This window comes from Peromyscus leucopus, chromosome 7 (genome assembly GCF_004664715.2).
Source record: "Peromyscus leucopus breed LL Stock chromosome 7, UCI_PerLeu_2.1, whole genome shotgun sequence".
In the NCBI taxonomy this organism is placed as follows: domain Eukaryota; kingdom Metazoa; phylum Chordata; class Mammalia; order Rodentia; family Cricetidae; genus Peromyscus; species Peromyscus leucopus.
The window spans coordinates 40,615,562-40,759,740 of record NC_051069.1 but is presented as its reverse complement, the minus strand read 5'-3'; the positions used below and the strand labels follow the sequence as shown (position 1 = coordinate 40,759,740).

General features: G+C 43.0%; 1 protein-coding gene across 1 annotated transcript; it reads right to left on the bottom strand.

Moving 5' to 3' along the window:
• Positions 1-35,834: 35,834 nt before the first annotated feature.
• On the bottom strand, positions 35,835-103,534 carry Barx2 (BARX homeobox 2). Its single transcript, XM_028879076.2, is given in 5 exon segments — positions 35,835-36,797; positions 43,976-44,060; positions 48,650-48,827; positions 48,830-48,955; positions 102,973-103,534. Coding segments are annotated over 5 exon segments (843 nt in total). The 5' UTR covers positions 103,160-103,534; the 3' UTR covers positions 35,835-36,530.
• Positions 103,535-144,179: the final 40,645 nt, after the last annotated feature.

The window sequence follows — 144,179 nt, the reverse complement described above, 5'->3', positions numbered from 1 at the left end:
CACAATATTTCAGGGAACTCAATACCACCACAAACTTCAAGTCTTTGAAGAAAGAAATTGAAGAAGATATCAAAAGATGGAAAGATCTCCCATGTTTACAGATCAGTAGGTTTAACATAGTAAAGATGACCTCATCTTACCAAAAGCAGTATAAAGATTCAATGCAATCCCTATTAAAATCCCAACACAATTCTTTACAGACCTCAAAAGAACAATATTCAACTTCATATGGAAAAAAAAATCCAGGATAGCAAAAACAATCCTGTACAATAAAAGAACTTTCAGAGGTTCCCTAATTTCAAGCTCTACTATAGAGCTATAGTAATAATTAAAAAAAACATGCTATTGGCATAAAAACAGACATGTGGATCCATGGAACTGAACTGAAGACCTGCATGTAAATCCAAATACCTATGAACACCTGATTTTCGACAAGGAAGCCAAAATTACACAATGGAAAAAAGAAAGCATCTTCAACAAATGGTGCGGGTCTAACTAGAAGTCCTTGTGTTGAAGAATGCAAATTGATCCATATGTATCACCCTGCACAAAACTCAAGTCCAAGTGGATCAAAGCTCTCAACATAAATTCAGATACACTGAACCTGATAAAAGAAAAGGTGAGAAGTAATCTTGAACTCATTGGCACAGGAGGCAACTTCCTGAACAGAACACCAATAGCACAGGCACTAAGATCTACAATTAATAAATGGGACTTCATGAAATTGAAAAGTTTCTGTAAGGCAAAGACACTGTCAATAAGACAGCCTACAGAATGGGAAAAAACTTCACCAACCCCACATTCAACAGAGGACTGAGTTCCAAAATATATAAAATGTATAAAGAACTCAATAAACTAGATATCAACAAACCAAATAATCCAATTAAAAATGGGGTACAAATCTAAACAGAGAATTCTCAACAGAAGAATCTCAAATGGCTTAAGGAAATGTTCAACATTCTTAGACATCAGGGAAATGCAAGCAAAATGACTCTGAGATTCCATCTTCTACCTGTCAGAATGACTAAGATCAAAAACACAAGGGACAGCTCATGCTGGAGAGGATGTGGAGCAAGAGGAACACTCCTCCATTGCTGGTGGGAGTGCAAACTTGTACAGCTACCTTGGAAGTCAGTGTTTTGGTTTCTCAGAAAACTGGGAATCAACCTACTACAAGACCCAGCAATACCATTCTTGGACATAAACCCAAAGGATGCTCAATCATACCACAAGAACACTTGCTCAATTATGTTCATAGCAGCTTTATTTGTAATAGCCACAACCTAGAAACAACCTAGATGTTCCTCAACCAAGGAGCAGATTAAGAAAATGTGTTACACTTACACAATGGAGTATTACTCAGCTGTTAAAAGCAAGGACACCAGGAAATTTGAAGGCAAATTGGTGGAACTAGAAAAAAAATCATCCTGAGTGAAGTAACCCAGACTGAGAAAAACAAACATGGTATGTACTCACTCACAAGTGAATGTTAGCTGTAAAATAAAGGATAACTATGCTACAATCCATAGACCCAGAGAGACACCTGGCCCAATTGTCATTATAGAGGTTTTATCCAGCAACTGATGGAGGCAGATGCAGAGACCCACAGCAAAACATTAGACAGAGTTTGGGAATCCTGTGGAGGAGGAGGAGAAAGGAGTACAGGAGCCAGAGGGGTCAAGGATACCACAGAAAGGCTCACACAATCAACTAACCTGGGCTTATAGGAGTTCACAGAGACTGAACGGATGACCAGGGAGCCTGCATAGGACTGACCTGGCACTATGCATACATGTTACAGTTGTGTAGCTTGGTCTTCTTGTGGGACTCCTAAGAGCAGGAACAAGAGCAGTCTCTGATTCTTTTACTGGCTTTTGGGACCCTATACCTCATACTGGGTCACCTTGCCCAGGCTTAATACATGGGGAGGTGCTTAGTCTTATAGCTACTTGATATGCCATGTTTTGTTGATACTCATAGGAGACATGTCCTTTCCTGAATGGATATAGAATAGGAGGGGTTTGGGTGGGACAGAGTTTGGGGACTGGGAGAGGAGGATGGGGGGGAGGTTGAGGCTGGGATATAAAATAAATAGATGAAGAAAAAAGACAAGAGAAAGAAATAAAAAGTATACAAGTAGGAAAGGAAGAAGTCAAAATATGTTTATTTGCAGATAATGTGATCCTACACATAAGGGACCCTGAGGACTCCACTAAACAACCCTTAAAGCTGATGAATATTTTCTAAGAGGGAAGATGCAAAATAAATATAAAAAAAATTAGTTGCTTTCCTGTATACCAGGAAACAATCCCATGTGTAATTGCTACAGGAAAACAAAGTACCAGGAAAACACCTAACCAAGGATGAAAAACCTCTACAATGAAAATGCCAAAACACTGAAGAAAGAAATCAAAACCAAATAAATAAAAACACTAGAAGACAGAATTTGCATTCTTATGGATTAGAAAGATTAATAGCATGAAAATGGCCTTAATACCAAAAGTAATCTGGTAGTAAGATTCAATGCATTCTCTATTAAAATTTCAATGTCCTCACAGAAATAGAAAAAAAAATCTTAAAATGTATATGAGCATACAAAAGACGTGTTTTAGGTACTTTTGGTTGTTGTAATAAGCACCAGAACCAAAGCATCTTGAAATGGAAAGGGTTGATTTGGATTACACCTCTAGGTCATAGTCCATCACTGAGGGAAGTCGGGCAGACACTGGGGACTCAGGCAGCAACCTTGAAAGAATGCTGCTTACTGGCTTGCTCTCTAGTCCTCTGCTCAGCTCACCTTTAATACAGCCCAGGACCACCTGCCCAGGGATGTTACCACCCATAGTGGGCTGGGCCCTCCCACATCAATCATTAGTCAAGACAATTTCTTCACAGACATGGCCACAGGCCATCTGATATGGGCAATCCCCCAACTGAGACTTTTTCAAATGACTATGATCTTTGTCAAGTTGACAGTTGTGACTATCTAGGACAAGACCCAAGATAACCAAAGTAATCCTGGGCAAAAGAACAATGCTGGAGATGTCACCTACCTGTTTTCAAGTTATACTGCAGAGCCATGGCGTTGTCCTCTGAGCCTAACAGCCATTATCATCTCCATCAGAGCAGCTATGACTAGTCCAAGAGCCCTTCAAGCTTGGGCCTCTCAGTATTCATTCCTTCAGAGAAGAGTGTTCTGGAAATATAAGACCCTCACCTGAGAGTCAAGTCACTGTTTCCTATACCTTCCTCTGCATGAAATTCTGCATAAGCTGCCCATGGACTAGTAGTCTCCGGAAGTGACTGAGCATATTGAATGTGGAAAGTTAACTGGAGAGGGAACTCTGCTGTGCTATGGTAGAGAACTTGCCATCAAGGCTGGATGAGACTTCTGTGGTGTGGTTGTTTTGAAGTCAGTTTCCTATAAGCAGCCCTTCACACATGCTCTCTAAGTAAGTCAATAAAATAATTGGTTCATGAACTTGGACTTTGGTGGAATTATACTGTGGTGCCTCATTTGGAGTGAGTAGACGCTTAATCCTGTTTTCCCAGAAAAAGTTCACCCAACAAATAGTAACAATTTACACAATACTGGCGGAAGTATAAGGATGTAGATCAGTGAACAGAATAGTGGACCCACACAACTATAGCCACATGATTTTGACAGAGATCCTAAAAGTATCCATTACAGAAAAGTCAATCTCTTCTACAAGTGGTGGCAGCAAAACCTGGATATCTACCTGTAGGAGAAAGAAATGAGGCACTTACCTTTCACCCTCTATAAAATTGTGTCTAAATGGAACAATGGCCCTTAATGAAAGACCAGAAACTCTGAACCACTTGCAAATGAGACTTCACTAAATTAAGGGTCCTCTGCACAACAAAGTAAACAGCCCAAGTGAATAGACAGGCTGTACAATGGGAAAAATCTTTGTTAGCTATACACCTGACAGAATTAATATCTAGACTATCCAAACAACTCAAAACCAGCAAGAAATCAGACAACCCAATCAATAAATGAATTAATGAAATGAGCACACTGTTCTAAAAAGATAAAGCACCAATGACCAGCAAGCATATGAAAGTGTGTTTAAAAGCACTCGCTATTAAAGAAATGCAAACAAAAACTACATAGAGAGTCTGTCTCACCCCAGTCAGGATGGCAATTAAGAAAACACATAACAACAAAGGCTAGTGAAGAGATGGACAAAAAGGAACTCATACACTGTTGATATGAATGTAAATTAGTCCAGCCCTAGTGGACATCAGTATAGAGGCTCCTCAGAAAACTAAATACAGAGCTATCACATGACAGAGCTATGCCACGCCTTAGTATTTACCTGAATGACTCCAAGTCAACATTTCACAGACGTGCTCGCACGCTGATGTTTATTGCAGCACCACTCACAATGGTTAAGTTACATGGTGAAGAATATACACAGTGGAATTATATCAGTCACAAAGATGAGTGAAGTTGCAAGAAACAAATGGATGCAACCGAAAATAATCCCATTAAGCAAATTTAGTCAGTCCCAGAAAAATAAATGTTACGTTTTCTTTTATTTGTGGATCCTGGATTCTATATAGATACACAGAACCATATATACTAGTTAGGCTTTCTGTTGCTATGATAAAAATATCATGATCAAAAGCAACTTGGGGACAAAAGGGTTTATTTCATCTTAAAGTTTTTAGTCCACCATCCAATGAAATCAGGGCAGGAATCCGAGGCAGGAGCTGATGCAGAGGTCTGAGAAAAGTTTGGTTCACTTGCCTGTTCCCTGTGGCTTGCGCAGCTTGCTCTTTTGCACTTAGGACCACCAACCCAGGAGAGGTACCACCACAGTGAGCTGGGCCCTCCCACATCAATCATCAATCAAGAAGATGCACCACAAGGCTGCCTACAGGCCAATCTGGTGGGGTCATTTTCTCCTTGAGCTTCCATCTTCCCAAATGACTCTAGCTTGGGTCAAGGTCACCTAAAACTAGCCAGCACATCGTATAATATAGATGACATAAAAATGGACATGGAACTGTCTGGGGGACAAAGGAACAATGGGATGTAGAAGGGTCAGAAAGGAGAGAGCGGCAGAGAACTGGGGAAATATGCTGAAAGTACATCACACACGTACATGAAAATGGCCCTAGTAACCTACTTAAGATAATATGAAAATACTTTAAACATTATGACTATATGCTCCAGAAATCACTTTGGACATCTACTGAAAGCAGTTGGAAACAGATCCTCATAAAAACATGTATATATATGACATATATAGCAGATTTCTTCGTAATTAACAAAGCCTGAAAACAAGCAAGCTGTCCTTCAGTATATGAGCAAACATCCTTCAGGAAATGAACAGATCAGCTATGGTTGATCTAGACAGATTAGTATTTTGCATTACTAAAAAGTGTGACCTCTCAAGGCCTCAAAACACATGGAAGAAACTTAAGCACACGTTACTAAAAGATCCAGTCTGAAAAGAGTACTACCATATGGTTCCAACTGTGTGATGTGCTAGAAAAGGTAAAACTATGGAGACATCAACCATGGTTGCCTGGAGTTGCAGAAGAGGAAAGAAGAACAGGGAAGCGATGAGAATCTCAGGGCAAAGAGACCCCTCCACAAGGCTATGCTGGTGGATCCGTTTCATGCTTGTGTTGTGTTGATTTGGGGAAAGTCCATGGACTCAAGTGAACTGCCTTTCATCCCCCTACCAGTCATCACCAGCTTTGGAAACTGGCCACGGGGATTAGACAGACAATCCAGAATAGAACTAACTTGAAACAGAAGGGACAGAAGTGCAAAGGCCTCAGAGCTTTGCCATGGGACACACAATGGGCAGGTGGGTGTTTCTGCCCTTCCTGGTGTTAGTGGTGGGTGGGTGGGAGGGCTCAGGACAGACGGAGGCAACTGTGAACTGTGGTTGTGTCGAGGACAATAGAGACCTTCTTAACATTTGGAACTTTGTGGCAATACAAGACTTGCCCTGGTCACAGTGAAAACTAATGCTGGAGTTTGGCTATAACTGTAATTATCAGCTGGCTCTGGTTATTAAGGAAAGGCCCTGGATTCTTTTTCATTTATTGATTCAAAAGAATAACAAGGGTTTATCATTAGTCAGGGAGTTTTTGAGGCTTTGAAGCTATAACGATAAGCAAAATCCACAGTATTTCTACCACCTGAGTACTTACAACCCAGACAGTGGGAGGCAGAAATTAAGAAAATACACATAAATATATCATTGCAAACCATGCTTAGTACTTCAAAGACAAGATAAGGAGCGAATAAAAAGAACTGTTGAGTTGGTCTAGAAAGTCTGTGATGATTGATTTCCCTAAACTAATAATGTGTGAGGTGAGTAATAAAACATGGAACAGTGCTTAACAGGGAAGGGAATGGATGGTGGAGGAGGGACATGCACAACTGACCACTGAGAGAAGAGAAGACGATGCTTTTGAAGACCCCAGAGAAGGTCAATGTAGCTGGAGCTCTTAGCAGTCAGAGGGAGAGGGTGGGAATAGGAGCTGGCAAGGTGAGCCAAGCAAGGCAGTGCCAGACCATGAAGGCCCTGTAAGAGAATAAGAAAGGATGGAACTGCTTCCTGGGTCTCTGACTTAGTTACAGAGTGTATAATAATGCCACTCACACAGGCACAGCAAAATCTCCCTTTGTTGTTTTATTTTATGAGAAGAATGAACTTGGGGGAGTATTGTGAATTAAATGCTTATGATGTGTTTTTTCAGCCACTTAATACACATGGCAAGCAGACAGCTGAGTTATCTTTGAAGCTATGGGTGTACAGGCAATATCTCATGAGATAAATATGCATGATAGAGAAAACAGAGGACTTGTGGAGAATGTAGAGACATGTAAGAAATTAATTATCTTCATAGATGTTGATGAACCTATAAAGGAGCCCAAGAAAAAGATGCTAAAATGAGAGAAAAGATGAATAAATGTCATCAAAGACTGAAGAATAAGAGATGGCTCAAATATGTAGAAAACTTAAGTAAGATTGGGTCTAAAAATTATTCCCAGCTTTAGAGATAGTTCAGAGTTTACGAACTCTTTCTGTGATGTGATGAGCCAGAATCCAGATTGGAGATAATTAAGGAGAATGGGAAATAAAAAAATCTCAATTTTGAATCCAGGCAACTTTTTCCCAGAAGGCATTGCTGGAAAATGGCAAGGCCTATGGCTAGAAGCAAAAGAATGCTCAAGAGGGTATATTATTCCTGATATTTAAATACCAATGAAACAGATTTCTTCTTCCACCCAAGATGGAGTAACAGAGACCAGATCTACCCTCCTGCTTGACATGACAGCATCAACAATTAGGCAAATGAATGCTAAATATATCTTATCTAAAATGTTCAGGACCAAAAGTGCTTCAGGTTTCAGAGATTTTTGGAATATTCATATATACATAATGAGGTACCTTGGGAATGGAGCATAAGTCTAAATGCAAACACTGTTTATATTCTTATTAATATATACTCATAAACAGAAGGCACTAAGTATTATTACAGAATATCTTCAATATGCCTGTGCTTTGACTGTGACCTTGCACATGAGACCCATTGAGCCATTTCTATATCCCAATGTCTTATGACTATTACAAACGGTTTAAATTTGAGAGAATTTCAGATTTCAGATTTTTTTAATTAAGAATGCTTAATGAATATATGGGGAAAAAAAGGTTTTTTCAGACACTGGACAAAAAAAAAAGAAAAAGGACATAGAATTGAGAATCACAGATGGTCACAATTTATGACCTTTGACCATGTCTCCAGGCTGCTGTGCATGGAAGGATGGTACACATTCTGGGCTTCAATTGAACAGACAAATCCAGGAGTCCAGCAAGACAAATGGAGCTAAAGTTTGTAGCACAGAATAGCAATAAGGACAAAACTGCCTAGAAGGGAAATCCAGAAAACTGCAGAATGCCAATAGTCTCAGAAGTACAAATACTTAACAGATAAGTCAGACTGACGGTATGAAAGATCTATGTGCTAAAACTGAAAAATATTACTGATAGAAATGAAAGAAGGCCTAAGTACACTTGGATGGAGATATGTGATACTAAAATACCTATCTATGTGTGCTAGTAACTTTCAATTGCTGTGACAAATATCTGCTAGAACAATGGCTCTCAATCTGTGAGTTGTGACCCTCTTGATGGTCAAATGACCATTCCACAGGAGTCCCATATTAGATATCCTGCATATCAGATATTTATATTACGATTTATAACAGCATCAAAATTACAGTTATGAAGTAACAAATAAAGTAGTTTTATGGTTGGGGATCACTACAGCATGAGGAAATGCATTAAAGGGTTGCAGCATTAAGAAAGCTGAGACCCACTGTTCTGGAAGCAAGGCAATAGGGAAAAGGTTTGTTGGGGAAGACAGCAGCTGGAATGGCTCTGCCCAGGGCAGCAGGAGCGTGAAGAGTGGCTTGCTACACCTTGGTGAAGGAGAGAGCTTAGGAAAAACCTGGAGGCAGGCATAGCCTTTAAGAGCTGCCCCCTAAGGACCCACTTTTTCTGGCTAGGTCCCAGCCCCCAAAGTCTACAACCTATCAAATAGCACTCCACCATCTGGGGACTGTGTTCAGACAAAGGGATTTATGGGCAACATTTCACACTTAAACTTTGCCATCCCACCCTTGGCTCTCACAGGCATGTGGCCATCTCATAATGCAAAATACACTTAGTACAACTTCAAAAGAACTTCTACTCTTAAGAGTCCCAATACTGGTCCTGGGTGGTGGTGGCGCACCTTTAATCCCAACACTTGGGAGGTAGAGCCAGGCCAATCTCTGTGAGTTCAAGGCCAGCCTGGTCTACAGAGCAAGATCCAGGACAGGCACCAAAGCTACACAGAGAAACCCTGTCTCAAAAAAAAAAAAAAAAAAAAACCACCCAATACCGTTCAATAGTTCAAAGATCTTCTGAGAATCAAGGCAAATTCTTAGCTTTCTCTAATGTCAAAACAAACTACATATTTCCAATATACACTGTCACAAAGTAAACATTTCCATTCCCAAAGGGAAGGATAGAAGAAGAAGGAGGAGGAGGAGAAGGAGGAGGAGGAGAAGAGGAGGAGGAGGAGAAGGAGAAGGAGAAGGAGAAGGAGAAGAAGGAGAAGGAGAAGGAGAAGGAGAAGGAGAAGGAGAAGGAAAAAGACTGGACCAAAGCAAGCTCAAAATGCCACAGGGTAGACATCAAACCCAGAATCTCATGTCCAGTGTCTGAGGCTCATAGTGGCACCATCTGGGCTATAATGGGCTTGGGTAACTCCATTTCTGTTCCTTGCATCATGTACGGCCTCTCTCTTGGGCCAGCTTCACTTGATGCCTGCGGTTTTCATTGGCATGTTCACCATATTCCTGATACTTCCAACGCTCTGGAGTATCTATTGAAACCTGAATTTTACTCTCACAGCTTTATGCATCTGCACTGTAGGGCTTTTCTTCAGAGGATCTGACCCAATCATGCATTGCCTGTCATCAATGCCTTTTTTCTAGAACCGTGGTGCAGCCCTCAAAGCCTTGCAACTGTTGTATTCTGGTGCCTGCAAAACCAGCACTACGTGGACAGTGTCTACTTCCACCGAGAGGCAGAGCAGTAGCCTTGGTAACAACAGCCTATGAGTCTCTGTGTGAGTAAATCGGGAAAATCACTTCCATTGCTAACCCTGTTCAAGCAGGTGCCCCGGAGGCTCTCTTGGTCCAAGACACTCTCCTTTCTAATTAATTCACATTTTTACACCTTGGAGACTTCACCAGGTGAGATCTTGTCCTCAAGCTACCTTTGCTGTTAGCCTAGGAAAGTCTGAGGTTACTCTTTACCAATACTAATCTCTTCACCTACCACAGCCACTTTGTCTGCACCTGCCTTGGCTGCTCCTTTAAATGTCTTCGTGTTCATTTCCTTGCCAAATGCCACATCTTTTATGCTCCACTTTTTGCTTTGAATTCTCACCATGAATCTGATGGGAAACAGCAACTACATCTGTGCTGACTTAAAATTTCCCCTGCCAAATAAATTAGTTAATTACTTTTAAATTAACCTCAAATTTTCAGGTCCTGGACAGAACGTAATAAGATTCCTCACCAGAATGTAACACAAAAGGCCTCCATTCCATTTCCTGTTAAACTCCCTGTTCCTGCCTGAGAACTCGATAACACAATCTTTACTCTCCTCATTTCTATAGATAATATGTTCTTCCAAACTTCCAACAGAATGGCTCCGTAAGCTCTAGCCACATCTCCAAACTCTTCCACATCTCTCCTGTAAACCCGTTCTAAGGGCTTAGGAATCACATACTGCTGTGTGTTGCAGCAATAGCCCCACTTCCCACTTCCCAGCACCAATTTCCTCCCAGTCAGTTTTGTGTCACTGTAACAAGAATGACTGACATAGCAATTTAGTAAAAATAAGTTTATTTTGGAACATGGTTTTAGAACATATTAGTCCATTCATTATGGTAGGGAAGGTGTGTGGGCTCAGGTGTCTCTGTCCATTGTTATATCTGGGTATATGAGAACGCAAAGAGCTTGGGAAGAATTGAAGACTGGTAAGCCTTCAAAGTCTGTCCCCAGAAACATACTTCTTCTAGATATGCCATAATCTCAAGGGTTCTATGGCCTCCCAAAACAATGCCACCAGTTGGAGACCAAGTGTTCAAACATGAGTCTGTGGGGGAAATTTCACAATCAAACCATTAAGACTACTTAAATTTAGTGGTATATTAAATTATAGCCAAACTCTTACCAAGGTTTTCTGTATAAATTAATAAAGCAATTCCAATACACATATATTCTAATCCACATATATGTCATCCTTGGACTTTTTTTTTTCTGGAATCTAGATGCAGTCCTTGATAGCCCTGTAAGCCTTGTATGCCTGCAAACCCAGCACATGGGCAATGCCTAGTTCTGCTCACAGATTGAGAAGTTGCCTAGCATCTTTGGGCCATGGAGGCAACAGCCTCTGAGTGTCTATGTGGATGAACCAGAAGTCATTTCCATAAGTGGATATTCAAATGAGGTCCTGTACTGTACTGTAGGAAAGCTGCCAGTACCGAATGGAGCTGCCTTGAGAGACCACATATGCTGCAGGGAACACAGGTGCATGGGTGTGCGCACACATGTGTTCATGTGCATGAGAAGGCCTAAAGACAATGGTAGGTGCCTTCTTCACTCACTTTCTCCATTATTCTCTGAGGCAGGGTCCCTCAGGTGAACCCAGAGCTCACAGATATGACTAGTCTAGGTAGCCAGCTTGGTTCAGGGATTCCCTTACCTCTGCCTTCTGAGTGCTGACACTAGAGATAGCCTGCTATACCAACCTGGCATTTACATGGTCCTCAGCTCCTCACACTTGTATGGCAAGCACTTTAACCTTGAGTCACCTCCCTGCCCATATATTCAAAAAGCTTAAAATAGCACCCCCAAAACTGTAAAAAGAACAAAAGGGGTAATGCTACTTTTGTTCTATACTTATTATAAAACTATAGAAATTAAGACAATGAGGTGCTAGTACAATGACAGAAAACAGATCAGAAAAACAGAATAGAAAGTCTAGACATATAGACAGTAGACTTTTGACAAAAATCCAAAGGCATATAGTGGTCATGGGATAAATTTTATAGCAAACAGTTGTTTGATGACTAAATATCAATATTCAAAAAGAGAAATACTAGATACCAAAAAACTTTGAGATCACCTTTGTACCTTATACAAAACCTAATTCATGAGCAGATAGAAGGAAAAGTGACCTTATGATTCCTAGAAGAAAACATAGAAAAAATATCATTGTGACCTTGAGTAAGACCAAAGTGTCTTAGATTTAATACAAAAGGCACAACCCATAAAATAATGAAGCTACAGTTTATCAAAAGACACTGGTGAAGAAATGAAAAAGACAAACCACATATCTGATCTCTAGTACAGAGAGTATGAGAAAACCTCTAGAATCTTAATGATAAGAAAACAACTCAGTTGAAATGGACCAAGGGTTTGAATAAATGTTTCACAAAGTAAGATATACAGATAGCAGAAAGCCATCTGAAAAGAAGTTCAACACAACTCCTCATTAAGGAAATGCATATTAAAATCACAGTAGGAGTCCTCCAAAGACTCCAAATGTAGAGAGACACATCATCCAGTTGGAGGACTCTGACAATTCCCATCTACTTCAAGAAGAAGCTTCTCTGATGAGAGTTAAGCAATGGCTCTGATTTATAGGTATAACAGAATGTCATTAGGAATCACTTTATTACTGTGTTCCTGTAACTGAATAACAGTATTAGGTTTCACCATAGGCCAATGACCTATCAGGTCTCAATTTCTTGGTCCCTTTAGTAGTATCAAATATGGCTTCCATCTCATGAAGTGGGCCTTAAATTCATAAAAACAAAAGTGGTTACTCCCATAACATGTGTGCCACTGATATACCAGTGTAGCTTGGAGACAGGTCACTGTTATAAGTCTCAGGGTTTGTATCTGGGTGGTATTGATAATTACCTTCCACCTCCAATAACATGCAGAGTACCTTCGAGCACCATGAATGCTAATAATGAGGAAGGAAGCATCTAGGTAGGCACTAGTCCATCTTCTCCCTGTTAGACGACATAAGTGTGGTCCTCAGCAATAGGATCTTATCATCCATCATGTTGTCCCCAGTAGAGAGTAACCAATAGCCACAGTAATAATCTATATATTTGAAGTATTCTGTGGGACCCCTTTGGCTACTGACTCAATAAAATGCAATCCACTCTTGGCACTTAAGGCTTCACTTGGCTAGTTGAGGCATTGTCTCCCAATATTTAATGACTCTACTTAGATTCCTTTCATATATGTATGTATTTTAAATGTTTCTAAAGTAGTATGCTTCCAGGTAGTTTTTCAAATGTCCATTAGTATTAGTTGCTTCTCCCCAAATTCCCTCATTTCTCTTTTCTCTCATCCCTTCCTGTTTAACCCCCATATTCCAGTTTCCCCTTTATCTCTCCATAACACTATCTTCTATTTCTACTTCTTGAGAGATCCCCTACTTTTCCCTAGTCCTTTACTAGATACCTAATCTTTGTAGTTATTCAGATTGTAGCATATGTAAGAGAAAACATGCAATATTTGTCTTTTGGGGTCTGGGTTACTGCTGTTGGATATCTTTCTGTATGCTGTGAATATGTGTTGCTCTCATTGGTTGATAAATAAAGCTGTTTGGCCAATGTTGAGGCAGAATAAGGTTAGGCAGTACAGTCAAACTGAAGACAAAGAAGGGTGGAGTCAGGGCAGACACCAGCCCGCCACTTAAGGAGCAACATGCTAACAGGCCAGTAATGCCATGGCCATGTGGCAATACATAGATTAATAGAAATGGGTTAATTTAAGATGAAAGAGCTAACTAGCAAGAAGCCTGAGCCATAGGCCATACAGTTTGTAATTAATATAAGCCTCTGTGTGTTTACTTAGGACCAAGCAGCTGTGAGACCGAGTGGGACACAAGAAAACTTACCACTACATCTGGCACACAACATGGGGTAAGAATTTCCACCTAAAGCCGGGGTGGGCACGCTTAATACATGGAGCAAAGGCGATCTGTGAGACAGTAAAATGATTCAAAAAAAAAAAAAAAAAAAAAAAAAAAAAAAAAAAGAATTTCAACCTAAAACCTGAGAAAGCTTTAAAAAAGAGTTCTAAAATGGAGCCAAGAGCAGATTTCTAGTTCATGTCTCTAATGAAGGCTGAGGTACAGAGATACTGTGGCATTTGAGCTTGACCTACAGCATGGTGGATTCCTGCCACAGTACACAAAGGCATCTCCAAGCTGAGCAGCACACAAAAGCAGATTTAGCATTTGCTAATACAGACAAAAAAAAGTCTCTGGGCTACACACAGCTTGATGGAGGCATAGATCCACTGCTTCCTGGAGTTGGTGGTGAGCATGGCTCCCAGAGCTGGCAGTAAACATACCTCTGCCATGTTGGGAGGCCAAACAGTGTAGAGCCAGCACCCAGGTCTACTGCTGCTTTCCTCCTAGTCACACTGCAGTTTAAAGCAGTGGTCAGAAAAAGATTAAATACACAATAAAACAGATTCAGATGGGAAAAGCTCTAAATTGGTTACACTGTGTTTAAAAATATACATGGATTTGGAACAGAGGAAAAAAAATGTAGACAGTTATACAAATAAATAGATGTTTTAAAAAATAAAGTCTTTAAAGAGACAATAAAAGTAATATGAAAGAAATAGCACGCGTGGGCATGCTTAATCAGATTGGAGCAGAGACGATTCTGTGATTCGAGCCAGCTCTACAAGACTAGAAAGGCAAAGCTACACAGAAAATGAAAAAAAAAAAAAAAAAAAAAGAAAAGAAATAGCCACATAAAGATGGAAAATACATGAGAGCTTAAATTATGTATATTGTGTTTTCTTTACATTTTTTTACTATTAATGAGCTAATTGCAAAAAGATATTTGATTGTAAAGGCTGATAGGTTAGACTAATATATATATTTTAAAGGTATCTTGACTTCAAAATTTGGCTCTAAGGACTTGTTGCTTTGGAAAGGAGGCTCTATTTTGTTTTCACAGGAAGCAAGAGGCTGTGGATTTTTCCAGATTAAAATGGATCAGATTTAATCAAGCGAGAACTCCTGAACCCTGACAGATAATATCTAACTACAAAGGTTATAGCCAGTCCTTTCAGGAGTTGACCATTATCTCAAATTTTCTCAAGATCCCCATAAGATTGCCAGCACCCCCAATCAGCAGGAAGTAATATAAAAAGCTATGCCCAAATTCCCAAAATATTGTTTATAAATGTTTATTTTTACTTAAAGGGGATTGATTATAAATGCAATCTCTTTCTAAAGAAGAAAAGGGGATATAGATATGATAGGATAAAAGGGTAGGTAATTGAATCTACTTTTAAAGAGCAACAACTTGTTTAAAATGCTTTACATTGCTAATGGATTTTAGTTTATTGATACAAATTTAATTTTGTTATACAGTATATATATTTTTACTCTTGTTTAGGGTATTGTGTGTGTGCAACTCATTTAAAATTATAATGTATAACTAAGAAATGCAGATTAATAATTAGTCATCTATGATAATCAAACTTATAGTCATACTAGTTAAGTTTTCTAGGTATGTATAGATATATTTCACTTAGGTAGGTAATCTTCAAACACTTCAAAGACCTATAGAATATGGCATTTAAAATGTTTGAAAAACTTAGACTTTTCTGGACAGTGAGACATGTATGTTCCTGGCAGCACCAATTTACTTCAAAGAGGAAGATGGGCATCAAAGACATTCCACACGGAGTTTATCTTCTTGGCAAATTGGCCATTTGGGCAAGAAACTGCTCTTGCCTAGACTGCTTGACAGTACGTTGTATAAACGACATACAGAACTCATAGGAAAATGACCACTAAACTTTGCCTAAATAGAGCAAGATGATCCTTCAGGTTCCTTCTTCACAGAAGATACTGCCAGACACTCTGCAGGACACAGAGGAAAGTGACTGATAAACTTTGCCAATAGGTGAGACAACCCTTCAAATTTCCTGCTTCACAGAAAAGTCTGCCAGAGACTCTAGACTTGTAGGCTGAAGGTGGATGCCCCAACATTGCAAAGGAACTTTGGGTGACTGTCCAGGCAGCCAGATGTCTCTGTCATTTCTGGAATTTTGGAAGTGCTTACAATGCACTTCCTGTTGACTTAGGTAATATTATATCCTCTGGGGTCTTTAATGGCGTTGAAGACTAGATACTTATATTTTTCCCTAATTACAATAAAAGGAAAATTAGATATGAAACTTTGGACTCACAAAAATAGGATAGATGATAGAGTATTTTCCTTAATTGTTACCAAATACAAATAGGCTAGATATTATAATTGTAATTCTTGCTTGATAAATGTTTTGTTATATATAATTTTACTATGTTAAAGTTAAAACCTTCCATTTTGATTAGATGGAAAAGAGGAAGTGCTGTGGGATGTCTTTCTGTGCACTGTGAATATGTGTTGCTCTCATTGGTTGATAAATAAAGCTGTTGGCCAATGGCGAGGCAGAATAAGGTTAGGTGGCACAGTCAAACTGAAGACAGAGACAAAGAAGGGTGGAGTCAGGGCAGACGCCAGCCTGCCATCCAAGGAACAACATGCCAGCAGACTGGTCACGCTGAGGCCATGTGGCAATACATAGATAAATAGAAATGGGTCAATTTAAGATGAAAAAGCAAGCTAGCAAGAAGCCTGAACCATAGCTTTGTAATTAATATAAGCCTCTGTGTGTTTATGAGCAGCTGTGGGACTAGGTAGGACACAGGAAAACTTCCCACTACAGTTTGCCTCACTGAGAATGATTTGTTATAGCTTCGTTCATTTACCTGCACATTTCATAATTTCATTATTCTTAACAGCTGGGTAATATTCCATTGTGTAAATGTACCACATTTTCATTATTCATTCATCGTTTGATGGACATCTAGATTGTTTCCAATCCCTCAGATTGGAAGAAGAGAAGGCAGTAAGATTGAAAGGAACAGTGTCTTCTATATACAACACGACATATGAACTCACATTAACCATGTACAGCTTCAATCCAAATGGGATCCCAGCACTGAAAGCAAGATGTGAATATTTTGTGCCCCTATAACTAAAAAGCTGTTTGTAACTGATACCTGCTGGCAAAGGGAAAAATTAGTTTTCTCTGCTGGAGTGTCACTGGACATATCAGCCACACTCCAGGGCAGACCCTGTGCCTGGGAATAGTTAGTTGGTCAACACATTCATGCATTTGGGAGGACTTTTTGTTTTGTTTTGCCTGGGTATTTCTTGGCTTGTTTTTTGCTTGTTTGTTTTGATTTTCATTTTTGTGTTTTTGTGGGATTCCATTTAATTTTTATTTCTTTGAAAGAAAGAGAGAAAGACATAAAGTTCGGTGAGTAGTGAGGTAGAGAGGATCTGAAGGAGTTGGGGGAAGGAAAAATGATTAAAATGCATTGTATGAAAAAAATTAATTAAAGAACAATAAAATAAAAATATTTATAAAAGCAAGCTCACACTAAGTGGGCCAGGTATGGTGTCAGATGCCTTTAATCCTAGCACTCTAAAGGCAGGCAGGTTGCTGCTACTTCAAAGCCTGCTTGGTGTACACAGAAAGTTCCAGGCTGGTCATGCTACACAGTGAGACCCTGTCTCAAAAATAAAAGAAAATTAAAACCATGCTGAAGAAACAGTACAGACCTAAACATTCCAGGTAGAAAGAGTGAGCAGCCTGTGGCAGTGAGGATACAGAGAGCAGGAACTCTCTGATACTGTTGCTGGGAATCAAAGCTAATGTGACCACTTTGGAAAACAGCTTGGCAGTTTTGTAAGAAGTTAAACATAAAGTTACACAATTCCCAGTCATTATTTTAGGAACTTACCTATGAGAAAAGAATGCAGGTAGTACACTAATATCCACATAAGCTTCGTTTATAATGGCACGAAAATGGGAACACCCCCACTGTCCATCAACTGATAAATGGATAAATTAATTTGGTTTTTATATACTTTAGAATGTTACTTAGCAATAAAAATGATTTATATACACAACATGAATCTCAAAATAATTACACTGACTGAAAGAAGCCAGACAAAAAGTACATAGAGCATGATTCATTTCTATAAATCTTTAGAAAACAAACTAATCTATAATGACAGAAGGCAGATCCATGGTTATTTGGGAATGACAGGCAGGGAGGAGTTAGAAGAAAGGATTAAAAAGGGGCATGAAGAAACCTTTTGGGGTGTTGGATATATTCACCATCTTGATTGTGGTGATGGCTTTTACATGTATATACATATGTCAAAGCCTGTCAAATTATACACCTGCAATATTTAAAGTCTATTATATGTCAATTATCTGTCAGTAAAGCTATTTAGAAATAATACTTCTGAAGTAGGCACAGAAATTAAAGAGGAGGGAATATATGGTAAATTTCCTGAAGTTTAGCTGAGAAAGGGGCATCCACTGCATAGGTAGAAGAAGTAGTTTTACAAAGAGAAAGAGTATCTTTTAGTAACAGGAGGGAAGAGAAAAAGGAGGCAGACAGAGATAATGGCTTGTAGGTTTTATAACAGGAAACTGAAGGAGTCCCGTCTATATAGGTCTCTGTTCTTTTTTTTTTTTTTTTTTTTTTTTTTTTTTTTTTTTTTTTTTTTTAATTGAAGAGTTAGAAGCAAAGTAATCTGCTGAACATGAGGTGGAGGATAAGACTAGTCACTGCAGACAGAATGCCAAGTTTTCTCAAGCAGAAAAACAGTTTCCAGGAAGTGTCAGGGCGTGGCAGAGGAGGCTCATCACCAAGAGGTAACAGTGTCTGCTGCTCTTCATGGTATTTCCTCCAGAGCAACCAGACTCCCTCTGCAGACAGTGACGGCAAAACATATGAAAAGGGAAGACAGATCGGATTCCAGCTGGGTGTAGAATCAAAGGTGAATTCATAGCAAAAAGGATGAGGCTAATATTGTCTGATGATATTTGGGATGATTATAGAGTAAGTTAAATTTAAAATGTAGAGAATTAAAAGTTGTTATGAAACTGTCCGTTACTGCTCTATCCATAATAACCAGAAAATGAAAGCAACCTATATGTCTCTCAACAGAAGAATTGATAAAAAAGAAATGTGGTACCTTTATACAATGGAGTATTACCCAGCCATTAAAAAAAAATGGTAACATAAAATTTTCAGGTAAATGGACAGAACTGAAAAAAGTCACTTTGAGTGAGATACCTCAGACTCAGAAAGACAAATAGGATATGTATTCACTTGTATGTGACAGTAGCTGTTAAGCCCAGGATACCGATGCTACAATCTGTAGAACCACAAAGGGTAGGTATAGAGAAGAGACTAGAGGAAGCAGATAGTGCTGCTAGGCAAGAGAAATAGAATAGATAGTTTGGGGTGGAAGGGGGACTAAAATGGGAGGATCCAATGGGGAGAGGGAAGAAAGAGGGAATATGGGGAGAGATAGACAGCTAACATTAAGGGCTATTTGTAGGAAACCTAATACAGTAGAGACTTCCTAACACACACACACACACACACACACACACACACACACACACACACACACACACAAAGGTGATCTTAATGAAATCGCCAAATAATGGGGAGAGACAGAGTACCACATAGCCATCTCTTGTCACCAAATGAAACTTCCTGTACCAGGTTTGGATTACATCTAAATGATTTTCCCTAAAGGGGCCCATGAGAATCCCCAAATAACCCAGTTGTTGCCAAGATAATAGGATGCTCTCCACAAAACGACAGCAAGGCTCCATGTTGCTGAAACAACACCTGTATAACTCCTTTACCACGGCGAAGTCGAGCTTGTGCCTACAAAGAGCCCTCACCTCTACATTCTAGCATCTTTGGTGCAGGAAGGTACTCAGCACACCACAAAGGAGAAAGGTAAACACCAACTCAGCCACAAACCCTTTGATCTACAACGGTAAGCCAGTCTCCCCAGCAGCACACTGGAAGTCCTGGCCAACAGAGAAACCTTAAATCTACTGGAACCGTTGTTTTCATGACTTCTTTTGCATGGCAGGCTAACATTTGACAAGAATGTCATTGCAGTCAGGCAGTGATGGCACAAGCTAATCCAGCGCGGGGAGAGGCAGGTGGATCTCTGTGAGTTCGAGGCCAGTCTGGCTACAGAGTGAGTTCTGAAAGCCTAAAGCTACACAGAAAAGTAAAAAAAAAAAAAAAAAAAAAAAAAAAAAGCATTGCTCTGTTTCAAATGTCATCTGAAAACTATGGAATGAGACCATGGACAAAAAAGAAAACAGAACAGAACAACTGAAGATATTGAAAATGAAAACACATATGATGAGAAAGTTAACAGGATCTCTGAGAAGTAGTACAGAAACTAAGTGCTCACTCTCAGTTCAGATCTATGTTAATTCCTGAGAGTGAATAACTTAATGCTTCTGTTTTTGCAACTTAGAGCTTAAGTGGTCAAGATCACTAAGATTCTCAGTCATGATGAGAATGTACAGAATGAAAAAGAAAATTCAGCAAAGATTCTAGAGGAAAAGCAAAATGAAATCCTGGAAATACAAAGCTCAGTGATGGAGCTGGAGAGATGGCTCAGTGGTCGAGAGCATTGGATGCGCTCTCTGAGGTCCTGGGTTCAATTCCCAGAACCCACATGGCAGCACACAACTGTCTGTAACTCCAATTCCAGAGGATCTGACATTCTCAGACATGCAGGCAAAACACCAACGCAGATATAATAATAATGATGATGATGATGATTAAAATTAAAAATACCTTTTTAAAAAAGCTCAATGAATCAATTTTCAAAAATGGCTAAATCAGGCCAGATAGAAGAAAGAATACCAGAGACACAGAAGAAGGCTGAGGAGGAGTTATTGTTTTCAGATGGCAAGAAAGCAAGCAGGGAGAAAGGCCATCATTCTCACAACATTCAAGATGCTAGGACTAGGACATGATCAACAGATCAAAGGTGTAAATCTGTGATATAGGGGAGGGAGCCAAAACACAGGACAAAGGCACAGAAAAGTCTATCCAATGGAGCTGCAGCAGAAATTTTTTGCAGACCTTGGTGAAGATTTGGACCTTTAAGTACAGGAAGCATTTAGGACTCCCACATAGAAATGATCATATTATACTGTAGTTAAAATGACCACCCAAACATGAGCTGAACACAGATGACACTGAGGAACATGCCAAACTGAACAGGGAAAAGCCCATGGGGCTGCAACACTACACAAAAACTACAGGCAGCTGAGGAAAGTGGGCCATGGGAGAGGTGGTCCTCCACACACAAGAACACACCCATTGACTGTCCAGTGCTAAAGGGTCAACCTCGAAAACATATACATATGTAAAATTATATGGACTCAACCAATTATATTTGGGAATACGTATATGTGTTGCATATTTTTATGTCAACTTGACACAAACTAAAGGCATTTGAGAGGAGGGAACCTCAATTAAGAAAATGCTGTCATAAGATCAGGCTGTAGGCAAGCTTTTAGGGAATTTTCTTAATTAGTGATAATGTGGTGATATTTTGTTTTACTCATTAATAAATAAAAATTGCCTGAAGATCAGAGGACAGAGCCAGCCACTAGATTAAACATAGAGGCTAGGCAGTGATGGCATACACCTTTAATCCTAGCACTCAGGAGGCAGAGATCCATCTGGATCTCTGTGAGTTCAAAGCCACCCTGAACTACATGAGATTGCTTCAGTCTAGAAGAGAAACAGAGCCAGGCGTTGGTGGCACACACCTTTAACCCCAGTACTTGAGAGTCACACACCTTTAATCCCAGCACTTGAGATCTCATGCCTTTGCTACCAGTATTTGGAAAGCACACACTCCATAAATCCCAGCACTAGGAAGGAAGTGAAATGGCTGGGCAGAGAAAGGCATATAAGGCGTGAGGAGACAGGAAGGAACTCAAGCTTTTTCAACTGAGGACTCAGGGCATTCAGTCAGAGGATTTGATTCATGGAGTTGGTGAAGGGAGAAGTAACTATGGCTTGTTCCTTTGTTTCTCTGACCTTTCAGCATTTTACTCCAATATCTGGCTCCAGGTTTTTATTATAAGACCATTTAGGAGGGCTGGAGAGATGGCTCAGTGGTTAATACCACTACTGGTTGCTCTTCTAGAGATCATGAGTTCAATTCCCAGCAACCACATGGTGGCTTACAACCATCTATAGTGGGATCTGATGCCCTCTTCTGGCATAAAGATGTACATGCAGATAGAGCACTCATACACATAAAATAAATAAATTAATCTTAAAAAAAAAAAAAGACCATTTGGGATTTGTGCAACAGTGATTGATGGAGGAAAGTCCAGGCCATTGTGGGTGGTGCTCTCCCTGTGCTGGTGGTCCTTTCTATAAGAAAATTGACTGAGCAAGCCAGTAAACATCACCCTTCCATGGCCTCTGCATCAGCTCTTGCCTCCAGGTTCCTGCTCTGCTTGAGTTCCTGTCCTGACTGCCTTTCATGATGAACAGCAATGTGGAAGTGAAAGTCAAATAAACCCTTTCCTCCACAACTTGCTTTTGGTCATGGTGTTTCATCATAGCAATAGTAACCCTAACTAAGACAATATACAAATACATATATGTATGTAATAACAATTAATTTAAAAAGAGGTCATGAATCTGAAGGAGAGTGGGAGGGCGGGGTATATGGGAAGGTTTAGACTCTAAACTTTAGAGGGAAGAAAGAGAAAGGAGAAATGTTGTAATTCAATTTTAATCTCAAAAATAAAGAAAAATTAGTAAATAAATGCAATCTAAAAAATAAATGCTGTGGAGACACAACAGATAAAAACTGTGAGAGAGATGATCCAAGTCAAGGAAAACATATGAATAACAGAAGACCTCTTGGCAGAAACCCTAAAGGCAAAGAGACCATGAAATGATGTATTTTAAGCTCTAAAACTGATATATTTCAAGCCCTTGGCAACCCAGATTATTATATCTAGAAAAGTTATCTTTCAGTGCCAAAGGAGAAATAATTTCCATAATAAGAATAAACAAGAATAAATAAATAAATAAATAAATAAATAAATAAATAAATAAATAAGAATAAAGCAATTTAGGAACAGTGACTGTTACAGTTGAAACTTAAAGACATATACATATAGAAGAGGAAGAAAGATATATACAAATAAGAGCACTCAGAAAATAAGAACACTTACTAATAGTGTAGATAAGCAAATGAGAATCAGCAAATAGTCAGAATCTTTTCGTTGAGGAATCTAGAAACATCCAAGATTAATACATGCTTTTTAAAAAAATAACTAAATGTGAATGGCATTAACTATCCAATTAAAATATGCAGACTAGCTGGATGGATGGAAAAACAAGATCCAAATGTTTGTTGTCTTCAAGAAACTCATCCTCCTGACAAAGAAGAAAAGACAGACATTGAAAAGATAGATGATATTCTAAATGAAATTCATAGGTGAGCAAAGAAGCCATAGTAATATCTAAACAAACAGAAAACAAACCAAAAGTAATTGAGGGGGCAAAGGTCATCACATATTAATAAGGAAGGTATAAGTATTATACATACATTGAATGTAGAGCCAGGCATGGTAGTCCATGATTTTAATCCCAGCAGGAGGCAGAGACATGCAGATCTCTGAGTTCCAGAATAGCCAGGGCTACACAGAGAAACCCAGTCTTAATGAACCAGATAGATAAATAAATAAATAAATAAATAAATAAATAAATAAATAAATTCAATGAATATTGAGTAATGAAAGAAATATACCAATGAACATTGGTATAGTAACTTCAGAAGACAAACACTGTTGAACATAATGGACAGAGAAGTCCAGAGATAAAAAAAAAAAATAAAATAAAGCTTTATCAATAATAGGTAGATCATTCAGATAAAAAAAAAGTTCAACAAGAAACTTCGAAGTTAAACTTATTCCACAGATTGGATAGACTTAACAAATATCTACAGATTATTTCACCTACAGCGATGGTACATGCTCTTTTCAGTAGCTCATGATACTTTGTCCAAAATTAATTGCATTTTATGTGATAATAAAATTCGTTTAAAAAATGAAATAATCTCTTAAGAAATCATACAGACCAGAAATGGCAAAAGAAACAACATCAACACGTGAAAACGGAACAGTATACTTTTTGATGAGTTGTACTGAAGAAGGCAAGAGAGGAATTGGAAAGTTTTTAGAATCAGGCTGGAGAAATGACTCAGTAAGTGAAAACACTTGTCATATAAGCCTGACAACTGAGTTCACATCCCCAGAACCCTTGTGAAAGCCATATGTGGTAGACGTGTACATATAATCTCAGCATTCCCTACTAGGAGTGGGGAGGTAGAGACCCGAGAACCTCAGGGAAAGCATTATTACCACAGTCCATGGCTTTCATAGGACTCAAAAAGTTCTGAAATAACAGAAGTGACTAATGATGACATCTGATTAAAAAGTTTCTGCCTGGCAAAAGAAACAATAATCAGAAGGAAAAGACAGCCTATAGAAAGGGAGAAACACCGTCAGCAGCTGCCATACAGCAGAGTAATATCTAGAATATATAAACACAGAAAGCTAAGCCCTAAAAACAATCTAATCAATGGATGGATAAAGGGACTTAAGGGCTTTTTTACTGTATTTATTTATCTTACATCCCAACCAGTTTCCCTTCCCCTTTCTCCTCCCAGTCTGTCCCCCACAGCTCCCCTCTGCCCCCACCTTCCACTCCTCCTCCATGACTATTCAGAGAAGGGCAGGCCTCCCGTGGATATCAACAAAACACAGTATATCAAGTGAGTTGTTATCGGGGAACAAGAGACTCCCAAAACACTGTAGCCCATTGTTATTGCCCTTGATTGCTTCCCAGAACTTGAAGGCAAGACCTTATCGTTGAAGACATCAAACACTTCAAACACAGGACTTGGAGTACTTGAACTAGACATGATCTGAAAGCCTCCTCCCTGAAGAATAGCTCTCACAGTATCAGAAGAACCTGTGCAAGCTGCCAAAAAAGAAAGCAATCAACAGACCTGACCAGCAGTAAAGCCCACAAACTACGACAATGACTGGCCCAACAATATAGCCCCAATGGTGTAATAGTGCTACTTTTATCCCAGGGGTTATCTATATTGTCTAATTAGATTGAAAGCCTGCTCAATAGAAGGGGACTCCTGCCTGCTACTGTAAACCAATGACCCATGGCCGGAGAGGTCACAAACCCTATAGGAAACCTACTATTGCCATTTTCCTAAGCCAAGATCATTTCTAACTATATTCTGAATACCTATCCTTATACCCACAGGTAAATGTGGCTCTCACCCCTCATCAAAGCAGCTTCTTTTGCAGCAGATACAGGCTACTACAGAGATCTACAACCATTCAAATACAGAGAATACATGGTGGCCATGGGGAATCTATACCCAATCGGCACTTCTACAACCCACCCCCGCACCCACCCCCGCACATTTAAAGCTCAGAGTACAACACAAAATAAGGGCAGAGAGAATGTAAGGGCCAGAGGACCAGGATGACTGCTGCTAAACTGTGTCTTCTAGACATGGTAACACTATCATCGCCTAGACATGGCCTGCATAATGGAACACTAGGTGACATGTCAGTGCAGACATGTGCCTAGATGAAAGCCTACAGGCAATGGCTGCTGAGAAAGGAGGGAACAGTCTTCCATAGGTATGAGTATCCTGATATATTATCCAGTCCCAAATGGTCAGTCCTAACCATATGTACATGACAGCAATGATAAATGGGGTCAGTAGAGTGTGTGTGTGCGCGTGCGCGCGCATTTTTATGTAAATACAATACTCATGTATGAAATTCTAAAAGAATAAAAAAATCTATTTTTTAAGAAAAGTAAATGAAAAAGAGGCTAAGGATGCAGCTCAGTTGGTAGAGTTCTCGTCTAGGATGCACAGAGAGCTTAGTTCAATTCTCAGCATCATATAAACTGGGATGCTGGTCCATGTCTGTAATCCCAGAACTTGGGGTGTGGAAACAAAAGCATCAGAAGTTCAAGTTATTTTCAGCCACATGGTAAATTCTAGACCAGCTAGGAAAGCATGAGACTCCTACTGAAAAACAGTAACAAGAAAAAATGAAGACGGTAAAGCAATAGTTCATCAGTTAAGAACATTTGTTCTTGCAAAGGACAGTGCTTTGATTCCCAGCATCCACATAGTGGCTCACAGCCACCCATAACTCCAAATCCAGGGGATCTGATGCTCTCTTCTGACCTCTTCAGAGTGCACAGACATACCTGCAATCAAAACACTCATACACATGAAATAAATATCTATAAAAACTTTTAAAGAAGAAAAAACAGCCGGGCGGTGGTGGCACAAGCCTTTAATCCCAGTACTCGGGAGGCAGAGGCAGGCGGACCTCTGTGAGTTCGAGGCCAGCCTGGGCTACAGAGTGAGCTCCAGGAAAGGCGCAAAGCTACACAGAGAAACCTTGTCTTGAAAAACCAAAAGAAAAGAAAAGAAAAAGAAAGAGGGAAGGAAGGAAGGAAGAAAGGAAGGAAGGAAGGAAGAAAGGGAGGAAGGAAGGAAGGAGAAGGAGGAGAAACAGCAAATCAAAGATGCTGTGGAAGGAGGACCCGGACCCGTTATATACTGCTGGTAAATGTAAACTGGTACAGCCACTGTGGAAATCAGTGTGGCGTTTCCTCAAAAGCTAAGCACAGGAGCTGGAGAGATGGCTCTGTGGTTAAGAGCGGTTACTACCAGTGTCCTAGTTTGCTGTCTGTTGCTATGGTAAACACCCAAACCAAAGTGACTTAGAGAGGAAAGGGCTTGTGTGGCTGATACATCCTGACCACAATCCATCATTGAGGGAGTCAAGGTGTGGATTCAAGCAGGAGCGGAGGCAGGAGCCATGAAGGAAGGCTGCATACTGGCTTGCTCTTTATGGCTTGCTCAGTTTGCCTTCTCATACAGTGCAGTACCCAGGATTAGCACTGTCCACAGTGGTGAGGCTAGAGCCTCCCACATCAGTCATTAATCTGGAAAATGCCCCCACAGGCCAGTCTGATGGAGACAGTTCCCCAACTGAGATTCCCTCTTCCCAACTGACTCAGATTTGTGTCAAATTGACCAATACCTAACCAACACATTGGACTAAGTTTGGTTCCTCGCTCACAATCACCTGTAACTCCAGTTCCAAGGGATCTGATGCCCTCTGGCTTCAAAGGGCACCTGCACAAACAAGGTACACACAAACTGAGGCAGATATACATTCACATATATGTACTTACACATACATTTTAGAAATAAATCTTTAAAGCTACTACTATACGTTCTCCAGCTGTAATACTCCTTGGTATACCCACAAAGGAATCAGTCAACATACAAGACCAATAACACCCCCCACACACACACACTGCCACCGCTGCCATACCATACCTGCCACTGTAGTGATATTAACAATACCAGAGCTGTGGAAGCAGCCTAGGTGTCCATTAATGGGTAAATGGGTAGATAAAATGTAATACATACATAATTAATTAAATATTATCCAGTGATAAAGAATAAAGTTCTGCCCTTTATGGGAAAATGGAAAGAACCAGAAGTCTCCAGAGTAAACCAAATAAACCAACTCAGAAAGACAATATTTTATGTTTTCTCTCATATTCAGAGTCTAGATTTTAAGGTAAAAACCTGAAAATAAAACAGTGAAGTGTTTGGGAAGAGAAGGGGGGCAGTGGAATGGGGAAAGGGACAAGAGAGGATGGTGGGGAATGAACACTCTCTAAGGGCATCACATTCATAGATGAAGCCATCATAATAAAATCCCCACATTGTGCCATTAATGTTCACTAATAAAAAGGACTAAAACCAATTTTTTTCTAGCTCACCTGAATTTAGCTCACAGAACCCTCATTACACTGTGAACATTATTTAGTACTCCTGATACCAAAATCAGGCTGCCTTTGGAGCACCATGCATTAGCTGTTGTTTTCCTTGGTGCTTGATGCTAACTCTAAAACTGACCTGATTCTGGAAAGTCCCTTTGGCCACAGCTGCCTTGGTGTGCAGAAGCCTTTCTAAAGAAACTCACACTCACCGAAGTCTTTGGCTCCTGTGACCACACAGCCGTGTTCCGGAGTCCAGACACACACAACTACCTTGATAACCAAAGCCAGCATTTGCCATCCCAGAAAGTGGTCAGAACAGCCACCTCAAGCCTGAGGGGTCCTTGAGCGTTCTCTGCATTTGCATTAGGAGCAGCTATTTTCATTGGATCTTACCGAGTGAGGAGTGAGGAGTCTGTACTGTATTTGCCTTGAAAACGAAGTGCACAGTGCCCGTGAAAAGAAAGCAGTGGCTGAAACAGAAACCAAAACCATGAGAAGTGGACAGTCAGGGCAAGGAAAAGGTGCCCTGATGTGATTGGCGGTCAGAAACCAGGTGACCCTGGGAATGGGACAGGACACAAAGGCTGCTGGGACCTCAGAGATCACTTCAAGGACATCCGGGGAAGAGTGGCCTCTGTCTCTGTAGCTGTAACAAGGAACTCTACATTTTAGTGGTCCACAGGGACTACATCTTCCTCATATGTCCCTCCCTCCCTGGGGTAAATGGCCACATCCTTGAACATTGGAAGCAAGAAGTCCTGTTCTTTTGCTTCAGATATGACTCCCCCTTCCGAGTTCATCCAGATGTTAGCACCTGCTTCCAAGGTTACTGCAAAGGACAGCCCACTTCAGTCCTCTTTTATTCTCTTGAGCCTCTGGACATGTAACAGAAGAGGTGAGAAAGGACCCCGACTTGCCATGTTTATGGGGGGGCAGACTGCACCCCAACCTATGAGAAATGGTGCCTTTATTTCAGCTGTGTGGGAACAGAGGCAAAGGATGCTTGCAGGGAAAGTGAGGATTCACAAGGCCTGCTAGCTCCATGCTCCTTTGTCCTGGAATCAGCCATCTTACAAGCAATCTACCAAAGCCTCATGCAGGGAAACAACAGAGCTCCAGCCATGTGAAGTAGCTGTACAAACTACCTAACCATATTAGGTCTCAGTTTTCTCATCTCTGAAATGGACATGGCAATAACGCCTACATCCTTGGTCTGCTAAGGGAATTATGCTGACAAGGGAAACAAAGTCCCCATTGCAGAATCTAGTGTGTTGTCCGGATGTGTTAAAATAGACAGCCGATCTGGACATTGCCACTTTCCATCAAGCAAGTTATATGAGAGAGGATCCAAGTGCTTGGGAAGAAAGGCCACCTGAAGGAGAGAAACCCTGAAGAAACCCAGGGAATTTGAATGAAAGGAGCTGGTTTCTAATCCCACAGGGATGAGGATTCGGCCTGGCATGTCTTGAGGTTCTTGGCAGGCACTTTTGAGCAGGTGCACAACCCGCCACTCATGCTGCCTCCAACTGTGTGTTCTCTAGCAGGCAAAACAAAGGAGTGAACTCTAGACCCCAGCATCCTGAGGGAGCGATGACATGTCTTGATGAACAGGGTAAATCCAGGCACCTCTGAGGGCCCTTGTTGCATTCTTGAGCTGTAGGAGAGGCCTCTGCTTGGGTTTCGGGTGTTCTTGGCCTCCTCACTGACCTGGGGCACTATTTCCTCCTCCTCTCTCCCCACCCAACCTCCCCCACCTTCTTAAAAAAATGTTTAAAGGGTTTTGTCCGTGAATGAACTTATTCATGAAGCAGGCATGATGACAGTTCGCAGAGTTAAATGGGCACTTTAACTGTGTGTCTAATAAATCCGCAACAAAAATAAACAGAAGGGAGGAGGGTTGGGGAAAGAAAGAAGTCAGGCAGGCTGGCAGGCATGAAAGGAGCCTGTCACACTGATTTACACAGACCCTTAGAGAGCAAGGTGACCAGCTGCTCCTAGACCCAGTGGACCTGCAGGCCGTCCCAAGCAGCCAGGCAGAAGCCGACTCCAGAGCACACCTGAGTAGGGTGTGAATGGTGGGCAAGAAATAATGAGTTTGTTGCCCATCCGAGAGACAAGATCAAAATGCAAGGAGGCAAAACCAGACTAGTGCTGAACCACCTCGGATCCACACCCAGATTACAAATGGCATTACCAGGCTCTTTCTGCCTACCCCAAATCATCCTCCACCCAGGATTTGGGAGACAAACCGGGATTAGAGACATTCGGGTGAATTTAACAAACACCTGTTGCTCCAGTGTTAATCAGCACTCCAGGTGTACAAGGGGCCTGCATAAGAACTTTACCCTTTCTTAGCCAGCCCTGCATGGTAAGGACATGCTTTGCGGTGTATCTGCCGTGAATCATCTTCCTTGCCCAGGAAGAACGCCATCACACAAGGAAAGAGAAAAATGTCTGTATAGTGAAAACATAGCTGGGATTATAGATTTCTCTAGGGTTTGAATTCATTTGAGGGCAAATCCACCCTTCCTTTTCTTCTTTGCCCATCTCTTGCCCCCACTTAGTACTATTTTAGGACTAGGCACAAAAACTGGATGTTAAAATGTTTGCTGGGTTGTGCCTATGGCTGCTAATGGCTCTCTGGAGCCCCAGGTGCCCTGGCTTCAGGTTCTGCAAGCTCTGGGACCCCTTTCAGATCACTGCTGTCTCCATCAGCTTCCACTCTGCGAAATGGAAAGTATGCCTCTGACTGTTGCTCATCCTGTGCTTTGGAGCTCGGCTCCATCCTAAAGTCAAGGCTGTAGGCACGGCTCGGACCGTCTTCACCTTCTACCCAATTCTAGGGCTCATCTTCCCACTCCTCCTCTTGTCTTCATAGGCCAAACAGCCTCCTGACTCTCCACCAGCTCCCCAGTATCATTTTGTTCTAGACAGATTTTAATTTCTGTTTTAGATAAATACTCAGCAGGCATTGTCTTTCCCCCAGGTCACATACCACCCACACTGCACGGGTCTCTTGATTGAAAGCACTTTGAGGATATCTTCAAAGCCCTGGCCAGACTCTTTCCAGAAGGAGATGGCACCATCAGTGGCCTTTGCCCTTTCCCACGAGGGCCTTCAGCATGGATTCACTGTCACCCATCTTTCTGCACGACTCACCCAGGAGAAGGTGGCCCAGCATTATTTTCTTGGGTTCTGGGAGAATTTTAGCAGGCAGTGAAGCTCTTTCTTTGACCTTCTTGACTCAGAAAACTACAGACAACTCCAAACTTCCATGGACAGATCTGCTATTCTGAGGATGGCCAGGGACCAGGAGAAGTACTTTATGATGAGGGGCCTCGGGTTCATGACAGTAAGCAGTGCAAATTTCTGTAGAGATAATAATAGTAAATAATAACAATAACAACAACAACAACAATGATAACAATAACTTAGCAGGAAGCCAGGAGAACACAGACCCTCTAATTGTACAGCTGAGGGCCTTTGGAGACCTCAGCAGAGAAAGAGGAAGTGCCAGCACATAAACTGAGAAACAGCCTCAGGGGATTTATGCTCTAAAGAGGGGAACAAAAAAGAATCCCTGTCCTCCTTGGGAAAATGGCAGGATGCAGCAGTACTTACAAAAGGCACATTAAGAAGAAGAGGCGAGGGAGGAGTGAACAGGTCGGACGGGCGAGAAGGTGGGGTTAGTTACAGAGCACTCGTCGGACACAGTCACTTCACACTGTCCTGCTGAGGTGTGAGAAAAGGGAGTGGAGAAAGGACACTGTCCCTGGGCCACAGGGCACGCTGGGGTCCAGTAGCTCAGAGACCGAGAGTCATATGACTCCAGGAAGCAGGGTGCCTCTGTGCCTGGGAAGAGTGCGGCAGGCCCCGAACACAACCACGGAGGGAGCAGTGAGGATCTCGGGCCGGGTCAAGAAGCACCAGCCAGTCCAGGCTTTAGTCAGTGCGGGCAAGGAAACGCATAGAAACCCCGAGAGAGGAGTTCCTGTGCACAGTGCATTCAGCTCTGCCCCTAACATCCACCTCTGGTTCCTTTCAAACACAGTAAGGAAGGACCTACAGACAGTTTGAGAGGATTAGGTCTTGACCTAGCCACAGATTTAGGCAGGAGCTAGATGAATTTGGGGGCTTATGGCTCATACTGTGAGACCCAATGCATTACTGAACTCTGCATGGTTTGGGTACCTCTTAGCAAATCTTTAAAGATAGCATGGGAGCCACCCGGCACACACAGTGACCCAGAGCACAGTCATGTGGTTAGATCAGCTCACTGACAGCCTACAGTGGGCTTTACAGCAGGAGCCTCTTTCCACCAGAATGAATGCACCTGGTGGGAGCAGAGCCAGAGAAATCTCCTCAGAAACCTTCAGTGGGACAACAGCATGCCCATCACAGGCCCTTGTCTGGAAGGAAAGAAGCCATGCCTATGACGAAGACTCTTCAGGGCCTGGGACCCTGGCTTGGTCCTCAGCATGGCTCACAAGCCACTGCAGGACCCAGAAAATGGCACTGGTCTGTCTCTGACTAATGTGCTTGTATGAAACTGAAAGAATCAGCCCATTTCACGGCCTAATTGGGCAGCTATTGTGGGATAGTGTACACTGTGTGAAGGTCTGTTGCTGTGATTAGTGTAATAAAAAGCTGAATGGCCAGGAGCTAGGCAGGAGAGGATAGGCAGAATTTCTGGGGAGAGAGAGGAAGAGGAGGAAGAATCTAGGTGTACAGATTTCGACAGCAGGCTGGGAGTAAGTTGGGTATGATGTACTGAGGAGAGGTAACCGAGCCACATGGCAGAATGTAGATTAAAAATATGGGTTAACTAAGTTATAAGAGTGTGTTGGAAACAAGCCTAAGCTAAAAATCTAACTTTCATAATTAATATTAAGTCTCCGTGTTATTACTTGGGGACTGGCGATCCAAAGATAGTCCAATAAGAAAGCTTGCTACAGGCAGCAGTACATCAAAAACGTGTGTGAAAAGGCTCTGTCCAAGCCTCCCAGAGCAGGGTCACTCCCAAAGAGAAAAGTCAAAGTCTCCCTCTCTCTCTCTCTCTCTCTCTTGTTTGTTTTGTTTTGTTTTTGTTTGTTTGTTTGTTTCAAGACAGGGTTTCTCTGTGTATCCCTGGTTGTCCTGGAACTCGTTCTGTAGATCAGGCTGGCCTCAAACTCACAGAGATCCACCTGCCTCTGCCTTCCGAGTGCTGGGATTAAAGATGTGCGCCACCACTGTCCAGTTCAAAATCAAAATCTCTTGGGTCAGTTGCTCCAAGCAGATTCTGAAAGTGTCTAAGCTCTTTCTCTTCCTCTGGAAAACTTCAAAAATTGGCCAGAAACTACCCCTTACATTAAAATCTGAACCCTTGGTGACCACCATCCTGTATTTCAGAGAAGAGGGAGAATGCATTCACTTAGCAAGGCCTGTAAAAGGAGAAAGGAAGTTAAGAGGCACTAAGAAATGCTGGGGGAGTCTCTCAGTAGTTTGTTCCAGAATTGCTTAGAACAAGCTACCCACTGTGACATTACAGAGGAGACTGACCCAGCTGGAACCTGGATGCCTATCACAGGCCCTGAGAAGTATGTCAAAAGGGAAAGACAGAGCTGGAAGAAGAGAAGGACTTGGCTTACAAACGAGGCCTAAGCTCTTTCCTTTCCACTGCTAGGGAAAGAGACATCTTCATGCCTGTGTTCATGTCAATACTACTCACGATAGCGGAGGGAGATGGCCGTCAGTCCCAGGGTCCAACTGACAGATGGATAAAGAAACTGGTACATAACTACCATGGAATACTTACTATTTAGCATGAAAATGAGGGACACAATAACTGGGTCTGAAGGTCATCATCATATTAAGTGGAAAAGGGGAACACCTATTGAAGACAACCCATCTTGACATGTCCCTACTTGGTATATAGATGCTCAAGCAGTCCAGGGTATGATAGAAGTAGAGCGTAACCATGGCAATGACCAGATATTAGGGATGGGGAACTAGGTCTGGAGAGATGCAGAGTAAAGGATACAAGATTTCATGGGGCTGGGGAGATGGCTCGGTGGTTAAGAGCACTGGCTGCTCTTCCAGGGGACCTGGGTTCAATTCCCAACACCCACACGGCAGCTCACAACTGTCTTTAACTCCAGTTCTAGAAAATCCAACCAACTCACATAGACATACATGCAGGTCAAACACCAATGCACACAAAATAAAAATAATCATTTTTTAAAAGATTTCAGTTAGGATGAAAATGTTCAAGAGTTTATTGTACAACATGGTGATTACGGGGTTTTAGAGTATTAAGTAATTAAAAATTGCTGCCAATAGATTTTCATATTCTAGCCACAAAATAATGGTATATGAGATGATGCAAATGCCAATTTGCCTAATGTAGCCATTTTACATTGTGTGCAGATTTTAAAGTATCAGGTATGCCTTAAGTATGTATAATCTGTATCTGTCAATTAAAAAAAATAATAAAGGCCCCGCCTGGCACATCTTTGATTCATCAGAAAAAGAGAAAAAGCAGCATTGCTCATCTGAGCTGGAGGATAACCTAAGAGCTTGTAAGTGGAGGTACCCTTGGGCTGGGCCTTACCAAACACAAGGAACGATAATCCCAGGTCTTAAATTCACCAGTGAAATGTCTTCAACCCCTCCAGGCAAGAAACAAACCAAAGAGGATGGGCCAAGGCATAAGCTGGAATCAGAAGCACCTGGAACCCAGCATGTGGGAAAAGCAGCATGTATGTGCACCAACAGGTCATAGTCAGAGCACAGTAAGGGACATAGTAAGCCCCTGAGGGCAAGAGACCAAAAGCCCTCATCCACATGCTTACTCTGGCCACTGTGTGTATTCTTTGGCTTGTTGTGACACCACCTGGTCGGCAGATTGTAAAATTGTACTGTGGGGTGGGCAGAGGTGAGGGAGACAGCTTTCTGCACACTTGCTACAAGCCACCTCACACAGGCAGCCGGGTGTGGTCTGCACAAACTGGTTCTCAGAGGCCAAGTCCTTGACTCCTTTGTCTATTCACAGGAGTAAAAAAAGAGATGGCCTGCTCTGCTCTGCTCAGTAGCAGCGGGGTAAGGTCCACCGTGGCCGCATCAAAGTTGCTGCCGTCTGACTGCTTGTCAATGGAGAGAGGCAGGCAGCCCGATGAGTGCGCACAGGCAGGGTTTTTCCTGTTTGCCTCTGCAGTGTGTTATATATAGGACCATTTCTGAAATAGTAATCAGTTCTGCCTCCTAGTTGAGGCCTCGTTAACAGCTGGCTGGTATTCATTCTCCAAGCCTCCTTGGCAGAATTGACAGTAATCGATGACCACTAGCCACTAGCTAGGTGTTGAGTCCTGAAGGGCATCGCAGGGAAACAACCCTAAAGGGGACCCTGAGAAAGCAAGTTTCCCAGCCAGAGTGCATGAGAGTCACATAAACCCTCCTTGTGACATTTGGTGCCTGGCACTTCCCTGGTCTTATTGAAAGTGGGGCATCATTACTGCCTCTCATTTGTTTTCCTCCGATGCTGGGAGTGGAGCCCCAGCCCCTGAGCATGGAAGAAAGTACTTAACCGTTGGGCACCAGCCCCAGTCTGGGACATTGCTTTTAAATTCCACGTGACTTCACACGGCTGGGCAGTCTGTTCTTAGGTTTTCTTTTCTTAAAAGTTGGATACTCCGTACAGAAAAGCTGGGAGGACCAGCGAGAAACCAATACAAATGATTGTGTTTAATGGTTGGGGATAGAAGCAAAGCTCATTTTTATAGTTCTGACCTTTTAAAGCATATCACTTAGTTAGTTATTCAAAAGATAAAACAGGGCCAGCCTGCAAGACAGCCGAGCAGGTAAAGCCACTCACTCGCCTCCAAGTCTGATAACCTGTGTTCATTCACCGGAATCCCCATGGTAAGACAGAACTGATTCCCACAATTTGTCCTTGGGCTCCCACACATACTGTGGCATGAACACACACCCCCTGCCCCCAACACACACACACACACACACACACACACACACACACACACAGAGAGAGAGAGGGGGGGGAGAGGGGGGAGAGAGATGCATCTATTCAGGCATTCACACACACACAAATAAAATAAATATATTTTTAAGAGGCCACAACAACTTTTTTTTTCTCACAACAACTTTTAAAGTTGAAGCCCCAGATGGACAGCTGCTGGCCATGGGGTTTCTTCGCGGGGGCAGCCCTGCTTCCCAGCTCCCTCACCTCGTGACCACAGCATCACTTCTGTGGCTCCTGTCCTTAAGCATTGGTGGTCTGGCCCAACCTTTTGCTTTGTAGATGGGGAAAGGAGGTCCAAGGACCTGGCTACCTTTCTTTCCATAGGACACTTCCCAAAATCAAGGAAGAAAGAAAACAGAACAAGACAATCCTCTTGAAAGATTTATTTTTAATTAAAAAATAAAAGTTATCTTAACGTATCTGCACTTGCAGCTCCAGGGATGGCAACTTAATGAAGCAGAAAAGCCAAGGCTCCTAAATTCTTTGTTATCTGACCATCTTATAAAGGTACAAAGGCACACATCTCCAAACCGACAAGCAGAGGGGTCCCTAGGAACTCGCAGCTCCCTCCAACTCCTTTTTTTGCCTGTCTCTGGCAGTCTTCCCCACCCCGCCCTCCAAAAAGAACCCCCCCCCAAACATTCAATTCTCTTAAAACTACAGAAATAAGCGCTGAGTCAGCAAGGAGCCTGGGCAGGCTTCTCAAGCCGGCCCACCTACCTCTCCCCGCTTTGCTGACTGGCTGCCCTCCCTGCAGGCCAGCCCAGCTAGCTTGTCACACTGACAGGCTGCTGTATCCAACCCCACAGCCATCACCCAGCCTGGGCAAGCAGCCCCAAGGCGCTATCTCCCTTACTCAAGGGTATCTGTGGCTAACACAGCCTTGTAAGAAGGGCAAGTCCCAAGGCAAACAAGTCTTCATCAAATGCTCAAGACGAAAATGCCGCTGGGAGGAGGGAGACGGGTGGCGCTCCACCCAGGTAACTAGGCTTCTCTCCTGAGTCTCCTTGCCTTCTCTCTCTTCCCTTATTCCCAGTCTCCCCCTCCCCCCAACGAACTTTAGTTTAGCTTAATGGTGGGGGTTCAGAAGAAGCTTCTGGCAACTCCTGGGGCTGGTGAGGTGGTTCTGCCACCTCCAGGGGGACATGGCATGCTTTGGGTTCCTGGGTATCACAGGGCTCCTCGTGTCCCTGCAAGGACTCCAGGTGCTCTTGGCTCTGGGCCTGGCTGTTCATCTTCTCTTCCGCTTCAATCTCCTCTGATGTGGGAATAGAGTTCTTCTTGGGACGTCCCTTAGGTTTTGTGGGTGCTTCCTGTCCACCTTTAAGAACCTATGTGGAAAAGAGAGAGAGAGAGAGAGAGAGAGAGAGAGAGAGAGAGAGAGAGAGAGAGAGAGAGAGATTATTGAATCCAAGAAATCCCTCCATCCTGCAGCCTCCTGGTCCTGGTCCACCCTTACACAGCATTGTGTAGTTTCCCTCCCAAGAGCAAAGCCAAAGGTTTAGCCACATGTATTTTAAGGCCATCCGCTGAAGTCAGCTTCTTCCGTGTCCAGTGGACTTTGAGTTGGCATCGTATACTTTGGCATTTAATACCCTGATCATAAACACAGAAAAAAAGTCACCTCCTTTGGAAAGGAAAGAAATTAAACCTCAAATGTCAATGTGATAACTATCGAACTGATAGATTAAAAGGACGAAATCTGTAGCTAGCAAACAAGAGAAAAAACACACTGTGTGAAAATGGAGCCTGATTATCTTTTCAAGACAATTTGACATTTCAACTTAAAAGCTCTAAAACATGAACCCCTTTTAAAAAAAGAAAAAAGAAAGAAATTCCTCAGGATAAATTCTCAACACTCACCCATGTCTAAAAAATGGTTGATCTGCAAAACATAGTCAACCCAACATTGGTTATAAGAGCAAAAGTTAGGATGGGTACCCTAAAAGTCAGATAATTACAGTAAATTCCAAAGAGAGATTCTTGATAACCAAAACAATTGTTATAGAGGAGAGTGTTTGCTTGGGAAAGATTATGAATATATTTTTATAAAGAAACAAGTTACAATACAGCATAGTCTAACTTTGAGGTTAGAGAGCTATATGCTACCTTGTTTGCAGGATCAAGATCATAGATAATGTTTCATCTTTTATATTATGTTATTTTCTAAGTTTTTACCAAGGACCATTTATAAGAATTTCTGTTATCAGAAAAAAAGGTGTTAAAAAAAATAAATACATTCTCCTGTCTTGTTAAAGAGGTAGTTGGCCATCACATGAAGAGTTGTAACCACAAAGGCTAAATTCCAACTCTGCCACTTCCCAGCTTTGTCTGTGGGAAGCTCTTTAAGGAACCCAAGCCTCTGTTTCCTAGTCTGTAAAATGGGGCTCAAGAGTACCTTCTACCACAGGGTGACGGGGAACAACCCATTGTGTACATGAGAAGCCAGGATAGCTGCTGAATGGCAACTCTCTTCTGCTCATAGCAGCCTCTCCCTGGCTGACATCTTTTGGAAGCCTACCTTCCCTGCTCTCCTGAGTCAGTCAAATTCTCTCCCTGTGTGCCCTATGAGAACTTCCATAAAAACACCAGCTCTACATGCATATTTGCCAGCCCATCCCACTAGCTCCCTGTGCACAGCAGGCATGTGACAACTATTATGGACAGAACCTTTCTCAATAAACACTTCAGAAAGTTGAAGAAAGATCAAAAAGCTCATCATGGTGACATATGCCTGTAATCCCAGAAGTTGGAAGGTGGAGGCAAGTTGGGAGGATTAGAGTTCAAGGTCATCTGTGATTACATAACAAGTTCAAGGCCAACTGAGCTACATAAGACCCTATCTCAAAAAAAAAAAAATGGAATTTAGGGGAATGGAAGGTAGATATGACCAAGATATACTGTATACATGTTGGTATAAAAGATTTATATATTACCCCATTTTGCGATCCACTTTGTGATCTATACAAGAACCTCCATAAGACAGATAGAAATCACTTTTTCAATGTTCCTAGTTTACTTTAGAAGGTAATATGCAGCCCTTCCTTCACTATCTCCAATCCCCGATTCTTTGTAATTAATGTTCTGAGCAGCTGTGTGAAGAGCTTTGCATGGGCTGGAATTAAACAGAGAAAGAGGAGGAGATATTTTTTGCTACTTTCTATATTAATTAGATTCATATTTCTGGGGCATACAACCTGAGATGAGCAAACCTATCTGAAGGGAAGGTTTCTTTTCACTCATAGTTTTAGTGGTTTTACTTCATGGTTGGCCGACTACTTTTGAACGTGTGTTGAAGGCAGACTATCATGTGAGGGAATGTGGTTGAGGATGAGTACAGTAACTCACCAAACTTGAACTTCTTATTAAAATAGCTTTGAGATTTAATCTGCATGCATGCTTCATGTATTTAAACTGCCCAGTTCAACAATGTTTAGTTGTAATTGTCAACTTGGGCAACTATCATTGCAATGCAGTTTTAGAGCATTTTTCCTCATCCCCAATAGAAACCTTATATCCATCCATTAGCACCAAAACCCCATTCCCCACAACCTCTTTGCCCCGTGCCTCAGCAATCAGTAGTCTTCCCTTTCTCCTTATAGACGAATCCATTCTGGACAGTTTGTATAAACAGAATCCTAACATGTGGGCTTTGCTTACTTCATTTGGCATAGTGTTTTTAAGATCCACCTATGTTGTAGCATGTACTAGAAAATAATATTCACCGTATGTCTGTATTGAAGCTTGATGACTCACTCATCAGCTGATGGACACTTAAGTTACTTCCACCTTTGGCTCTGTGAATAATGCTGTTATGAACATGGGTGAACAAATACCTGTGCGAGTTTCTGCTTTGACCTCTCTCTGTTCCATACCCAGAAATGTAATTGCTGCATCATATGGCAACTCTATGATTAATGTTTTGAGGACTTTTTCTAAAGTAGCTGCACCACTGTGCATCCCGACCAACAATGTGTGTGGATTTCAGTTTTCCACTTCCTCCCCAACGTTTGATATTATGCCTTCCTGATCATAGCCGTCCTTGCTAGTGAGAAGTGGGGTTTCATTGTGCTTTTGATTTGCACTTCCCTAGTGGCTAACAAGGTTGAGCAGCTTTTTGTGTGCTTATTGGCTATTTGTACATCTTTTCATAAAATCCAACTTAGTTTTTCTGTTGTTGATACTTCTTTTGTGTTATATATTGGAAGGCCTTGTTTAGTCCTAAATAAAGATACTTATTTATGTTTTCTTCTAAGGCTTTTATGGTTTACCTCTTATGTAGATTTGTGATCTGTTTTGAGTTAATTTTTGTATATGAAGGCCAGGAAAACTATGTGTTCTCAACAAACACCCTTTTCTAGTGCAATCCTTCTTGACTTACTTGAACCCAACTAGATAGCTCACACGAGACAGGAAGGAACCTTTAACAAGGGATAGACATGAACAGATAATCACCTCTGGAGAGACGACACCCCATCTTCCTTTTTGGGTAAGTCAGTATCTGATTTTGATGTCAGTGTTTTTGAAAGTGCCAGGCTGTGCCAAGACAGAATCTACATGTTGAAAGCAGCTCCATCGGGTATGAAAGAGGTTATACAAAAAGCAGTTACCCCATGCAGTAATCAAGTTAGAAAGGGCAGGTCTAAGGAAGCCACCTAATTGGCAAAGGAAAGCCCAGCAATTAGAGAACACCACCCACAGGCTTGGATTTACCCCACCTGGCTGTTTTCCTACAGCATGAAAAAAAAGTCAAAACAATCAAACCATTTTCTAAATGGAATAAAACATTCCAGTGCAAGCAATAATTAGAAGACAGCTACCCTCCTGGCTGCTTTCCGAATCGACCTCTGGCCCCTACCTCCCAGCACACCTGAGACATGCAATTATCCCACACCCAACCAGCACCAGGACTGCACCTTCGCGCGAACTCTGCAGCCTTCTCTGGGGGCTTGCTTCCTCATTAATTCCTAGAGACAGTTTGTTCCTTAGTTCAGAGAGGCCAGGCAACCCACTGGACATGAGGTCAGATGCTTCTCTGTCTCTCACAAATACATCTAGAACAGTGTGCTTTATTAGCTGTGTCTGTTGGTAGTCCCCCTCTGAACTCTAAATTGAGAAAAGAGAATGTTCTGTAGCTGAGGACATCAAGATGGATCTTTTTGCTTTCTTGCTGAGGTACTAAGAAGGGGTTCAGGCAGTCACCTCAGAGAGAACAGGATGGCAGTGTAGAAAGGTAAATCTGCCTTCCTTCCTCTTCCAGACAAGAAATGGTTGACAGAAAGAGCTTTCAGGGGTCCTGAAAGTGAGCCAAGGGCAGAGCTATGTTTAAACAGAAGACCCCTAACCACTCAAACCTAATATTCTTACCAGCAATTTATTCTGCTTAATGTGCAGTGGACATGTAGGACACGCCACTGTTTTTTTCTGTTTCCTAGTCATCTGCACTTACCCTATAGATGCCAGGCTTATAGGGTTTTGTTTCTCTCTCCCCTCTCTCTTCCCTCCAGCACAGTGGGGACCACAGAATTGATGATGGTTTCAGTGATGCCAGAGGAAAAATGTTTCGGTTCTCCTGCATGAATCTCTCTCAGAGCATTACTGCTCACATTAGTTATTTGTCCCAGGCTGAAGACCCAGGGTCATACAAGGTCTCAAACTGTATCCCAGTGCCAAAGATCTGACCAGGAGACCAACAACCCAGGACTCCATTCAACCAAAAGAGCAGCTTGAGGGGTCTTGGAAGTCTGTAGAATTCACATTGACTTTACCTGTTGTGGCCTCCAAAGGTTCAGATTATCTGGAAACATGGATTTTGTAGATAACAAACAATAATAATAATGGCAGCTAATATCCCTTATCTGTATCTTGTGTGGCAAGCGCTGCCCTAGATATTTTATAGACGTTACCTCAGTTAATAGCACAACTCTGTGAAGTAGAGACACACAGTAACCTGTCCAGGGCCATACAAATGACTGTTGACTCTCTAGAGACAAAGCAAAAACTTGGAAAAATAAAAGCATGACAGTATAGAACACCCACATTCTGGCCTGGGATTAGATCCTCTTTCAGAAGAAAATTGAGTTTTAACACTGCAGACACTGATTAATGAGATGTTTTCAGCCTGATACAAATGCTGTGGATCCACAGAAAAGCGATGTAGGATAAGCACCCCATCTAATGTGCAAGATTAAATTTACTCAACCCGCTATAGGTTACAGATGCTGACCAGTCAAAACTCGTCAGAGATCCTATCTTGCTCTTGGCAGCCTCAGGAGTGAGTCTGAGAATCAAACACTAATCTTTTTCCAGTTCCAATTAGGTTACTAGCCTTGAGACATCTTTATTACCCAATTATCTTTTTCTTTCCTTCTCAGTACCTGAAGAGATAGCCTTGAAAGAGTTTTTAGCAGGAAAATAAGTGAAGCAATCTGGAGCTCAACAATGCCTGGCTGTTCTGAAGGAGTCGGGACTCAGCACTCACAGCTGAACGCCAAGCCCTTGTGGCTCCCGCCATTTTGAAGTTCCTAAGCATCCCAAAGCGTTCTGCCTGCTGTCTGTTCCCCGACATCACGGACACATTTCCATTCATCCACTGAAATCAGCTTCACGGGGCCTCTTCCGCAAAGGCTCCCCTTCTCTTCTGCTTCTGAAGCCTGTCAAACCTTCCCCTGTCACCCTGGTTACTTTGTGTAGCTTAGTTTTCAGGTCTGTGTCCCCGACGTGACTGAAAATATTTTTATAGTTTGTGTGTTTTGATTACTATTTCTAATTAGCACGCCAAGCATTAGATTTCACTAAGTGTTTTCAAATATCATTTGCTTGTGGTGACCTCCCCTCTTTCCTCCCATTCTCAGCCTCCCCTCGTACTCCTCGCCTCGTCTTTCCTGTCCCTTCGACACATTTTTCTCCTCTCACAATCCTTTTGAGTTTCCTGACTTACACTCACAGCCACCACATGGAAACACAAAGAATCGCAAAAAAAAAAAAAAAAAAAAAAAAAAAAAAAAAAAAAAAAAATGGTTTTAAGAGGACAGATTCCGATTGTCACTTTGTCTCTATTACCTGTTATAAATTACCTGGTCCATATGTTATTACTGCTAACAAGAACTAACAGCTTTGTTCTCTTCTCTCCAGAAGGGACCTGAGTTTGGTTTGCCTAGAATGTTCTCAGAGGCTCAATCTGCAGTTACTTCCATTTTGATGTGTACGGTTGATAATCACCACCAACTACTCCACAACTGTGCCAGCAGCCGAGTGGCTCATGGAAAACAAGTGACGTCAGGGCCCAGGGCGCACGCGTTGTCCCACGGGGACTGGGCGGTGCTGGCCCAGAGGACTGGTTGTCAGTTCGTTATTCAAATGACTCATGAGAAGATTGCTGATAACCAATTTAAACAATACTCTGCTACTCGGGAGACATTGATTTCCATGATGATGATTGATGAGGAAAGAGGTAGGTGGTGGAACTTAAAAGGAAAAGAACCAAAGGGACGGGCCCAAAACAGGCAGGGAGAGGCACACAATGGGAATGCAGTCCAGCACCTCTCACTCCCAAACTCGGTTCCTTCAAAGAACGACACCCCCCCACCCCAGTTCCCACCCTAAATTTCATGTGTGTAGAGCCTTATAGAACTTTTAAAATGACTCTACTTATCTGAATTTCATTGTCCTTCAGTTTCAACATCTGTCTGCAGCTGTCTTCACTACCTCATCTGAACTCTTTGGGGGCTCATCAACTAAAATGAAATAATCCCCACTGAGTCTTTCTGCGCCCCCTTGCTGCTTCCTGGGCCTTCTTCCTCCAGCTCCACAACAAATTCCACTGGAAGCAGAGGTTATATTTTCTTTTCTTTCCCATGGTGCCTAGGACAGGGATAGCTAGGTGAGGAACAGCAATGTTTGGATATGAAGTGTGTCACAGCATGGTCCCAGAGGTGGGACTTCAAGGAAGTGACCACATTATGAGGGCTCTGACTTTATGACAGGTTCATAAACTGATAGGCCACTGGGAGGTGGGAACTGGTTGAAGGGAGCAAGCTTTGAAATAACCTGGCCTGTCCCTAGCTCTGACATGGGTCTCTGAAATCAGAATCCCCAGAAGGGCTTATCCTGCTACCCAGGTGACTATAACACCCACCAACTTTAAAGATTCCTGCATTCAGGGACAGAGGCACAGAAACATGTCTTTTTTATGATTTTTGCTACTGCTGGGAGGGGAACAGAGTTCTTTGGAAGCACTAGCAGGTGGGATTCAGAATAGCAGCTGGGAAGCTTCTAGGCTTTCTTCTTTGATGTCTAAGGAAACTGAAGAAGGAAAAAAAAAAAGACTATCTCTCTAGTTAAGAGATGAGGTCAAGTTCAAACAGCCTCCCTCCCAACCAGCACTTTTGACGACCTTCCTGTCTTGATGCCCAAACTACCAATGGTCCTTCCTGCCTCCCCACAGTCCCACAGTGGGAATTCCTCCCATAAGGATGGGTGCAGGGTTACACTCTTTGCCCTTTCTTACCATCTTCTTCCATTTCATCCTGCGGTTCTGATACCAAGTCTTGACTTGCAGCTGAGTAAGTCCCAGAGACTGGGCCAAGTCCAACCTAGAAGGCATGAGACACAAAGTGTGAGGAAGAGAGGAGAGAGCAAGAGAGGTAAGGTCATGCCGGCACCGGGCACTTGCTTCTAAATCTCAGACTGTCACCATTAGACCAGTCCGTCCCCAAGAGGAAGAATGTCTCCCTTCTGAGAACACTGTGCAGGAAACTGGAAGGCTTAGAAATAGTGACCACACTCAAGAACACAGGCAAACGTCTTTCTCCTACATACATTCTCTGAAATGAACCTAGACATCTGAGCTTTCAATCTTCACCCTGATCCCCAAACACTGGAAATTAAAAAGTAAAGGTATACTTCTACGGGAATTCCACTCCTCAGTCCAGATCCACCGCCCTCAAGTCCCCCAGCTCCCATGACCTCTCTTACTCAGCAGTCCCCCAATGGATCATGTTGTCAACTATCTTCAGAGCACATGTTACTTCAGCCTCCCCAGCCCAAGACCAAGTCTTTCACATCATTTATGTTTACAAAAGTACCTACTATTGCATGTTAAATCCAGAAGCAGGGTTCATGCATAGCCATGTATATGTGGTTAGGTGCATGCATGTTGGTGTGCGATGTGTGGATACCCAAAGTTGATGTCTGGTATCCTCTCCATCACACTCCACTTTATTTATTGAGACAGGATACCTTGCTGAACCCAGAGTTCTCTCATTGCCCCGGGTATCCCCTGTTTCTGCCTAAATGCTGGGATTACAGGGAGCAGCCACACCTGTCCAACTTTCATGTGGGTTCTGGAGGTCTGAACTTCAGTCCTTATACTTGTGAAGCAAGTGACTCATCCACTAAGCCATCTCTTGAGTCCCAGGAATTGACTGTAGCTGCCCTAAATTATTATAATGATTGGAATGTAAAACCATAACGAGTCCAATGAAGCATTAAATCCATAGTCCCTCCTGCTTTCTGTGCTCATCATGTTTCTACTTTTCTCTATGGTCTTCTGAAAAGCCCTTAAGTCAAAGCCATTGTCACAGAGTGTACAATGGGAGGTAATTCCGACAACACAGCAACCATTTCCAGAGTGTGACAGCATCCCAGACACAGGTTAAGCCCCTGTCCAGGGCTATCTTTTCATCATGATGGTATAATTATTCCCATTTTACAGATAGAAGATTTAAAGCTTAGAGAAAGATTAGAATTTCTCAACCATATAGCCAAATTCTTCCTGACACTTGATTTTCTTTTAAATAACGTTTATTGGAACACAGACAAGTTTGTTTGCTTTCATATTGCTCATGGCCACCTCTGTGACACATCAGCAGACTCCAGTAGCTGTGACAGACCATATGTCCCCAAAAGCCTGAAATCAACAGTCTTCTGTCTCTATTTTTGCTGACTCCTGGGTCCTGGACTGAGAGTGAAATCCACCCATGGCTGACTTGTATGCCACCTTCTATGTGAGGACCACCTTTTGGGTGATGGCCCACCTCACAACACTTCTCTACAAAGCAGAACTGTCAAAGAGACACAGATGCCACAGCCTGAGGGCACAGCCATCACTCCAAATGGAGCTCAATGGGGGAGGGGCAATTAGTCAGGTTTCTACCCTTAGTCCTTAAGGCTGCAGCCAGGGACCTGTGTGGCTACCTGGACCCCAGGTGGAGGGACATGAGACCTGAGAAAACATGAGCTGCCTGCCTGCAACCTCCCTGAAGCACCAAGCCTGCTGAGTGAGGCAGTTATGGCTCATCCATCAGCTTGAGCGACGACCACCACTACCCGAAGGTTCCCGGGTTTCTGAGAACTGCCACTTGCGGATCTAGGGCCGCTATTTCTTGCAAGCCTACACAGGCTCAAACCTAAGCCATGGGCAGTTCAGGTGCGATGCCTCAGCTGCAGCTTTCTTTACCTGAGGAGACCTGGCATTGGCAGGAACATTGAGCTCTGACCCTGGTTATCAGCCAACTCTTAATGCTCACAGGCACAGCTGCCCAGGATTCCTGATCAGGGTATATTAATTAAGCCTCTAATAATAATTTTAAAAATAGAATCTGCCTTCAAAGGAATGTTGAGCCTGTCTCAAAGCTCCATTCACACGTACCTGGTCATCCCTGCAGAGGGGCTACTGGCAGCTGAGCATTTTATAACCGACCAAAGCATTAAACTTCCAGGGCCCATAGCACTTAGCTTCTTCCCATTAATGAAGCACTGTGCCCTAAGCAGTCATTCATATGAACCAGAAACTCAGGGGGATCCCATGGTTCTGGTCCCAGGGTCATTCTAGGCTCTGGTGGTCCTAAGGGTCCTCTCAGGCCCCTGCAGGGTTTCCCTGAGTCTGGTTCACCTGAGGCCATCAGGTGCATTAGTCAGTGGAAGGCTCATGGTTCTGCCATGGCATTAGCAAATGCTGTTAGCTCACTTGGGAAAAATGCATCCTTGACTCACACTGGCTGCAGAAACGTCTCACTGTCATCAGCTTTCTCTCATTACCTGCCACCGTTACAAATTCTCACTTCCCTGCACATCCACTCAAATGGAGTCACCTAGGAAACCGGGGAAACAAACACGAAGGAGGCGGGCGGGCACTGTGGGAGGAGGGAGTGCTCATGGCTCTGGTCACGTAGGGAGGTAGGGAACATGGGGAGGGCGGGTTGAGGCGTCAGCCTCAAAGCCAGCCAGATGGTGTCCTCCTCCCTAGGCAAGTGAATCAGTTCTGTGTGGGTCACCTGAGAGATGCCTGGGCAAGTATCAGGAGGCCCCAGCAGATTTTTTTTAAAGAACATTTCTGATTTTTTTAAAGTTCTCTAGCATCTGAGAAATAAGCCTAACTTTTATCCGTACTTTCTGAACGAAGCCTCTTAGATACCACAACCTTACAACTAACAATGATGGCTGCTCCACCTGGTTACACGAGTCCATGAAGCTTAGTTACCTGCTGTCAGGGCATCACGTGTATTAATTCCCAATTCACAGACCTGTCTGCCCAAATGTGACCCCCAGTGTCAAAATTCAAAGCAAAGCTCACTTCTCCCCTCCCATCCCAGCCTATAACCACCTTTCGGCTTCCGTGAATAGCATCCTTGTTTCCTAGTGGCCTGCCTCATTCAGGGACCACAGGAACACTCAACTCCCTCCCTCCCCCCTCATCCAGCATCAGTGCTGCCCATTCCACTTTCAAACATTCCCCCCTTCTCCTCTCACCTCTCTATTCCTAGTGTAACATCCTGCAGCTAGCTATCCCTAGATTCGTTCCTGCCCCATCACCTGCCAGCTGTGGTGCTACCAAAGCTCTGATTCTAAAATGTAAACCTGGCTCTTATGGGTCAGTGACTGCCTCAACAGCAAGACCTTGTTCTTCAGCCAGGCATCTGAGGTCTTTCTTACCCGTTTACACGCTAAGTGGAAAGACCCATGCTTGCGGTTCCATCAACTTGCCCAGGGAGACAAGAGTCCATGCCTTTTGAGGACATCCCCTCTATGTAGGATGCTCTGTCTCTTCTGGATCCAAAGCTCTTCTTAACGGCTTCCCTGCCACACTTAGCAATACCTTTGGGTTTCTATGGCAACATAAGGCACCGGTTCTGGCTCACTATGCTACAGCGATGGCAGTCGATCTGCCCCATGAAGTCCTTCAAAGCAGGGCTCCATTTACGGCTTTCTGGACCCCTGCCACCCTGCTCTGCCAGCACCCAAGAAAGAGACCCTCCGCAAGCAGCCGGCTTGTGGAACCAGCAGACAAATTCTCCCTGAAGGAGTGATTTGCAGATTGCTCTTTCACTTCCATTTTGTTTTCTAAACAACTACTAAATAGCTTGAGGCATTCATTTGCATTCCCCACCCCATTCTCTTTCATAGGACTGGGGTCAACCAAATATGGACAAAGCAGTTAGCAAAAGAAAAAAAAAAGATTTTTTTTAAAAGACCTGGAAAAGTCCCCCCAATAAATAGTCTCATCCCTGAACTCAGCCATCTCGGGTGAGATAAGACAACACACCTCAGCGTATTTTGTAGTTAAGATACTGAAGACAGAGGGTGGGGTATTAGGTCTCTACAGAAAGCAAGGGTTACAATACCCCCACATGAGTTGCAAAGGGGTCTAAAGAGGAGACTTCCCTCCCGCTCAGCGGGGATCTCTGCCAAGTGGCTCTGCTTCAATCCTGATCAGACACGCTATGGTGTCAGAAGCCTCCTCACCTGAATCAGTTCAGGCCTTTCCAAACCAAAGCCAGGCCAGCAAACTGAGTCCGCTAGGAAGGGCTGAAATCACAGCTCCAGTGTCCAGGACTAGACCCACCGCACGAAATGTTGGGGACTTAACAAACCCAACTAGCTTCCTGGCAGAGAGCCTAGGCAACTATTTGCCAGACGTTTCCCTGCTTGTTACACTGAAGGAGTTCATCTAACACATAGAGGAGACAGAGGAGAGCATACATTCAGGCTCTGGGCTGATACACAAGATTCAGGTGGGCTGCCTCTTCTAACCCAACATTGACAGGACTTGAGCAAAGGAATGGAATCTGAACCGAGAGTGTAACCCAACACTGAATGTGTCCTCCGTGAATCCACACCCCACAGAGAGCAAAACTCTTCTTCAGGGTGGTACCTACAGAGAGTGCCTTCCTTATGCCCTCACCTGTCTGGCGTAGACAGGTACTTCTGCTTCTGGAATTTCTTCTCCAGGCCCATGAGCTGCAACTCCGTGAAGATGGTGCGACTCCTGCGTGGCTTCTTCTGCCGCTGCGTGGGTTGTTCTGTCTCCGACTCGCTGCTGGCTAATGCCTCAGCACCAGGGGTCTCGGTGGCGGCGGTGCAGCCTCGGTGACTGGATGGCGGGATAACACTGGGGTGATTCCCGGGCCGGTGGGAACCAGGTGGGAGATGACTGTGGGCTGTCGGGTGATCACAGAGAGGAGAGGATATGCCCGTAAGGAAGGAGAGCCTGGAAAACAAAGAGTCAAGTCACCACAGAGTGCAGGAGAGACCAGGGACGAGGAGTCAGAAGACAATCCCTTGCTAAGACCTGCATGAATGCTAGGCCTTTTGCTGGTCAGAAGATTCAGGTGAGGCAAGCAAAAATGAAGAGAAAAGCAGCTCAAGACCCTGAGCCTCAGGGTGGGGCCAGCTACATGGAACTTTGCTCTAGCTTGGTGTGTGAGGCCATCTGTGCCCCCACTTAACCAAGAAAGGTTCTTGAACGTCCTCTCTTTTAAATAACTCCCCTTCCCTCTGTGAACGCCTAAATTCTGGGTTCAGGGATATAGTAGGTCAATGAAACCATGCAAATATAAAGCAATAGCTAAGAGGCTAGAAACATGTACATCTCAATTCCAATAACAGATCTGTAATATGAAAATTTCCTAAAATCCTATGGTCTTCACCAAAGACCTGCTTATAAAATCACAGACTCAAAAACCTCTGTGCCTTGAATCATAACAACGTTCAGAGCAGGAGGATGCTTAATGACTATCCCACTCAACTCCCTCATTTCAGGGCACACTAGTCTAGAGAAGTTAAGTGACTTGTCTAAGACAACATAACCAGGAAAAGCAGATCGAGGGGTCAAACCACAGTCTTCTGGCTCCAAGTCCAGGGCTCTTAGCATCAGGGTCATGAGTCACACGTTTATAAGGGGGAACCAACAGATGTTTAGTTCACATAAAAACCTGGCTCAATTATGACTGGCTACCAGTGGCACTGTTTAAGGAGGGTTCTCGGGCTGGGTGGAACTTTCTGGGGTTGATTAACAATGTCTGCCACCAGCAGGTGGTGGGTGCAAGGGTTCAGGGACATATGTACTGGTTTTACACTGCTTCTTAGGAATTTCAAAGCAAAACTGCTTTTGCAGCTAACAATCTAAGTCTATGAAGAGCACATAAAAGTGACCGCTTTCCTTTCACTGTTTAATAATAGTATGAGATTCAAAGTGTCTGGACTATCACCTTTGTATCTCACTCTGTCTCTCTGGTCTCAATTCTGACATCGAGACAATAAGCGTAGCTAGCTTCAGAGAACTCTTCAAATTCTGACATAATGACGCCACCAAAGCATCTCTCATCCCACATTCGACAGCTGATGAAAACAGAGAAGACTGGGGGCTGTCCTTTGAACCTCGCTGCATCCCTGCCAGTGTGGCCATAAGGCAGAACAAGCGAGAGTCAACCAACATTCATACTAGTCCTGGGCTGAAACCAACTACATCATAGCAGCCCCCGGGTGCTGCCGTGAACCAGCTCTCCTCTAGCTTGGCATCGCTCTTGTATTCATCCCTGTGTCTGTGTTCTGGACGCCAGGCCTAGTCATGAAAACAGATAACCGCCCTTGTCCTTTGAGCATGCTCTAGTGAGGCCCAGCAGAAACCACAAAGTTGTTAAGTAACAATAAATCACCAAGCGCAACAACTTCCAGGAACCCTAAAGCCAACTCTAACACTTGAGGTTTTATGTTGTGGATTCATTTTAAGAAACAATAAAAATCAGGGCTGGAGCAAGGGCTCAGTGGTTAAGAGCTCTTCTGTTCTTCCCAAGGACCAAAGTTTGGTTCCCAGAACCTGTGATAGGCAGAACACATCTGTATGTAATCTAGTTCCAGGGGATACTAGGTCTCTGGTCTCCAAGGACACTGCAATCACTTACACACATACTGACACATAAAGGTAATAAAAGTTAATTTAAGAAAAAAATTCATCTAGAAGTAGTACTTTATAGGCTGAAAATCAAGATCCTGGATGTGGACTTTTGATCTCTCAGCACACATGAGAATTGACACTACATAAGAAAGTCTACAAGCTTCTATGAAGACAAATGTTTCTCATCTCAAATCACTTTCTATACTTTCTTACAAACTTCATTCTTTGTGAAATGAGTTTCTGACCTAGGAATTTAAGAGCTTTACCAAGTAGGAAATGGAAAATATCTACTTGTAAGTCTAAGTTTTTATTACTGTTCTCATTTGTAAAGGAGGTGAACATTTCTTTCTTTCTTTCTTTCTCTCTCTCTTTCTTTCTTTCTTTCTTTCTTTCTTTCCTTTTTTTTTTGCTAAAAGTGGTATAATATGTTGTATTGATAAATATGTGGAGTAGCTGGCATTCATATACTATTGCTGGGAATATAAAAGAGGAAAAAGCATTTCACAGGCTCATCATCAACATCTACGAAGTCACTCACTAGCAGAAAACTTTGTATGAGCTCTGCTGTCCATGCATACAGGGTTGTGTGTACCAGCATATCCACTACAATCTTGTTGACAGTAGTGGAAAGGGGACACAATCCACAGACCTATTTAAGAGGACAATAAACTGGGTTTTATTTGTAGTGTGAGCTATCTGTATAATCTGATAAATACATAGATGAATGGATAAACATTGTCCAAATATATATTATTCAGTGAGAAAATACAATATAAGATTTGTGTCATCAGAAAAGCTGCATGACCGCTGTTACAAATGCATTCTTTTTTAGAAAACCATTACCTCATAAATAACAATAACGACCTCTAGGGGGAAGGGAAAGTAAAATAGAATAGAAAGGAATCTACTGGTATTGATCTCATCGGGTATGTAATCTGCCCAGAATACTCTCTGATCATGGACTATGGGTCATAGCCACTCTGGAAGCCGGGGTTACGGCTATGAATCAAGTAGAGTTCCACCTACATGGTGTTTGCATTTTGGTAAAGAAGGTAACAGAGTCACAGGCGGTGGCGAACTCTATGAAGAAAGATAGAGCAAAGAGAGAAGAACCAGAGCAGGGGAGGGAAGGAGGGTGATTAGAAATGGAATCAGGGAAGCCTCTGAGGAAAGGTGGCCTCGCAGAGGACAAGTGCACCTCAGTGTGTTGGAGTCTGCAGAAGACACAGGGTTGAGCACCGAGGCACAGAACCAGCATGTACAAACCCAGTCAGTGGGACAAGCTTTGACTCAAAGATTACTAAGTGGGCAGAAGTGAGAAGAACAGAAAAGTTCAGAGAGACCTGATGGTGAGAAGTGATTCAGAAGGATGAAAAGCCATCCATGAGAGTCCAGCTGGGCAAGGAATCTGACCTAATGATTAATCTGGCCTAGTCATTAGTGAGCTTTATGGAGACTGTGGAGAGCAGGCTACAGAAGCTGCTAGGAAAGCTACAAAACCAGTGAGAAGTCCAGGCCAAATCCCAGGCCCTAGAGCAGCAGTTCTCAACCTGTGGGTCATGACCCCCTTGGGGGTCGAATGACCCTTTCACAGGGGTCAAATATCAGATCTCCTGCATATCGGATATTTACATTATGATTCCTAACAGTAGCAAATTTACAGTTATGAAGTAGCAATGAAAATAATGTTATGGTTGCGGGGGGGGGGGGGTCATCACAACTTGAGGAACCGTATTAAAGGGTCACAGCTTTAGGAAGGTTGAGAACCATGGCCCTAGAGGCATTTGGGGCTGTGGTGCAGTCTGATTCTGGTTTATTTCACTGATACTATGACAGGGTCTGGTGGACAGTTTCGGGTGACAGCCAGGTTTTCTGTCTTAGCAAATGGAGAAATGGCACAGAACTTCACCACAACAGAAAGCCTGGTCAAAGAGCAAGGATGCCGTGGTAGACAGGAGCTGTTAGACATCTCTGAGGTGTTGAGGAGGCAGCTGGGTAAACCAGTCTGGAGTTGAGGGAAGCATGAAGCCAGAGGAGATTTGACTCACGAAGTGTATGAGGCATTTTGAGCCATGAACTGAATGAGATCACCTAGGCAGTGAGTAGAAGGAAGGAACAGAGACCCACGGACTGAGCCTGGGGCACACCAACGTCTGCGTTCACAAGGAGGCAGAGATGCCAGCCCCAGACATCGAGGAAAGGACAGGGGAATGGAAAGGCAGCATGCCCTCCCTCGTGTTCCAACCCAGATGACATGTCTGCTGCCTGGACCCTCTGTCACATGCTTGTGTTACTTTTGTCAATGTTAAAAAGGCAGAGTTCAGTTAAACAAGCTTTGAGTTCCATTCTCATTCTAAAGTTTTGATTAATTTTCAGTTTTTCTTGAGCTTCTAAGGAGGTGGGCAAAGAGAATCGATGTTTTGTGACACTCTTGGAAAGCAAACCGGGAGTTCTCTTAGACAAAAGGGACTCTCTCTTCATCACATCAAGGGTCTACAGAAGTTTTTCTTTATGCTGGGAGATGTTTGAGTTCATATCCTAGGTTGAATCATGTTCTTTCCTTTAGAATAAATTTCACTATATGTAGAAAAATAAGAGATTTTTGTACATGTGAAAAAGAAAACAGCCTTGGGTGGGGAAAAAAAAAAACCCTATGCTTCCTAAATTATTTAAAAGTTTACTCAAAATAGATCATAGATCCCAAACACACAGAGAAAAATCTCATAGCTTTGGAGGAGTAGGCTGAGAATTCTTAGTAGTGGCACCAAAAATACAATGCATTTTTTAAACGGAAAAAAGAAAGAAAATCTTCATCAAAATTGAATCTTTAATATACAGCATGTTTTTTCATATTGGAATCTAGATTTAAATGTGTGTGTGATATGTATCACAATTCATAAATGATTTGCATAGAGAGTATATTAAAGATTTCATTTGATAAAAAAGAGCAAAAGTAGGCAAGGTGTGGTGGTCCATATCTGTAATCCCAACACTAGGGAGGTTGAGGCAAGAGGACCGCAAATTAGAGGCCAGCTTGGGCTAGATAGTGACAACTAGTCATACGTATTCTGAATATATTTTTTAATGACACAGATTTGAAGTTATATGTAAAAACACATCATCAAAGGTGATTAGGATGATTAGTCACTGTGAAATCAAACCTGAAATTCCAACATACAGGGTTAGAAATGTCCACAACTTTTTATAAGTTGATAAAATCGAGTGCTGACAAGAAAGAGTAGCAACTGGAATTCTTACGACCCGCTGAATGGCCAATCTTCTTTGGAAATAAGGCTGGCAGTTTCTTACAAAGTTAAACACGCAGACACTATATGACCCAACAAAGCAAGTTCCTAGGTGTTGATCCAAGTGAGAAGAGCACACAAAACCTACAAGCTGATGCTTACGACAGCTTATTAGCAATTACCAAACACTGGAAACAATCCAAGTGCTCCTCTGCTAGAGAGGGATAAATAACCCAGCATTCACAATAAACACTCTATACTACCCAGAGAGGAAAAGAGAAAATTCGGAATGCACAGAGCACAGGGAAATCTCAAATGCATTGTTCTAAGTAAAGCACTAAATGCTGCATGATTTCATTTGCCTGAAATCATGTTCTGGACACAGCATAACTGTGTTAGGAACTGAAAGGTGCTGAAACTATTTTGTACCTTGAATCCAGCAGTAGTTAGACAGCTTTTTTTTTTTTTCGTCAAAACTCATATCCATATAATACTGAAATTTTGCTGAATGCAAGCTAAAAGAAATGGAAAACAGCTCAGATTTTTTTAAGGCAACTTTAATTTCCATACATTTGTATTCTCAGATGTCATGAATCTGTATGTAGGGTTCCCTAACCCTGGGTTCTGGAGATTGAGCCTGGGGCCTCACATATGCTAGGCAAGCATTCTGTCACTAATTAAATGTCTATCTTTTGATAAGTTTTTGTTTGGGCTGAAGAAATAGCTTGGCTGTTAAAAGCTAGGCTCACAACCAAAACTATAAATTTTTGTTTATTTGGTTGTTGTTGCTGCTATTACTCTTGTTTTTTAAGATAGGGTCTCATATATCACAGGCAAGCCTTAAACTTTCTATGTAGCTGAAGATGACCTTGAACTCATCATCCTCTGCCTCCATCTCCCAAGTGTTCGGATTATGGGAGTGCACCACCATACCTGGCTGTTATACCTATCTTAATCATTTTGTTTTTATCACCAAATGAACACACATTTTATAAAAAAGGAATACAAAGCAATTCAAAGTGTATAAGGTAAAAGACACCCCCTCAGTGTTGTTAATGCCAAGTTTCTAAGATAAATGCAGAAGTGCTGTTGTGTGCGTACAAACACGTGTACCAAATCTAGTGATATGTATGAACTCTGAAATGCATAGCTGTGAGATGTCAGTTCAGTGTAAACAATTCTAACACCATAATATTGGGCTATTCAATCGCTTAAATGCCAGCTTTAAGATTTTGTAAACTGCCCCCCCCCCCAAAAAAAAAAGAAGCTAGGAATTTTCCTTCATCAGCATTCTGGGAGCCTGCAGGGGAATTCCTATAACCAGAATCCTGAGACTCTTGCTTCCTAGAAAAGCTGCCAGACTGGGAAGGAACTGCCCTTCCCATGGCGACCTCTACACAGGAGTCACACAGAGAATACAAGACAGGAGAGGAAGGTAGGAGGCGATGACAGGACAAGAGTGGTGGGGACATGTTTTAGAGGGTGTTGGGAATCTGCAATTTTGATAAAAGTGGAGGCTATAAAGAGAATGATTCTGGAAAGGGTATTAACTAAGAGGTGTACTATATAACATCCATGGAAAGCTTAGAAGAGTTTCCTACCCAAGGCTTCTTTTTTTTTTTTTTTTCAAGACAAGGTCTCTTGCTATGTAGCCCAGGCCAGCTATAAACCCAAGGCCCTCCTGCTTTTTACCTCCCAAGTGCTGGGACTGAAAGTATGTAGCATGTATGGCTCCATGCCAAGCAGATTTCTATTGTCTTCAAATGTAATTCTACGCATACAGCGTACCACTCAGGGCCCTAGAGGTGGTTGGTTAATATTTTATATAAATACAGTCTGATTCTGAAGTCTGTTCTGCTGTATTAATTTCACTTTGACTACTGCTAAACATGGGAGCACATTCTTGACACTCTGGAAGCAGAGGCAGGTGGATCTCTGTGAGTTCAAGGCCAGCCCAGTGTACATAACAAGTCCTAAGCTAGTCAAGGCCACATAGAGAGGGCCCATCTCAAATAACAACAAATTCACTTTAACTCCTGTAGGTTCCTTAAGATATTTTTTTTATCAGATAGACCAAGTTCCCCTTTATTCTTTTCATAAATCTTGACTGTTGTCATTCATTACTTGTCTAATTGAACTCTTTTAAGAAACAACACACACACACACCCAAAAAAAATGAAGAAGCAAATACCAATAATATCTTAGTAAAATTATGCTAACCTCATAGATTAATTTCAGAAAGGAGAACTCTTGATGATCTTACCCTCTAATGAAGATGATTTCCAGAGATTTGTGCAGTTTGCTAAATAAAAACTAAAACCAATGAAAACCTCTAAAATCTTCTCTCTCTCTCTCTCTCTCCTCTCTCTCTCTCCATCTCTCTCCTCATCTTCTGGTGGGGGCATAGTACCTTAGGGCACATCAGAATCACCAAAATCTATAGTATTTTTTTTTTTTTTTTTTTTTTTTTTTTTTTTTTTTCATTTTCTGTGTGTTTGGTTTTAGCTACTTTAGAGTGTCAACTCACAAATCGCTGCTCTGCTGATCTATTAGTCACACCCGATATCAAGAATCTTAACTGAATACGCTAATGCAAATTCAGTGACAAAAATTACATCCAGCTCCCACCATCTAGGAGCACTTCTAAGGTTGAGAGCACACACCGAGGGAGGACCACCATCATGAGAAATACAGTTGCAGTGAGACTCAGGCTTCTGTGTATTTGCTGTAGATCTCTAAAGTGTAGAAGCGCCTAGCATGGTGGGTAAGGAGTGTGCATCAAAGTCCTGAGTCTCCTGAAGGGTAAATCCATACACACAAAAAAGTGAGGCAAAGTACGCTCAAGTCAGATGCTCCTGTCTTTTCTTGTATGACCTGATTTTCATCAAAAATAGCTCTGCTCAGAGCTTTAGTTTCACAAAACAGTTGCATCATCATTTCATATCCCCATCAAAATGCTGAGATACTCTGGTCATATCCCTACATTTTTACCTAAAAGTAGGGGGGAATTTACAAATGAATGCATAATTCTTAGAAATTATCACTAAGAATGTTGACTGAATACAGCTGCCAGGCTAGCCTGGACCATTCACATGCACTTTTGAAACCCAGGCAGTTATCTGCCTGAGAGGGAGTGATGACTGTAATAAACTGGACACTCTATTTAAACAAACATATTTTTTGTTGACAGAAGGAGTGTAAACATGACCGCACTGGATACATTTTCTAATAGTTGTTTTTCTTCAGCTTAAACAGGGTTTTCCCATAGGAAGAATAGAGCATAACTGTGTGTATGCTATATCTATAAATACTTCCCTTGCTGAATATTTGGCCTTTCTGAGACTCTGCCTTTGGATTTTAAAGCCTGCATATATTAGTGGTTGACTGATGTCTAGGAACATCTCAAAGGTTTGAAGAGATAGGCTAAATAGAGTAGTCACAACTCTGGATTCATGGATTCTGCACCCACGAGTTTACCCAACCTCAGGTTGAAAATCTTTTTTAAACAATTGAGTCTGTACTAAACATGCATGCCTTTTTTTCATTATTTCCTAAACAATTAAGTATAACAACCATTTCCACAGTGTTTCCATTGTGTTGGGTATTAAAGTCATCTAATAAGGCTTACATTATCTAGGAGAACATGTGCCCTTTTATACAAGGAATCTGTCCATCCATGTGTTTGCATATCTACAGAGGCAGGGTGACCTAGAATCAATGTCCATAATTACTGAAGGATGACAGTACTTCCAGATTCCACACACTGTATGTGAGCTCACATGTGTGTACATGCCAGAGCCAGGCATGGACACCATCCAGAGATGCCAAGTCCTATTACGTCTCACTTTTAGTCCTGGCTGTACTTGAACCATAGGGCAGAGACCCCAGACAATAATACCTTCTCCTACAAATCTCCTGTGGTCTTCTCTTCCATTTCTTCAACATACTAGTTCCCAAACTGCCTCTCCACACCCACATTTCTGGCTGACACAGCGAGGGCCAAAGGTCAGAATGAATAAGAATCTCTAAGCTGCTGATTGACTCATTTATGTTCCAGGAATGTGTGACCTACATATGTGTAGAACGCTTCAGAGCAACCAAGCCGCATACACAAAAAGGTAGATGCACTCAGTCGGCCTGAAAGAGACTTGGTGGGACAACTGGGTGGCAATAGCTGAGTTCCCTGGGGGGTAGGGGGATCACATAATCACTCACATTGAATAATTCCAATAGGACTTCATTTCTCACAACTGGCTTTTTTAAGGGGGCTGGGGGAAAGAGTCTCTGCTTCTGACTCTCAGAGTGATCTGTGGCCGATAGATGTCAAATATCCCTTTGTTTTAATGTCATCATCTATAAAGTCAAACAAATACCAGTTCTTCCCATGTGTGACTGTGAGAATTAAATGAATTAAAATATGGGAAGTGCGCAGTGGGCACCAGATTGCTCTCAGTGCCCTCTGTGTCATTTTTGACTCACTTACTTGTAATTGAACCACAAAGGGAGTAGGCTTGACTTTCTTATCAAGAGAGCAGACTTAAATTTGGCTTGGTGGTACAGGCCTGTAATCCCAGCTAGTCAGGAGACTGAGACAGGGGGATGGCTTGGTGGTACAGGCCTGCAATCCCAGCTAGTCAGGAGACTGAGATGGGGGATTGCAGGTTCAAGGCCTGACTAGTCCAGGAAGTAGTCAGACAGCGGTTAACTGCCTCAGGTAGAGCACTTGCCTAGTGCACACGAGATTCTGGACTCAAACCTCAGTGTCAAAAATAAGGGGAAAAAGGCAAACCTACTTATGGACCTTTGTGTATTCAGATGCAATACAAAAACCAACAGCCCCGAGTCAGCCAGTTTCTCCTTGTCTAGTGAAAGGCTTCAAAGGCCCTGGCAGCCATGTGCTGGTACTGACCACAACCAAAGAGCAAAGACATCAATGTAAGCTGGCCAGAGATTCTCCTAGCCACCAGAAGTCCAGAAACAGTTGATTTTATAAATCTAAAAGGAAAAAAAGTAACAGAGTTTGAGATGTAGCTCAATGGCAAAACACCTGCTTAGCATACAAGAAGCCCTGGATATTCACCCCAGCATCTCACACACACACACACACACATACACACACACACACACACCACATACATACACACACATACATATACACACACACATACTTACATACATAGTCACACTCACACATACACACACAAATGCACTTATACACATACACACAATCACACACACCATACACACATACTTACAAACACACACCATATGCACAGTCACACATACCCCCCCACACACACACACACAATTCATTGAACAGCCTGAGCATCCCAAGACATAGCCCTTGTCAGGGAAATGGGGAAGGAAAGATGAATTTCAGGACACAACAGACAAAATGAAAGTCCATGTCTATAAAGTGCGGGAAAACAAGTACACAGTTGTTCAAATGACTTTGTGATGAGTGAGCTGAGGGTAAACAAGAACTGGGCATGAAGTTCAGTGGCTGTGAGTGTTGAATGAGGGGATATAAGGTGGGAAGAAAACACAAGGGGGTGCTGGATGGCCCTTTAACTCTATGAGATGCTTGGCTTCCAGTCCAGCACAGTAAGGGAAACAGCCTGGGCTCCCAGCACAGCTTTGTGTGGCTGAAGAAAAGAGAAGCTTTTTTTGAGAAGCCAACTCAAAAGCCAATAAAATGTCTTAGCTGTTAGCTCCCTCATTAAAAGGGGGTGTTGGCATTTAATGAGGTAAGTGTAGATGAATTTGAAACATGGAAGAAATTTATTTAAAAATCCACATGAAATTGCCATGATGTCGACTCTAGAATAACCATCTCTGTGGTTATAAAGCAAGCAAGCAAACAAACAAACAAACACTGAAGAAGATTCAGAAAGGTTCAGAACAAAAGAGAAGTCAAGGCGATGTGCAAAAATGAAGGGAGACTGGGAGGTAAGCAGAGACCAGAGAAACCCTGGGAGGCTGGTTGCATCACCCTCCTGATTCGTTATGCATACAAGCTCAGTCTTGTCACATTCAACCTGCAATTTTATCAGATCTGTAGATAGTCACAAAAGATTAGGCTATGCTGGAAGCTGAGATCAATCAAGATGGCCAAGAGGATGGATTCCTGGACCTTTCTGTACTGCTAAAACACAGATTGCCTCACCCCACCAGCACTGTGAGTCTTCAGTAGTCCTCAGCTCCCTCTGCCAGGACACATGGGCAATGGCCTGGCCTTTCTTCTCCCTCCCAGCCATCCTAGAGTCTATGTACAGCCACACCTGCTCTCATCCACTCCTCACAGAGTGACAGAGCTGACAGAGCGCTGCCCAGAACAGCTGTTGTTTGTTGCAAAGACAGAATTAATCACTCCTACCTTCATGTACCCACACCTTTTGTTTATGTCCTTGTTCACCCTTACTTAATTCAAACTTTAAGTTACAAGATAATTTATTAACCATCTGCTTCTCATCAACTTCCAAATTTCTCTATCAGAAGACAAAATCAGAAAGATATCTTCATAGAATTTGGAACCCCATTGAACCAATTTTTACCAGAGCCAAGAGATTAAGGTCAGGGAAAGTAGTTCTGACCCACTGGGCTCTGTAGCTTTGGTCAAATCATGTTTCACAGCTTCTATTTTCTCCTTTGAAAATGTCAGTAGCACTTTTCTCCAAGCATGTCATAGGGCAACACTAGATAAGTATGAGAATCAATGAAGAATTATTCCAAAAAAGGTTCTCTATCTCTCTCTCTCTCTCTCTCTCTCTCTCTCTCTCTCTCTCTCTCTCTCTCTCTCTCTCTCTCTCTCTCTCTCTCTTTCTCAAACACCCATTTATCAGGCCCAACTGAAGCCTCCTATTTTACAGATGCCCATATTCACTAGGGAATAACTACTCTACTTTCTTGTCCTTCAGCCCCCCTCCCATGCCTCCTGTCCAGTGGTTTCTAGTTACTAGTTAGGGTCTGGGATTTGTGGGGGACAGCACCTGTACAGTTAGTAGAAGGAAGCCCTTGATTCAGCCAGCATCAGAGTATGCAGCAGGCAGACCCAAGCAAACAAAAGGTGTGTGTGTCGGGGAGGGGGGAGGGAGATTCTCCTGCAAGAGCAGATCTAATTGAGGCTTGAAGGGTGCAGTTGGCAGAGATGCCAACACAAATAGCAAAACAGCTAAGAAGGAATAACGTCGAAATGTAAGACATGCTCACACAAAAGCATCCGAATCTGCCAACCAGCATTCAAAACTACAAAGGAGGAAGCACACAGGCATGGGGTAGAGGAAACAGAGGAAAATGTACCTGTGCCTTACTCCAACACCCCCCGAAGAAGTTCTTGTGTTGAAACTGGTTCCACGGGGTGAAGGCGAGCGAGAAGTGCTTTGGAACATGAAGGCAAGTCACTAAGGCAGCACACCCTCAAACAACCCTTGTCTGGTAAGGGTCCAAAAAGACAGTTGGGGATCAGAAGAGTGCCCATGGTTGTGATGAAAGACACTGTGATATTTTGATGTCATACACCCAGTCCTATGATCTCTGTGGGTAGGTTTCCTCTTAAGTGTCTTATTAAAAGTTAGGCAGCTTGTGGTCGGGAGACAAAACAGTTGCAAAAACTTCTCCAGTGTGAGGTGAGGGAGGAAGGGAAGCCCTGTGTGATGGTGGGGTCTTTTAAATTTTTTATTTTTATTTATATGTAGGCACATATATGCGGGTGACAAGAGCAGCCAGAAGAGGATGTAGGATCCCCTGAAGCTAAAGCTACAGAGAAGTTGTGAGCTGTCCAATGTATGTGCTGGAAACTGAACTTGGGTCCTCTGTGAGAGCCACAAGAATTCTTAACCACTGAGCCATCTCTCCAGATCCCACTGACAGGATCTCAGTGAAAAGAATGAAAGTGTTCCTCTCCCTTTCTCTCTTACTCAAGCAAGGGTACCCCAATTGTGAAAACTGTGTGTCACATATAAATACTTACTTGTGTTTGAGGCCTACTCTTGAAGGTGCATATCATGCTGAGATAACAGCAATATGATGTTACAACATCATGAAAAGCAATTGTGCAGACCATGGTATCCAGACAGGACCAAAGACAGTTTCTCCCTTCAGCAAAATGGCTTTGGGCTTACCTACACCGAAGCAAACCTTAGAGATTAAGATTCACCTGCAGTAAGTCCATTCAGCTTGTTCAGCCTTCCAACCACAGTTAGGTCTCTCTGAAATTCCCTCATCTGTAAATAGGGAGGTGGATGATTTTATGGCCTTTTCGGTACCAAAATGCAGTGGTTTTATCGGTATGTCATACTGAGAAACAAAAGTCTTTCTATATTTCTCAATCTGATTTGAAGTCTTTGCTTTATAATTCTACTTGCTCTTATTATATTTCTCATAGGATATCAACTAAACAAACACTAGCTGACTTATACAAGCATTCAAAGAGCATGAATATTAATACATGCAGATAAACGTCTCCAGTTCTACTTGGTTCACAGGAAGTGGGGTGATAGCTATTTACTTATCTGATATCCCCATAGGTGATGCCTGATTAACTAGGAGGCAAATGACACTCTCTGCATAATTCTCAACTTGCACAATTGAGACTTTGAGGCTCTGTGATTTATACCTAATGACACACTGAAAACAAAACATGAGATTATTGTTTTCTAAGCCGGCCTTTGATGGATGAGGCAGCAAGCATTGAACACAGCCACACAGATAGTCCATGTCTGACTCAGGGACCAGAGCTCAGACCTCTGGAGGAGAGGACTGTTCACCTCACTAGATTGCCTTTGCAGACAAGGGCCACCAAATGCTGAGTACTGCCGCCCCTTATTCTGCTTCATGTAGTCTATGTATCAGAAGCTTGTGTGCTAGAGTATCAGAGCTAATAGTCTCATATATTGCCGGCCAGTGTATAATGTTCTGCTTAGAAAGTTTCCCTTAAGATCAATACATATGTAGGAAGAGGCTCGGGAAGAAAGGGTAAGCTTCTGATTGGCTGATAACACAGCAGTAGTGATGTTGGCATTGCCTTGTTCACTAAAAAATAACAGTGATAATCCCAGTCTCTTGAAGACTCAATCTCGCTAAAAGAAAGGAAGCTCATTAAGCCATTCAACCAACTTGACATTTCTTAAGTAAGACCCCTAATCTAAAGGCAATGGGCATAGAACAAAGAGAAGGAAGAACAGTTCACTGGGTCCCACCATGTGTATTTCATCCCCTCCTCCTCCTCCTCACAACACCACGCAGTGACTAGGGCATGTGTCTGGGATTTGAACACAGCCTTTTCAATTAGTAGACACTCTTTTCTAATTATATAATACCACCTTGCAAAATTCCAGAACACAGCTCACCAGGCGCTCACCCACCTTTCTCACACTTACGTTCCCTAAACACGCAGCGTGCCTCCAGACACTATGAAGATCTCCTGCTTCTCCCAAAGTGTGCTCAGTGGCTATCCTGGATGTTAGCTTACATTGCTAAGAATGACCAGACCTTGTCTCAAAGCCTTCACGATTTTTCTGACATGGTACCCGATTCCCAAAAGAGAGAGACAGTGAAAGGATGCATTTTGTTTCTTCTAGATGACAACTGTTCCACAATAGGCAATAATAGATTTCAGTGTAGAGAAACACAGAAATATGTGTCCCCCAAAATAGACGTGTGTATTCCCACATACAGAAAAGCTACCAAAAGTCCATGGGTTTCTAAAAGATAAAGGGGGCCCAATGTGGAGAGGTTTTTCTCTGAGGAGAATGATGGCACCCAGGTTCCGGTTCAGGTAAGAAGAGGACAAACAGTTGTGTTTCCCAGGGAACAGCTTGGGTTGAAATAATATAACATTCTAAAAATCCATCTAACACAGAAATAATGACCCCATTACCAAATCCAGAGAACTGAGCCAATATACACATGGGTGATGAACTCAGATTTGCAGCCAGATGCTCAGGTATTTCCTCATTTTCCATGACCTGTTTGCCCACTGACCATGTGAGAATGTATATTGCTTGAGGGTTCCTTTAATAAGTCAAGTTTACTTCTTAAACTGGTAAGGATATAATAAGTACTTCAGGAACACAAGCACAAAAACTAACGTTAAAAGGAGTGTAACCCCTCCAAAGATTGACCCTGGATTATAGGCTCAAAAATTGTTTCCCCAAAAGAAAAGCGTTAAGATTAATACACAGCAGTGGCTGGAGGATGGTTCAGCAGTGTAGAGCACTGGCTGCTCTTCCAGAGGACCTGGGTTGGATTCCCAACACCCACATGGTGGTCACAACCATCTGGAACTCCAGTTCCAGGGGATCGAACACCCTCTTCTAGCCTCTTTGGGCATCAGGAACACATGTAGTACACAAACACATATACAGGCAAAACACCCATACACATACAATAAAAATAAATAAATCTTTAAAAGGAAATAAATAAATAAATGACAGTGCAATTTTTTACCATGACAAGTTCAAAGCATGTCTTTTAGGCAGGCATGCATATATACCTATAATATACCTATAATCCTGGCCCTCGGGCATGTGAGGCAGAAATATCACAAATTTAAGTTTAAACTGTCTATACAAGAGCCTGCCTTTTTTTTTTCCTTTGGAGCTGAGGACCGAACCCAGGGCCTTGTGCTTGCTAGGCAAGTGCTCTACCACCCAGCTAAATCCTCAATCTCAAGAGGCTGTCTTAATTTTGGATCTGTGTCTTCCTAGTAAGATGGATGTTAGAATAATTCTGAAATTCTGTTATGAGAGAAAATTATTAAAATGATAACTTGGTGAACGTACTTCGGAGGCATTATTGTGCTTGTGGTACAGTTAAGGGGTAAGTTTGATTAAGAAAAACCTGAAAAGGAAAGAGCAGCACAAATGTAAATCATTACTATCATCTGTCAGGGACCTGTTTGTGAGCTCAGTCCTCCCCAGAACATCCTGTTCCTGAGCTCAGTCCTCCCCGGAACATCCTGTTCCTGAGCTCAGTCCTCCCCGGAACATCCTGTTCCTGAGCTCAGTCCTGGAACATCCTGTTCCTGAGCTCAGTCCTCCCGGAACATCCTGTTCCTGAGCTCAGTCCTCCCCGGAACATCCTGTTCCTGAGCTCAGTCCTCCCCGGAACATCCTGTTCCTGAGCTCAGTCCTCCCCGGAACATCCTGTTCCTGAGCTCAGGCCTCCCCAGAACATCACTCTTCTTGCTGTTGGCGTCAGAGAACAAATTCCCATCAAAAATGAAGATCTATATTCTGAAATATATCCACAGGCCTCCAAAAATTACAGCATCTATTCATTGCTGCAATTTCATCCAGCATAGAAAAGAGGATTTTTGGAGGAAAAAGGTCTCTTCACTGAGCCCCAAAAGGAGAATTTAAGCACACGGCTGGCACTGCAGGGGTACGTGCCCTGAACTGAGCCACCGTTCTGATTTAGGGACTAAATTCATAGGTGTTCCGTCTAGTGCTCACTGCCTAGAGGGCAGAGCCCACCTTCTCTCTCACTGCACATCTGAGAGCAGGGATGGAGAGTTAGTCCAAGGGGTGTCTTTCTCTGTCCTGGGGGGCAGATCTGAGAGGGAGTTGGGCCAGAGCGGGGTTTTCTTTTCACTGGACTTTGCCCATGTTTATATCCCGTGACTCAGCGAAGGACCAGAAGAGGCAGGAGTGCTGTACCATCCCTTAAAATGAAACAGACACTGGATAGATGCACTCCTAGAATATCCCACAAGTCTCCAACAAACAGCCTCAAATAGCAGCTGAGTTATATCACGCCGAAATCCAGACAGATACTGCCCATCCCTGAGGAGAGGAAGAACCAGTTGGTCTCTTACATTTTTATGCCTATAATGAAGTTAGTGAAGCCAGGTTCCAGTTGCCAAGCGTGTTAATTAAGCAGAAACTGCCACTGTCAACTTGTCAGCCCACCCACTCACCAGTTAGGGCTTCTATCTGGTCAGAGTTCAAAGCAGCCTCCACATATCAGCCCCAAGTGTTTTTGATAGACCACACAATTTCTTAATCGTATGAACTGATGAAGCACCATGCAATTCTTGGTTTGAAAATCCTTGGGGCATTGCAGATGAAGAGAAGCGTCCAGAGATGCTAAGCTATGTCACTTCAGAGAACTCTTGAGAAAGTTTCTGTAGGAAGAGCCATCTTGTTAACATCTCCATACCCAGGCCTGGTCCTCCTCCTTCTCAGCATGGGAGTATCAGCTAGGCTTTCTTAACCATCCCACCTCCATCCCTAACCACACCCTCCTCTCTTGATAACCAGCCCCCACCCCCAAATGTCATCTGTGGGTAATAAAAAACCCAGGTACAGAAATGTCAAAACCCTATAAGATGCAATGATGGGTCTCGATGGTCAGATTAGAGAGACTGAAAAAATCCATTCAGATGTATTCTGAGTCCCAGCCCCATCTAGGAAACTAACTGCCGGTTAGACGTGAAGGTGCGGTATTTCCAGAGCTCATGTGAGAACAGCCCCACCCACCCAATCAATCTTTCCTGTAAGAGACAAAGACAAACAGGCAACCTGAGATTTATAAAGAAATCCTCACCTCTGAAACTAGATGAGTCTTTCTAGGGATAAACATGTGGAGACTAAGAAAGAACGTAAAAGCCCAGCCCGTGTCAGACCCAATACAAAGACATGGAAACATTGCCATTTCTGAGACCTAAGCCACAACTAACTGAAGAAATATCTAGGCTCATCCATGACTACAGAATAAGACTTAACAAAGAATTTTAACATTTTTTTCTTCAGGAGGAGAGGCACAAGGAAAAATTAGATGGAAGGGAAGAGATTGTTATGAAAAGAATCTTTTAAAATTAATTTAACAGACACATAAAATCATATGTATGTTTCCCTACATATGTGTGTGTGTGTATTGCATATACATTGTATAATACTCAAATTAGAGTAAACCTGTCTATCTCCTCAAATAGTTATTATTTCCTTATGGTAAAAATATTCTAAATCCTTTCTTTCAGCCCCTTGAAATATATAAACCCCATCACTGCCTTTTGTCACCCTTTTGTACAAGGGCACAGCAGTTTTGACTCCTGTCTTAGCACTATTACTAATCAACTTCTCCTCATTGCCCCCGCCCCCCACTCTCCCAGACTTGGCTAAACACCATTCTATTCTCAGTATTGTATAATCCACATATAAACAAAAGAACCGAAGTCCATTTGTCATTGAGGTCTGCATGGCAAAAGCAGGCAGATATCTGTATGTTTAAAGTCAGCCTCATCTACACAGACTTCTGGGACATCTAGGGCTACATAGAGAGACCGTGTCTCAAAATACCAAAAATAAAGGAGTGTGTGTGGGGGGGGGGACATTTGTACTCTTGTATTCACTGTAATTCTCTTCATGATATCTGGTAAATGGAAAGTGTCCATCAACTAACTGGTGATTGGATAAAGAAAATGTAGAGCATGTATATAATAGACTATTACTCAGCCATAAAAAGAGGGAAGAGCTGGGTAGTAGTGGCATAAGCCTTTAATCCCAGCATTTGGGAGGCAGAGGCAGGCAGATCTCTAAGTTCAAGGCCAGGCTCGTCTACAGATCGAGTTCCAGGACAGCCAGGGATACACAGAGAAACCCTGTCTCAGGGAGGTCGGGAGATAGGTGGGGAGATGAACTAAGGTTATAGCTCAGTGGTAAAGTGTTTCCCTAACATGCATAAGGCTCAGGGTTTGATCCCCAGCAGCACAAGGAAAAACAAGGAATACAAATATTGTTTTCAATAGCACAGATATAAAACAATTTGGTAAGTGTCTTGTCTAAATACATCCTATACACTAAAGGATGTGTTCATCTTCTGCTCACTAACAATTCAGGCCTGAAAAAGAACCACAAGTTTCCAGAACTCAGTGCTTTGGTAGTGTGAACAGAGTACCTAGCTTTGCCTGGGGATAAAGGAAAGAGGTTGAAAATAGACAGAACAGACACTCTTGCTTCTCTTAGGTGTCAGGCCAGCTACAGAGGAAGCAAGCTTACTGCCTGAGACAGTTCAGAAGGCTTCTTCCCATGATTCCCTGCAGGCTTTGCTGTGGAGAGGGGAGTTCAGAGGGGGAGGAGGGGGAACTCGCCAAGAAGAGAACAGCTGGCCAGGCAGAGCCCATGTAACAAAGTCAGAGAAGACATCAAAGAGGCTGGCCTATTAGGCAATAGGCCTACACTTAAAACTCATCATTATCATCAATAGCACCATCAAACCGTCTATTAAGAACCTAATTATGGGGCCTACCACAGGGAGTGAGCTGAGGAAGTTCCACAGCAGGGAAGCACAGTTACTCATAAAGCTTATAATGGGGAGGGGGACTTAGGGGTCATCTTCTGTTTAAAAAACTGACAACTAAGTAGAAACAAACGAAAGTTAAACAGATCGAAATTAAAAGAGCTGTAAGAAGTAAAGGTATAAGTGAGCACCAGTTATCATGTGAGATGCTTGCTGCCTGGAGCCAAAAAGGACAATGAGCTCACTCATTCAATAATTGCTATCTCATTATTTGGGAGTGTTGTTGACAGTGCTATTGTTCACTTTAATTATTTTTGGCCTAAACTCTTTAGCCCTTATGAAAATCATTAGTAAGAATGCATTTGAATTTCTCACACCTAGTTCAGGTAGCAGCTCCACATACCTTTGATAGGAGTAATCAAGGCCCAGGGTCTTTCTCAAGCTAACACAAGACTGCAATCACAAGAGAGGTATAAACACACCCTGATTCACTGCCTGGTTCTCCCCACTGAAGTCATTTGCATGCCATGCTAACACATTTAAAGGCACTGGTGAGATACAGAAATAGAGCACCATGGGAGCCCAGGAAAGGATGTGCGGATGTTTCTTTCCCTAGACTCAGAGAAGATGGTGTTTGGCAGACAATGGTTTGGAGTTCTTCAAGAAAAAGGTGTATTTAACTTGTTAGCTATAATTAAAAAAAAAAGAAAAGAAAACAAGGAAATAAGAAAACAATTTACTGGCCAGTTGAGAAATATTGTCAGAGTCCGGCATCAGAATCTGATTGTATTTAATTAACATAATCCCTTTATCTCAGAACTTCTTAGATAAGGCATATAAAATAGCTTAGTCACAGAGGCCAAAATTCAATTATACACAACACTGAGCTGAATCAAAGGTCATGTAGTCCTGATAAGCCTAGAACTAAGACAGAATTTACACCAGCTAAGAAAAGCACCTTTTTCTTAAAAGTCTGTGAATAATATATAGTCTCAACTCTAAGACCTTCCTGCTTACTATAGTGTAGGAAGACTCACAGGAGTGTCAACCTTTCCTGCTCTTTCCTGCCCTTCCATTCCCACCTGCTCAGGTCTCTCTGCCTACATGCTTTGACTACAGAGATCTCCTTTTAACTGACCTTTTTAACTGTCTCCAGGATTTCCTGTTTTGTCTTTCAAAACAATGCTTTCCATCTCTCCCTACTCCCCCACCCCCCCAAAAAAAACCTTCAAGTATTCCACAGTATCCAAAACATAAAACTGAGTGCTGGGAACGGCAGTGGAAGCTCTTGACAAACTGTCAGCGTGGGAAATGGCTCAGTGGATAGAGAGCTCGCCACACAAGCGTGAGGATCTGAGTTCAGATCCCCAGCATCCACGGAAAAAGCCAGGTGTGGCGCATATCTGTAACTCCTGCATGGGGGAGCTTAGCCAACTCCAGGTTCAGTGAGAGATCTGTCTCAAAAGCTAAGATGGAGGTATTTATGGATGCTAACAGGTCATCAAGTCATGGTTCAGAAAGCACATGGTCCACACTGGCCTCTCCTCTGCCTACTCTGGTTCTTCAGATGATGCTGACAAGCCCAGAATGAGAGCCACACAGCCCCACTTCAGAGGAAAACTCCAACTGGTAAGCCTTGGCTGCTCCACCTGCCAAACAGAGATAATAACAATAACGCATGCCTCCTGGAAAGTAAGAGGTGCCCTGTGTAAATGTTTAGAGCAATGCTCACCGGGAAACTGAAATGCTCATTGGTCCCTGCTTAAGTTACTAAGCTATTCTCTGGAGTTCTTTATGACAAAACTCAAATTAGATGTGCAACTAGGAATTTTTCCAAACATAGCCAAACTATCTTCAAATTCTTTTTGCACTCAAATTCACAAACATAATTTAGCATCAAATATCTCCATTTCTTCAAGCTTGTTATTCTTACTGTCCTCAATCTAAAATAGAAATTTCTTTAGAATACAGACTGTTGTATCTGCTTCGGAACATATTTCAGACCAGGCCCCAAAACTAGCCCTCCGTTAGGAGGCGTTATCCAACCATCCCAACTATAAAGACAGCCAGCTCCCTCTTCTAAGCTCAACCACATGAGTATATTTTTTTTCACTTTTAAAAGAATTTCTTTCCGTTTATTTCTTCTTGTGTATGAAGGAGTGTGTGCCACAGTGTGTGCACGGAAGTCGGAGGGTGACTTGCTGGAGTCAGCTCTCCCCTTCCACCAGGTGGGTCCCAGGGATCAAACTCGGGTCCTCAGGCTGGGTGAGCAAGAACGTCTGCTAGCTGAGCCATCTTGTTAACTCCTATATTACATTTCAGAAGCTGCCTATTTGTGATTTATAGACATCTCATACTATAACTTAGAACCTGAGTGTTAAGTTACGAGCTCCGACAGATCACTTCATATCTGATTCTTTTCCATAAGACTCTGCCTCTCCCACAGGTTTCATTATAGTTCTAAATCAAAATGACCCAAAGAACTTTTAACAAACAGTAATCCCCAGGCCTCACACCCAGGAATTCTGATTAACTGGCATGTGGTGGGCCCTGGTGATTGTACTGCACAGCTAGAGCTGAGAAGTGATTTCCCATTGAGCTCAAATCATACAATTCTTGTGGAGAGACTGATGCTAAGTTTGTGGACTGCAGTGAAGCCTCTTTGTCCCTGTCTTCATGATAGTGAGCTTACTCTCTCCAAATATACCCTTGTTGGACTTCATCTCAGCTTTTTCTGTTCTCCCCGGTTCCATCTAACACACGGGCCCACACCTCAGTTACAGACTTGCTATCTAAGCAAGCTCCCCGCAAACTTCAGTGCTATATGCTGCCCATGACTCCTCATCCATTTTATCCTCAGCTGCATCCCTGTGCAAATTTCTGATACCCCCCCTCCATTCAGCATGCTATTGCTGCACTGAGAGCCTAGATCTGTCTAGCACAGATCGACTTCAAGCCTGTCCAAGAACTTACTTGGAAAGAATCTTGTAATAATTCAGACATGTTAGAATGAAGCCACACAGCTTATGTAGTGAAGATATCATTGTTTCAACATTCCAGGATCCATAAGGACTCTAGACTCCACAAAGCAAGGTGGAGCATAGAGCAGGAAGGTTCACTGGGTGTCTGTGTGCAGAGCCTTAATATGAAAACCCTGCTGGGGTTCTGCTCTCCTGACCCATTAGACACATCTCAGGCTAACTTCCAACAGAAATCTATGGGAGCCTTCTCGGGGGTCGGGGTGGGGGGACAGCCTTGGCAAAAGATCTACTAGCACTGATAATTCTGTGTGTCCCCCAGTTGGACTGCCTTCCCTGTGCCCGGACACCCCATGGGAAGCACACCTGTTGAGGGGGTGTGCACACAGCCATTCTTGTACACACAGCCTTCCCACTCAGTGGCTTACAGTTCCATTCTGATATAAAAAAGACACAGCCCAAGTCATTAAACATTGAATCAAGCCTTGAACATGAAAGTCAAAAATAAAATAAGGAGAAAAAGGGAAATTGGTGCAATTAAAGACAATTCGGGGAAGTATAAGAAAAACTTAAAACTCATTAACATCCTCAGAGAAATGAGAAAAATTTTCATATTCATGAAATAGAAAGCTATTTTATTTATAGAAGGAACTATTAGAGGATAAGGACAAACTTTTAGAACACAAAAATATGATAGCTGGGGCCAATGAGATAGCTCATCAGGAAAAAGACACTTGCGGCCAAGCCTAACACCCTAAGTTCACTCTCCAAACCCATACAGTAGAAGGAAAGAACCAATTCCCACAAATAAACCTCTGACCTTTTCTCGTGTGCCATGGCTTATGCACATCTCCACATACACAACAGATAGAAGATAGAAGATAGATGATTGATTGATAGATAGATAGATAGATAGAGAGATAGAGAGATCAATAGAGATAGATAGATAGAGATAGAGAGATAGATAGAGAGATCAATAGAGTTAGATAGATAGATAGAGATAGATAGATAGATGACAGTTAATGTTTTAATTTATGTCTAACAAACAACAACAAAACCCCAGTGTTTCTGAAGGTAGAGTTGAAAAAATAAAAATAACATGGGCAGTAAACTGGGCATGCTAGGCCATGCCTCTAACCCAAGCACTCAGGAGAAGGAAGCAGGAAAATCACAAGTTCAGGACCAGCCTAGACTAGCCAGCAGGACTCCATCTTAAGAATAAATGAATGGACAAATAACAAGAAGTAAATTAAAAGCATATAGCTATCAAATACACTAAGAAGAGTAAAGCAAAAAAGCAAACACTGGAAAATCTCAGCAGCAGTGTTGGGCACCATCTAAACATATCATAGTCATCTGTAAACATGCTGCAGGTCCATGTGTTGGGGCCTGGTCACCAGCTTGTGGCACTACTGAGACACAATGGAATCGAGGAAATGGGGTACTAGTGGAAGCTTTTGCATTCCAAGTTCTAACCAATGTACCAGACCCAGAAATGCTTCTCTGGCCCTCTTCCATTGTAAGTGAGAAACAAGGGTTTTCCTCTGTAGTCAGGGAAAAACCCATGTTGCATGCATTTTCATCATGGCATTCAACATAATATTTTGGTTATTTCTGTTTGTCTTCCCTATTGGACTCAACTAGAATCTAAAAACATACTTTAGTCCATGGGTTATATCTTAGAATAACAGTACATAGGAAAAGGCTTAATAGTTCATAGATACCCATGGCTTGTCACATAAATGTATCTAATAAATAAATGCAACATGGAAAATGCCTTGGCGGCTGCCTTGTGAAGTAGGGCTGGATGAAAGGTAAGATTTGGGGTGATTACAGTCCAAGAAAGCCATAAAAATAGATGAGGCTTAACCTCATCAAATGGGTCCAGTGAAGGTGCCTGGGGACTACATAGGCAGATAAGCAGGAGTCCTCCACACCAGCTGTGCACGAGCAGAGGCTGCCATCCAGCATGGTGACCTGAGAATAAAGGACTGACGGTATATAGAATACTAAACCAAGTAACGTCTTGGCCTATATGCTAACAGGCTCTAGGACCCAGAGTCTACAACAGAGAACATGTGAAAAACACGTGTGTGCAGAGAAAATCCAAGAACATGCTTCCTATAGATACTGTCAGATTTTTCATTAGATGCTCCCTCAGTGCTTTCCTGGGTTTTCTCCACAGCGTGTTATAGTAAACACAACATGGAAAACGCCATAGCAGCTGCCTGTGGAGTATAGACGAGTGGAGGGTAGAGTTTGGCTATAGTTCAAGACAGCCAAAACAAGCTGAGTCTTCATTAACAGCAGGGAAAACTCATGGCTACATTTTGAACCCAATTTTAATTAGAATATAATCTATTTATTCTTCAGCAATTTCATACTTAACCTATTTTTTTTTAATGTCTATGAGTGTTTTGCCTGCAGGTACATATGTATACCACATGTGTGCCTAGTGCCCACAGAGCCCAGAAATGGGTGCCAGGTCCCCCTGGAACTGAAGCTACAGATAATTGTGAGCTTCCATGTGGGTGCTGAGAACCAAATTCAGGTCCTCTACAAGAGCAGCAAGTGCTCTTAACCACTGAGCCATCTCTCCAGCCCCTTAACCTAATTTTTTTTAGTTACAAAATCTATAGACCTATTTCTTTAGCCTTTCATATGCTCTCTCAGCCTATCATCATTTTCATCTCCATCCTTACCACCACACCCTCTGTTTTATACAGATGCCAAAACTGAAGGTCAGTGTCACAGTTGACTGTGAAAACAGGTTTCCCTCTGCTAAGACCTTGAAAAGGGATAGTTCCAGGGGTATCAATGGTGAGGATTGTCAGCACACTGTGAGTCCATCCTACACAGTGCCCTCTCCTCTCACTGGTGAAATGTCTTGCAATGTCCTCACTCCTCGGCTTCCCTGGCCTCTCCCACAGTGGCTGTCACTGCATTGGAACTTGCAGACCCGTCTCCCCCACTAGCCTGGCTAGGCTTTATCTTCTGTTCCTGAGGAAAGCACAGTTCACCAGTTCAAACATGGTTTTGGAGTCAGACAGACCTGAATTTGAGCTCAGACTCGGGCACCAACAAGTTGGATAGCTCGGAAGGAATTGAGTTCTTTGAGGCCTGATTCTCTAAAATAAAATGAGGAAAAAAGTCAAAGGAAAAAAAAAAAAACCTATTCCATGAGATTATCATGAGGATTAAATGATATTTATATGAGTCTTATTAATGAAGATCTCTTTGCATCTTCATTTAAGATTTATGGACACAGGTGATATTAGATGAATATGTGGTTGTCATAGGTTAATACCATCCATTTACTTTTTTGGTTATTTTTCTGAGACAATGAGTTACTCTGTAGCCCAGGACTGACTTTATCTAACTATGTAGCACAGGCTAGCCTTCAGTTCATGACAATTCCCTGCTTCAGGCTCTCGCATTCTGGGATTAAGTCAAGCAAGTAGAATCAGTTATGTTAAGTATTCTAGGCATTCATTAGAAAGAGTGAAACCGCCCGGCAGTGGTGGCGCACGCCTTTCATCCCAGCACTTGGGAGGCAGAGGCAGGAGGATCTCTGCGAGTTCAAGGCCAGCCTGATCTACAGAGCAAGATCCAGGACAGGCATCAAAACTACACAGAGGGGCTGAAGAGATGGCTCAGAGGTTAAAAGCACTGGTTGTTCTTCCAGAGGTCCTGAGTTCAATTCCCAGCAACCACATAGTGGCTCACAACCATCTACAATGATATTTGATGCCCTCTTCTGTCATGCAGGTATACATGCAGGCAGAATACTGTACACATAATAAATAAATATTTTAAAAAAAAAATTTAAAAATTAAAAAAAAAAACTACACGGAGAAACCTTGTCTCAAAAAACAAACAAAAAAGAAAGAGTGATACCATCTGCCTGGAGTGTCCTAATAGAAGATGGCAAATAAGCTGGACTCTGAAAAGATTTCTGACCAGCAGACAAGGCATGAAAGCATTCCAGAAGGGAACCTCAGGGTTGAGGCTAAAATACAAAAATGTCCATAATAGGTTAGAGGAAAAGTCATGGAAGGTAAGTGGATACTTGTGTCGAGATACAAAATCTAATTTCTAAGCTTTCAAAGTCACAGCTTCTTCTATGATCCCCTGAGGTCCCACAGGGAATGCCTGAACTTGTCATCCTATCATATGCATTATCCCAATTTTTTTTCTTTTTTTTCTTTTCTTTTTTTTTTTTTTTTGTTTTGTTTTGTTTTGTTTTGTTTTTCGAGACAGGGTTTCTCCATGTAGTTTTGGTGCCTAACCTGGATCTCGCTCTGTAGACCAGGCTGGCCTTGAACTCACAAGAGATTCGCCTGGCTCTGCCTCCCTAGTGCTAGGATTAAAGGCATGCACCACTGCCACCGCCTAGCACATTATCCCAAAATTTAATTCTTTCTGTCATCATTCAGTGTGAGGGTTGATCACCCATTAGGATGTCAGATCTGGTAATAATGGCCTGGGCTGAATGTATTAGTGAAGAAGCAGATCACAAAACAGAAAGAAAGTCGGCATGGCCTCTGGAGGCTGGTGAGAGAGAAGGGAGAGGCTTCTCTACTCTGTGTAAGGAAGCAAATGGCAATCCCATTAAGTCAAAAGAAAGAGACCCTTGAGAGAGAAGGAGGAAGGAGGGGAAGGGAGGGAGGGAGGGAGGAGGAGGGAGGAGGGAGGGAGGGAGGGAGCAGGGAAAGGAAAGGAAAGTTTGGGCTCAGTCTTGCAAACTCCAACATCCAAGTTTATACTCACCACACCCAGAAAAGCACCTCATGCTTCTGCCCGAGTGTTGGAAGCCTTTTGGCATATTAAAGAAGATCTCACTAAGAGACTCCTCAACTTAGGGTATTCTGTCCCAATAAAACCATTATGAGTTGTAATAATGCAGGTCAAAAATGCAGTTAATACATATAACCTGCCTCTACTGTGCTCAGAGTGCATACAACTAGCTTACAGTTGTGTAAAACCATCTAAAGCCTATTTGTGATAAAAGGTCAATTAAAGAAATCCTAAGTAGAACCACTGGCAATCCTAGGCCTTGTGTAGCTGTGACATCTCAGAAATGATCCACGGCCAAGAGAAATGCCCCAATGTTCTGAGACCTTAAGCCCCTCAGATCATAAAAGGGCCTGGATTTCCCTGCATTAGAAAGAAATCTCCCCCAGATCAAGCTATGATCCCAGGGATGCAAAAGACAGACGGTGATGGAGAGCATCCATGCACAAATGTGTATACAACCCACATACTCTCTGCATACTTCCAAACTGCACTGTTTATGCAGCTGTCTGCAAACCCAGCTTGTCTGTTTATTTTCGTCCTTAGAGGAAGCAGAGAAGAGAGTTCTGCCTATTCAGCACGGGCACATCAAAGAGTCCCTAGCCAGCTTGGGAGAGTGCTCCACTCCAGCCTTGCACATAAGCAAAGATCAAAATGAGGCTGCTTCGGCCCTGGCCTGGCTCCCCAGCAGCAGGCTTGTGGCGGCACCTGTTGGGACCCTCCTTTCACTGCTCACACCAGATGGACATACTTCCGCTCCCCTGGGACTGAACCATGGAATAACATTGAAACTCTCAAAAGAAAAAGCATTTCACACCAGCTTTATTGAGGCCATATTCCTATCTCAGAGCACATAGCACCACATACTGCTTTATGAACCAAAAGGGGTGGGGTTAAAAAGAAAAGGCCTGCAAAGGTCAATTGGCAAACTAAAGGTTATCCAGCCAGCCGTTTGTAGGCAGACTCAGGAAGGTGGCAAACACTCTCGCTTTCTCTCTTGGGCCTAAAGGAAAAAGCTGGCACCTTCTGGGGCGTTGCTCCCCCCTTTCTACAGTGTCATCCTCTTAATTGGTTCTAATCACCTCAAGCAAAACTGTAGGGTGACATTTATATCCATCACCATTTTGGTTGGCTCCGGAGACAAGCATGCCCTTGTGAGTTATGAATGGTGCATTGTTCATCTCATCAGCCTGTGCCATACCTACTGCCTTCTCCAAGTTGTCTAGGGTTTGCTTGAAGTTATGGAAATAGCCATAACAATCAACACCATAACCAAAAAAAAAAAGGCTTTGTGGCAGGTGTGGCTTTGGGTCTCAATAGTTCTTTTCCTTTGGAAATTTTCAAGATGAGAGTACATAAGAATTGTATCTTCCATCCAATCACTATGTAGAACAGGTTAGGGCCCTGATCCTTGTTTCAACTTTGTCCTTACATCTGCTGACCTTTCCATGTGGGAAAAAGACAAGTTGACTTTTGACACAGACTTCATAGCCATGGAAGTGACCAAGGACTATATCAGCAAGAAGCAGGGTGACTGCTAGGCCACTGCTTTCTCAACCAGGTTCTGGTAATTCCACCTGCAATCCACAGCAGGAAACTCCAGTTGGCAGCATGGTAACCATGAAACGGCTGTGCAGTATGGGAGCAGGGCACAGCACACTTAGTACAATGCAGACTAGCAGGGACATTCTCCCGGAGGGCTAAGCGGGGACTGTGGCCAAAGGTGGCAGGACAAATGTCCTATGCATATGAAATGGTCCAAGAGCACAGGTCGAGAAACCAGCGCTTCCTGTAGAGTAAGCCTGAAGTGACATCCAAGGCAGATCCACATCTCACATGAAACTTTCAAGGTGGTCCAGCACAGGAACCCCCAATTTCCACCAGGAAAGCAAGCTTGCCATGCTGCTCTCCTGTACCCACCCGTGTTCCACCCACCACTTCTTCTGTGGGGAAGAAGTAGAAGCCACTTCTAAGTAAATGATGGATGACAGTTCCAACTAGGAAACCTAGAGGCCGAGCAAAGCAGGTCTGTGTTTCAGCAGAGCAGAGGGAAGGTGGCCTTCAGCTCCAGAACTACCTGGGGCACCTCCTTCCAAGGGTTTGCAAAGGCTGGTTTCTCTTCCAAAGACACATTTGCACATCTCTGTGTTCACAGCAGTGCTCCTCTTCCTCTGAGGAATTCTCCTTCCCAGCATCTCGTCCCTTTGGTAGTCCTGCCCTCCGCTGTTCATTCTGGTTCTTTCTGATGAATTATGGTGACTTATATGTGCTAGGGATTTAATTAGCAATCTGTTGACTGACGGGCCTATTTCTCATGTAGAGAACCTACTAGGAACTTGATGGGGGCAGGAAGAGTTAAACATCCAGCTGATCATCTCACCACCAACATCTACTCAGTACGTACAAACTCAGTGAGTTATTCCTTCAGCTTCCAAAACATTTCATTTCATAAAAGTGCTTTTCATAAATAGCTCATATTTTTTTCATCATGAAATCTTATAAACAGAAGAATGCTTCCTGAACTCTTTTTTTAGGGGAAGGGGGAGCTGGGGAAGTTGTGACATTCCAATTTAAGCGGCTGCCTAGTCATCCGGTGATTCTTGCATTCACTCACACATCATTCAAACAGCTGTTGGGCATCGTGTCTGCGGGTACTCATGTGGCACACCTGACAGTCTGCATACACACTTGCCCATTTGGTCACCATGGCAACCCTGTAGAGTGGGTATTAGCATGCATGCCTGTTTTAGAAATGAAGAAACAAACGCTCAAAGTGGCTAAGTCATCTGACCACTTTATCACACTAAGAGCCACATGAGGGCTGTCCCTCTCGAACTACAAGCTGTTCTTAACGTACACCGACATCTCTCAATGCAACGCAAGACAGAGCCAGGCCTCAAAGCCAGGCCTCACCCCTGGGTAGCAGCAGTTACTTCATGTCAGCCCACACTGCAGTGATTCATACTTGCTCACACACTTCTGTATAAAGTCACCGGTCTTCTGCATGTCTGGTAATGCTTCAGTCAATAAACAAGACCTCTGCCAACCTGTGTGCTAGAAGTTGGCCATTATTTCATTAAATGCTGATGATGCTCATTACAAACCTTTACATACAAAGAGTCCTGGGTAATCTGGGTCAAATACATCAAGCTTGCATTATTTACTATATATAAACTTCTGGCTAGAGTTAGTTGCTGTTTCTTATTCTGTCTCCACCTCCTGTATGCCAATCTATAATCAATACAACCACTTTTTCTTAACTACAGAAAGCCCATGGTCAAACTACTGAAGGCTGAAATATTTTTAATATAAAGGTATTTTTATTATCATCTTGAACTCGATTCCTTGGACATCCATCTTGCAAGTCCTTCATAAGGCTCAAACTCTCTATTTTCCTATCGACTAAAGGAGGTTGCTCTGCTGTCATAATAAAAATGTTTTACTTAACTTACATCCATCTCTAACGACTGCCCCTTTTTCCTGCTGTCATGGAGTTTCTTAAGACTCTATTGTCTCTACGTTCTCATTCCTAGTAAGTTTTCTCATCCCTAGCAAATTTTCAGTAATGCTTCTTTGTCCCAACCATTCCAATTAAATGGTATGTCAAGGTCATCAACAACTAGTTCTAGATTCCAGTAACACCTCCAAGCACGGAGGGTGAGTTTGCAGTCCTGACAAGCTGCTGGCGCTGCTCAGTCCTGACCTGCAGTTTGCTAGCCCCATCCGTCTTTATCCAGTGGGGCCCTGATATTTGACTGATTTTCTTTTTATCCTCCAGTTGAGTTTGCTCAGGCTCCTGGCCTCCCCTTCCTGGTAAGTGGTAGAACTCAACCTGGCTCCTCAAGTCTCTTGCCTGCGTGTTGGTAGGAGCCTCCAAAAGCCTCCAAATGGCTTCTCCCATCATCATTCTTATAACCTTGTCAAGGTCATCTTTCAAAAACATTTTCCTTAAATCCAACTCCAGTCATATTTTTCCCTTTCTTAAGTCGGTTTCATGATTCTCCAGAGCCTTACAACATGGTTTGGGCCCCTCCTCTCCAATCTCACCCCTTGATATTTTCTCTTTATAAAACTTCAAATTCCATGGACTTACCTGGACTCCCAAATGTATGTGCTGCTCCAAGCCACTTCGCCTTTGATGACATTTTCTCTTTTCTCAGAAGGTTTGTTTCCTGCTTCACCTCATCATCTCGTTCGCTTAGCTAATTCTTATCCATCCTTCAGTCGTGTCTGGTTTGCTCATCCAGAAAGCGTTCTAAAGCCTTTTCCTGCTCCCTTCTGCGCACTCTGGGCCAGTCCACTTCCTCTGCACTTCCAGCATGCCTCCCTGCTTATTGCCTCCCAGGCAGAGCTTTCCTGGGTATCCAGCTGACTTCTTACTTGCTTGTACCCCTCCTTTTATTAGTCAGAAAGCTCTGTAGGGGGTAATTCATCCTTCTCACTGCTTCTCCAACACTGTGAAGAGGAAGCTCTTGATGAATGTTTCTGGAACTGACCTCACTTCTATTTCTCCTCCACCAAATCAAAATGTTTATGAAAGGAATCCTAGGTATCTTTCTGGTGTGAGATCTGTGGTTCAAACCAAAGAACCAGCTCTCTGTCTTTTTTTTCTTTTCTTTTTTTTTTTTTTTTGGTTTTTCAAGACAGGGTTTCTCTGTGTAGCTTTGAACCTTTCCTGGAACTCACTTGGTAGCCCAGGCTGGCCTCGAACTCATAGAGATCCGCCTGCCTCTGCCTCTCAAGTGCTGGAATTAAAGGTGTGCGCCACCACTGCCCAGCCAGCTCTCTGTCTTCAAAGAAAAAGTAGCCAGCTGAGTCAAATTTGCCCTGTCGGCTCTCCCGGCTATTAACCAGCGTGAGCAATGATCACCCTGAACATCTTCCTATGAGGAAAGTTCTCCAAATGCTAGCAAGTCATGAAGCACACCTCTGGAAAGCCTACAGAGCTGGAGAAAGATGCAGATGCAACACTGGTTGGCTACTCTGGACAGACAGGAGCTGATGGACAAGGTTGTCGAGATGTCCTTTAAAACTACAGCGTAATGGTCATGCTTCTCTCTTTGACGATAACTCTGGGGCTGAATTACAATCCCACAATGGTAGCTTAGGAAGATAAAGTAGCACACAATGTTTTCTCTGAGCCACTGTGTTATGGAAGAACAAGTTCACAGCTCATCAGACCCCTGCTCTCACCTCATCACAGCCAGGTAGTTCCCTGTGCAAACAGTATAGTGTGATTATACAAAGACAGCTACAGTGTCACTAGGAAACACAATCTTATGGCATCACAACTGTATATGGAGTCAGTCATTAGCAGAAATGTCATTATGTAGCCCATTATTGTAGGGAATGGAACTTACACTCAGCTTTTACCAATGGCTCTAAACTATACTCTATACAAGGTGAACTAATACATATTCAAATGATGTGTGACTCAAAATAAAAATTATTCAAACATGAAACTCTCAAATTCCAATGGGAACAGCAATAATACAGAATTTTTTATTCATCAGCTGCAACAAGGATTCTGTTTTGTTTTCTTACATTTTTTGAAACAGGGTTTCTCTGTGTGGTCCTAGCTATCCTGAAACTCACTTTGTAGACGTGGGTGGCCTCAAACTCAGAGATCTGCCTGCCTCTGCCTCCCCAGTGCTGGCCTTTAAGGCTTGTGCCACTACATCTAGCGTGCAACTACGATTCTAATGCTTTGTTTTAAGTTGTGGGTTTTTAAACTCTGAAATTTAAATCGCAGAACATATATTGAGAATGATTAGAACACCTAAAAACTCTTATTTTGGATTTTCTGTTTCTTAGTTTATGTGTACGAATGTCAAGGACTTATGCAATGAGACTGATATCTCTATACAAGAGGGGGAAAGAATTCAAAGGAGAAACAACCTATCCATGTCACTCTGGGGGCTCATTACAACGTTATGAGTAAATGTCACAGGTCAAGTGAGCCCCTCTGTTCCTGGTAAAGCACAAAGCCATAGTTTCATCGAAACATATAGATAATATTGTGACCCTTTGAGGCATCTATGTCAAAAAGAAAAAAAAATTGAAATTCATGAAGTAGTAGTAAGTAAGGATTCAAACATATGACTTACTGTGTCATCTTGTGCCCACAAACATTAATACAAGTTTACAAACATACCATGGAAATACACATTTGCAGCTATATTATCACTCAGACTCCACTTATATTTTTTATATGGGACATTTATGACACCGTGTAAAGACTAGTGATAAAAAATAAAAAGTTAACACCCTAAAAGCTTTGAGAACCTCAACCACCACACGTGTTTGTTTATATTCGTTATCCCACTCAGGAAAAAGGGCACACATTTAGAAAGCTTCTGCCTCTCGTGGGGCACTCCTTCTAACCAGTCGATTGCCCTGTAGGCTCAGCTTCAAGCTGCATTCCCTCGCTGTTCCAAGTCCCAGTGGGATTTCAAGGCCCCCTCAGCACATCCACCTCCAAACATGGGATCTGTCAGAAGGCGTTGGCATGGTCCCTTCAGACCCACTCACCTACATGTGAGAGAACAGCAGGATTTAGATGCTAATGTTCCATTTCCACTTCTTGCACAGTGGGAGTCAGGAGCAAGGACATTTTTTTAAGTTTAGTTGAATTAATAAAGGCCATTAGCTTTTCATTGTTTTAGTCAAGAAGTAAGATCACTCTATCATTTTGGAGTTGGATTCAATTCAATGAGGTTTTTCTTTCATGTAGATATGGGTTGAGTGTCCCTTATCCAGAATGCTTGGGACCAGAGGTATTTCAGATTTAATATTTTCATAGAATTTAGCAATTGAGCATCCCTAACCCAAAAATCGAAAAATCTAAAACACTTACAATCTATTACTATTATTATTATTATTATTATTATTATTATTTATGTGTATATTTGTGGTCTATGTGCCCGCATTACATGATATGGGTGCTGTGGAGGCCAGAAGGGGGCAATGGAGCTGGCACAGTGGATGATACCCTGAGCTGAAGGCACCTGATGTAGGTGCTGGGAACTAAAGCCAGGTCCTCCAGAAGAGCAGTGTCTTAACCTCAGATCTATTCTCCAGACCCATCACTGCTCTACAGTCTCAAAGCTCTTGGGTGTTTTGTTACTTCTTAAAACTTTGAGGTTTTGTGCCTTTTGGACTCAAGGTTTTCTGAGTAGAGAAGCCACTCTGCACTGTAACTTCTTTATTAATGTCTTTGAAACTTGATTTTGAATAAATGTTTTTTAAAACCCTGCAATGCTTAGACAATTTCCTGTGAGTTAAAAGAGGCAAATGAGCTCACTAATAATTTCATTTCCAAGTGGGTTAGCACTCTTAAACGCTATAAATTTCCCAGAGAATTTTCCACTATCTGCCAGCAAAGGCCAGACTCTCTCGTTAAAAAAAAAAAAAACGTGTTTAATTGCAGTTACGCACATTAGGTGCTGAGGGTTTAATGTTCCCTGTTTCTTGGTATATCATCTTATCTCTGAAGGCTTTAAAGGGTTCTGTGATTCTTCTTTACAGAACACTAAGTGAGGTGACACCAACTATGCTGTCCTTCTCCTAGAAGTTTAATTGGAGAAGCAAAGAGTAGACTAGGTGCAGAGGCAGTAGATACAGTTCCAGGAGTAAGTGCCCCTGCTGAGGATCCCGCCAGCCTTTCTCCTGGGACATCCTGGGGCAAAGGTTCAAGAGTTCCGGTCTGAGACAGTCCTTGTCTACCCGCTCTCAGTGTCCCCATCAAATTCCAGCATATTCTATGACTCCGATTTCTTTTTCATGTTTAAGCTGTTGTGAAGAGTTGCTATGCACACTTAACAGCTGCCGCTTCACAGCTATCCCCCCACATCCACCCAAAGAGGCTACACTTTAGTCTTGTAGATTAACTTGAAATGAACTCCTATCCCTCAGGATGAAATACAATCAAAATGAACTTAGAGAATTTAGATACTCACACACACAGCCAGCAGACACTTTAATGTCTATAAATAAGGCCTTAAATATTAAGGATTTTAAAGTTGAAGCAGAACATTCCAGACAACAACTCCAGCTGCATATTTTAAGTACTTAGTCCAAAGGGGGAGAAAAAGTTGGGAGCTGCAACATATGAAAACTGCACGTGTATAGTCAGAGGACCCTAAGCCTGGCAAAGATTCACGTAGACAGAAGAATCAGGGAAAGGTCAAGGGAAGAGAAATTATGAATTGTTCATAGTAAGAAAGGAAAGACCAAGAACCATCAGACAAAGATAATTCTTAGCAGTTTGCCAAGGCTCAAATCCACAGTTAGGACTGGGGACAGAGCCCTGAGAGAGGGTGCCTGTCTAGCCAAGGCCAGCTCTTTCCTTGATCTCCAGTATGGTAAAACAAACAACAGCAAGAAAAGCAGAGTTTTTAGTGTCTAGGATGCCAAAATACACCCTACGTGCTAGGGACAAAAGATTAGGAAGGTATGCCTTTGCCCAAAGAAAGCTTAGCTTTCCTAGCAGGGAGGAGCCAATGAAAGCCATTAACATAGTGGACTGAGAAGCTGGTGACCCCAGAGCTCAAGCTGCAGAAGTCTGCATCTAGAGTCAGTAGGGCCTCTTGTTCTCTGGCTTTCTCATGCAATATCTAAAGAAGTACATGTTGATTTTTTAAAAAGTTATCTCAGAAGTTTTGTCCACAGCTGAGTCCGAGGTAGCCAGCTCCAAGCCTGGTTGCATTCCTCTAACGTTCTCAGTTAAATCGATTTTAAGCATGCGGAGACTTCTCCTCAAGGAGCAGAAAGGCAAAGTCCACCCGACGGCAAATGTAGAGTGCACCAGCTCCTGAGGGATTAAGGGACTACATTTCTTCCATGCTGAACCATGGCTATTTCAGGATGAGGACACAGGCAGAGGGTGGGGGGGGTGGCCCCAGGGGTGTGACAGGGATGTCAAGAACATGAAAAGCTTCACACCCAGCCCTAAATGGAGGCCCTCACTTCCCACTAACCCAGGCTAATCCAAAAGCCCTCCTGAAGGGCTCCCTTGCAAAGCTGCTGTTTCCTTAAGAAGAAAAGCCTCACCCACCCCCACCCCACCCCACCCCCACCCCACACCCACACAGCATAATACAGAGGGTAGACAAACTGTCGGGAGAGGCCTGTGCCTCTGTTGACGCAACAGTGCTCAGCGCTCTTCTGCAATACCATTGGTAGAGAGCAAGTTGTAAGACAATGGAAATATGGTCACCACCAGGAAGCAGAGACCCCTGCAGCTTCAGCGGGGAGAAAACTTGGTGTGATATTCACACCTCTAAGACTCGGAGACTGTATTAGAGACTTGGTGTCTTCAAATAATATTCAATATTCGGATGAAGTTGCATGGAGGCAAATACTTATATATGAAGAAGCCTGTGGCTTTCAAACTGAGAAGAAATGACAAATTCCCAGAACTATTTTTGGGCACCACATTTAAAGGACACACAGCAGGACTCCCAGGGATCTTGATTAAATGACCCTCATTACTCTGGACATTGCTTTTCTTCTCCAGTTAAAGCAGACTCAGAGATAGGTCCTCTGCTCCAACTCGGCGCTTCTCATAACTCTAGATTATTCCAGAATGGTTTTAGGGTTTACTTTTTTAACTGAAAAAAAAATGTGAAAAAATTAAATTTCTTTTCCAGTCTATTAATAAATGTGTGGTACAGAGATCATCTTACAGATATTATATAGTAATATTGTTTGTTGTTCGGCACAGAAAAGCTTACTTAATGTTTAGTTTTCAAAAGAAAGTATTTCACATTCTATCACAATTTAATATTTTAAGTTTATTCATTTTGTGAAATATAAACATCTTAACTATTAAATACACACCTTTTGGTGTTTTTTATATCATAAATGCTTTGATTTACTTTATAAAATTAAACAAGTCATTGTTCAATTCTAGAAAAAAATTAACCCATAAACCAACTAAAAATAAAATTATGTAACTGGTAAATCTGTGCCCCAAGTTAAAACTGTATCTTTGAGTATTCAAAACAGATATAATTGTCATTGGCAATTATAAACTGTAGGAAAAAAATATTTTATTTAAATGACTCTTCAAGTTAATGAGCTGGGGGAGAATTTAACAAGAAGTTTCAAGTAACAATATGTACAATAACAAGAACAGGAAACAGCCAGGTGGCAGCAGTGCACTTCTTTAATCCCGTGCTCGGGAGGCAGAGCCAGACAGATCTCTTTGAGTTCGAGGCCAGCCTGGGCTACAGAGCAAGATCCAGGACAGGCACCAAAACTGCACAGAAAAACTGTCTCAAAAAAAAAAAAAAAAAAAAAAAAAAAAAAAAGGAACAGAAAATGTTCCTAAAGTCCATCAATAAGATGAGGAAACAGAGTGTGGTATATCTGTGCTCTATACAGTGTAATGAAAATTCATGAGAGCAAGGTGGAACCTTGGAAATACAACACTAGGTGAAAAGGTGAGTCACATAAAATACGCTCAATTACACTGATGTGACACCCAAAAGTGAACGAAGCAAAGCAGTACATGACAGAGACACAAATGTATGTCAAAACTACAGAGCAAAGCAGTCTTAGCAGAGCTGAGACTTGGGTGGCCTCTAATGGGACTGGCATCAGGCAAAGATGCTCTTTTCCAAAGAGGCTGATGGTGTATTATTGTTCCTTTTTGCAATTCTTGATGTTCTAACTGTATTTTATCAATAATTTTATATGTGTGTGTGCGCGCATTCAGACTTGGGATTGAACCCAAGGCCTCATGCATGGTAAGCACACACTCTACCACTGAACCACACGCTCAAACAAACTTTAAAGCAGAGCACAGTGATTGAAATGTGGTATCTGCATCCTTGAACAGCACCTAACCGGCAAAGTCTAATGGGCAAGAGTGGAGCGGCTTCCCTGTCACTCACTGGCTTTGCAAATTCGGCATAAAGTACCTTCCTAGAACTTCGGCCACATGAGATTTGAATGACTCTAAAACAAAGAGAGAAATAAAAAGATATCCTTTTTAGGGATAATTTGGTATATTCTTAATTTACAAATTGAACCAGTAACAATTAAATTAAGAGCAGGAGGGCCTCCAAAATAGCTCAGGAGAATGTGCCTGACAACCTGAGCTCAATTCCCAGCATCCACATGATAGGAGAAAACAAGTTATCCTCTGACCTTCACACCTTAACACAAGCGTGCATGTGCGTGCACACACAATAAATAAATAAATAAATAAATAAATAAATTTTCCTCTCAAAACCAGAAAAAATTTAAATATATGTACTGCTGAGGATCCACTATTCTCTACACGGCATATACTTTTAGAAATAATTTTTTCAGATAACCAAGATCTAAATTGGGCAGCAGTCCCCTCAGCGTGTTAAGGTTTGGATTTGTCTTCTGACCCTTTACCCATTCTGTTTGGGGGTGTGACTTGGCAGAAACCCGAGATTGACCTCAATGCAAGCAACCTCGCCCCACCCAGAGAGTTATTTCATCTTCTCCATCCTGTTCCTTCCAGGTGAGGAGGTCTTGGGTGATCCCTTCTCTGTCAAATGAGGAAAGTTACCCTGTGCCCACCACGATTATGGTATGAATTACATAAATGAGCTCATGTAAAACATTCAGGGTGCCAAAGGTAGCATATGCAAGTGTTTGCTATGATGTGTGTTTGACAACATTATTGTTTTATGAACTTCACCTAAGATTGAATAAGAAAATTTGTACTTAGTGGAATTCTACCCACCAAAATCAATAATTTATTCCTCTGAGATTAATTGACCTTATGGCGCTCCAGCTCCCGCTTAGCAGTAAGGGCTAAATCTAGAAGCTCCTCAGCCTAGAGTCTGGGTTAACCCTATAACACAGAGGCAGCTGTAGGGTCTGGGTTAACCCTATAATGCAGAGGCAGCTGTAGGGTCTGGGTTAACCCTATAATGCAGAGGCAGCTGTAGGGTCTGGGTTAACCCTATAATGCAGAGGCAGCTGTACAAAACCAGCTTACTGTCAAACACCCTGTTCCCTAAAGGGTTTTGCTCAAAGGCTGCCTCATCATGAGTAAACTTTCTAAAAGGAAGCACAGGAGCCATGAGGAGCTAGAGGATCACACTTTGTCATTCCTGGAAGGATTTGTGAGCTCCTGACCCAGGCATCTGAGAACTCCTAGGCATAGAGAGACATCCACTCCACAGCAGGACAGACAACCACAGTGAACTGCCTCATCCTGTGCTGCATTCTCCTTCCAGCCAGGGCTGTGGTAAATGACTACATAACTTTTTTTTGTACTTAATATTATATCTAGGGATGGGTGACAAGTTAAACCCAACTAAGAAGCCTATGAACGGTCACCAAATCTCAGGCAGAAACTACCAGTCAAGTTGATACTCCAGACTGCCCTCACTTCTCACCCTCGATTCCCTCCAGGAAAAACAGTGTAGGTTGAAACAGCAAAAAGGGAATCCTAAAATTATTTTGTTGAATTCCCACCACTCTCTTGTGGCTGAAACTCACTTTATTGGGAGTATTTTTGACCACTCTCTCCATACAGAATTATTTTGAGAAAAATTTGGGAAGTTATCCTCAGAGCCTGAGCCTGATCTCAATTTTGGGAGTCCTTGCAAAGATCTCCACTCACACTCACCTTCAGCTCTTCACATGTCAAAGCATGACACCAGCACCCGGGGCCTTGGTGGATGAAGAGAGTTATTTGTGCGGCTTGGGATGACATCAGGTGCTGCGGATCAGTAACCGCCTTATTTCACGGCTAGGAACTCACCTTCTAACAGCCTCTGTCAAGGGTTGGCAACATTTTCTGGAAAATAAACACTTAAGGCTTTTGTGAGCCACACTGTCTCTGTCACATCTCCCTTCCTCTATGGATCATCGTAAGAGAGTCACAATACAGAAACCGGAGTACACGGTTAAGTTCCAGTGAAATTTTTATGTATGGGCACCAGTTGAATTTCATAAAATTTTCACAGATCGTGAAATATTCTACTGATGTCTCTGTGAGCATTTATAGATATGAAAACTATTCTTAGCTCACAGTATCAAAAAATAGATAGTGGGCCAGATTTAGCCAGCCCCTACACCCTACCTATCTACAGAACACAGTAATGTATATAATTACAAAGACCATTTAGCTTCCTATACGCTTATCGTGCTTTTATCCTTTCAGAACTAAGTTAATATTCCTTAATCAGTCATTCCTCCCTAACACAATGGGGAGGTAGGGGCTTGTTTTATCAATAATAGAATGTAAAGCATTCAAACATAATAGTCAGGGAAGGTTCACAGTAATCAGACATGGGGAGCGGGCTGGTTTATTCTGGTTTGGTTTGTGGGCAGTGCCACAGGGGGAACCCAGGGCTTCACAAATGCTAGCCAAGCACTCTGCCTCTGTGCTACATCCCCATCCCAGGAAGAAAGGTGGTTTGGGCAGGATTTCCACCTTGATCCCTGCTTGGCCACTGTCTGTGTTCATCAAGTACACACTTTTCTTGTGTGGCACTGCATGAATAACCGTGGCTGTGTTAAAATACAGTCTTAAGGATCTTTCGTGATCCAGGGTGATGACACTCTTTAATGCATCATTAATGTGTGCGATAATTAGTCTACATGTGTGGCTGGGCAGGCTATTGCCCCATCAGAAATCAGTGGCTGCTGCAAGTTAGCAGGAACGCCTCTGAGAGGAGCACGTATGCACAGGGCTGTCTCCAGATACAGTATTCCGGTCTTGTTTTTAACATTTGTTTTCCTCCTGAGGACAGCAGGTGCTGAGCAAGCATCTCGGGACCCTGCTGCAGTCCACTGGCTCATGTCCTCATGTCTGACTTTTCGTCCCCCATTTAGTAGCATTCCTTTTTCACCCCACCCCATTCCTGTCTCCTGTCCTCCCATGAGAACACACACACACACACACACACACACACACACACACACACACACACACACACACTTTGTCTGGATACACAAGGCTCACAGAATATTTTCAACAAGCTGCCGAAGGTCCGTAGGTTCAAGTGAATCCTGTCCTAGCTAGTCAAAACTCAAGACTGTGGCTGGAGGTCCTCCAGAGACTTGACTACCCTCCTCACAAACACTACCCTACCTTGCCATGGTGGCACACCCACGTTCTCTTACCCTCTCGCTTCCTCCTGCCTGGCCCCCACCACCATGAATGTGGAAGAGGACACTGGATCTTGTTTACAGGACTCAACATTTGAGCAGTCAGACAGATGCACTGCTCTGGCAAAGCCTTTCCTTTGTGCCCCTGGATTCAGTCAGAACTGCTTGTCAGGGGACTTTTCTCACACTATAGGGAATCACCAAATAAAGTATCACCAGCAGATACTAAACTTTTTAAGATACTAGTGATCCTCTGAGACACAATTCCACAAAGATCCATGTAGAACTCTTCTTTAGGCAATCCCTCCACATAATGGCCATCCCCCATTACCACTTAGAAGATCACCAAAGCATTCACCACCAATTCAAAATTATAAAATAGCGGCTTTGTGCAGAATGCACCCCAAATCACAGACCCAGAAATAAACCAGGAAAGCAAGTCACCCTAAACTGCTATTTTCTTCCATCCTATCCAATTAGCAAAAAATATCTCTGTCAAGTTCTTTCCTCCTCATTCAGTATTCTGAAATAAAAGAACATGAACTCCTATTCTTCTCTAAAAGCTGATCCCTAAACTCTGCTCTTATGGAAGAAAAGAAATCAAACTCCTTGAGGAGTTCTTCTCTTTTCCTAATACTGTTCTGGAGTCTCTAACACCCAGTGATGAAACATTTCCTATGGGTAATTAATCCTAAGCAACTCCCATTGAAAAGAAAGCAACAAAGCTCATTTTGTGAGGCTACAGTGTTGACCTGTTTGTGCCACTCATTTAAATTTATAAAACTCTGAGCTCCCATTGTAAAACAGAATAGTGGGAGGAAGACCTGAACTCAGACGCCTCACACAGACCACCCACGTTGCCCTAAAAGGCAGTCCGTGCAATGACGTAATCCAGAAGGGTGCCTAGAGTGAAGTGGGTTTATTTTTGAGAGAGAGTTAATTTTGCTTGAGTTTAATTCATAAATAATGGTAATCTCTCCCTAAAGGCTGCGCCTCAATCAACTGAGAAGACACTCTCTTTATAAGATAATTATTTTTAATACAAGCTATCAATTACTGAGTGCTTTGTCTCCAGGAATGATGCTTAATAGCTTTATAAACACTTACCTTATTTAACTTAAACAACTAACCCTATTGTGTAGTCATTATTATCTCCATTTTATAGATGAGGAAATCAAGTGTCAGAGAGGTTAAGTGGCTGGCCTAAGGTCACACAGACAATAAAATGCAAACCCAGGACTGTCTAACTAAAAGCCTGTATACAATGTTTCTCCACTAAATAATTTCATGTGTCTGTAAACAAGGGACACAAATTACATCAATTTTATCCTTACATAGTTAGCTACGATCCAGTGATTCCTAATGTGTGGTTCCAAGAAACATTTTAAAAACAAAGATTGTGCCAGGCAGTGGTGCACACGCCTTTAATCCCAGCACCTGGAAGGCAGAGGCAGGAAGATCTCTGTGAGTTTGAGGTCAGACTGGTCTACAGAGTGAGTTCCAGGACAGCCAGGGCTACACAGGGAAACCCTGTCTTGAAAAACAAAGATTGTGACCATTTTTTTTTAAAATGAAATCTTGTCATTTACAGCAAAATTAATGAAACCAGACAGCAGTATATTGAGTGAAGTAAGCCAGGCAAAGAAAGACAAATTATGCCTGCTGATTAGAAACTAAAAATGTTGATCTCTAAAGAGCTAAAATGGGGTAGAAGATAGAGAGAAAACGGACAATGGGGATCAAAAAAAATGGTTAGATGGAAGAGGAAGCATCTTTTTCTATAGCACAATGGAAGGCTGCAGTTTATAACCATCTATGACATATGCTGTGGGTAACTAGACGGACCTCAAAACACAGAGAAGTAAGAAATGTTCAAAGACATGGAAATGACATTTACAGGTTTTCATCACTATATACCGCATGATGTATTGAATTATCACACTATACCCCACATGCATGTGTCAATTAAAATGGAACCAAGTGGCGGCTGGATCTGAGTTGCTAAGCATTCTCTATCCAGTTCATGACAATGAAGGACTGTAGATTCAACCCTTGATTCTTCTGTGAAAAGAAGTGAATCATAGCTCAATGCTGCCCAAGAGAGACTCAGGAACAGGTGAGTCACAGAAGCAGATGACGATCTGAAATGCCAGATAACTTCATTTCCCACCCAAAATCCCATTGCCTCATGGAACTTTTCTGGAATCACTGAAAACCTCAGCCACAGGGAAAATTTTGGACTTTATTGTGTATATTATAAACACACACATACACAAATATATATGTGTGTGTGTGTATATACATATATATATATATTATGAAGCCTGCATAAAAGGGGACAGATTTGAATTCTAATTTGCATGCCTAATAATCACATGAAGTATGTAACTTTACATTGAAAGAGACGTGTGGCCTAGTCTTAACTCGGCCATTTGCCCATAATTTTCCATAAACAGTGGTAATGGGGACTACTTCATACAGGGTCTCTATTAAGTTCAACTGCCCTCATGTCTACAAGCTCTTAGCACAGGGCCTGGCACACAGCTGCCACCCTCCCCCATCCTAAACAGCAAAACACCTTCTGTTTAGGCTGATTGTTTCAAGCATCAAAGGCAGAATATTCCAGTAGAAAAACACATAGCTAGCCCTAGGACAAGGTGATCTGTTGCACTATGATCTGAAGAGGCAATTCGGAAAATTAGCTTTCAGTAGACTCAGCTGTCTAACACACAGAGAGCAAAAGTGAGTTATCATGATATCCAGGAAAAACAAGATTAATGACACCCTCAAATAAAATCTCCTCAGGGATGACATACTAATTTTTTTTAATTTAAAAAAAATTGAATCATGAAAAAGAAGTAACTTAGATAAAATGGCTTTTCTCCCCCCAGTTTGCTAATGCATGCCCCATTCCCTGAATATCCTGAATATCCTGCATCTTAACTCTCCTTGTCTCAAGTAGTTTACTTGTTTGTTTGTTTGTCTGATAATTTGTTCTTTGAGACAGAGTAGCCTTGAGCAGGCTGGATCTTGCTGTGTAGACCAAGAGCGACAAGTACTCTTAACCACTGAGCCACCTCTCCAGCCCCTGTCCCAGGTAATTTCAACATGAAGATTTAAAAGCAGATCTCAGATGTGATGCCAGTGAGCAGACTTTCATAACTTGCAGAATGATGTCCCTTGCATTTTTCTCATAGACATACGCATGGCTGCCTGGAAGCTCTTTGGAATTCAGTCACCCTTACCCTTATCCAAAGATGATTCGTTTCTGCACCCTCCATGGATATATGAAAGTGTAACTAGTACCAATCCCTGTGTATTCTGCTGGCTTCCTTCCATACATATATATCTATCATAAAGCTTAATTTATTAACTACAGTAGGTGAGTAATAATAATAAAATAGAACAACTCTATTCATTAAAATTCATTAATTTTATGCATACCATATTTATGTAAGAGCAATGCCTCTACCAACATCTTATTGAACTGTTCTTCCCCTTCTTGCCATCTTGTGAGATATTAGCTGTATCTCTGCTCATACATTTATCTGGACGTAAAGGCATAGTCTGGTGAATGGGGGATGCTCTGGCAAATTCAACTCTACCAACAACTTCACATAAAGGACGGCAAAGCTCACAAAGGGCTCTATTTTTGCCAAAATATCTAAAAGCAGTATTTCTAAATTAGACCTGCCATGCAATGATAATTAAAATGTCTGGACTGCTAAGAGAGCTAAATAAAGCATCTGCCACTAGAGTTGGCATTACAGAATAATGTAGTTGAGATTAGCACCTCCAAACAACAAGATGACCATTTATTACTGGTAACAGACATCTCTCTGGAGATCACCATGGTAACATTCATCCCTTCCAACAATCCCTGACACCACACACTGAACAGTTTTAAATTAAATCATGGTTACAAAACATAATGAAAACTTAAGATGACATACCAATAGTCTTATCTCCATTGCCAAAGAAACTACAATGTAAGGTTACATTTTTTCAATATTTAATCACAACTATTGTAGACAATTTTTGTAAATTAAAATACCAATACCAATGAGCTACTGGCCAAAAGCCAAGGGTAGCATATTACCATATCAGCAAATATTTATAAAAGTAGGATGTAAAGCAGAGGCAGTTTGTTATGACTTTAAACGTTGTTAACAATAAGAAATCCCAATAACTCAGACTTACAAAATTATCAATACATATTAGTGGGCAACAACATTTAAGAGTAAGAGTTCTAATAATTTCTTCAGAATTTTAGAGTTTCTGTACTTGCATGCCAAAGCATTGATGGGATACGACAGTTACCCTGGAGAGAAATAACATTTTCAACCAGGCTGGGAAGGTGGGCAAGACCCCAACTCCAGCTTCAGAAGCCACAGTGGCTGTTCAGTATGAGCTGTTCATGTATCTAATTATAAAGCAACCTTTGCGTCCCCACTGTGAAACTGTCGACAAGCTCTGTATTTAAAAGCTTTTGTCTCAGGATGGAAAGCTACTGAGAAAGCCATCAAAGGTTCCACAAGATTAAGAGTTTCATGGATATGTGTGGTCCCATAACCTATCACTTTTCAATGTTTACATAATGAAAAGTTTCAACTATACACTGAAGTGCAAATATCATGGACATCTGTGTACCCACAACCAAGTGACAGATTTGTAATGCTTAGACTGAGTCACAGAAGGCCCTTTTAAATGGTAAACAATTACCTAGGAAAATAAAAATCTGCGGATAGCTCTCCCCACCACCACCCTCCCGCCGGCTAATATCCTGTACTGCACTGAATGTTTTCAGTCACCCTATAAACAGTACTGGACTATACACACCAATCTACAGCTTGTTCATCCCCAGCATTTTTATTTCTAAAAATGATCCATGTTGACACAAGCACATTTAGTTCATTTATTTTAATTACTACATAAAGTTTATTGCATGATTACAGCACATGTTATTTTATTCCCTGAAAGGCCAGTTAGGTTGTTTGTTTGTTTTTAATTTTCCTTAATCTAAAAAACACAGAAATGAATATTCGTATCCATGTCCCAGTGCACATCTACCATGACTCCTCAAGGCACAACCTCTAAAGGCACTGTACTGCAGGGTACATATATCCGTGGCATTACCAGGAGCTGCCAACTGTTGTTGTTGTTGCTGCTGCTGTTGTTGTTTTGCAGTAATCTAACCAAGACTGGCATCCTGACTCAGCCCACACAAAGCCCCAGGTTTGATCCCACCACCACCACCACCAAAAAAAAAAAAAAAAAATCTGATAATCCCCCCCAAAAGTAATCAGACTAAATAACACCCTAATCATCAGCGTCTGGGGTTTGAGAAGGTCCACTTCTTTAATCTCCATCCTCAACTGAGACTGCCAGAGCCTCTGCTTTGCCTACATGGTGGCTATAAGACAGCATCTCATTACATTTTCCTGACCACGTTGAGGCTGAGCATCCCTGCATTTTACTGGCCATTTAGACCATCAATGTGACTTAACTTTTCCAGGTCCTCACTAGCAAATGGAGATAATAGTGCCCCCTCTCAGGGATGTTTTAGAACTGATTACAAAGCATTTGTTCCAGTGCTATAACATGTCAGTAGATTTTTTTAAAAAAATCAGCTAGATGGCCTAGTAAGCAAAGGAGCTTGCCGCCAACTTTGACAACATTGAGTTCGATCGCTTGGATCCACATGGTGCAAGGAGAAAACTGACATACTCATGCTATTATGGCTATGTATGTGAATAAGGAGGTTTGAAACAGAAAATGCTTCTTCCATTTCTCCCAAGTTTGTAGTCTCCTCAGGATGATTACTGCAAGCCTCAGAAAGCAGACTCCTTGCAACCCCTCTTGCTCAATCAAGACAGCTCCCCAAGATAAGAAGCCCATACTGTCTGTTTCTAGTGTCCATTCAGGAAAAATGCAGCCAGCCACACAAGGTGTAAACTAGACCTCAGTCAATACACATGTGACTGGCCCCTTGTTTGTGACAGGATCATTATCTTGAATCTCAGCATTGTTTTGTCACAGAGTAAAGGGAACTCTGAAAAACAGGGTGGTAGAGGTTGACAGGGACTTGCCATACCCAAGTATTTCCTGGAGTAGAAATATAGCCAGGCCTTCATAAACTCCACTAGTCCCAAGGCCGTTCCATGTCCCCCACAGGGCCACAGTGATCTTGCATATGCAAAGAGAAAGGCAATCATGCATTTATTGAAAAACTAAGTCATGTGTTATAAAAGCAATTATCAAAAGTGTATTGACTCTGTTCTTGGTAGCGCACACCTCTAATCCCAGTGCTCTGAGAGCAGAGGCAGGCAGATCTCTTGTGAGTTTAAGGTCAGCCAGGTCTACAAATGGAGTTCCAGGCTAGCCAGGGCTACACAGTGAGACCCTGTCTCAAACAAACAGAGTATATTGAGCAGGCAGAGTGGCACCTGTCTGTCTTCCCTCACTCAGGGGGCTGAGACAGTAGCATTTCAGATTTGATGTGGGCTTGGACAGTGAATTCCAATCTAATATAGAATACATAGTGAAATCTAATCTTTAAAAAAAAAATAAAAATAAAAAGTGTGCTCTGCCCGGACTCGTGACATATTTAATGCCCTATGATCAATTGCCTTCACTTGCTTCTGACCTTTCCCTTGTGGACGGCTGTGCTCGTCTTTGCGACCTTAGCTGGCAGAGTCAGGAAACATACACAGCTGCATGCCAGCCCTATCGCGTAGTCCTGACATCAGCACCCGCTGGTGACTGGCAGGGCCTGCTCGGATGTGCTTTCATATCATCTAAAGTTCATGATTACTATCCCCTGCAATCAATTTCAACTGGCACGCAGACACCAGAAACTCCTCAGTAACTACGCTCAGAGGTTCTCTCTCCTCTCCAGAACTGACTCCAGACTCAGCTGTAGCCCAAATATAATTAGACCGCCCTCTGAAACTATCTAGGTGCAAGGCTTTCTTCCTCACAGGAGTGCCAAGTTTCCACTTTCCAGAACTTAAACTGCCATATAAAATGCTCTAGCAAGGATGAGTAATTAGACACTGGAATGGAAAATTAACTGTGTTTTTATTTAGAGCACTTATTTTAACAAGACTTTTTTTTCAAACTATTATTAAATTGCAATAAAAATAAATTAAATTCTGAGAATTTACAAAGACATTCTGTTTTGAAAAAAAAAAAAAAAAAAACACTCTCCTGGAGAGTATTTATTTTATTTAATGCCATGAAGTCTGTGTAAGGTTCAGATCAGAATCTCATTATTAATGAGTCCTAATGCTGATTCTATATCAGCCACACTTGCTGTGGAGAGACACGTTTGCAGCTCTCTGGCAGCTAAAACAGCGGGCACTGATGTGTAGGCCCCCTGGTCCTCTCTTTTCCCTGTCCTGCTGTTTGTGGTAGACATGCATCCTTGCAGCAGAATGCTTTGTGAGCAGTCTATGGGCACCTATGGCTTTTGCAAGTTCCTGGGTAGGAAGGAGGATGCTGGCTCATCCAGATGTGACCCCATCTCAAGGGACACACTGGAAACAGTTCTTCTACCCAACAGAAATACCAAGCAAATACTTCCTAAAAGAAGATGCGCAAATCTCCTATCACCCAAATCCTTGCAGCCCTTCAATTGTATCCCAGTTAAGTGCTGGTAAACTAGCTCAACCATGAGCCACAAAATTTACTCCAGGACAGGACAAATGGCAGAAATGGGAGAGCTGACTCCCCCACTCCCACACAAGGTGACAAGCTTGGGCCATCAGAGTTGCTCACTTGTCATTTGCTCCTCCTGCAGCCCTCCCAAGCTCAGAAGCTCCAAAGCCATCCTCCGAAAGAGAAATAAACCCTCAAAATGCTTTAGATATGACATTTCATCCGCCGCCGCGCCGCCGCCGCCGCCGCCGCCGCCGCAGCTTATCCACCCCCCATGAATGGTAAATGATGGGCAGTTCCAGGCTGCAGGGAACTCCACTTAAGGTGCCTAGCATGAATCTAAGAAGAATCAGTGTTACCTGTTTATTGTCTGTGGACAGTGATTTCAGAAGCCACCTTTATTTGGTCTGTACAACAAAATGCTCTAAAATATCCTGTGGTAGAAAATGGAACCTGAGCAGCCTCAAGATTTCACAGAAATCGACTCTTTCTCTTTGTCTCTATTACCTTGGTTTTTTTTTTCCTTCCTAGTCTCGATTTACAATTTAAACAACCATTTCAATCCTTACTGCTTCTCATATAGACTGCTGCAAAACCTACAGTGTGCTAAAATTAACGTTACACTGTCTATATTTGCATTATAAATTCAGTCTTCCATCTCAAAGAATAAACAGCCTGCATGCCTATATGTAACTGGCCTTATAAATGAGTATGTCTATGTCTGTGTGTATATTTCATGCAAATATAAATATTCATTTAATTAAATTATTGAATTCAGTGATACCAAGGATTGTAGCAATGGAAGAGGCATTTTAACTCTGCACAAAATTTCCAATCTTTTTCCCACCTGCCATTAGAAAGATCAGCGGCAGCCCAGACTCTGCTGGTAAACAGTTCATAAGCTCTTAAAGCCAGTTCCTAAGGAACCCCTCAGTGTCTCAATTGAATCTCTTTAAAGAGAAATTATAAAATTTGAGAGGGGGTAAGTCAACAGCTCCTCTCCGAATCTATCCTGACCCTGAGGAAGTCCCCAACGACGCTGTATGTCCCTCAGTGTGTTCACCCTTCAAATAGCAATAGGAGAAACCACTGTGAGTCATTGTTACTAAAGCCTGCTTGCCTCTGGCAGCATTGATAACGATCATTTTCCCAGACCCTGCTTTACGTTTCTCCATTAACATTCCAGGGCCCAATTCTCAAGTTCCCAATATGCTACGGGATTTGGTCTCCAACTAAAGAAGCTGAGGTTTGGAGAATCAGTGGAAGGGACTTCATGAAGCAGTTGCTGGTTCTCTAACACGGCCACAGAGTCCTGCATGTCTGGGCCTCAGTTAACTTTTCACCAGTGTGACAACCCAGTCTTTGTGATAAATGTGCCCAAGGACACCACCCCCAAAGAACTTGTTTCTCATGGACCCACCAGAGGATAAAATGTTCTCAATGCCACCTCCTAAGATAATCACCCTGTCCCAAACGCCCCTTTTAATTGGTTGACTGTCCCCTGGGTGCGACCGCACGAGTTTATCCAGGGTGTGTAACCAAGATACAGAAATCTTCCTGATTTCTGAGAATCCTGACAAGGGCAACGGTGTAAAAAGTGGATTGGATATGTTGAAACACCAGTGTGATGCTGGCACTCTGAAAAAAAAAAATAGATAAATCTATCTTCTGCTTGGGGAGATTGACCTCTTGACCCATGCCAGCTCCAAAGCCATGGCCAGGCCTAAAGGATTGACTCTGAAGGTCACGAATAGATTCAGCAGGACCATCCTACCCAAGAAGGGGAAAGGAAGTAGACTAAAGATTGTACTAGGATAATTGAAAGTCACAGGTCTAGTGTCCAAATATCTGTATTCTCCTCCCCAAGATGAGCAAGTGGAAATGTAAGCTCCTTCTAAATAGCAACAATAAATTATAAGTAATTAATACTGTAGGTGTGTTTATCAATAACCTCACAGGAAAACCCTTAGGGTGAACTGTTGCATGTTTGTGTTTGTGGAACAAGTTACCTGTTTTCCCTGAACATTCCTCAAATTTAGAAACTCTGACCATCTCTAAAGATTTAAACACAGAGGCAATGTTTTCAAAAATTCCAGTGCCAATGGCTTTACAATCTAGTCCACTGTGAGGGGCCAGTTTTATTCAAATGACTTTCCATCAAGAGTTAATGACAATCTAAAACAGACAAATCATAAAGTGTACCTTGTTTGGGTAAACTTTGGATCACTGCCTCCACCCTAATGTTTGAGAGATGATTACTGACTTCCCATTGGCAATATATTTGACTCTGTATGAGGATTACTGTTATCAGTTTTAAAGATAAGACGTACAGGTCACATACACAATTAAGTCAAAAGTATTCTGACGGTGTGAACAGCAAACTTTGTTTAAATGGAGTCTTTCCTTAGATTTTTTTCTTTTGTAATTTAATGATAAACTTTCTTTAGTTTGGCTTAAAGAGAAGAGTTCTCCTCAGCATCTATTAAGGTAATTTAGGGGGAACTACTGGGAAACAAGATTTAGAGACCACTCTCAAAGAGTAAAATTATTGTGTTTTCAGTAAGGGGCCTGTTAAACAATACTTTTTGATGATTAGTATTCCATCAAGGGGAAAATGTTTAGTAATAAATTACTTCCAGGTGATTATCTGCCTAGTGAAAAAGATTTCCATTCCTCTGTTTACATAAATACATACTCATCTGCCTGAGGAGATTTGATATCATGCATTGCCACTTGGATTACTAAATCTAGCAACATGGACTGCTTAATTAGATAGAAGTCTTTTAAATGTGGCTTTTGTTCCACTCCTGTACTGTGTGATTATTGTACATGCTGGTAAGTCAATTTCTAGTCTTAGTGTCCAGTCTTTTGCCTGACAAAGTTCTCTTCTGCTCCAGTTATGTAAGCTGGTGGACATGGGCAAACTAAAAGATGAGAAAATTCGGTAACTTTAATTCCAGTATAAATTTCCACTTCCTCTGAATTTCTTGTATACTGCTCCTGCCACACAAGCTAAAAATCTGTCTCTACACAGAAAAATAAGTTGCTGTTTTGTTATAGATAACAGCAACTTATGGTTTCTATTTTTAATTGATTTTTAAAAGATCATACTTATCCTAGCTAAGATTTCTGAGCCTGCCTTTGACAGTTAAAAAGTGCAAAGGGCTCTGAAAACATGAAGCCCCAGAGAAGTCACTAATGGACTTCCCATGATCTTACATGTAAGGCTTCCAGTGAAATCGTAAACCCATGGAAGGCTTAAGATCCGAAAGTATGAACTGCTGTAGCCAGTTTTTATGAGTTTAATTCCACTAGAAAATCCTACTTTCTATATTTTAAGTCTCAACTACAGCAAAATCAAGACGCATTTTGAAAGGAACAATCCAGAGGAAGAATGGGAAAATAAGGCAAGAAAAGCACAGCCAAGAACCCCTTCTGCTGCAGACCATCAAGGAACTTCTAGGAGCACAGGACTAGCCTGCAACGAGGACTTCTGTCAACTCACTTTTAGCACTCACAAAACTGCCTTTGAATCATTACATTTTCTCTGTTTTATTTCCCACACAAGGTTCAATAAATCATGGAACTTACTCAGCCTAGACTGACTGTATGATGATTTTCTGGGCCTTTTTTTCCCTCTCTTTTTCCAGCAGGTTTTTTTTTTTCTTTCATGACCCAATTCTGTGACTCCTACAAGCCATGAAAAGCTGCCTTAGAATTATGGCAGAGCCCCTGAAAGTCAGCAGGTACTAAACCACCCCTAGGTCCTCAGGAACTGTATTTTCCTCCCAGGAGTCTCTCTCCTGGGCAGTGACTGAACAGGGTGCACAGGCGTCTGCCACATACACAAATCCTCAATGGGATTTGCATTATTGTAGCAAATAGATGTTCTTAAAAGAAGATTCAGCCTACTTCTCCCAGCCCAGTCTATTCACAGACCACTCATCATGTGAGGCACCACATATAGCTGACACACAAAAGTAAAAATGTCAACATGATGGATAGCTCTTGTGTTGTTTCTAAAATCTCTTTTGTGTATCTTATTTATTTCCTTGTTTGTAAAATTCAGTATTACAAGGTTTGCTGTAGGACAACAGATCCAATTCTATCTTGCTGACAAAATGTGTAATATTAATTTTATAGCCAAACAAATGTAGGGATATCTTGCTTTTGGAAGGTCCTTGCTGTATTTATTGTAGACTTGGTGGCAGGTTTAGCGGGGACTGTCAGTCGAAGCAAGGGAGAAATGAGATTCCAAGCGTTATATTTAGCAGCTTTTTATCCCAACAGTTCCCATAAGAAGTCTTTGAGAACCACTGTAGCACACACTTCAATTTTTCAAAATAGGATTTAATGAACTTGCTTCACGGCAGTCATACAACAAGCATAATGCCACAGACCCCTCTCCTCTGGAAGCAATAAATGTTTGCTTTTAATGGAAAGCATGGTGAAGAATTTCTTTGAAAAAAAATTGCCTCAACTTTTTATTTTTTTTTTCCTAGCTACTCCCACGGTTTTGGGAGCCTGAATTCCCACTCCGCCAAGAACGTTGAAAGCCGGGCCTTCTCTCACTGCACTCAAAGTGTTTTAAAGTCTTTGGATTGGTTTCCTACATATCTACGTTTTCAGTATTATTACTAAATTCTGTCTCTTTCCTATTGGTCTAGCTTTTGTGAAGAGGGGACACCAGGTCTGAGAGATATTTTTACTGTTACTAGTGTTGGTTTTAGTCACTTAAAAGAAACAAGGGGTTGATCCTCTGCTTGTGTCGAAACGCAGCATAGTCCAAAACTACTTCCCCAGAGAGAGATCAATTTAAGTCACGTTCGGTGAATTCAGTAGTTTGTTTTGAAGCCCAGGAAACCGATTTACTTGTAAAATTACAAAGAAGACATAAGAAGTTGGGCAATAAGGGGAAGACCACCAAACTCAAATTGAAACCGACAAACGCACTACGTGAAACCACCTAGGCACTGAATCTGGTCAAGTGTTTTGAAGTTTCTCATTGGAATTCCATAGCGCCAGAAAAGAGGGCGTTTTCTCCAAGAAGCAGGACCCGGCGCTACGGAGGTGTCCCACTCCAAGGACCGTTTGGTCTTAACCTATCTCACATTAAGGAAGCAGTACCTGCCCGGGCCGGGGTTGCAAACGCTTCGTTTTTGAAGGTCCGCCGCTCGCGAGTCTGTTCTACTTACAAGGACGCAGGAAAAGAATCCCTTGGTCCCTCTAGCTCTCGGTTTGAAAAGCAGCGGCCGGCGACCGCACAAGGGCGAAAGTACCACAGCCCACTATCTCCCAACGATTGTCTTACCGGTACAAGAGTGCAGGGGCTTGGGTCGCACCACCAACGACGGGCACACAGAGTAAAGGGAAAGTTTCTCAAAGTAGTCGCAGGTCTCCTTGGAGAGGATCTCATCGATCATGAAAGTCTTGTAGCGCCGCCTGGCTGCTTTGAGCTGGCCGGGTGAGCTCAGCCTCAGTTCCGCGTGGCAGTGCATGGTGAGCCCGGACTAGAGCCTGACGACCTGAGTGCTGCGAGCGCCGGGTCGTGCGGGACCGCGGGGGCTGGTGCGCGCGGGCTGGGGCCTGAGCCCCGCTCTTCCGCAGCCAGAGGGGCGGCGGGGCCCGGGGAGGCGCGCGGACCAGAGAGGGCACGGGCGCGCCTGCCTGCAGTGTCTACACCCACCCGCCGAGCAGCATCTTTGACTACAGCCTTTTTGGGACACCGCAGCTGTCAATCAGCGCGCACTTCCTGCAGGGCCAGGTGCGGAGCGCGAGCCGAGGGGCGTCGGCTGCTACCCCGCCCCTGCGTGTCCGTGCTGTCCGGGCGCTGACCTGCGCACCCAGGGTCGGGCTGCTCGTGCTCGCCGCCTCCCGCCGGTCCGAGTCGAGCGCTCCGCACGCCGGCTCTCTATTTTAAGACACTCGCTTCGGCTCTCCTCTCCCCCCTCCCCCAGGCTCCAGGTGTGTGTACCGGGGTGCGCGCGCGCTTGTGTGTGTGTGTGCACGCGCAGTACGGCCGGCGCGCGCCGCCTCCTCCTACGGCCCAGGCGTCCCGCCGCCGCTTTTCCGAGCTGCATCTTTCTCTGTCCCCGCTTAGAGCTAGTCCTGCCAGAGGGGGCACGGCTCCCAATCCCCTGCGGGTAGCTATGAACGCGTCTCTTGCCACGTAGTAGTCCAGGCTCCCGAGGCTCCCGGCCCCAGAGCACTCGCTTCCCGATGACCACTGTGCCTCACTTGTCCCCGCCCGGGCGGTTTCCCAGGACCGCGGCGTCCCCTTCTCAGCCCGCAGCTCCCAAGCCCGCGCTGCACCGGTGCGCTCCCGGCGTGAGGCGTTTGCACCGAGGTTGTAAACTTGATTGCCTCCGGATCCCAAACTACAAATGACCTTAGCGCAGTCCGTTACCCCAATAATAAACCGAAGGAATAATGTGTATTTGTGTGTGTTTAAATTCTGTTCATAAAACGGTTTTCTTTGCTGGGAAGGGCTAAAACAGCGGGATCGCGGCGTGTCCGTGGCCCTTCTACAGTCAGCCCAAATTCTGGCTTTTCCTTGTGCCCAATCCCAGTTTTCATTCCCAGGCATGACGGACTTCAGGTGTTTAGGGATGGTTTGCCTCTTTCTTTTTTTTCTTAGCGTCCTAATCTCAGAGTCTGTCCTAATCAATGTCTGGATGAACTTTTGTTTTCAACCACAGTCCTTGGGTGAAAGACACCGGGCCGGCACCTACGCGCCCGGGACAGCTCCTGCTGTCAGCGACGCGCCCTGCAGTGGAAAGCGACCTCCCGGTGCACTCCCGGCCCCAAGCTGTGTCCCTGAAGCGGTGTATGCGAGTCGGGAAGGAAACCGACAGTGGGACACAGAATTTTGGACACGGACAACGGGTAATGCTTCCTCGATGCTCGCACCCTGAGGGTGACCACGAGTCTTCTGGGTGTTCTCAGGGGCTGCGCGCTCCGAGCATGGCTAACTGCGGAAGCAAGTCGGGACGCGCACCCCGGCCGGTGGTTAAACTCTCGAAGGGACAAACTCGTTCAACTAATAATGAAGCACTTAGGGAAAATAGTCATTAATAGACCAAATCACAACCGAGCGTTTGCTATGGCCCGCAGCCGGGACTGACGATCTTTATTTCCCACGAGTCTGCGTCTGCCCTATTCCCTCCTCGCCATTTGGAATTGCTTCCATTTCTTCTCCAGACAGAGGCAGCCCGCCAGGACTGCAGCTAGGTACCACAGTGGTGGGCGCGTTCCTTGCTTTCATCCCTGGACCTGTGGCCTATCTGCTGTGAGGGATCGAGGACCTAGGACCTGTCCCTGATCAGTCTGAGCGCTGCTACCCTTCGCCGCGACCCGCTGCGCGAGGAGATAAGGCCAGAGACCCGGGCGCAACGCTGGCTACCGGGGCAATCCTGGGAAGCTCTCTTCGTCCCCAGGACAGTGCCACACTGTAGGCGGCCGCAAAGAAGCTGAATGCTTGGCGGGATCCGCGTCTAACCGAGGCAACAGAGAGGCGGGCTTACGGGGTTCGGAGCCCCGGCACCGGAGTGGCCGCAGGGCCGGAGCATGAGAGTGCGGCGGTGCTTAAGCCGGCAGGTTCCCCGTGGGCGCACGGAAGGCGGGCGCTCCGGCTCACTCTGCGGGAACCCAGTCTACGTACTGCGCTCCTTTCCGTCAGCCTTTTGCTCGGCACTTTTCACTCCTTCTCCTGCTAACTCTTCTTTCCCCTCTCATTTCTCCTTTCCCCTCATTTGTGGTCGCATTTGAGGCCTCTCTCTTTAGTTCCCCTCTCCTCTTTCCTTGCTTCGGTTCTGTTCTCCCTCATAGCGCGACCTTGTTTCTGTTTTATTTTTTTTCTTCCTTTCTCTTTTTCTTCTCTACCTTCTCTCTTCCCCAACTCGGGTCGGGGGTAGCATTTGTGTACCCCGTACCGGCGGAAGCTCATCAGAAGACACAGAGCTTCGAACCCTTATCCCAGATGGCAGGAATCAACCCTTGGAATGGCCTCCGCCCCCCTGACAAGTCTCCCCTAGGCAGCCATCTTTCAGCCCTCTTACTCTCTACTTCCACAGAGCTGCGGGCACAAAAATCACTTAGACCCGGCTGTAGATTTGGTTTGAAATCTAGTGAATTTTGGTAGCCAAAGAAGTAGAGCATCCCCCATCAATGCCTTCGATTTTTCTCTTTTTTCCCCACTTTTTACTAGGATGGCCAGAAATCTCGGAGGGGTCTGTAGGAGCAAATCCCCGCTGGAGGGAGAAGTGAGTGGTTCTGGATCTTGGAATCTGGAGTCTTTGGAGCTCTGGTATTCATTTTCCAATCTGACCTTGGCTTTTCTTTTGCAAACGCTAATCCTAGTTTCTACTAGGTTGGCCTTTTAGGAGCCTTGCCTTTGATTGGAATGCCCTGCCACCTCTCCCCTCCGCCCTTCTCTAGCAGAAAACAATAGAGACCCATCTCAAACACAACCTCCTTCCAAGAAGCCCTTTCTCATCCCCAGGCCTGTCCCTTGCTGTTCCTGCCTCTACCCCTCCATTTCCTTCACTGTGTGTCCTTTGCATGCTTATTCCACCCTCTGAACAATGAATTCCTGCTGGCCAATGCTTTGTTCAACATTATTCATCTCTTACCATCAATGTCCACATACTTTACTCCCTGACACTTGGTCCCTTCTCAGTAAATGTGTCCTGAATAAAACGACTGAATGAAAGCTCTGGAAACAAAATTACATAATGTGTTTGATGGGACATCAAACCTTAATTAGTTGTACTAAATTTGTCTTTCTCGTTAAATGAATCTCTCCCCTTTCCTTGTTAATTTTGAGCTTTGAGCAAATGGCATGCAGTCCGATTTCTTTCTTTTTTTCGTCTTTCAAGCTCCTTCTTTCCAGTCCCTTTCTGCCACTCTTAGACTGTAAAGCATTTCCATGGGAGGAAGCACACCCCAGCTGTCAATCACAAAGTGGAACTTTGTTCAGAATAGTCGGGGGTTTTGTTTCCAAAGTTAATGAAGTGGCTGGAACAACAAACATCTGCCAGAGGGTCTCAAACCTTTTCCAGCTGCTGGAGACTGGCAGACACTCTTCGGAGTCCCCATCACCATACCCAGGCAGTGTCTGCCTTTGCAGCCACAGAGGAACACACACAGAGAGGGACAGACTGTTTACACTGAGTGGTGAGCATACAAGGTGAGAAAAATTCACACCCTGCTTTCAGAGGATCACACACACCCCTCCCCACTTTGGCCCCTGATTCCTGAGACAGCCTAGCCAGCAGAAGAGAAGGGTACAAGGGTGAAAGTTGGACCAGATGATCTAAAAACCAAAGATTCCATTCTCCTTTAGATCTTAGACCCAATATCTCTACTTATCAAGAACTCTCGAAGTTTAATGAAATAATTCTTCTAATTCCAAATGTGACACTTAAATTACATGTAGGACCTAGCTTGGGTGTTATCACCTTAACTCTTAGTTAACTACCCCTTTATAATCTTGATTATAATGCAATCGGGTATAATTATGACAAATACACCAGTTCACTCCCCAGCCATCATTTCTTCAAAGGAAACCAAGGGAGCAGAAAGCATTTCTTATAGTCTGGTCACGTGTATTTAATAACTTGTATTACAGCCACTAAGTTCTGAAATAGTCTCAGACATGTAAAAGCAAAATAGGGAAAGTCTTGTAAGTTAATATTCCCTTGGGCCCCAGGTCCATGCCAAAACCTCTGGCTGTCTGTGCAGCCTGACCCGGCAGCCTCAAATAACAAGTTAAAGGAGGTGTACGAGGAGGCCAGCTTATTTTTAATGATGATATTAATTTACAAAACTGCTCTGGTACACTGTAAGGCACCTTTTTAAGAGAGGCCACAAATGCAATCCACTTGACCAATGAGCTTAGAAAGGATGAACTAGAGACATTGAGCCTTGCCCAAAAGCCAAATTCAAACGGGGGGGGGGGGGCGTGGGAGTAAGACAATAGCTATGTCTATAAAGCCTTGAGCATTAATACAAAGATGAAAAGGTTCAGGAAATAATATAGGTAGTTCCAAATTTGAGAAGCTTAGCATGCAGATGAAGATTCATAGATTCTCACACATATAGACACACACACACACACACACACACACACACACACAAGCACGCATGCTTGAATGTTTTGTTTGTTTTTTTTTTTTTTTTTTGAGATACTATTTTATGTATCCAGGTTTCCCTTGTACTTACTATGTAGCCAAGGCTGGCCTTGAACTCCAGATCCTCCCATGTCCATCTCCCAAGTGCTGAGATTATAGGACTACCTGGCTGTGTTTCTCCTTATTAGCAGTACTATGCCAATATCATTTAGACATGTTTCAGAAAATGGCCTATGTGCCTCAGTTATTCCAGCTGGTAGAGCCAGGAAACTAAAATTTGTCATTGTGAAGTTTACCATAATACTGTGTGAAACACATGGGAAGCCTGGAGCATCACTGACAATGCTGACCGCCCCCCCCCCACACACACACACCTCCTCGTTATCCCTTCGCTAAGGAGAAAGCTGCAACAAGAAAGCAGCAGCAGTTCAAGGCACACAGCGGAACTGCGTCTGGGGTAAGAAAAATAAACCTTTGAGTCAGGCCAATCTGGGTTCCGTTCCTAGCTCAACACTGGGCTATTCTCTGACCTCTGGTCTCCAGCCACCTGTGTATATGGAGAGCAGATGCAAGTTTCAAGGAAGATCGGTGGGGCTCCACGTACCCAACACTAACTCAAGAATTGCTAGTGTCCATGCCGCCTTCACTGTTTCAATAAAATAAATGATTTTCACCACACAAAACTGTTCCTTAATAGGCGTGAGGGCCTGCCTTTCCTGCTTCATATGCCTAGTGCTAGATTTTCTCAACGTTCTCAGCCCAGAATCAACCAAGATATTAAGAGTGGGAGGGCAGAAACGGAATGTAGCACCACAGCTTGTAAAATGCTTGTCTGGGTTCGATTCTCAGTACCACATTAAACCAGATATGACAGCATGTGCCTGTGATGCCTGCACTGAGGAGACAGAGACAGGAGAATCAGTGGTTCAAGCTCATCCTTGGTTACAAAGCAAGTTTAAGGTTAGCCTGCAATACATGAAACCCTCGCTCAAAAAAGAAATATATACATATATCTACATATATGTATGTGTGTATATATATACATACATATATATATATTTAAATGAATTGGAGGGCAGGACTAAAGTAAAGAAACAGCCTTGGCTACCTGGGACCCCTAAAAGCATCTGGCCCTGCCACATCAGACTAGGCACATCTGCAGGTTTACCCAGAACTTGACAGTTTCCTAACCAGATTACCCAGCACTTTACAGGAGCCTGGATCACTTAGGATTCTTACGTTTGATCATGCATCCACTAGGAGACATCTCATCCAAATCATTTCTTAAAATATGTTTTTCTCTTCTTGCTCTCAAGTAGTTTTGAACTGGATTGTGCGTGTATTCTCTGTAGGCTTCCCCAACCCAGGGCAAGTAGCCAACCAAGAGAGATGGGTTTCTGCGAGAGCCAGCAGTCCCTGGGTCATTAGCATCGGCTGTTATGCTAATGAGTACAGAAGTCTCCCTGTCAGGCCGCCCTGGAAAAAGGCTTGTGGAGCCAGTCTGCCTTCAGAGCGCACACGATGAAAAACAACACTCGCGGAGAGCATTGGGTGATTAGGGGAATCTGCTGGCAGGGTTGTTACTCTGCTAATACAGAACAATATTTACCAAGAACACTGGGTGCAATATGCCAATCAAAGAGTGTAATGGTCTCTGCACTCCAGGCCCTTAAGAAAGAGGAAGTTTGTACAGAGTCCTGGACACAGGTGCTAATCACCTACTTAGGTCTAAGTGCAGAGGGTGTGTGTGAGCAAGTGTGTGAGGCTGTGTGTGTGTGTGAGGCTCTGTATGCCCATATGGTCTTGTTCCATAAACTTTTTGTCTGTCTATCCTTTCTCTCTCTCTCTCTCTCTCTCTCTCTCTCTCTCTCTCTCTCTCTCTCTCTCTCATCATTGTGGCTTTGTTTTTGTTTTTGTTTTTCGTCAATGAAGAGAGGAGAAAGGGGGGAAGACATTTTTAAATTGTATTTATTAACCACATTCAAGAGAACTAGCCCCATACTACAGGAGGAAACACAAAAAAACTAAGCATGCTCAACAGCCCAAAGTTTCACATTGAAAGCATAGTTCTGCCCTCTTCTCAACCAGTCTTTGCTGCATGCAAAGAGATATAAACTGTTTCCATTTCTAAGATCTATTTATAAGGAATATTCTTTATCATCTGTGGAGATGATAATATAGCAAATGTACTCAAGGAAAGCAGAGAAACAAAAAGTATGAAAAATTCTGGCATAAAACAATATCACATGAAATAATCTAAAACTAAAAATGCTAAAATATCCTTCCTAGAAAATCAGTCAAAGGAATCTCTGTTGTTGTCTTTTCTTTTTTAGTCAGGGTTTTTTCCCTGTGGAGAAACATTTTACTTAACTTCCAACAGACAACCTCAGGACACTTTTTCCATTTCTCTGATGTTATGGATTTTCTTTCATTTCTTTCAACAGTTACAGATATGTACAGACCTAAAACAGCCTGTAAATTACCAAAGTAAATGAACGAGATGGTGCCAATCTCTATTCATTTCAATTATGTGAGCAGACCACTTTTTTTTTTTAACATTCAAAGTCATCACAGAACAGAGAATCAATCCCTGATCCCACTGCCAGCCCACATTCTGATACGTTTACTTAAATCAATTATTGAGTTACTTAGGTTATGTCTCCAGGAGCTGCCAAAACATCTGGTGGTTTCAATCAGGTCAATGAGAGATTGTGCCAAGTCAGGGGGAAAATATTAGTCTGATTACTCATTTGTATAGGCAGAACAAGGGCTTGTTTTCCTCGCGTACACAGTAAGTGGCTATAGCTCCACAGGCTTAGGTTTTCTCTTCGGAAACCAGAATACAGTCCATAATTCCTGAAAGGGGTTGTGATTTTTATCAGTTAATGCTTGCAAAGTATTCTGACAGATCTTCAGTTCACGACGTAATGGGTGTGAAGCTGACTTACTCATTCTGTGAGACAAGTCTGTGTTCATTTGAATTCTGTGTTCTGGAAGTTGGAACCAAGCCAACGGACTGAAGCTGTTTGGTATTCCCTGAATGCTGAAAAATAAAAGTAGCCGTGCTAGCAATCACAGAATGGTGTCCTCACTGTAACAGACCCCCCACGTGATTTTCACTGCCTAAAGGATGTCTAGCCACAGCTTTTCACGGGAACTTTGTGCACAGAGTGCTTCTCTATAAGATCTAGTATAACCTGAGATCAACAGAGAACTTTGATTTCTCCAGCCTCTCATCTGACATCCTCAACTGATACCAGGAATTTCAAATCATTATCTTTATGAATCATAGGGCCACAGCCCCAAGAGAACAAGAGGGAAAACCCCGAGAGCCTGGCATTCTGAGGACGTTGTCCTGATTTCCCTTCCCCATATGTTACTTGGGGAGGAAATATCCTACGATTTGTAACATTCTGTTGAATGATTTGGTTCAGAAATCTGCGCGAGACTACAGATTCTCCCTTGAGGAAAAAAACACACTAGAAAAAGAAAACATTTCCCTATTGATTTGTGACATTGGGGACAGATTACCTAGCTATGTCTACTTTATAGCTTTCTTATCTGCATATAATTTTAAACTGAAAAGGAAAGCCAGAGCCGATTAGAAACAATTATTGTCATACCATACAACATAAACTTTGTGTGGAGGTCGGGGGTGACTCACTTTCCTACTGAATATTCCAGAACACGTAATCATTTATGCTGATGTGTGTGCAGAACTTGTTAGATGGCTATAGCTTAATGGTTCAGAGTTGATTGTTAATGAACTAGTTTTTTGTTTTGTTTTGTTTAAAGTCTTTCTTCTAAAGGGGAGAATGTAGTTCTTTGCTTCAAGGACAATGAAATTTAAAAGAACTCATTTTCTCAGTAGGAGAAAGATTTTTTTTTTATGGGAACAATATTTAAAAATCTCAGTATGAATAGAATCTTGCTTTATTTTAAAAAAACAAATAAGGTTTGAAGAGATGACTCAGTGATTAGTAGCTCTGGGTGTTCTTCCAGAGGACCTGGGTTCGATTCCCAGCACCCACCTGTAACTCTCATTCAAGGGGATCCATCACTCTCTTCTTGCCTCTAAGGGCACTAGGCAAGCATGTGGTGCACATCCATGCAAGTATAGCACCCATAGACATAAAACAAATTTAAATAAATAAGTAAAAACAAATTTTACTCATTACTCAGACTATCCATGAAAGTCCTGAGTTTACACTACTTGAGCAGAGTGGGTGTTGGATGGAGCCCAGCCAACCCCGTGTGTGTATTCTACACTGAGTTATACAACCAGCTCCTATGCTGTTTGTACCTTATGGGAAAAGTGTGCCTTGAAGAGAGTGGCTTGGAGAACAAAGGGCGAGCAGGGCACGAAAGAACACTGAAGAGCTGAGAGTACGTCCTGGGACAGACTATGACAACCAACTCCTAAAAGCTCCAAGTTACTGACAAGCAAGAAGAAAATGCCAGACCTGCAGTTCCAACTCTAGAAGGGCATACCTGCCTTCAGACACATGGAGGCTAGCAGGCTAGCAGCCTACAAGTGAGCTACTATCCAAATGACAAGCTGAGAAGTCATTTACAAGGTCATAGTCTGGAGCACAGTTAGACACACATAAAAGAGGCTAAGTGACTCACGCGCTGTTTGTGGGCATGCGGCCTGGTATGACACTTCTGGAGGGCTGCTAGGAATCATGTCTAATTCAAAAGCGATCTAGCAATCCCAATCTAGCAACTGAAACCAAAGCTGTGGTTCTCTGGTACGTTAGAAACCACAGCTGTGGTTCTCCAGTGCGATATGCACATAATGTCTGAGTCCTGGAGTCCTCAACTTCTCCTAGAGTCTAGGAGAACCTGCCTGAGAACTGTCAACAAAGAAAGGTGTGAGAATTGACCTTTCTTTGTTTTTTGAGTTTTTTGGTTTGTTGTTGTTTGGGCTGTTTTTGCTTTGATTTGGGCTTTGTTGTTGTTGTTGTTTCTTGAGACAGGGTCTGTCTATGTAGCTTTGGCTGTCCCAGAACTCACTCTATAGACCAGACTGGCCTCAAACGCACAGAGATCTGCCTGCCTATGCCTCCAGAGTGCTGGGATTAAAGGAAGGTGCCACCATGCCAGGCAAGAATCGACATTTTTAAATAAGCAGTCTGCTCTTGGTTTTACAATAAAAGTGGGAAGGTCGTGAGCAGGAAGATATATGTTAATTGTAAGATTCATTTAAATTGCAAAAATTAGAGACAATTCTGAACCTCCGTATTCTTGTGTTTGATATATATGCATATGTATATATACACATATATATACATATATACATACACACATAGATCTCTTGAAGCTCTTATGGGATTTAGAAAAGATACACATTTAAACAATGCCTGACATAAAGATGAACAACTGTTAATTATTAATACTGAATGAAAAAGTTCATTTTTTAAAAAAAGAAAAAGTCCATTTAAATAATATAATATAAAGTACAATTTAATTTTTGAAATATTGTTCATGGACATGTATGTACATGCAGACATGTCCCAAAACATGTTCAAATATAATTTCTTGCTGGTGGATATTTACAGGATTTATCTGAAATTTTAAACAAATATTTCTACTAATTTATATTATCTATATAAAGTAAATATATATAATATATAATATATATATATTAAAATGTACAATTGTCCCCAAAACTATAATAGTTAGGTTCAAAACTGTATACTTAATAGCTGGACATAGTAACACACACCTTTAATCCCGACACTCTGGAGGAAGAGGTAGGCAGATCAATGTGAATTTGGGGCCAGCCTGGTCCACATAGTGAGCTCTAGGCCAGTCAGAACTATAGAGTGAGACTTTATCTAAAACAGAAAGAAAGAAAGAAAGAAAGAAAGAAAGAAAGAAAGAAAGAAAGAAAGAAAGAAAGAAAGAAAGAAAGAAAGAGAGAGAGAAAGAAAAAAAGAAAGAAAGAAAGAGAGAGAGAGAAGCAAAAGTTGTATACCGAAGTCTAACAATGTAAAGTGCACGTTAATAATATATTTGAAAAACACATTTACAGAAGTATTTTGTGTGCATTGCTTCCTCCTGGAAGCCTCGAGCAATCCTGTGTATGGAAACCAATGTGTGTACTTCTCCTGTTTCACACTGAGGAAAGGGAAGTCACCTGCTTCCCTTAGGCTTTCCAATGACAGCTCAATTTTTAGAGCCGAATGCCAAATCCAGGTTGTTTAGGTTTTGCTTGTTTGTTTTTGTCCAAGTTCAGAATACTGTCTATTGGACAATGATTTCTTATTGATCCCAGTCATGTTTTTTTTTTAAATCGAATTTCCACTGTTCATTTGTCTGCCCCATGATTTTGTTGTCTTTTTATGTCAAGCCATTGGTAACACCGAAATTATTTGAATATTAAGAAGACTGACAGCAAAACATATTTATAGAAACCTAATCATCTCATGGGCCACAAAGCTTCAGTTATGAAGTAATCTAAATATAAATAGTTCCAATTGCCTTTTGGAATTAACAGAAATTTCATGAGCAAGGAAAATTAGTTGACTAAGTATGTGGCGTAAACGCTGCCAACTGGATGGCTGTGAGCTCTCCTAAGCATTCTCGGGCCAACAGTCCAGTGAGGAGCCTGGCGGAGATTCATCAGCAAGCAAATTTAGCTGTTGACTCTGCCTGGAACTCTCAGGAGCCTGAGGCATAGACAACACCTCAGAGCTGCTGTTTGGTGGTTACTGCCCTCTGTCAGAAGACAGGGATGGCCTCTGTGCGGTGGAATCATGGCTCCCTCTATTGGCAGGACATGGGAATGTCCCTGAAAACAGGGCCCCTGGGACACCAAGTCAGCTCTAAATTGTGTTCTCTAGGGACCCTTAGGGAGCTAACTTCAACACTCTGTAGGAAGCATCACTAACCACTATTCTTCCCAGATCCGGAACCAGCTTTAGATGTGACAAAGAAGGCTCTTGGCTGATCTTATATTCATTCAGGTCCTGGTAATCCCCACCATCAAAGACTTGAATGTGCATCTAAAATAATTTACTTTGTAACAAAGGTATTGAAAGAAAGGTGTGAGAGCAGATCAGAACACAGGAAGAATGTCTACAGTACCCTACCCAAGGACCTGGGCTATGTCCTGATGCTTCTGTGGGAGCCCAAGTCCAAGCTCCCTTTGTGGACCTCAAGCAATACTAAAAGCCCACTGACCTGAGGGAGTTAGCCTCAGAGACCTCATTAATGCACTCAGCAAATCTCCAATGCGATCTACACTATGTACTTACAGTGTGTTTTAGTGTATGTGTGCCAACTCCAGGCCATATTTTAACACATCCAGCTTCTGAGGATTGCATTTAACATCACCCCGAACTTACAGATACACCTGGTCTCCTTTAACTAAGGCTGTAAACCTTCTGGGAAAAGGAGTAGAGAACACGGCTGAAATACAAAATATAAGGCACAAAATGTTGATAACGGGATGCACATAAAAGAAAATAAACTGTAAACATCTCATCTTTCCTACCACGGAGAAAAAGCCCTGGCCTTAGAAATGACTGGGTCACTGTTGACTTGGCAGCAGTGACATTGGTGTTTTCACATGAAATGCCTATTTCCTTATTCTCCCCTTCTCTGCAATAGGACATACCAAGCTAACCAGTCTGGCTAGGCATGAATAGCAAGTTTGTATGTCTCTACAACCCTCAGCCCTGTGGAACCTTTCAGAGCAGAGCTCCAATTCATGTGGCTGGCTGAAACCAGCACAAACTACAAAGCACTGTGGATAATCATTAAGAAGCTGGCTTGGGTACTGCATTCCTGGTGACCTTTTAGCCAATCAGATATCTGAGCTTGGGAACAGGACATTGTTGCTTCTGGATATTTAATACCACATTGTTCAATAGCAGCATTTTTCCTTTGCTCTGCATTGCCTTCTCACAATCACGGCTATGTATTATAATTCTGTGTGGTACAGAAAGTACACATAAATTAAATATAGAGATAATTTATCTAATTATTTGTGGAATGTCAGTTCTGTCCCAGAAGCCCTGGGGTGGGGGGCGTTGTCAGAGGAACATGGGTAAAAAGCAGACAGTCCTTCCTCAGAATAGCAGACAAATGAGTCAACAGGCAGCTACCTATGCCCAAAGGGTGTGTTTGGAACTAGCCCAGTCATAGCCCAGTCTTAGAAGAGATCACGGAGGAATTTCAGAAATAGAAAAGAAAACTTCCACCTAAGTTAAGGTCTGAAAGAAGATGATAAGTTTGCAAGAAGTGAAGGGGATGTGAAAATCATTCAAGGTCGACAAGAGAAGCATCCAAAGTCCAGAGGCAAGTGAAAGCGTCTGGTGGCCTGGAGGAGGCAAGTGTGGCTGGAATGTAGTTACAGAGGGGGCAAGGTCAGCAGAGGGCAGGGTGAGAGGATGGGCAAGACCATAAAGCATCTTCTAAATTGTCACCGATTTAACTTTATCCTGAAGACCTACAGGTGCCCTGTCACCTCCACGGCAGGAGAGTGATATAAACAGATGTGTGGACGTGAGAAAAGCAAAGAGAGACGGGAAACCACTTAAGAAGTTACAGTATGAAGGTCGGTGAGTAGTAGCTATTTCCTGAAGTGATGGAGAAGAAGTAAAAGGAGAGGTGGAAGCAGTTTGAGGAATTTTAAACCTGTGAGACTCGAGGTTTACTCTGATGTGAGAAAAACCAAGTCTGGAATGGCTGCATTTGGTCATGCATAGTGACCCTTCCTGTGATCCTTCCTATAATCCCAGCCTTGGGAGGCTGTGGAACGATACTAAGGAGTTCGAGCCTAACTTAGACTCCATAGCAACTTCAGGCAAGCCTAGGCCATTATATAGAAAGACATTTCCTCACAATGAGAATGAGAGCAGGGCAGGATGGTGCATGACTTTAATCCTAGCACTCCGGAGGCAGAGACAGGCAGATCTCTCTGAGTTAGAAGTCAGCATACTCTGCACAGGGACTTCCAGGCCAGCCAGGGCTACACAGGGAGACTCAGTCTCAGAAAGGAAAGGAGAGGAGAGGAGAGGAGAGGAGAGGAGAGGAGAGGAGAGGGGAGGGGAGGGGAGGGAAGAGGGGAGGGAAGGGGAGAGGGGAGGGGAGAGGGGAGGGGAGGGGAGGGGAAAGGAAGGAAAGAAGGAAGGAAGGAAGGAAGAAAGAAGAGAGAGAGACAGAGAGAGAAGAGAGAAAATGATACAATTTAATATCCAGGACATTTAAATTTCCTAACAACTCCATTCAAAAGGGAGCCAGTGTACTGATTCATAGCTATAATGCCAACACTTGGGAGGTTGAAGCCCAAGTGTGGCCAAGAATTTGAGCCCAGCCTGGGCTAGACAGTGAATTCAGTCCCACTTGAACCTGTCTCAAAAAGTGGATAGAATAATTTTTCCTCCAAGGAAATTATAGAAATGTCAAATACAGACAAGAAAAGATGCTCAATATTATTCATCACTAGGATTAATTAAATTAAATGAATAAATCAAAACTATAATGATATGATTCTTCACACATATTACCACCAAAAAGAAACAAACAAAAGTCTCAGTGAGGATGTAGAGAAATTGGAGCCCTTGCGTTTGATATGGCTAGTGGGAAGTTAAGTGGTGCAAGTGCTATAGAAGGTAGCTTCTCAATGCCTCGGAAATGTAAACATAAAGTCACCACACCGTCTTAGTTACATTTCTATTGCTGTGCTAAGACACCATGACCAAGGCAACTTATAGAAAGAAGGGAGAGTTTATTGGCTGTCGTAGTTAGGGTTTCTATTGCTGTGAAGAGACTCTATGGTCACGACAACTCTTAGGAAAACATTTAATTAGGGTGGCTCGCTTACAGTTTCAGAGATTCAGTCCATTATCATCACAACAGGGAGCATGGCGTCATGCAGGCAGACACAGTGCTGGAGTGGTAGCTGGGAGTCCTACATCTTGCAGGCAACTGGAAGTTGACTGACACACTGGGCAGTATCCTGAGCATAGGAAACCTTAAAGCCCACCTCCACAGTGACGCACTTCCTTCAACAAGGCCACACCTGCTCCAACAAAGCCATGCCTCCTAATAGTACCACTATGAGCTTATAGGGGCAGATTACATTCAAACTACCACATTCTACTCCCTGGCCCCCATAAACTTGTAACATCATCATAATGCAAAATGCATTCAGTCCAACTTCAAAAGTCCCCATAGTCTATCACAGTCTTAACAATGGTTTAAAGTCCTAAGTTCAAAGTCTCTTCTGAGAGTCATCTCTTAACTGTAATCACCTGCAAAAAGCAAAAGCAAAAAGCAGATCACATACTTTCAACATATGCACAGGATATACATTACCATTTCAAAACATAGGGAAGGGAACATAGTGAGGGAATATTGGACCATAGCAAGACCAAAAACCTGCTGGGCAAATTCAAACTCTGCATTTCATGCCTGATATCAAAATGCTCTTCAGATCTCCAACTCTGTTCAGCTTTTTTGACTGCTACACACTTTTTTCTCTTGAGCTGGTTCCACTCCTTGTTAGCAGCTCTCCTCAGCAGGTATCCCAGGACTCTGGAATCTGGTATCCCAGGACTCTGACATCTCTAACATTTTAGGTTCTTCAAGCCAATCCAAGCTTCAACTTCACAGCTTCACGCAATAGCCTCTCTAGGCCTCCACACAGGAACACCCCTGACTCACGTCTAGTCTCAGCAGCTTTACTTAGGTGTGGAGCAAATTCCATAACCCATTTCCTCTATCCTTAAGTCTAAAGCTAGAACTACATGGACAAAGTTGCCGAGTTCTTCTTGCTGGGGCTGGAACATGTCCCCCTCATTCAATTACATCTTCACCAGTTTTCTGTTTTTGATTGTTACTTTTACTGCCTAAGCTTGGCTGTTCTGGAACTTGCTCTGAATGTAGACCAGGCTGGCCTCAAACTCGGAGATCTGCCAGCCTCTGCCTCTGAAGCGCTGGGATTAAAGGTGTGCACCACAACACTTGGCTCTAAGCTTTTCTTTAGTTCCTTTTCACGGGTTGGAATCTTAGCTGGGTGGAATCTTTCCCTGAGTTCACCACTCCCTTTATTCAATTTCTTAAATCATTCACCTCCTTGAACACAGGACTTAGCTCCATTCTACTTCCTGGTGCTCTTTTTTCTCCTCAAAATTCACATTTTGTAATTTACCCTGCACAGCTTGCTCCCTTCCATTATAAATCGTTATAAGGGTTACCACTAACCCTTAGAGTCTACACTAGGCTGTTTTGAGATTTCCTCTTCCAATAGAATTAATCCAAAGCTCTTCATGTTAGCCTCAGGCAGACTCTTTGGACAAGGGTAAAAGCAGCCACTTTCTTTACCAAAATATCACAAGATCATTCTCTTCTGAAACCTCTTGATCCCCACAGTTTAAATAACATCCAGCACCACTGTCTTCCATGCTCCTACCAGTATGGCCCATTAATCAATGTTTAAAGACAGCATTCCACTGTTTTCCTGTGGGAGGCCAGCTGGGTGACCAGCTCCCACATTTTACCCCAGGGCACTCTTGAAGAGTGAGAAATTTAGATAGAAGGACAGAGGGGAGAGAAACAGAAACACGGGATAGCCTCGGGAGGGCCTGGATCCCAATCCACCAGCCCCTTCTGTCTCTTCTAAAGGGCTATTTATAGGAATGCCAAGGGGTGGAGCAAAAGACCTCCCCCTAGTACAGCCAAGTGCAGACCCTTTCCAATCACCTGGTAACCACACATGTGGGCAAGCTATCCTCTAATGCAGCTCTGCTGGGTAAAGCAAGCTCAGATCTCACTAGGAAACCTTTGTGGGCCTCCACATTTACCTAACCCAAATTCCCAAAGTCCATATTACTCCAAACAAAAACATGGTCAGGTATCGAGGACTATGGGGGTCCAGCCCCTCGATAGTCCCCTCCCAGGGTCCGGGAAGAATCTACAACCAGCTGATAATTAATCTTTGATGAGAAGAAATGAATCTATGTACACAAAACTCCTTAGTTCATATACTTTATTATTCTGTGTCAGTTACAAGCTTATATTCTACTTTCATATTTAGCTCATTTCTCTCTACACTTGTCTGCAGTCCCCTCTAGGTTCAATCTTAATTCCTTCATCTAGTTCTGCCCTTCTAGGTTCTCATCCATCTTGTTCCTTCCCATATCATCTCCTCTCCCATCTCCTTCTCTCTCCTCATCTCGTTCTTTCTCATCTTGTTCTTGCCCATCTGGCTCTTCCTCATCTTCCATCTCGTTCCTCTAGTACTCTCTTCTAGCCCTTCAATCTAGTTCTTTCCCATCTCAGTTTGTTCCTCTCAAGTTCTTATCCATCTAGTTCTTCCATTCTCTTTTCTCTTCTCTGTCCCCCACGTGCCCTGGAAGTACTTGTATATATATGCTTACAAGCAGTATTCCCTTAGCAGTGCAAAGCCAGGCTTCCAGAGTCAAACGGAGGGGTGATAAGAATCACATAGGGAGACAATAACCGTTAATTATCATTTGCAACCCCAAAGGGAAGTGACCAATGGGGAAATGAGTTAACTAAAGGCTAAATTCAGGTAATATCTAAGAAGAGGGCTCTTATGTGCTCAACTATAATCTTAAACGTGATTGGTAGAAAATGTTAAGAATCTATAAGTTGCTAGGTCAATGGGAGAAAATAAAGCTGTTTTCTTTTTTCCTGTGACTCATATCTGTCCAAGCTATCTGCCATTTTTCTGCAGGGTGGGGGAAGTGTGCTCAGTCGCTAGGCAACCTGTGTACAGCTAGATGCCTCTAGTGATAGTTAAAGGGAGATCTGGAACTAGAGGTAAGGTTTGGGAAAGGAGGAAGTAAAGCTTAATTGGCACATCTGCCAGGCCTTCTCAAACAGGTAGCCCAGATGCTTAAGTCTGTTCTTAGAGAGTACAGAGGTATCTCTGATAAAGTACTTTCCTCCATCTGGGGATGGACCTGGCCGGATGCTGCCAATGATGATAATTACAGGGAGGCTTGAACTGGGGTTCTGGCTGAGCATAGCTGTCAGTGCAGAAGGTTATCTAAATATTCCTAGAAGTGGTTAGATAAGGAGTTAGAGGTCTATAAAGTTAGTAAGGCTGTAAGAAAGGAGGGTCCGAGCTAAATTGTGTAAAGCTATTACTGAACATCCACCTGACCTAGGCAATGTCTCCTTGTGGAATTTGTCTTAAATCAGGAGATTTGCATGTGGACTGTTATTACTGCTAGTCCTTAAAAGTAGCCAAGGGAGATATCTGATTCCAGAGAAAACCTTTCCTGAGGCAGTTCTCCAAATACCTGGAATGTGTATTTCCAGAGAGTGATCAATCTACACTGTTAGTCCTTCTTAGGGAAAAATCAATTGGGAAAACTATGAAGGCACACATGATTTTCAGAACAGGAGACAGCTGATATATAACAAGCCAAGTAACACCAAAAACTCCTTGGGATTTGGCTTCCTCTGGAGGAATTCCCTGATTACTCCAGGTAGTGACTTTGCCATAACCAGCTGAGTTCTTATGATATATTCCTGCACCCTGCAGCAGTCAGGCCTATCACAGCAATAACCCAGACGCTGGTACCAACTACTGTCTTGTTAGGGTTTCTATTGCTGTGAAGAGATACCATGACCATGGTAACTCTTATAAATGAAAATGAAAATATTTATTTGGGAATGGTTGGCTTACAGTTTCAGAGGTTAGTCCATTATCATTATGACAGGGAGCATGGTGGTATTCAGATAGTTGTGGTGCTGGAGTATTTACTGAGAGTCCTACATCTTGCAGGCAACAGGAAGTCAACTGACACACTGGGCAGTATCGTGAGCATAGGAAACTTCAAAGCTCGCCTCCACAGTGACACACTTTCTCCAACATAGTCACACCCACTCCAACCAATTTACACTTTCCTAATAGTGCCACTCCCTATGAACTTACAGGGACCAATTACATTCAAACTACTACATTGGCCTTATAGTTTCAGAAGATGGGTCCATGACCATCATGGCAGGCAGGCATGGTGCTGGAGCAGTAGCTAGGAGCTCACATCCTGATTCACAAACACAAGGCAGAAAACTCTAACTGGGAATGCTGTGGGCTTTTGAAACCTCCAAGTCCACCCACTGGAACACACCTTGCCCAACAAGGCCACACCTCCTAATCCTTCCCAAACAGTTCCACTAACTGGAGACCAAATATTCAAACATAAAGGCCTGTGGGGGCCTTTCTCATTTAAACCACCACACATACTATCTAAATATACAGCCCTGGAAATGTACTCAAAATAATCTTAAAAAGGAATTTCAAAAGTATATTCAGATGTTCACTACACTATTATCTATTATGACTAAAAAAAAATAAACATAACATGAGTCTACCAACAAAAAATTAGATAAACACTAAATGTTATATACACACAAGGGAATGTTATTTGGCTAAACAAAGGAATAAAGTTCTGATACATTCTACATGGATGAGTTAAGTGTTGTACTGACTGAAATAAGCCAGATACGAGTATATAAGTATTGTGTAATTAAATGTATAGGCCTGTCATTCATAGAGGCACATGTCTATAAATCTAGCATTTTGGAGGCTGAGGTAGGAAGACATGGCTTGAGGTCAGCCTGGGCTAATATTGTGACCCAGTTTCAAAGAAAGAAAAGAAGAAGGGGGAAGGGGAATGTTGGAGCCCATCGAGGTTTCCTAGTGGCTTTACCCAGCAGGACTGCATGAGAGGATGATTGGGCCATGGGCCTGGGTGCCAGGTATTTGGAAGGGTCTACATTTGGCTGTATCTAGCAAGAGGGAGGTCTTTTGCCCCTCCCCTTGGCGTTGTAATAGAAAACCCTTTTGAATAAAGTTCAGACCGGTGGATAATGATCTAGGTCCATCTGAGGCTATCCTGTGTTTCTGTTCCCCCCACCCCCCTACTTCTATCTAAGTCTCTTATCCCTCACTCCTCAACACTACCCTGGGGTAAGTAAATGTGGAAGTTAGTTTCCCACAGGGAAAGAGAGAAAGAAAGGAAGGAAAGAAAAAAAGAATTTTATACCAAATACCAGAATAGATAAATTTATAGAGACATTAGGTAGAGTACCAGTTAATAAGACTTTTGGGGGAAATGTAAACAACCATGTGTTAACTCCAGGTAAGGTACAAACAATAGATGAACAAAATGATTCCCCCACACACAACCCACCCATTAACACCTGAGGCAGGTGAGGGAGATGGCCCTGCCCACCACCAGCTGCAACACTTGGGAGGGCAGGCCCTGCACCTCACCTGGGCAGCACAATAGAGCCAATCCTGTTGGTGGAGATGTGGGTGAGCCAGCCCCAAAGTTGTGAGCATGGGAAAGCTGTCTCTATTACTCATCTGTCATATGGTGGCATGGGTGGGGGAGAGAGGAGAGATGCCCCCTATCCCCCACCCCACCCCTTTCACCCATCAATGCCTGAGGCAGGTGGGAGAGCTGCCCATCATCTACTGCAGCACTCAGGAGAGTGGCCTCTACGCCATGCCTGGGCAACAGAGTAGAGCTGGTCCTGGAGGTGTAGGTGTGGGAGATCCGACCCTGAGGACAAGAACGTTGGAGAACTGGCCCCACCCCTCTTGGCTCACTGCTGCTGCAAACAGTGAACTCCTCTGACAAGGCAATGCAGGAGATCTCTCTTTGGTGGTGAGAACAAGGGAGAGCTGGCAGGCTGACCAATCCTGCAACCACCCAGTCCCAGAACCAGGGTTACGGGTTGGCCCACCCCAGCCAAAGTAACAGAACCCATCTGTGTTCTGCTAGAGCACGTGAACAAGGGATCGGTCCTGCAAACCCAAAGCTTCAAGATTTCCATAACACAGGGCAACAGCAGGGTAACCAAGAGGAGTTCTAATGAGAACCAGAGCCCTCAAACCAGATCAATAACTCTTTGCAATGAACACTTGCAAGCAAAGATACATGGATAAAAGGGTATACTGTGTGACTCACTGTGTCATACTACAGCTTCCATGACAAGATTCTTTTCCCTTTTTTCTCTTAAATTTTATCAGGGTGGGGGACCTGCAAGGGCATAGGGTGGATACACAGGGAGGGAAACTGAATGCAATTGAGATGTATGATGTGAAAGACATAAAGAATAAATAAAAAGAAAATTAAGAAAGAAAAAATTTATTTCATGCAAGTCTAGGTAAGCCAATGAGTTTATTATAGTTACTTATGGGGACATGAGAAACATGGTGACCCAAAGGCACTCCCGTCACTAAAAAGCCCAATCAGCATGGGTGAGGACTCAGAAGGCTGCATCCCTGATAAACTTACAGGCAGCTTCTCAGCAGAAGAGTCTCCTCTGAGTCTTGCAAGTTTTGTGAGCTTCTAGACATTGTACGTGTGTTGGGGGTGTGTGTGTGTGTGAATTTAATGTTCATGTGTGTGCACCTGATGTTAATATTGTCAATTTGACAGGATCTGGAATCACCTGGGAGACAAGCCTCCAGGAATGCCTGTGAGGGCATATTTAGATTGCATTAGCCTCTGCGCATGCCTGTGAGGGATTGTCTTGATTAGGTTAATTCAGGTAGGAAGACCCGCCTTAAAGGTGGGAGCACCATGCCATGGCTTGGACTATATAAAGAGAAATCTAGTTGAACACACACCTTCATTCTTCTCTGCATCCCAACTACAGATGCCATGTGACCACCTCCCCCAAGCTCCTGCTACCAGGACTTCCCCACCAAAATAGATTGTAGCCTTTGAACTATGAGCCAAAATAAATCCTCTCTTAAGAGGTTTTTGTTGGGCGTTTTACCACAGCAACAGAAAAAGTAACTACCAACTCTCTGCTCAATCACCTTCACGTGGGCCTTGTTCTAGCTGGATTTATATATTTCAGCTGTGTTCTTTTTCAGTATTTACTCTTTTGTTTTTTATTGAAAATAATGTTTTTAGACAATATACACTGATTCAACTAAGTATTGACAACTCTCGGAGGAAATTGAGGTGTTTTTCTCCCCAGGGCCAGGGAACTGTGTTCTACTGTTAAACCCTCAGCCCATGTGCTCAGGGTGCTAGGTGAGAACCCCAACTGAATATCAACTAAAAATTCAGCCACAATCATCTCTAACTTCAATAACGACTCTGGAATAGAGTGACAAGGATAGCATCGCATGTACTGAGGACATTAGTGTCTAAGGTTAGTGATGGAATGGATCAGACTAAGGATAGGTGTGAATCCGTCAGTCTCCTTCTCTCCCTCCCAATATCTCAGTCCAGGTTGTCTTCAAGCCCATTAATTATCTCATCCTGAGTTCATGATTCCCCTTTTCTCTACCTCCCAAGTGCTAGAATTACAGGCATACACTGACTGCCACACCCAGGTCAGAAATTACTATTAGCCCAACTGAGAAAAAAATCCAGGAGGGAAAGTAGGTGGGAAGAGGAGGTTGGGATGGTGTTAAGACCCACAGAGTTTAAAGATAATCAAAGCCAGCCGCAGTGGTAGTGCTGCATGACTTTAGTCCCAGTGCTTGGGGAGGGAGAAGCAGGCAGATCTCTGGGGTTTGAGGCCAGACTGGTCTACAGAGAGACCAGACAAGCTTACAGAGAATCCTTGCCGAGAGAGAGAGAGAGAGAGAGAGAGAGAGAGAGAGAGAGAGAGAGAATTAAAGCCATAGGAAGTTAAGAAGTAAAGGGGAAGGGATGGGAAAGACAGAGAAAATAAGGTAGAAATGAGAGGGGTGTAGTACACAGATGGTGTGTAGGAGGGGTAGTAGATATGGAATGGGTGTAGAAACATACAGAATAAGCATAAACAATAATGAACAATATAAACTAATGCAAAGCCATGAAGAGGAATCAAATTTTTAAATAAACATAAAATAGATTTTGAAAATTATTAATAGTGGGCAGATAAGATGGCCAAGCAGCAAAAGAGCTTGCTGAGTAAGCAAGCCTGGAACCTACATAAAGGTGGGAAGAAAGAACAGGCTCCCAAAGTTGTACACACACACACACACACACACACACACACACACACACACACACGACACAGTAACAAATAAATACATTTTAAAGTTTCTGTCTTTTAAATTATAGCATTGCTCCCTTTGGAGAATTGGTTTTGAATTATGCAGAAGCAGCAGGTGCAGTTTACAGCTCCAGTTCAAACCTGTAAAGCATTTGCTGGTGTACCAAATGCTGAGTCCCAGTGGAGCGGGGGAAAAAAAAAGTTGAGCTTCTGCCCAGTCACCAGTAGGTGTCAGCTCATCCCTGGTCTTTTTCCCAAGCCCTCAGCGTGAACTATTGTGGGAAATCTCCACCAGTTATTGGTGCACAGGCATTGGGTTTCTAAGTTCGATTCTGATGTGGCCCCTCTGTTGGTCATATTTAGAGCTGGAAATGTTTGTCCTTACCAGTGCTCCACTGTGTCTCTTGGTGTCTACTCTGGAGTTCTCCCAAGTTTCAGATCGAGCACATTCATGTGCAATGAATTCATGGCTCTGTCGCACATTTCCTCAGCACATTTCTCAGTCCCCATGTTCTCGGCTTACCCAGGCAGTGGACAATCTACGACAGGTTCATGTGTCACACATCAGCTACCATCTCCCGTCACTTTGCTGGGTGTATCCAACCAGTTTCTTTCTCTTTCCTTTTTAAAAAAACACTGTCTGTGTGTGTGTGTGTGTGTGTGTGTGTGTGTGTGTGTGTGTGTGTGTTTTGCCTGCAAGTGTGCACACATTCATGTAGTGCCCCCAGAGGTCAGAAGAGCATTTGGATCCTCTGGGCCTGGAGTCACAGATGGTTGTGAACTGTCATATTGGTGCTGGGATGGAAATCCAGTTCTCTGGAAGAGCAGCCAGTGCTCTCAACCAGCGATCCGTCATTCCAGGCCCAACCGCAGTTTCTTACCAGCCATGTCTTTACAAATATTGTCTCCTATTCTGTGGGTTGATTTTTTTTTTCACTTTTTAAATTTTCTTCAAAGCACAAATACTTGCATTTTGTTGGGGTCTTTTTTATTTTTTATTTTTCTTTTATAGATTACACTTACAGTGTGGTATTTAACAAGGCTTTGCCAAACATAAAATCAAGAGGACTAACTCCTAAAATGTACTAGCAAGAGTCTTATCATTTTAGCTCTTAAATTTTTCCAAATGGCATGAGGAAAGAGTCCCTTTATCCTCTTTCCTATGGACCCCCAGCTGTCCTAGAAGCATTGGATAAAAAGTTGATTTTCTCAACCATGCTATCTTGGCACTGTTAGGATTTAAAATAAACAAACAAACAAAAATTAACCCTTCACTCCAAAGGGATAAAAGATAGTTTATTGTGAGCCAAATTTGGGTGCATATGACCTGAGAACATTGATTCAGTTGAATCAAATGACATGCTACACTTGGAAATGGTTACATGAACTTTTATAGTTACAGAACAAAAAGTCATAAATCAATACTTGTATACAAGTCAATACATGTATACAACACCCTGGGAGGCCCGGATGGCAGAGCAGACTTCCGCGGTGGGCAGCCAGCAGATGGCCATTCAGGGACTTCAGATGTCCCAAGATAATTTGGGCTCTGGATTCCAGCACATTCTCTTCACAACTAACTCTACACAGTCATGAAATTCTACTCAGTCTTCAGACTCTTCAATGTAGGTGAGATTTTTTATTTTCAGGGAACCTCCGTTCATAACAGCATTTTTAAAACAAATCAACTGGCTTTCTATGCAGATGTCAGTTCCACAAACGCAGTGAACGTTCGTTCCTAAGACCCACCGGACATTCTGCAAGAAAATCCGCAAGCACCAGCCGCACAAAGTGACACAGTACAAGATGGGCAAGAATTATTTGTATGCCCAGGGGAAGCGGCCTTAGGACAGGAAACAGTGGCTAGGGTGGGCAAACTAAGCCTATTCCCCACAAAAAGGCTAAAATTACAAAGAAATTGGGCTGAACTTGAGTGTGTTGCGCCCAACTGCAGAGCTAAGAGAACGCTATTAGGAGATGTAAGTATTTTGAACTGGGAAGCGATAAGAAGAGAAAAGGCGGCTGGTCGCCCTGAGCCAGGGCCGACAGAAGACAGCCACAGGCCCCAGCAGGCACCACTCCGACGAACAGGTATGCGGTGGAGAAATGGGAGAGAAGGAGAAGCAGCGTGGTTCCTGCACTGTGGACAGAAGTGGAACTGAAGACACAAAGGAGGTGAAGAACAGGCTGGTCTGGATGGCCTGTGCTGCCACCAGGGGCCATGATGACATCTGGGCCCTGCTGCAGCCGAGGGCCATGTCTGGGACTGTGGTCCTGTTGCAGCAAGGTCTGTGCTGATGTCCGTGGGTCGTGTTACCACTAGGGGGCCATGGGACCATGGGAGAATTGGTCCTGTCCCTCATGACCCTTGCCTGATGAGTGAGGTTGGGGGTTGGGGTTAGGGGAGGGAAGGAGGGCTGAGGAGTGTTCCTGGTGTTGGCTCAGACTCAGCTACCACCCAGGTCCTCATCCAGGGCCACTCCAACATCTACCCCATCTATGACCTGCTGGAGCGCGTGAAGGGACCAGTCCTACGGGCAACCGCAGGATATCTGAGAGGAGTTTCGATTAGGATCCAGTATTGAGGGTGTACCGGAAGCCAGAGGCCTTAAACCAGACCAGCAACTCATTGCAATGAACATTTGTAAGTAAAGCTGTTTGGGCAAAAGGATCTCCTGCATGACATGCCACAGCCCCCAGTGCCACTAAGACAAATGACGATGTGATGGAGAGGCAGGAAAGACAGGAGAGCTAAGCGGGTTTTTGTTTTTGTTTTTATTTTGCAGGGGTGGGGGTGGTGGGTGCAGGGAGGCTACAGTGGTGGAGGGAGGGCATGGAAGGACTGGGAAATGAATGAGATTGGGGTGAATGATGTGAAATTCCCAAAGAATCAGTTAAAAAAAAATATTTAAAAAAGAAGAGAAAATGCCAAGTGAGCCAGTTCTAAGCTGATTTTGTCATGAAGACAACAAAATGAATGAGCTATTTTACTCAAAAAAAAAGTCACCTGACCAAAAAACTGAAGGTTTCATTCAGAACACCCAGATTATTATAATTGAGCTATATGTCCCTCCTTATGCCTGTATCCAACTTTTTTTTTTTTAAATTCCTGTAGCTTTGTAGTAAGCTTTAAGTCAGGTGGAGCCTCTCCCCCAATGGAGTGAGACACAGTAACCGTTCTGCATTAGGATTAAAAACTAAGAGAATGTCCTGCCCCTGGATGCCAGCTTGTCCAGTTTGGGCTGCCATGTACACCTCTGTAAAACTAAAACTTGCCTCGCCTGGTTACTTTCACTTTGGTCCCTGGTATCTTCAACAATATAAGATGTATAAATAATAGATAAAATAATAGCTTTTTGTGTTATGAGATATTAAGAAGAGTAAATATTGTGAAGATTTTGATCTTCTAGAGAAATATTTAGTGCGTTTTTGGTTGTGTGCAGGAGAAATGTATCACATTACGTGGCAATATGTATTTTTAAATGTTTGTTGTATTTTATTGGTTTAAAGATGTGCAGGGGTACCAAGTTGACTCCAGGCAACCTGTGATGGTTAGTGTTATGAATCAACTTGGCTAGACAATTGTATTCATTACTTTTGTTGCTATGATAAAATAGCGCAATCAAAACAGCAACTTGTGGAGGAACGGGTGTGTTTTGGTTTTAGGTGGTCCTACAGCAGTCAGGGCCTGTGTTTATATCCATGGCTCCTGTTACCACCGAAGGCTGTGTGGATGCCTGGGGTCTGGGCCGCCACCTGGGACCATATTGGCATCTGAGGGCCACGCTGCCTCTGAGGCCATGCTGATCTGAGTGGCCTGTGCTGCCACCTAGGTCCACAGTGATGCCCAGGCCCCAGTTGCTGCCAAGGGCCATGTCTGGATCCATGGTCCTGCTGCAGTTAGGGGTCTGTGTTGATCTCTGTGGCTCATGTTACCACAGGGGGCCATAGGAACCATGCATGTTGAAATTTGAGGGCCATGCTGAGCTGGCACTGCCCTTTGCTGGCCCTGGGAAAGCTGGCTCTGCCCTTCTCTGGCCACCGCAGCTGAAGAGCTGACCCCACATGGGAGAGATTGCCCCATCCCTCACCACGGGCATGGAAGAGCTGGCCCTGATGGTATGGACATAGAAAAGCTGGCTTCGCTCCTCACCTGAGAGGGAGTGGTCCCAGCAGCCCAGACTGACCAAATTAGCTACCACCCAGAGCCATATCCAGGGCTTTGAGTTGGCACATCCTAACGCCACGTTTATGATCTTCAGAACTGCATGAAGGGACTGGCCCTGCAGAACCATAGCTTCAGGATCTCTGTGACTTGGGGCAACAGCAGGATGTCGGAGAGGAGTCTCGGTAAAAGTCCAGAAGCCAGAGACCTTGAACTTGACCAACAGTACATTACACAGTGAACATTTGCAAGTAAAGCTGAGCAGACCAAAGGGTGTACTGCATGACACATGGCAGCTCCCAGTGCCACTAAGATGAATGCAAAGGCAATGGAGAGTTGGGAAAGATGGAGGAGTGAAGTGGGTTTTTTGTTTTGTTTTGTTTTGTTTTGTTTTTTTGCTTTGTTTTGTTTTTAATTGATATTTTTTATTTTCTTTGGGGGGGAGCTATTAGGGAGGAGGGATGGATAATGAGGGACTGAGAAATGAGCAGGATTGGTGTGCATGATGTGAAATTTCCAAAGAATCAATAAAACATTATGGTAAAAAAAAATCTGTATTTTGCTGAACTAGAAAACCTAAAAGAAATGGATGATGAGTTCTTGTTATATATATATATATATATATATATATATATATATTAAGATCAGATAAACTATTTAAACAGCCTTATAACCCCTAGTAAAATAGGAGGAGTAATTAAATGTCTTTCAACCAAAAAAAGCTCAGGGCCAGATAGTTTTATCTCAGAATTTTATTGAATATTCAAAGAAGAATTAACCCCAATATTACACAAATTATTCCACAAAATAGAAACAGAAAAGACATTGTCCAGTTCTTTTCACAAGGCCACAGTTACTCTGTTGATACCTAAAGCACATAAAGATCCAACAAAAAAAGGGGGGAATTATAGACCAATTTCCCTTATAAACATAAATGCAAAAATTCTCAATAAAGTACTTGAAAACCCAATCCAAGAACACACCAAAAAGATCATCCACCATGATCAAGCAGGCTTCATCTCAGAAATGCAGGAATGGTTCAACATCTATAAATCAATAAATGTAATCCATTATATCAACAAACTGAAAGACAAAACTGTGTGATCATCTCATTATATGCAGAAAAGACCTTTGACAAAATCCAACACCCTTCATAATAAAGGTCCTGAAGAGATTAGGGATACAAGAGACATACCTCAATATAATAAAGGCAATTTATAGCAAGCTCATAGCCAATATAAACTTAAAGAAACTCAAAGCATTTCTACTAAGATCAGGAATAAGAGAAGATTGTTCATTCTCCCCATACCTATTGAATATAGTACTTGAAATAGTAACTAGAGCAGTAAGACAAAGAAAGAAGATCAAGGGGATACAAACAGGAAGGAAGAAGTCAAAGTATCTTTACTTGCAGATATGATAGTATACATAAATGACCCTAAAAATTCCATCAAGAAACTCCTACAAGTGATAAATACTTTCAGCAAAGTAGCAAAATACAAAATTATCACACAAAATGTATATATAAGTGACAAATAGACTGAGGAAAAAATCAGGAAAGTAATACCTTTCATAATAGCCTCAAAAACATAAAATATCTTGGGGTAGTTCTAAGTGAAAGTGAAACACTTATCTGATAAAAAAAAAAAACTTTCAGACACTGAAGAAAGAAATTGAAGAAGATAACAGAAGATGGAAAAGAGAAGAAGGATGGATCTTCCTAGGAAGGGGAAACAGAATAGATAGTTATGGATGGGCAGGGGTGAGGACTGGAGTGGGGGAATCAAACAGGTAGGGAAGAAGAGGATGAAGAGGGTAATATGAGAGAGACATCTAAAACTAAGGCCATTAGAGGAGTCATATGGAAACCTAATACAGTAGAAGCTTCGTATAATATATACATAGATGAAGGCAATCTAAATGAAATCACCAGAGAGCAGCAAAGACAGAGCCTCAGCTGGACATCTCATCACCAAATGAAGCTTCCAGTACTGGTAATGGGTTACATTTAATCTAGTTGTTGGCCAAAGGTGTCCCATGGAACTCCCCCAAAAACCCAGGCTTCTCCACAAACAGATGCCAAGGCCCCACTGCTAAATGCCGTTGCAACAGTGGCACAAAGCTCGTGGGAGTAACCAACCAATTTCTGATTTGAGTTCAGGCCCACTCCTTGAGGTGGAACCCACACCCAACGTTGCTTGGGTGGCCCAGAACCTGAGACTGGATAGCCCAAGGATCTAGGGGAAAACCAAATATTACTGTTCTGCTACGGGAATGTAGCAATAAAATGACTCCAAATGCCATCCTGCTATGTTCATAGATTCATGCACTGCTTAACCATTGTAAGAGACAATTCCTCCTGCAGCAGACAGGAACAATACAGAGAGCCACAGCTAGATGATAGGCAAAGAATGAGAGACTTTGGAACACGCAGCCCTGAATGGGATGTCTCCATCAACTCTCTCCCCTCAAGCTCACGGAACTCTGTGGAAGAGGAGGCAGAAAGAGTCTGAGGGGATGGAGACACCAAGGAAGCAGTGTCTTCCAGACACAACAGAACTGGCACACATATAAACTCAGAGATTGAGGCAGTGTGTACAGGACCTGCACAGGTCTTCGCCAAACGGGGTCTTAGAGCTAAAGGAAGCAGACATACACCCCATCCCTAACCCAGAACCTATCTCCCATTGATAACTACTTGCAAATGAAAAAATGCATTTTCACCAAGGGAATTTCACTATCCCAGCAGTAAATAGCCAAAAACAAAACAAAAGAAACTCAACAGCATCTTTTGAGGTTCTTTGTCTCATAATGTTAAGTCATAAGTCTCATAATGTTTGTTTTATTTTTCCCACCTTACAGGCCCTTTGTGTCTATATTAACTGTTGCTGCATGACTGCATATGTGCTGTCCAGTAGCCAAGCAAGAGGCTTAGTCATCCCTTATGTCCTATGTAATTTGCGTGCAGCGTGATCACGTAATCTATGCTCATGTGTGGCATACCTATGTGAGCCCATACTCACATGTGTGGGGAAATCCATAAAAAACAGGTTGCAGACTCCTCCCTCCTCTTCCTCCCCTTCCTCTTCTCCCTCCTCTCTCTCTCCCAGCACCATCTTCCATAGGCCTAAGCACATTCTCCTATGTTCCTTTCCTTCTCCTAATAAACTCTTTTTTTTTTTTTTTGCTTTTTTTGAGACAGGGTATCTTCATGTAGTTTTGGTGACTGTCTTGGATCATACTTTGTAGACCAGGCTGGCCTCAAATGCACAGAGATGGGCCTGGCTCTGCCTCCCAAGTGCTGGGATTAAAGGTGCATGCCACCGCCCAGCTTCTTAATAAACTCTTATAGTGGGTTTTGTTGTGCCTTGTGGCTTTTTTCTCGCATAGTAAACAGTGCCATTTAATGAATAACATTGCACTGCATAAAACTAACATTAAGGCTTCCAGTTCAGGGTTTTAATGGGATTCCTGAGTGTGTGTGTGTGTGTGTGTGTGTGTGTGTGTGTGTGTGTGTGTGTGTGTGTGTATCTGCATCTGTTGGTTTTATGTGGTGCTTTTACCCTGCGAGGAAAAGTCACGAGACCTGACAAAACCCACTATAAGAGTTTTATTATGAGAAGGGAGGGATAGAAGAGAATGTGATCAGGCCTCTGGAAGACATGTGCAGGGGGTGAGAAGGAGAGGAAGAAGGGGGAGGAGTCTGTGATCAGCTTTTTATGGACTACCCCACACATGTGCATATGGGCCCACCACACATGTTCATAGATTATATGATCACGCTGCAAGCAAATTACATGACCAAGTAGTACACAGGTTACATAGGACGTACAGCCTGGAAATGACTAAGTGTCTCATCAGGGCATGCATGATCATGGAGGCATGACTAGAATTTCTATCATCCCGTACTCTTTATTCTTAGAAAAGATGGCAGATGAGTGGGTATGGGGGCATTGTGTCTCCTGAAAACTGCTTCCAGCTAACTTGGTGGGTGTTGGTTGAGTCTTGGGAGGTAGGGAAGGAGGCTTCTGAGGTGGCCAGACATCCTGGGATGGTGGATTGTCATCTGCTGCTCTGGAGGCATCCATCATCTTTCTTGGGTTGGGATTCTGGCTGCTTGTGCCTAAGAGGGTGCTGGCGAGACAGAGAAAAGCTTAGAAAAAAAAAAAGAATTTTATATATATATATTCCTTTAGGGGGTTCCAGGGTGAGGAAGAGGGGTCCAGGGACTAGGAAAGTTTGGGTTATACTTATGTGAAGCAGGTTCAACCTGTCCAGATGGATTCAAGCTGGTTTTTGGAGCTCAGAAGAATTTTTAAACATACTAAGAAGCAGCCATGGGAAATTTAAAATCTTGGGCTGGTGACCATGATATTGTAGTGTTTAGTACTCTGCTATATTGGTTAGTGTGTGTGTGTGTGTGTGTGTGTGTGTGAGAGAGAGAGAGAGAGAGAGAGAGAGAGAGAGAGAGAGAGAGAGAGAGAGAGAGAGAGAGAGAGAATTTGGAACGTGCTTCTCAGGGCAGCTCAAGAATGGATGAGAGGAAGAGTGACGTGGGAGCCAGAGTTGAGTTGGGCAGGAGCTGCCGCCCTGTGCTGGAGTGGAGGTCAGATAAGCAGAGATTCTTTGGAGTCAGAGATTTCTCTGGTTCAGGAATGCACGTGGGCAGGAGAGAAAGAGTCAGAAAGGGAGGACTCAGAGCTTAAGTAAAAAGCTTGGGGATAAGGTAACTGTTCACTTGCCCTTTTGCTGGCAGAAGTCAGATAATTCCCGTGAAATATCGGGCTCCAAGCAGCCATTATGTGGCTATATTTATTGGTATCCCAGGGACGTTCCAGGTATTTTTCAGAGGAGGAGTGGGGCTGAGAGGAGGAAGCTTATGTCCCATGACTGCAGCTGAGAGAAGGAAAAAAAAAAAAAACCGGGATCCAAGACCCCAATCTTAGGCATCCCTGAGATTAGGGAAGGATCTGTGAGTTGGCACAAGTTACCCCACCCTTCATCAAGAGAGCGGTAAGGGCCGGGGGCATCCGCAGCCCGAGGATCCCTTTCCCTGGGGGTCCCACAGTGAGAAATATATATCAGGCTACAGTCGTGGGAAATGGTGAGGGATTGGAAAGGAAAACTCACCAATCTGAGCAACTGGTGTTGTGCGGAGCGGTCTGGCGGCTGGGCAAATGAAAAAAGCAGGTAGTCGTAGTGGGAGCAAAACCTCAGCACAGGTTCCTGGGCACAGAGTGCTGGGAGAGCCTGCTTCATCTCGGCACCAGTGATGGTTTTACGTGGTGCTGCTACCCTGCAAGAAAAGTCACGAGGCCCAACAAAACCCACTATAAGAGTTTTATTACGAGAAGGGAGGGACAGAAGAGAATGTGATCAGGCCTCTGGAAGACATGTGCAGGGAGGCAGGGGGAGGAAAGGAAGAAAGGGGAGGAGTCTGTGATCAGCTTTTTATGGACTACCCCACACATGTGCATATGGGCCCACCACACATGTGCATAGATTACATGATCACTGTACGAGCAAATTACGTGACCAAGTAGTACACAGGTTACATAGGGCATACAGTCTGGAAATGACTAGGCAAAAATGACTAAGTGTCTCGCCAGGGCATCTGCTATTATGGGGGCGTGGCTAAAATTCTATCAGCATCTATATGTGTTTCTTGTGCTTTTTTCTTTGGCTCATTTGTTTGGTTGTTTTCTCATATTCCAATTATTTGTATTATTGATCTATCTTATTATTTTATAATTGTTCCTTAGATTACATTTATTTATTTATTTATTTATTTATTTATTTATTTATTTATTTATTTATGGTTTTTGAGACAGGGTTTCTCTGTGTAGCCCTGGCTGTCTGGAACTCACTCTGCAGACCAGGCTGGCCTTGAACTCACAGAGATCCGCCTGCCTCTGCCTCCCGAGTGCTGAGATTAAAGGCATGCACCACCACTGCCTAGCAGCTTTCGTTTTCTAAGGAGAGACAGAAAGGGGGTGGATACAGATGGGGAGGGAGGTGAGAGACTATAACAGGACCGAGAACAATACACGGTGCACGTTAACAGGAGACCCAGACGGGAACAAGGCACCGTGAAAGTTCAGGGTTCTGCTTGCAGTTAAGACAGTGAAGAATAAGTTTCCGTCTGTCCTGTTTGGTTGACCCATCTGCACCGGATGTGCTTGATCACATGTAGGCAGGAGGAACTCGGGCAGAAAGCACATCAGGATTGGATGTAGTGGGCGAGGTACATAGGCAGGAAATAAGTCAGGATATATGCTTACCCCTGATTGGACCTGATGGAAAATGGCGTCAATTATGGGTTTTGTCTTTTTAAGCCCTGGCAAAATGTGGAAATCCAGGCAAGGACCTAGCCAGAGTCCATCCATTTGGCCAGTATTTAATTAAAGCTTGCTTCAAATTTGGCTTAAGATTGTGGTAGTGGTCTTATTCTTACCAATGAGATGAACAGTGGGAGGGAGGAACTGGGAGGAGTGGGGAGAGGGAAATCGTAATTCGAATATATTGTGTGAAAAAACTACTTTCGATATAAGAAAAAAAAAAAAAAAACATGATTGGGCAGGCAGCCATACACGAAGGAGGCCAACAGTGAAGAGCACTTTGAAAGAAGTGTGAAGCAAAGAAAGTATTAGCTCTGAGTTTTGGCCCCATGGATGTATTTCATCACAGGTCATGACGAGCAGCCCTGCCCAGCTCTCCTGTGAAACTCATGCAAACTATTATTAGAGAAAGAACTCTTTTAAGTTTCCTAGAAATAGTCCTAAGGGCAAATGGCAAATGAAGAAACAGCAAATCAACAGAATCTCTGCCAAAGCAAGAGTCTGTGGTTTAAACACAGCCGGTTCCTCGTAATCACCCTAAGAGGAGCGGGGATCATTCTAAAGCCCCTCCCTTTGGTTATCAGAATCTCGAAACAATGGATTGGAAGAAACTGGAATTTCCCCAGGAGTCGCTTACTGGGAGAAGCAAAAGGCAGATGCAGCCAGAAGAGGAATTTGTCTCCCTGAAAGGGAGTTCACAATTCTGTCAGCGCGTCAGACTGCCTGTAGGAGAGACTGGACCCAAGACCATGATGAATCAGTGGTGGGCAGAGCTAGGCCTTGGCCAAGCCTGCTCAGCTATGCATAACATATCTAGTGCCCTCTGCTTAAACCTGAGCCTTATGTTAGGACTCCAAAGATGGATGGGGGGTCGGTGGACCCCTTTTTCTCTTCTCAGTGCGGCCACAGTGAATAAGTCTCCTCTCTCTGCTTCGCACCATTATTTGTCTCTTTAATTGGCCTATTGAGAATGGGAAGACAAGCCTGGCTTGTTAGTTGCCAGGGCCCGTGCTCTGACGCTAACAGCCCTGGCAACAAGCCCTCTCTTATCACACCATACCAACTCCACCACAGCTACACAGCCAGCGTACGAGAGTCCCTCCTTCTCCATTCCCAGTAGGAAGACTTTCTTCTCCGGAGGATCAGGATATCAGAGTCTTCCATCCTGTCTCTGTGACTTCTTTTTTTTTTCCTTGCCACCACGTGCACTTTATTGACTCCACTGTGGACAGATGTATGTAGGTAACACGTGCATATACGTAGAGTAAAAGCTCAAAGCTTCAGTCTAGGGGGAGGGCCAGCTGTGGACTGTGGAGCACAGGGCAGGACTAGAACCCAGGATGTGGCATTCTCTGTTAAAAAGGCTTGAAAGACTGCCACAGAGGTGGTGGGGCCAATAACGATGCAGACATGACCACTGCATTCAGAAGACCAGGGAGCTGATATTCAGGCGTTTGACAGTGGAGGCGTAGGCCTGGGCTCCAATCCCATCACCCACCGTCTTCCTGTCCCTGGACTTCACAGAGTGGGCATAAACAATGAAGCTCCAGCAGCAGCGGGTGTTCAAGAAGAGTGCACTGCACCAGACTACACGGTCAGGCACAGAGACCTCTCTAGGCATGTTGATCACTGTGGTTCTCACAACAGCTGAGTTGTGGGGTTCCCCCAGCTCAATCACTGCATACTCCTCTTTGATTGTCTCCTAGTTTGGGGAAGTCTGGCATTGGTGGCCAAGAAGGCTTAGGAATCATGGTTCATGGTATTGACTCAGAAACAATCGTCCCGTCTCCATGACTTCTTGTTAGGGCCAAGTCCTGTGGGAACACACCAAAGAGATGGCTCCCTTCTGCGGCTCAGTCTACTTACGAAAGGGAGGTCCAACCTTGGGCTTGGCATGTGGCAAAGACTGGAGCCCTGTCGCTTTTGAAGTGGCCAATGCAGTAATGGATCTGTGCCAGAAGAGGCACAATGGGCAGCTCTTGGAAGCTGCCCTTCCCCCTCCACTGAGCACTCTAGGGCAGCAGTATCCTTTACAGTAAAGCTTGCTGTCCTTATCCTCACCCAGAAGCACCAGACTGACTGAGAGGATTGGCCTGGAGGGAAAAAAAAAAAAAACAAAAACCGGGCCATGAAAGAGGGAATTCCTAATCTCCTCCCAAAAAGAATTCACTCATTTGCAACAGAGCTTGGGGAAGTAGTCGCTAAATAGGAGCGGTGGATGACAGGCGCAGGAGATCAAGGTCCAAGCTAACCCGCACACTGGCTGCTGTGTGGGACAGGAGCTCAGACTACAACAGCATTTTCTCTTGGGAGAATACCAAATGCTGACCTCAGAAACCATTTCTATAGAGGAGGCATGATTTTATTACATTTGTCGGTAGAGTGATTTATGTACCCGGAAATTCTTGAAAACAGATAAGCAATCACCTGGTATTTGTGGTCAGAAGGAAGAAAGCCCTGCAGAACCACTTACTGCCCAGGATGACTGTTAGGTAACAGAAGCTGGGACTCCCGGGGAGCAACATCAGATTCTTACTACTGTGAGCTGAAGAGGGGGAGATGGTATCATTGATCCAGAGGTCCCAAACAGAAAAGTTGCTGAGGCAGGGGAATGGAAGGGGGAGGGGAAGGTAGGTAAAAGCTTTGAGACATTAGATATTTTTAGTATTTATTTTTATTTTTAATTGTGTATATTGGGATGGTATGGACAAGAGTACAGTTGCCCCTGGAGCTGGAGTTACAGGTGGTCATAAACCACCCGATGTGGATGCTTAGACTTGAACTTGGGTCCTTGGCAAGAGCAGTGTGGGAAAGAAAATTCTTAGTGTCCTATAAAGAAGCACAGGAACAGAGTCAAAGTAGTTCTACATGATGAGCTACATAGTGAGACCTTGTCTCAAAATAATGATGATGATGATGATGATGATGATGATGAAGAAAACAGCTTAATGTATCATTTTCTCTGGTGCTTAATTGTCATGTCCCTTAAGTGTCCAAAATCCACTATTAACAGTAAAGGGCCACATTGAGCAACTGACTTGGAAACAAAATTTAGAACGGGTAAGGACTCTGGAAGTAGAAGGTGACTGGCTGTTGTCCATCAGTCAGGCATGTCCATTCCACCACAGCTCTGGTCTTGAAGATCAGGAAGGAATCGTAGCAGCCATTAAGAGATTGGCTTTATTAAAGACATCAAGACTAACAAAACCTTGAGAATATCCTGTGTCCAAAACAGAGAATCTTATAATGACAAGTGTAAATTCATGTCGATAATAGCCTTAAAGATGAGTAAATTAAACAATCCAATGAAGAGACAGAGATTCTAATTATTGAGATTCTAATACTATTCAAATTGACCTATAGTTCACTGTAATTCCCATTCGAGAACCCACTGATTTCTCTGTGAAACCTAATAAGCTTCTTTTAAAACTCTTATGGAATTGTAAGGCACCCAAAATTAAGAAAGTCGTTCTTGAAAAGGAAGAACAAAATGATAGGACTCAAGTTTCCCAACTTTAAATCTTATAGCAAGAGACCAGGGAGATGACCTAGTCAACGAAATGCCTGCAAGCAGGAAGACTTGAGCTCCAACCCCTTGTACCCACTTTTAAAAGACAAGCTTAGTCTCCTGTGTCTGACACACAAGCAATGTAGATTTGCCTGTGTAGAGACAGGCAAATCCCTGGCACTAGAAGGCCAGCCAGTCTAGAAAATCAGTGAATTCAGGGAGGAAAATGTTGTCTCAATAAACATAACGTAGAAAATGATAAAAGAGGAGATACCTGATGCTGTGGGATGTTCTGTATGTCAAATGTGTTGCTCTGATTGGTTAATAAATAAAACACTGATTGGCCAGTAGCCAGGTAGGAAGTATAGGCGGGACAAGGAGAGAAGAGAATTCTGGGAAGTGGAAGGCTGAGTCAGAGAGATACTGCCAGCAGCCACCATGACAAGCGAGATGTAAGGTACCAGTAAGCCATGGGCCATGTGGCAACTTATAGACTAGTAGAAATGGGTTAATTTAAGATAGAAGAAGTAGATAACAAAAAGCCTGAGCCATTAGGCCAAACAGTCTAAATAATATAAGCGTCTGTGTGTTTACTTTATAAGTGGGCTGTCGGACTGCCAGGCTTGGTGGGACCTGGAGAGAAAACTCTAGCTACAACCTGACATTGACCTCTGATCTACACACAGGTGCATGCATACACATGTACACACACACACACACACACACACACACACACACACACACACACACATGAAATGTTGTGAGGTATCAATAAACGTTTTTATCAGCCAGCTGATGACTGCACTGGTTCCTGACTAAAGGGCAGTTCCCAGCCTTTCTCAGGGTGGACTTTAAACCACATCTTGGGTTGACACCCCTCAGTTAGCAAGAACAACCAGAAGCAGAACTACAGAAGCTGAAAAGCAAGGTCACTACATTTGACCTGATGGATAGTCTTTTATTCTCTTGGCAGGTGTTGCTGCCTATGTGCTGGGTTCCAAGGTGTGATTGGTATTTCCATCATGGCATCAATTGCTAGTCTGGCCTGTTACAAAATAAAAATAAATACAATACTAAGAACTATAATATCATTCAAGTTATTTATTTATTTATTTATTTATTTATTTATTTATTTATGGCTTCTTGAGATAGAGTCCCCATTGGCTTACCTGGAATTTTCTTTGTAGCCCATGCTGGCCTTGAACTCATGATCTTTCTGCCTCAGTCTGTGGAGTGCTAGAATTGTAGGCATATACCACTAGGCTCAGCTGAAAAATATTTTTTAAAGTATTAAAATGGGATGAAATATTGGCCTTAGGATAAAGACTTATTTCTTCCACTTAAAATTTGGGGGTGGTGTGTTTACTTTAATATAAGTGAAATAATTCCAAGAGCCACTGAAAACACGGTGAGATCCAAGTGCTGGACCTTTTGAGTCCAACTTATTAAGTTGGCCCTGGTCTTTCTGCCTTTGTTTCCCTAGTCCCTAGTCTGTCCACAACGAATACTCAGATGCCTTTTTTTTAAATTATTATTATTGGTTTTTCCAGACAAGGTTTCTCTGTGTAGCTTTGTGCCTTTACCTGGAACTCACTTGGTAGCCCAGGCTGGCCTCAAACTCACAGAGATCTGCCTGGCTCTGCCTCTCAAATGCTGGGATTAAAGGCGTGCGCCACCACTGCAGATGCTTCTTTTTAATGAAATTAAAGTTCTAGACCCACCTATTAAAAAAAAAAAAACAAAGTAGTTTAAGAATGAGATGAGAAGCCAGGCAGTGGTGTCTCATACCATTAATCCCAGTACTTGGGAGGCAGAGGCAGGCAGATCTCTGAGTTGAAGGCCAGCCTGGTCTACAGAGTGAGTTCTAAGACAACCATGGCTACACAGCACAGAGAAACCCTGTCTCAAAAAAAAAAATCAAATATCAAATGAAAAAGGAGTTTCAGAAGCAATTTATAAACTGAGAGTTCTAACTGGGTATGGTGGTATAGAGGCGGTGGATTTTTGTAAGTTCAAGGCCAGCCAGGTCCACATAACAAGTTCCAGGACAGCCAGTGTGACAGAGAAAGAACTTGTCTCAAAAAGAACAACAACAACAACAACAAAAATACCTGAGCGTCTAGACAAATAAAAGGAATCTGGGGGTGAGGAAAGAATGTTCACTGGGGGGCCTTGAACTAGCATTTCTTCCACAGAAGGAAGAGCAACCCGCCGAGGATATCATTAAATGGGGAAGGAGAGAAAGACTTTGTCTTCCTCAGCATTTTACGGATGCTCAAGCCTGTGGAGCGCTCGCCCTTTAGATCTGGACAGCGGTCAGGAAACTCCGTAGGGAGGACGGACAAACATAGGTGAGGACACGGGCAGCATCGGACTGCAAAAGCTGATGCACAGGCCCAGCTCCACCAGATGGCAGTGTGTCGACGGGGAGCCTGACCGGAGGACTGGGAGCCGGATTCCATGACCCTCCGCTGGTGCTGGAGCAGAGGACTGTCTCTTAGATTGCTGCTGATAGTGTTTCTTCTCATTGTCTAATGAGGATTTTTTTTTTTTTCTTAACAGCAAGGAATACAAAAGTGAGTCCATTGCTATATTCTCTACCCACAGTAAAAACTATGATTGGGACTGGGAGTTATGACATAGGAACAAATCTGTAACAGGGACAGGCACTGTGTACCCATTAAGTCATCGGCATTGTTATTGTCAACTGCAAACATCACTGGATTGACCTTCCAAATTGTCTGAGTGATGCTGTAAATTGTACAGACAGCCTAGGCTAATAGTCATTCCAAGAAAATTCTCTCCGAGGAAAAGAGCCTTGTTATGCCAAAGGTCATACTCGCCAGGCAGGCAGTTTCCATCCTTCACCCCGCAGCCAAGGACATGCAGAGAACTTCTGCACAGCCCCGTCATGCTTGCTGATGTAAGCTGCCAAGCAGCTCCTGGAGCATGAGTCTTGCTGTTAGGACACTGGTCTCACTCTGTTAGGGCTGCCATAGCAACCTGCAGCTGACTGAGAGCCTTACACAACTCAAACTGATTCCTCACAGTTCGGAAGGCTGCAAGTCCAAGTTGGTAGGACTGGCTTCTGAGATCTCTCTTTGGCATATGGAGGCCATGTTCTCCCTTGGTTTTCAGACAGCCTGCCTTCTGTGCTTATCAGTTCTGCTATTTCCTCTTCGTGTGTGGCCATCAGGCTGGGTTAGAAGCTACCCTAATACTTCATGCCTCCAAATCTGGTCAGATCCCATGGTGCCAGGGTTTAGGGCTTCAGCACATAACCCTTGGAGGGTCACAGCTGAGCCTGTGACAGTAACACTCAAATTCCTACTCTAACGCTGCCACTGACCAAGTGGGCAATGTGCTGATGTTCATTAACTAAACAAGTCGCTCTCAAGGCCGAAGAATGCCTGGCTATAAAACTGAGGTGACTACCTGTAACCCCTGTGGTCTCGGTCTGTGATTACTTTTGTCTGAATTATAAGTCTGAAGTTTGCAAAATGAAGAGCAGCTACAAAGGAAAATTGTCTACTTGCATGGACATCAGTGTGTGTCTGCTTACCCCGTGCCTTCATGGACTCACATCTGTGAAAATGCCTTCATTAGTTCAGCAAGGCCACACTCCGAGCAAAACATAGTAAGAACGTACGTTGGGTAATTTTTCAATATTTGAAGGAAACAAATACACTTAAGGGTCCCAGAAGTAATCAGTCTTCTGTAAGTTTTCCAGTTGCCCCATCCTCTTTATTTTCTTAGACTTAATTTCTGTGTGTTTTGTTTACATGTATGTATGCACACTACATGCATACCTGGTGCCTGAAGAGGTCAGAAGGCATTCAGTCATCTGGAACTGGAGTTGCAGAAGGTTGTGAGCTACCACATGGGTGCTGGAGATCAAACCAAGGTCCTCTAAAAGAGCAACAAGTACTCTTAACCACTGAGCCATCTCTCCAGCCCCCATCTTATTTTCTGTCATGAGTCCTTGCTCCTGTATCCACGCCTTCTGTAGTTCTGCAGGGTGATCACAGCCACCAGTGCTCAATTGTAATGTTACTTCCTCCATAAAATCATCTTCACATTCCCAGAGAATATGTCTGCCTTCCATTCTATCCACAAAACCCAATACACATTTCTGTAATAACAAATACAGATTGAATATCCCTCATCTGAAATGCTTGTGACAAGAATTGTTTCAGAGTTTTTCTATATTTTAGAAAAGATGCATAGATGTAATGGGAAATCTCAGGCATGAGACTCACATCTAAACCCAAAATCCATCCATTCATGTTCTTACACACTGTTATGGTTTGAACAAGGAATGTTCCAGGGTCATACATTAAAGGTTTGCTCTCTAATGCATCCATGTTCAGAGGTGAG